Source organism: Numenius arquata, chromosome 4, assembly GCF_964106895.1.
Source record: "Numenius arquata chromosome 4, bNumArq3.hap1.1, whole genome shotgun sequence".
NCBI classification, from domain to species: domain Eukaryota; kingdom Metazoa; phylum Chordata; class Aves; order Charadriiformes; family Scolopacidae; genus Numenius; species Numenius arquata.
This window is the reverse complement of record NC_133579.1, coordinates 1,555,927-1,700,105: the sequence shown is the minus strand read 5'-3', so window position 1 is coordinate 1,700,105 and position 144,179 is coordinate 1,555,927.

Genomic DNA, 144,179 nt, shown 5'->3' with positions numbered 1-144,179 from the left:
TCCACACCCGTTAAATTTCCTCCACTCACTCAGAAGTCAGAAATCAATATTTTTACATGCAGACAGCCAAATATTTTTACAGAATATTGCAGAAATCAATATTTTTACATGCAGACATGTCATTCTTTTTAGCCAAACTAACACAGAGTTAACGGGAAGTTTTATCTGAATAAAGACTGAAGGATTTGGCTCATGACGAAGACGGTACATTTAAATGTATTTTCTTAAAAAGAAGAGGACTCCATCTGAAAAAATGCAATAGCATTTTTCAGTAAAATGAACTACTTGAAAGTGATATATTGTAGTGGTTTTTGTAGCATTGTCATATCCTTGGACTGATGTATGGTAGCAGTTAAAATGATTGTCAAAACAGGAAATGTACAGTACCAGAAAGTATCTAGACAAAATATGCACAGAGTTTTTATGATTGTTTGGCTTGGCTTTGTTTACGAGCTCTTTTTCATTAGGCAGCTTTCTTTGTGTCTCTTGAAATTCTCTGCAGCAGTTCTCATGGATTTGTAGCAGCTCACATAGAAGACAGTTATGCAAACTTCAGTCATATCAGCACTTTCTTTGACTTCCAGCCTGAAAGTCCTGCCAGGTTCATCAAAGCTCAGCTCACCTGAAATCCATGGTGAATTTAGTGCACGCAGGGGGATGAACCACGGAAAAGGTAATGGGTAGCACCCTATTTATGTTGAAACGGGTCAAGCTCAGTGAGCTCACCCCATTACAAAAAAAAAAAAAAAAAACCCTAAAAAAAGAAAGACAAAGTTCATGAGAACTTCTACCAGCAGAAATGACAGCTTTTATAAGTAGAGATGGCACATGGAGATCCAACTGCTGCTCAGTTCAGGTACTTCACTATCTGTGAGATGTTTCTGCTTCTCGGGCTGGATGGAAGTTTGTAGCTCTTTCTCTCCTGTCTCTAAGAATCAGCCTTAAAAGTCATTCCTTCGCTGCAGTATCACTTGTATCTGGTCTGAACAGAGCTGATGTGAAGCACTCCTGGTACAGTTTCCTCTGAGATACAAGGCACTGCTGTGTGTTAACCATGACTGAATAGTAGCTTTTTAATGGCCACTATTGCAGCTGAATCAACAAACAATAAGCTGGTGAAATTAAAGGTATTTAATCTCTGATCCTATGAGTAGTTTTGTTTTTGCCACCCATGATGATGCCAGTAAAATACAGACACATGAAACTGAATGTCAAAGCCCCTAGCTGTAACTGTTTAATTAGTACTTCAGTTACTGTTTAATTAGTGTTTGACCACAATGTATACAGTGTTTCCGAGTTTAGCTGAAGGGCTCTCACCGGTCTTTTAACTTCAATTTTTAAGCCAGAGCTTCTTTCAGAAGGCAGTGGGGTGCCTTAAATTCCAGCTGATGACTTATTGTATGCTATAGCTCAGTCCAAATCAGTCCTAAAGGCTGGAAAGAAAGAGGGCTGTAAAGTAACTGCCTCGTAGTGAAAAGGAACCGTACCTCATTCAGGGCAAATTAAAGACAAAAGTGTTCCAAACCCACCACATCTCTGTGTAGTGATCTCACAAATCAAAACAGGATCAAGAATGGCTTATGAAGAACATCTCACGATTTTCCTAAATAATTGAAATATAAAGGCGTCCTGGAATCAGGCTGAAGAAATGTCTAGGTCATTCTTCTGTCTCCAACAGAGCTGTAGATGTTTAGGAACATGAGACACAGAGTGTATGTGAGGTCGCCCTTCCCTTAGAAATTCTTCCTGACTAGCAGTGCTTCCCTGACCAAAACACACCCATTACGTCCATCAGCCCCAAGGGGTCAAAATATCCACAGCCGCATGATTACCCTATATATACATGAAATATTGCTTGATGTTCTCAAATAGAAATTCCTTTACTGTCAACAGCTGGATGCTGAGCTGAGGATTTGGTGTTCAAGAATCTACTTGTCCTTCACTTCTTAACATATGGGCATCACTATGAACTTAAAATAATAGAATCATAGAACTGCCTGGGTTGGAAGGGACCTTCAGGTCATCAAGTCCAACCGTCAGCCCAACACTGACAAAAAACATTGCTAAACCATGTCTCTAAGCGCTATGTCCGCTCAGCTTTTAAATACCTCCAGGGATGGTGACTCCACCACTGCCCTGAGCAGCCTGTTCCAAGGCTTGATAACCTCTTCTGTGTAAAAATTGTTCCTAATATCCAATCTGAACCTCCCCTGGTGCAACCTGAGGCCGTTTCCTCTTGTCCCATCGCCTGTTCCTTGGGAGAAGAGACCGACCCCCCCTGGCTACACCCTCCTTTCAGGGAGTTGGAGAGAGCGAGAAGGTCTCCCCTCAGCCTCCTTTTCTCCAGGCTGAACACCCCCAGCTCCCTCAGCTGCTCCTCACAAGACTTGTTCTCCAGACCCCTCACCAGCTCCGTTACCCTTCTCTGGACACGCTCCAGCACCTCAGTGTCTTTCCTGTCGTGAGGGGCTCAGAATCTGGTTAAGAATGACTTTCTACAACTGAAATGCAGACTAAGAGTTTGCCAAACCTAAGAGAAGCTGAACAGAGGGTCTTGAACTTTCCATAGTTCCACCAGGGACCTACACAGGGGGCTGGTTTTCCTCTTCCTGGGATACTCAGAGGAATGACTGATGCACACTCACATCTCATTCCAGGTCTCCCAGTTTACAACATTTCTGTGCAGCTCTGTGGATGGTCTAATTGAACTGTCTCCAAAGGACAATGTCTGTCTTTAACCCCCTGGCACCCCCACCAACTTGGGAGTTTTCCAGAACAACCCTGGACACCAGGACAGCCCTCCACTCCCCTCGGTCCAGGAGGGGAGCTGGTGGCCTTCTCCTCCACCCTGATTTTACAGCTCTGACAAGATCAAATCTCCATGATTCCCTCTGGTGCCATTAAACTGGGGGCCAGCTTTTTCCAAGCCCAAAGACAACACTTCAAGTCCATTAAAAGAAAATTAAATACAGGGAACAATGAAAAACTTTTAAAATAATTTCGAATACCTTAAGCTGTGTGTCAGCTGCATTCCTAGACTTTCTGAGAGAAACGTATGTCAGGTTTTTATGAAATCAGTGGTCCCTGAATTTGGCCCTTAGTGTTTTAGACAATAAACTTTTCCTAAAAATGACGAATCGCCAGCAGATGTTTTTTATTACCATGGTGTAGCTTTGTTATAATTCACTAGAATTGGTTTGATTTTTGCCATTTTCAACAACTTTTTTAGCGTGTTTATAAAGCTAATAAAAATATTTATCAGGGAGAAAATGTTACTATGGCACATCTCTATTGAAAAATTAGTCAGAAGAGTAGGGCACATAGCCTTCTTGAAAAATTATGACAAATATCATTTTTATATAAATAAAGCAGTTTGAAACCCACAGCTTCTTGAAATAACAACTTCTAGCATAATTAAATGTTAAAACAGAATGGAAATCTGGCATTGAAAGAAAGAGGGTAATGTTTCATCTGCAAAGAATGCTGCTTTGAAACTTGGATTGAGTCGCACATTTAAGCTTGATGCAGTTACAGAAGCTGTAAAAGGTAAAATAAAAGAGATCGGACATTGGGTTAACTCCGCAGCTTCACTAATTTCTAAACTTTTCAGCTTCCACACATAGAAATGGTGAAACTAAGCCACTTTTTTGTTTGTTTTCTTTTTTTTCTTTCTTTTTTACCTGATGGTGGATTGACTGGAGGCTGAAACGATCCCTGCAACTTAGAGCAACCTTAGCACAAAAGAAGAGGGTCCTAAACTGACCATAGACAAACATTTTCCAGGCTGTTTTTCCAAAGGCGCTTGATGCCATTGTTAGGAAGTTTTCCTGAAGTGCCGACATACATTTTCCAGATCTTAATAGTATCTCATTACTTATAATTAAACTAGAGAACCACTGTCACTACACTAATGGTGCTACACTCCTTCCTCATTGGTGTTTACTCCCTTCAAATATTTGTAGACTGTTAGTTTTCCCTTTTAGTCATCATGACAGCTGGGCAAATACCTCAGAATATTTTTGCAAATATTTGTGGAGTTGTGAAATGGAGCTCCGTATCCTACTTTTTTAAGCCATGGTGAACTTTGCCATCTTCTTCGTTTAGGAGAAAAAGAACTGCTTTTTCAATAACACTTTCTTCCATATATGTTAAAGTTATCTGTCTTTTCTCCAGTCCTGTGTGTAACATTAACACATTACCGTGCTTGTTTTTTTCCTTAGAGACTTAACTTTCTGTATAATCTTTATTTCCTCCCTTTTCTGAGGTTTTTTTTAACCTCAGAGTTCTGAGAATCTTTCAACGTGTACAAATGCCCCCCCTTGAATCAATTGGCAAGGCTGCTGAGCCCCATTTATAGATGTTTTAAGCCCTTCAAATAACTAGTTGCTGCATCTCTAAAAGCAACATGTACGGTTGCAGTATTTCTGCTCAGAGCTGCACGTTTCCGGGTGCAGAAATGGCTGTTTCTTTCCTATAAAAGAAATCACAAAGTCGTGGCACACCAAGTGTGATTACCTGAAACCTGCTCAGCAGTTTTTATTTCCGCACCTATCAGAGACACGATGTGATATGATTAACTTGACTGTAAAGTAGTACCTGATTGTGAATTTTTATAGTTGAGAATTGGATACTAAATTATATAAACAGGCTCCAGGATTTTTCTTTTTTTTTTTTTTTTTTTCCTTTTTTTTTTTTTTTTTTTTTTTAATATTTGGTTTGCATGCCTACCCGGGGTGAATACTAAGCCCCAGGTGAGATGACTTAATGCAATTCACAAACTAGTGACAAGGCTCTGCATGCCAATAAATGCTCTGTATTTTATATTAAACAAAATTAAATAAATAAAGTGTGTTTGTGTGTGTGTGTGTGTGTATGTGAAGTGGGAGTAGTGCAGCACGCCTCCAGCCCAATTGTATTATGTTTAGTTTATTTGCTTTGTGAGGACTCAACATCCCCATCATTTTTTTGTATTTTCTTGATTCTAGAACACTACCTATTTCCACCCTAAAGCAAAATCTAGCTACAGTCCAATAGTTTCAACTCTGAAATGTATTGTGTCATGCTCAACAGTGAGGATCACATCAAGTGCCACTCTCCACAGTGAAGAGAGCAGTAAAACACAGAGCTCCTGAGGCTTATCTTTTTCTCCCAAAAAATATTGAATTTCTATCTGTGGCCCACAGCCCTCGCTTTCAAATCCTACTGATGCCTCTGGCAGGAAGATCTGGTAGGAGGAATATAGTCTGAGCAGAGGCTTAGCACAAAACCTGTTTCTCTTTGGCAGGCCACCATCACTTCTAAGAGGGGAGGAGAATTAAAGGTTCCTAACCTGTTCTTCAAAGTTGAAGGATTGTCTGGCTCAGTCAAATCGACACCAGAATACTGGGAGATTTTCTGGGTTGGTGGTTTTTTTTTTTTTTTTTCTTTTCACCATAAATAGATCAATGTCCTGGAAAATATTTGCAGTCTTTATACTCCTAATGACGCTGTATTGCTGTTAGGGCAATGCATCAGCATTGTTTTGCCATAAATGATGGAATGATAGTAGCAAGATATAGATTTCTAGCTTTCAGAACTTGGCACTTGATATTATGTTAATTGCTTTAGATGAAGTATCTATGTGTAGTGTTTAGATTACATCTGTGTGGAATATTTTTGAAAGTAAAATGAGCTTGTATTTCTGTTTAGACACATGCTCTCATTTTATCATTTTAACCCACTCTCTGCTCCCTCAGGAATTTTCTACAACCTAAGGCGTTGATGAAACTTTTTGTGCAGGCATGAGTGGTGTGTGCAATGACTTTAAGGTACTTGCCCCAGGAACCTCAGCTTCTGCTGGCTGCCAGGAGAGCATGGTGCCCACGCTCAGCTGGTTTCTAGGAGCTAGAACAGCTACTTGAACCTGTCCAGCTTTAGTCGGTACTCAGAACAGCTCTATGAGCACTCTGCCCTGGACCAGGAGTGAAACTATTCCACTGTCTCCAGAAATTCAGAACCATATATACGCTTCTCAGTCCATTTTATGTTGTTTTTATCAGGAATGCTGCTGTTAGGGTGGGAAATCTGGGCCACTTCACCTCACCCGGTGGCAAAGTCAAATTTCAGTACACTGCGTTTGTATATACGTGGCATCAGCATTTTCAATTTCTTTTAAAAGAGTTTGTTGGATCATATTTCCATTTTTATTAATACAGTTATTACTTAAAATAAAATAATAATAAATAATAATAAATATTTTATTACCAGAAGTGAAGTTTCAGTTTTAGAAAAAGTTAACCTTTATGATAATTTAATTTAAAATGTTGGGGTTTACCCAACACTTCATATTCTTTCATTTGACATTTCATTTGTTTTTTAATTCAAATAGCTTCATAAGACTGATACCATATTACAATACACGTCTCTGATGAAGATCTCTGAGTGCAAACAGAGTCTAAAGCTGATATTCTCAGGCCAAAAAGCTTTTTTTTGTTGTTTTTTCCTGGCCTAGGGACAATCCCTGTAAGTGACAATCACCTTCACAGCAAAGGCACGAGACAGAAAGTTCCCTAATAGTATAATGCCTACACGTCTACATCTTACCCAAAGGTGTTCTTCCTTAACGTGTCTCAAAATAGTGGCACAGCTCATAGCAGTGGGTCTTCTGAAATGATCTATAAATATTTTTGTAGTTCTCTTTTGAAAAACTGTGTCTGTGTACATGCTCGTTCAGCTTTCTCCAATACAAAGTTAGTCCTCTCTAAAGCCCAAACCCATCCAACTTGATAGAATGGGTTAATTAACAAAGACCTGTAGCAATTAGGTCATCTCAACTGTCCAAAAATGGTTGGCTTCTCCTGAGTTTCCTACCACAAGTCTGTGTAGTTTTTCAGTTAGTTTTTAAGCCTGCTTGGTTGCCCATCACCAAGGCCTGCATAGCCCTTCAGCAGATGTGACCCTGGCAAGTCCTTCAGGCAAATAACATGCCTTTAAGTGCTGGGGTAAGGGGTGGGGGCTCAGAGGGAAAGGGGCACAGCATCCTTTTGGGACTCTCTGTACTTTTTTTCTGGTTTAGGGGTTTAATTTTTTAAAATTTTTTAAATTTTTTTTCCACAGGAAGAGAATTGGGTGGGGGAAGGCGTTGAATCGCACAAACCATGTGGCTTTGAATATTTATGTCTAGAATCCGTCCCCTTCTCACATATTAAGCAAAGTCTCGCTTTGAAAATAGCCCCACAGAAATTACTGTAGAATGAGTTTCTAATGAAAGGGAGCGAGAACTTCAAAAATCAACTGGGAATGATAGAAAGTGAAATCATCTGCTCAAATTTATGAGCCTACATGATAAGTCATCATGATCCCTCTCTGGATTTGGGATCTGATCTGAGCATCGTAGCACTGGAACCTGCTTCTGTTTTGTTTTATTTTGAACATATTTTAGGTACTCCATCTTCCATCTATGTGAACTGAATTTTTTCCTCTATCTCTTCTTTCAGTCATACTGTATTTTTCTCTGCAGACAATTGTTTCCATATAGATTGCTGTAATTTTGGGTTATTTTTATTCAGGTTAATGATCACATTGCTCCACAGAGTTTGTAGTTCTGAGTTCTTAAGCTCAATGAAGAAAGTCAAAAAGAAAAAAAAAATAATAAAAAAAAATCATCTGAGTAGTATTGATGCTATTTCTGGTTTTGTTTAGAAGTTAAAGGGATTTACATGGAAAAGGGAAGGAAGGGTATGTCATAACTTCTGTGTTAAGTGAAAGGTTTTGTTTGTATAAATCACATACTGATTTCATCATGCTCAAGACAAATGATAAACATTACGTTTCACCATTCCCATAAAAATTAGGAATCTGCATCAATAACACTGATTCTACAGTGGCCAGGGTCCTTTTGTTTTCCCTTCCTCCTCCCCTGGCATCGTTACCTAGCAGAACTCATGGCATTAGTAGCTGCCGTTGCCGCTTTCCCACCCCAGGACTGTGTCCAACTCAAGCAGCTCTCTCTGGAAAAGCTTGGCCTTTCGTTCCCCAGGCCCATCACTTTTATTCCTTTTTTTTTTTTTTTTTTTTTTCTGTTTTCATTTCCTGATGATGTTGTCATCGTCAGTGGAGTTATGGTGAACAAGTTTGGTACTATTTATAGATTCTGGGCTTGTAGCCAGCTATTTTCATGCCTTCGGTGCTATTTAAATCTATTGTTCATTTTCGATTGCAGAGCAGCTTCCTCTCATTTTGCACCTAGAGCTGTGAGGTTTCTGAATCCAGCGACAACAAAATGGTGTTTTTAGCCTCTTTTTAAGAAGCCCATAAAATGGAAAGAGTGGAAGTTTTGCTTCCTTTGTTTTTGTTGCGGTCGACATGCTATCACTTAATATTAGTTGTTAAAGTGGAGCTGGTGCTTCCATTGAAGAGAGGATATGGCATTTAAAAAGTTTGATTCAAAGGAGCTTCATTTAGAAGATTGTTCCTCTTTCATTCGATAAACTGCTATGAACATTTGTAATAACAATACACTGCTTAAAAACTCTTGACAAATAGGGATAAATATTCAGCATGCAACATGGGCAAGTGCTCCTGAGATTGCTGTATTGTTAATACAAAGAGAATACCTTTTTTTTTTGCACTGTACGGAAATACATCCCATTAGACTAAGGGTATGGCTCCTGCTCTTGTTCCCATAGGATCTTAGAGTTCTCCTTTTGTGTCTTCTCACTATTTATCTGATTATAGCTCTCTAAAATAGAAAAAAAATAGAACGTTTCACAGTATCTTCTCCTTAAATTAAGTCCTTCAGAATACAATGAGGATATCTTGCAAGGCTATTGCTGATATAATAAAGCTGTTTAGTTACCTTGAACTGGTGCACCAACACTCTAAATCTAATAAGTCAGATACAAAAAAAAGTTTAATGTTATGTTTGTGACTTAAACGGATAATAAAAAAGAGATTTGAAATTTAGAGTGATGTACTGCCTTTAAGTTAGGCTGTTGCAAATGCACGGTACGTTCTCAGGCACAGCAGCGTGAGGAGAGACAAGAGTGTATCGTATCGATGGTGAGTACCTTCCACAGCCTTCTGAAGCTCAGCCTTTGCTTATGTGGTACAATTTGTGTTTCTCACTTTGCAACTGCTGGTGAAGGATAATCTCAGGGCCGGCATCCCAAACTCCCTGGTTTCCTGGTACCCTTAGGTGGCTGCAGAGGTAAATACTGCAGCGCTTAAGACAAGCTGGAGTTTTGCCAGTTCCCAGTGACGCCACTGTTTATTTAGCAGAACAAAGTGAGATTGCCATTTTGGAGCGTGACTCCTTTGTCACGAACTTAGCATCATCCCAAAGTGTTAACTGGAATTTCTCATTACTCTAGGAGAGGGTGTTTAGTCAAAAATGACGCAGCTTACTGATTTTGTAGTTAATGCAATAACTTGCATAACTACTGCAGTATATACATTTTTTAGTTATTTGTCTAAGTTCTAAACAATGGGCAAAGTTTTTCTGATGTTAATAAAAAGGAAGGATGTCTTTCTGTAACTGTTGTACCTTCTTTATGTCTGAACTAAAGCACAGTCCACACCATCCTAAAATCTAAGGATTCCCTTTTCTTCAGAAAGTAATTGGAATGAAGGCTATTCCCAGGGCAAGGTCTTTTGTAAGTTGGGAAACAGCATGAAAATGTTGCCCAGCCATCTCTAGAAGCTGATCTGGAATGGAGAGGAGACACCTGCAAAGAATAAAAAGAGAGGAGGATTATGTGGAAAGAGAAAAGGGAAAAGAAAACCCAACAAGAGAATTCTCCAAAGATTCATATTGGTGGCCAAAGAAGGATTAAGCCTTAGATGTTGAGGATGATGAGACTCCCTTGACTTTGGTACATGAGTTCTAAGTTTTAGTCTCCCAGAAGCTCCCTGTCTGAAAGTTCTGAGTACAGGTCTGAGGCACGTAGATTAGAGTTAAGGTGAAATATAGGTATTGATACAATGAAAGCACGGGAAAATATGTGGGGTACACTCCATCAACAAGGAAATGCATCTAAATTTTGTAGGAAGTAGGAGCTGTGGCCTCCAGAGTGCCAAGATACAACTTATGTTGCTGATAAATCCACAGTGCTCAGCTTCTGCGGGCTTTAAGGGACAGGTTGCCTTTCTCAGTGGTTCACTGACCATTGCTGTCTTGTCTCTCTGAAATGCAGAAAGCAAACAAGACACAGACACGGGAGACACGAGTTTCAGAAACTGTCATAAACCACCCAGAGACTTTTTTTTTTTAGTTAATAAAATTATCCCAGGCATGCAGGAAATGATTATTGCATACCTTCAGAAAACTGCAGCTTTCCCAATCCCTGAGTTTATTTGGGATCTACAGATGAGGTGTCTGGGGGACTGTGTCCCCTTATGACTCTGGTTTATTAGGCGTGGTCTAATGCTTTACCCAGACTTCAACATGAAACAAAAGAATCACAGCTGTTGTCATTCCAAAGCATTTGATGGAGTGCAAGATCTCACCTTCTAAGTAACCAATAATCAGGTTTCAGGTACAAGAAATGGGTGACATAGGTTCTAGGTCCTCTTCAGCTTGAGGAGACGTAAACCGTCATTCCTTCCCTTCTTAAAGTGACACCACAATAACACAATAACTTTGAATAGGACTGGTTTTCTGTCGTTCACTTGAAAAGGATTTCCTTGTGAATTAAAAGAAGAAAATGAATGTGGGACTCCTGGGCCCTGGAAGGGCAAACTCCAGAGGAAGTGCTGTTGCTCCTGTAGTTAATGGGACACCGTTCTTTGGGAGAACCCGTACTTCCCAGGACTGTTTATGTGTTTTCCATTAAACAGCTGTCAGAAACAATATATTGTTGTCACCTTCACATTTCCCTCCACCTGTGTTTCAAAAGAAGGAGCCAATCATCCATTCACAAAGGGAAAATGTGGACAGTGACGTCTGGTAGAAAGCTTAGGGTGAGTCATCCAGCCAGAAGGGCTAAATCCGTGGCTGAATTGCGCTTTCAGATTCAGCTCTCCTCAATGTTTGCTATCATTTAACATGCGCCTGCTCTCATTTTCTCGAATCGCAATCCTAATTCAGTGCACAATTCTCTCTGGACGCTATAGAGAGATTTTCAGGCGGCTAGAACCAGGGATCAGACACCTAAAATCTTACAAATTTGTGAAACCAACAGTACTTGCATACAGAGTACCTGCACAATTCAAAGGGTGAAACCTATATTCTTTCCATGAGTACACAGCTTATAACTCAATGTTTCAGCCAGGCCATACTCAATACACAACTATTTTGAGTTCCACAAAAAAATACCCAAAGATAGTTGTACATTTTAGCTGCCAGTCAAAGGTGAGAATGGCAAAAGGCAAATCTGAAGTCTGGGGCTGAACCGACAAACCTGAACTGATAACGGTGTTCATGAAGGGAAGGACTATCTTTTAATATTGAGAGTGGGAATTTGGGGAGACTCATGGGACCACAAACTCACTGTGAGTTTCCTTAGGTCACTCTGGGTTTGTGTGTTGTGGAAAAGAAAATCTTAAAAGAACTCTAGCCCTAAACAAATTTTCTACAGAGATCCACTTTTTATCCCTTAGTTCTTGGGCTATAATAAAAATATAATACAGGCTAAAAATGCCTATAGGATGCTGGAGTACTTCTACACTGTAGTTCCCATTGGTTCTAGCAGCAGTTCATCAAAACCACTGAAACTCTCAGCAAAGGGAGTTTCTTTGGAATTTTCTTAAACAGACCTAGAATAGTCTGGCTTTGTCTCTGTATACACAAATATTAAAAAAAAGGTATAAACTGCCTGCCTCATTAGTACAGTGCATCTTTTGAACCATAATTAATTTATCTTGGAAAGGATGTTTGTAATGCTCAGATGGAAAGAGAAATGTGTGATTACTATGAATAATTAATTTTCAATGGAACGGTTGTGTGGGATTTCATACCATGAGAGGCTCATTGATTTTAATGGAAGTCACATGGCTAAGCCCCCTCACTGTTGTAAGTCTACAGTGTTTGGGGATTATAAAAAGAGATCAAAAGAATCTCCATGTCAGCTGCAGTAAATTACATGTCCTATTTTGAATACTGGGGGCAAAAGTGAAATGCCCCTTTAAAGCAACCAGGTCATACTTGTCTGGCAAGACATTGATACAATCTGTGTTACTCTAGTAAAAAGCTGGACCAATCAGAGGATTACAAAAAAACCTTGATGGAATGGTCTATTTTAATAGACATACTAACAAAATTATTTTCTGGCAAGTTGTAGTAAAGAAATACCTGAAATTGGATTGGTTTGTAATGTCAACAGCATATTGAAGTCTTGGCAGGTTCTGAAGTACCATAGCCATATATTTCGTAAATGGCTCCTTATTTTAGAGAAGGCTGATGAGGGAGAGATCGCCCGTCTTCCAAGAAGGGAGTGGAAAATATGATGGACTCAGCTAGGTAGGGAGTACAAGTCAGAAGTTTTGATGCAACAAAAAGAACTGTCATTGGTGGGAAATGAAGTTTTGAGGAGCTCTCATCCAGCTTTATCTACCAATTGATTTCTTCCCCCACCAGTCCTTCCTCTGCAGCACCTTGTGTGCATATGACCCCTAACTTAATGTGCCAATGCTGTAAATGTTTTGGAAATGGTACAAATAAACCTCTATTGCATTAAAAATCTCTTTAAAAATAAACTATTTATTTCCTTTTGTACCAACTCTAAGGTAATTTTGGAAATTAAAGTCCAGATCCTCTCTCAGCAGATCACAAGTGGAACTATGGGTAGTGATGTAGCTTTAAACTGTTTCAGTTTGGGTCACAACAGGGCAAAAACATTCTTTGCACTTTTGTCCTAGGTTCTGAAATTCCAGCTCCATTCCCACCATGTTATTGAAAAACTCTATGCTGTTACTCCACATGCATCGTATAGAGTGATGCAGGCAAAAAATAAAAAAAGCATCCAGCTTCTGTCTGTCTTCAAAATGAAGCCAAACCGTTATTTTTGCCCTCGTTGCTGTTGCTGTTGTTTGTCTTCTCACAGCTGGATGGGACCAGAGCTACAAACAAAAATATACTGGGAAGGAGGTTCCATTTGAGATAGATCTCATATGGCTAAAGCGAGCAATCCATGGGAAATGCATGGGCAGGGGCAGTTGTCAGATGAATCACAGCAAAAGTGCAAGTGAAAGATTGTGAACACAATTTGGCTTAATTTGGCTTAAATTTAAAGTGTGCAAGAAGCAGCAGCACCCAAATGCTGAGACTCTGAGAATTGCCCTTTTTGCCAAGGTGTGATTGCAGAGGATGGAGGGGAAACGCTCAGCGTTATTCTGCCTGTGGCAGCCCCAGGCAGGGAACGGCACGCGGTGGAGTCATTCCTGCTTCAGCCCTGCTGAATCCTGGCTGTGAGAAAAATGAAGATCAAATTGGGGTAAAAATTGCAGCTTTCTATTCATGTTTGCCTAAAATGATGGCACCTGTAATGGCCTGAAGTACAGTAAATGTAAATTACCTTTGTAACAGAGGTTAGCTTAATGAACCTTTTTGAAGTATTGCATATTTTTGTATTATAAAACTGCCACTCTGTATGTGATCAGACATAGAATTGGAGACAGTAAAGCAAACCGCTTCCATGAATAAATGCTCTGAAATTGGCTGTCTTGCACAGGTGGATTAAGCATTTCATATAGCCGGATACACCTGCTGGAAAAATCAGGCTTCCCCGCTGAGTGTTATAGCAACGCGGGGATTGACGAGGTGGACCAGAGCACTTCCTATATTCTTAAATTTCTATATGCTTGTAACATGCATCTAGGCAAAACACCACTTAAAATATTAATCCCTTAGATATTTAATAGATCTAGTCCAGTGCTGAAGGGATAATACAACAAAGAATGTCATTGACAGCACCAGAAGTTTTTTTCTTTATATTTTCAAATATATATCTATGACATAATGGATTTATTGCACTGCACCTGTTTATTAAAATATCCAGAAGGGGATAATTTTTAAATATAAATTAGGAACTTTTTAACCAAAATTAATATTTATATCCCTTCCTCGTGATGTTATTTAAGTGGTTATAATTTACAGACACTGGGACTATTTTATACACATTTCTTTTGAAAAGTTGGCAGATAATCTAACTTTGTTTATTCAAATAAAATAAAGAATGGTCATTAAACCTTTTTAAAGAAAAAATGTTTCCAATGGATTTCAAATTTATCTTAACCTTTCTTCTCTGCTTTGTGACATTATGCAAAAATATGCTTTTTTACCTTTTCTATAAAAAACTTTAGTTATCTTTTAAATTAGTTGTACTAGTGCCTTTGATCTGAAACTTTGGAACTAATCTCCATGTTTTTGAAAACCTTTATATCAATCTACTTGAATTTTCTATTTAATTTCCTAAACTTCATGTGATGCCACCATCCTTATTTCCTCATTCTTCAATAATTTTAGCTTCACACAAAGTCGTTTTATAAGGAAAGCAGACTGCTATAATACCAAGGTGATAGTCTTTTCTTCCCTTTCTAGTCTTGATATTATTTTTCATATTGACTATCTTGAAAATATGTAGCAAAAATTACAATCTGAATTCCACCCTTCGGAGTACCTAAAGAAAATAAAATGCTTGTTTCAGAAGTGTTTTGTATCATATAAATTAAAAAGTGATTCGAATACATGAACTCATAAGTCTTTGAATTTTATGACCTCTGAGTCATTCTAAATACAATTTGATTGCCTTAGGGTACATTGAGCTGTTGTAAAATACAGATTGCTTTCATGAAGAGAAAGGAATCGTAGAAATGTGTGAGAATTTAATTTTAATGCAATTTAAAATGTAACCTTGCCAATTGCAATATATATGTTTGTCATTTCTGCTTTTGACTTGTACTAAACAGCGCTTTGATTATTACACAGGTAAAATATTCAGTGTTATGTTATGGCTACTGCAAGCATTGATTAAACTCTCCAGTGTTCATGAAGGTTGACAGGGATTCAAAGGAGGAAATGTAAAACTTGAAGGTACAGCAGTATAGTGACATTTCACTCTATAAAGCTGCCAATATTTTAATCCTGCACGTAAATCATTTTCATCAGTTCAATTCCATATCTTAATTTGTGTAGCAAACAAAGTATTGGATTGCATTATGTTTAATTATTAAGAATGTGATATCAATTTCCATATATTTTAAGTTCCTGAACAAGAAATAGAGTTAACATTTTTAGCTTCAATTTGTTTGCTTTACAAAATAAGAATGATTAAGGATTAGGTCTAATTTTCATGCTGTGACCAACCAAAGTTTCATTATTTGCTTTTATAGAACCTTTAGTTTCTCTGCTTAAGTGATGTCTTCGTCAATGATCATGTTGTATTCATTTAGAGTGATGATTGATATGGTAATAGATACAGTGTGATTGAAAGCAACCTTTGTCAATAGGAAGGCCAAATACTCAAACAGTGTATTGGTCTGAGTTTGCTCATTATTGGAGACCTTTCATAGTCATATTGACTTGCTGTCCAAATGTTGTTACTTACCTGATGCTTTCATTGTTTAAATGGTATAGACATTGGTATTGAACATGACTTTTCCCAATATTTGTCCTAAAATACACACATGGCTCAATTATCCACTGAAAATGCTTAAGGTCTATTTTCAAGGTATTGAAATGGTATGTGGGGAATATAAAGTAAAATTTTGTGGCAGAGAAAAACAGTCCTATACCGGTGATGTTAATGTAATGTGTTCTGTACTGTGACTTTGTACTTCTTTATTTTAGAAAACAACAGGAAGTTCTCTTTTTCTGAAATGCTTTCTTCACAGCTGCAGAAGTCCAGGGAATCACCCTTCTTGTGAAAAGAGCACTCCAGGGTCACAGAAAATATTGCTGCTCCCTTATGTGTGGATTTTGCCATTCAGGAGCTTTTCCATGGTCCTCAGAGAAAATCTTCTGGACTCATTCTGGCTCTAATCATGTATTAGGCGTGCCTACGAAGGGTAGCCTTGATGTGGATATTAAGGCATTTCAGGAATATCAGGAAAACACAGTCCTGTTCCCTCTTCAGACTCATTGTCCTTTGAATTTTTGCCAAGAGATCAGGCACCACTAAATTCTTGACCAAAATCTGGTGGCTACAATATAAATCAAGAGACAATTTGTTATGCAAAGAAAGAAAGTCTTCATGGGACTTTGGAGTTGGATTATGCCTTAATATTTTCAGTGTATCCCGAATAACAGCCCGGAACTAAGATCCCTCTGGGAGGACACAGAACAGGTATTTCCCTATATGAAAGATAGGGAAATGGAGAAAATTCAGAAAAGTTTTTCTCTTTTACCCTGCGATTGTATTTTCCCTAAATAAAGACACTTGACTGGAAATTTCATTCATAATCTAAAATTTATGAACTAACACAAGTGATTGTGAGTATCTCTGAATCACGCTTTGCTTGCATAGTTTTCAATTAAATGCATAGTAAACATTTAACATTTTTTGAAGTCCCCTGTGATAGCTCCTTCAGAAAATGTAATGAAACTAGTTTGCAAGATTTGCAAGGATACTGACACAGTAGATGCACGTTTAGAAATGACTCTTAAATATTAAGGTTTAGATAGATTTCATTCCAAGGCCTTAAGAGGTATCTATTCTAGTCATGGAAGTGTCTTATTTGTTTACTGTGATTTGAACAGCACTGTTTTCCTTCTAAATCACCTATTACTCAAAGTACCATCAAGTTATGATGGTTTTGATGTTTGCCGGTATCAACTGTCGTCCTTATCTCTGCCTGTACATAGTTCCTGGACTCGTGGCACCCATCATCATTATACCACAGCTACACTAGAACACTGCCAATAATATGCATACAGCTACCCCTCGAGCAATTATATCTCTCTGTATCAAGGTGTGAGAAAGGGTGCTGGAGAATATTTTGAAAAAGGATCATTCTCTTGTGTAAGTTCTATAATGCTCTCCCTAGATCCCTGGAAATACGTGCAGGTCCGGTGAATGCCCAAGGTAAAGTTTCTTTCATTCATTTGTTTCTGAACTGAGCAACCTCTTCAAATTGAATATAAACTCTGGAAGGAAATATATATGTCCTTTTGTTAGGCTAGATGCAAAGATAAATCATTTATTTTAGAGTTCAGAGATGCATTGAGCAATGTCACTACAAAATTCTTTTTTTTTTTTTTTTTAAGGTAAAGAACGAATGTAAAATGCTATGTTTGCTTCTTTGGATTTTTACTTCACTTTTGGTAATGTTCCCTTAATTAAAAATAAATAAGAAAATTCAGACCTGCGGATATTTATTAAAAATCTCAGGAGAGAAGCCCTACAGCTTCCTACAGCATCTAATTTATAGGAATTGAATGCTGTGCTGTACTCAGCATATTTATTAAAGAAATATATACTCCCTTCCAGAAAAGAGCAGTAAGTATAAGTTTAGGTATTTGAAGAGGTTTTGCCCTTCCTTAAAATACTAACGAGGAAACATTTCTGTTTAAAGAGGTAAACAAATCATCGGCATCACTGTATTCCCGTCCCCAGGTCTCTTGCCTCGCCAGCTGATATTGCACTGAAGGGGAGTCTTTGTGTTGCCCCCATTCTAATGCCAGTTACACGAACTCACATTTTTCCATATGTAAGATCTGAAACTGGTTGAGATTTTCTATGTCCAGTGATAAAATGGCATAATGAGTGTTGGGACTCCTCGGCTTTATACGTACTGGAATTGCCCACTGAGCATCCCAGTAACGCTGCCACAAATTGCAGTGTTTACTGCTAAACTCTTAATATTTACCAAAAAAAAAAAAAAAAAGAAAAAAAAAGAAAAAAAAAAAAGACTGCCATTGAATAGCACCTAAACCCCAAGGCACGTCCTGTTTTAAACAAATGAGAAAAGCATGGGGTCACATTCTCTGTTCTGTGAGGGGAAGCTGGAAAGAAGGAAAACTTATAGATGCTGAAATATAAAGGAAGAAGATAATATGAACAGCAGACGTTGTGAAAGACAGTTCAACAACATGGAAAGGAGCCTGGAGAGTGCAATTAGAAACAAAGGAGATGAAAATGTCCCTGGTGATGGGCAGGAGATAGACTGAAAGTGTCCGCTTTTCTTTCCAGGGTGACAACGACGTTCCTTTCTCTGCCCTTCGGGAACATTTACAAGATATTGGTGGGCAGATATGATTCCAGGCTTCTTCTCTTCTGAGCTGTCAGGCACAAAACTTTCTAAACTGGAAACTATTCCAATTATTGGGATTTTTCCCAAAAGTTTGAAAAGGAATAGGAAAACAGGAAAATTCAGGTCATAACATCTTTATTCTCCAGTACCATAAGCCAGCAATTGCTATTTTTTACTTGATAATAGTTACTTTCTATTCTGTAAGTCTGTCCGGAATTCGGAAGGCTTTGAAGCGCCTGGTGCTTATGAGTAACCTCTTTTGGTGTTGAGGGAGGGAAAAAAAACCCAGCTCTTGTGGGATTCCCACTGGTGAGAGGCCTTCTGGAAGAGATGGTGTTCCCTTGGCACAGGTCGCGTTGTGGGGGAAGCTGCCGGGAATCTACTAGGCTTAACCAAAAATGAATTTGCACATCTGTTTTATAACTTTACAGCTTACCATAACAACAACAACAAGAGCAAAGTTATTTAACGAGAGCAAATAAAATGCTCATGCTGGTAAAATGTGGGCAGTTGTGAATCCAGGGCAAGAAGGCACTCTTGCTGGGCAACAGTTTGCAATGGGCACCAAAGGCGTTGAGAGCAAGAAGGTCTGAGAAAGCTGTTTGGGTCGTGAAGGAGTTGTTTGGTTTTGCAAGGCAGAGTAAAGATTTTGTCCAAAAAATTTCCCTTTGGCAGTGAAGCCCTGAAGTACTATGTGCTACGCCTCTTTTCAAAAGAGATGGAGCATTGGTGGGCAACAGGATGACCATGAGCCAGCAATGTGCCCTTGTAGCCAAGAAGGCCAGTGGCATCCTGGGGTGCATCAGGAAGAGTGTGACCAGCAGGTGGAGGGAGGTCATCCTCCCCCTCTACTCTGCCCTGGGGAGGCCCCGTCTGCAGTACTGGGTCCAGTTCTGGCCTCCCCAGTTCAAGAAGGTCAGGGAACCGCTGGAGATGGTACAGCAAAGGGCTACAAAGAGGGGCCTGGAGCATCTCTCTTAGAAAGAAAGACTGAGGCACTTGGGTCTTTTTAGTCTGGAGAAGAGAAGACTGAGGGGGGATCTCGTCAATGCCTATAAATACTTAAAGGATGGGTGTCAGGAGGATGGGGCCAGTCCTTTTTTCAGTGGTGCCCAGGGACAGGACAAGAGGTAACAGGCACAAACTTGAACACAGGAAGTTCCATCTGAACATGAGGAGGAACTTTTTTCCTGTGAGGGTGGCAGAGCCCTGGAGGAGGCTGCCCAGGGAGGTGGTGGAGTCTCCTTCTCTGGAGACATTCTAAACCCACCTGGACATGTTCCTGTGGGACCTGCTCTGGGTGGACTTGCTTTGGCAGGGGGTTGGACTGGATGACCTCCAGAGGTCCCTTCCAACCCCATGTGATACTGTGATTCTGTGATTGCAGGGACTGCTGAGAAAAGGAGGAGGGAGCTCGTTGAAGCATCATTTTTAAAAACTGAAAAGACAATCGAACACTGCAATATTTCCCTGTTGAGTTGTGAGCTTGTTCCAGGGGATAGTGCTGGGGAACGGTAATGTGGACATGGGGAAATCTGCTAGATCTGATCTGCAAAAGGCTTAGATGTTGCATTTTTGTTCTTCTTCTTGAATGCATGTGCAGCACTGGGTGCGATGTAACTGATCTATGCTAAGGTTACACACAGTAAAAATATTTGCCATTAGTCTGTATAAAGATTATTAGAAGAATAAGACTGTTGTTTGCTAGCAAGCACTTCAGGTGAGTGGAGAAAACTAATAGGAGAATGTAAATGATGTGATGAAAAATAGGGGGGTACTTTTGGAACAATTTGACCTATGCTGAAGTACAAATAACTAAATGGGGTGGGGGATAGAGGATTTAATGTATTAGGCAAGTGAGTCTGAAAGAGAATCTTTCCAGAAAAAAGGGTTCAGAACTCTGTTTTGCATTGTGAACAACAGGTAGTGGAGGAAACATTTGATTAAAATTTGGTATGTAAATAGACCAGAGAGAAAATGTGTACGTACAAGTAGAGAATATGATAATGGGAGGAATTGAGAGCTGGTAGAAAACAGAAGGAAAATTTTGGAATTGGAGATTTGGGATTTAAGAGTAATGGTGGAGCTGCAGGAGGAGAAAAGCTAGGGAAAGAACAAAAAATAAAATCTAAGGAATTGAAAACTTGTAAAGCCAAACATAGCTAAATCAACAGATAGAAAGTTTGAAGGAAAATTAGAGGTTGTGAAAGATGTAGGAATTAGTAGGAAAAGTCTTATAAGTTTTCTCTTAAGAAAAGTGTGGGGCGGAAGGATAAAAGGGCAGAGTGGGAAGACTGGGACATTCCTGAGGTTCCCTTCAGCAGACAGAGGCAGAAACCCGGATGATGAATGCTCAGGTTAGTTTAAGGTGCAGAGGAGCAGACACAGTAATATGAAAGAGGGGCAAAGAAGTGAAGGATATCGCTAAAATTAGAGACCACAGTGATAAGAGGGGGGAGTGAGGTTAGGGAGAGAAGGACGAATCTGTGAGCATCACAAAATCAGAGAGGATGATAGCCTGGAGATCATAAATACGAATGAGTGACAGGCTGTGGAAGAGTGAGGGGTAGTGAAGGAGAACAAGAGGTGATCTGATAGAAAAGCATGAGAACTTGAAGATAAATAGAATGAGCTGCTTCAGATTTTTTTTTTCTTTACTTTCCCATTTAAACAAGTAAATGCTTTACTGTATGATACAGTGTTCTTAATACTTAAACCTCTTAATTGAACTTTAACTAGCTTTATTTTGCACTGTCAAATATCTCTCTAAAGGTTGCCTCTGTGTACAATTAGAAAAAAAGGAACTTACTCCAAAGAAACTGCCAGGAATACCAGTGACCAAGGAGGGATTTTCCCAGCAGAGAGAAGGATAACCTGATCTTTGCAACCTAATTAACCGGTTTAGCTTTATGTGAGCTCATAAAATGCAATGAAAAGTGCATAAAATTAACCATTGTATTGGTGGATGTCTCTTGTATCCAGCTCCACCTGAATCCTCATGGTGCTGGTCAGTATCTTTTCTTAATGGCATGTGACTATAATATTCTGAGTGTATCAGATCTTCTTAGCTCTGTCCAAAACACAATGGCACGAAGATATAAACGCTAATGGAGAAAGTGCACCATGAGGAACACCCATCACAACTTGAAACTAATTGCTCTATGTATTGCTCTATGCATAAGCGCTAAGCAGAGAATCTTGGCTTTGGTTTGAGGTTTGATTTTTTTTTTTTTCCCAGAGTCCTCATACCCTAGATATTTTTTCACCTTATAGCTTGTTGTATGACACAACAGATAAAATGAAGCCCAAATTGCTACTTGCTACAAATTAAGGTGAAGAAGATCTGTGTCTGATCATCCTAAAGCTGTGAATTGAGCTTTCATGGATGGATGATTTTATTTCAAGTCACTTCTTTTCATTTCAGTTGCCCCAACTGTGGACTTCACTTCAGAAGGGCTTAAGATGTGAGTGCAGGCAGTTTTGACATAAGTTATATGAATAAGTGTCATGGTGAGGGAGTTACCTCAGATGCCAGATCAGTATTTGTGCAAATGGTAACCCCACCACACAAATAAATACCTGAATGACATGAATATCCCAAAGGGATCACAGAAGAGCAGGAGAGAAAATGTACAGAAGACCATGAAGACAAAAAGTATTATTGAGAAACACGAAGTTCCCACACGAAACACAACTTTTAAAGTGTGATATTGCACTGTGATGCATATGTCTTTAATACATGTAACTTGGAGATGATACGCTGTTATTAGAGGCTTCTCATGCCTGATGTGCGATGCAGAGGCGTTTGCTTTGATGAATTGGAATTTGCTGTCATGAATCCAATGGCAGCAACGAGACACATCACCACCACTGGTACTCAGAGGCTTAGAGCTGTAATTACCCTATATTAATACATAGATATATACAGGACAGAAGCAAATCTTTATCTATTGGTGCCCTCTACCACAAAACTCTTATTTCCTCCAATGTTTTATACCGACTGTGTGTTTCAAACTTAATCCTGCATACCAAAATAGCACTTAGTCTTTATAGCTACAGTAAGTGTTCCTATCACTAAACATGTGTATTATTCTAGACTTATTTCTGTGAGATTTATGCATACTGTGTGAAGAAGCAGAGGAAGGGAGAGAGAAGTGAGAATTTCTTCCCTGCTTAGAAAGGATTTTAGCTATGCAAAATATCTGAGAACAGTAGAAAAGGAAACAAAAAGGAAAACATTAAATTGTAGGAGCCAAATTCTTTGTTATAAGACTCGTATTCATTGGAGAAAAAAAAAAGAGCTGGAAACATTTTAAAATTGCACATATACAAGTTACAGCTGCTCTGGCTATCCTGTATGTCATTCACTTTTAAAACAGACAGCTTGGCTCTGTTTATGCAACTTTAGAACTGACAGACTCTTCCTTAGAAATAATGTAAATGCAACTCGTGAAAAGGCTCCAGATCTGGGAAGCCACAAGGAGTTGTGCAATTTTCTGAAACTTTTTAAGTTCTGTTTAAAAATCTAGGGAAAGGAATAAAAAAAAAAATAAATCTCTGTTTGTAACTGTGCCTGCCTCATCCCTGGAGCATCCCCTGTAGGGACCAAACTTTCTGAACAGTTGTAGGAATATTCACTATTATGCTGCTTTTTTTTTTTTTTTTAAAGGGAAGGGGTCATTAATGAAGTAGTGGATAGATTTAGCCAGACTCACTACAGGACTACAGGTCAATCTAGCTTAAAACCTATACCTAAAAGTGCCAAAAACTGGAAATTATCCTATCTAAGCTGCCTTGCCACTATTTGTTTTGTACAAAACACTTCTGAAAACTATTGCATTTCTCTCTTCATGAAGTATCTTATTGATACTTGATTTTCTTGATAATCTTACTTGATTTTTTTAGTACTTTGATTTTTAAAAGGCATCTTCCTAGTTTAATATAAACAGGAAAAAAAACAACCCCACAACCTAACTCTGGCTTTATGTTTTGGTCTGATTTTGGGTTTCTTTTTTGTGTTTGGGTTTGGTTTTTTTTTTTTTAATGTTGTTCTATTTAATATTAATCTATGCTACACTACCTGTGTATCTTGCTTGTGACATTCTATACCTGGTTCACTTTTTAATTTGTATGAGCTTGTCTTATCATCAGAGATGTAGTCTGTTATTGATTAAATAATTCATTTAACTGTCCCCAAGATGACAGATCTGCTTATTGTCACAAGAAAGTTGATATACTATACTTTGTTTACAAAGGTTGTACAACAGTCAGAAAGTAATGTATAACTACAACATTTTTATAGATTTTACATATTATGTGCATTTCATTAACCATCATCCAGCAAGAAATGTATATTTATTTGATAAAAATTGAAATTGGCACTAAAATAACTCACATTTATTGGTTGTACACAAAGTAAAGAGAAACAGGAAAAACTCACATGGTGAATTAGCTTATGTACCTTTTAAAAATCTCATCAGGTTTTCCAAGCTCTCACATTTAACTCTTTCAAAGCTGCTTTGGGAATGCACAGAGATTTCCTCCAGCCCTCTAAAGTTTCCCTGTGAGCATAGAGTATACTGCATACTACATGGACATACACCAACTTTGCTTCTCTGGATGAACATGTATTCAACGGGTTAAGCAGAGTTTATCTCATTAATCCTGTGCTTTAAAATATAATCCTGTTCCTACTTTGACACTACATTGAAGCAGACATATTTTAAAGTGACAGTTTTAAGAAATACTCTCTTCACCCTCCCCTGTCTCTGCTCAGAATCCTACCCAGAACCCAGATTAACATATTGATTAAAAAAGAAGTCATCCTCACCATCGTCTTCTCCAGCTACACATCTCCAGCCAAGCTCCGCCTTTACTCTCCGCTCATGGAACACACACTCTTTCCAGGGGCTGTTTCAGAAAAAGGCTCCACCGGGGATTTGAGGATCGGGATATGAGGGGGCAACAAGAAGGGTGAGCACCAGGCTGGGAGGTGCAAGTAATTATTGTAAAAGAACAGCAGTTTCATTTTTGGAAACTGTTCTTTCTTACCTTGGGGCCTGATGCACTACTTCATCTCATCAGCTAAACCAAAATATAAAAGCCTTGATTTCAATTTCATAAATTCATAAAAACAGAAAAGGCGGTATTGTAGGGATTATTCAAAGTCTCCAAAATTTCCCTAATTCTCTTTTGTTTATGTAAATATATTTTGCAGATGTTCAGTATTTTCTTTTTAGCAAAAAACACTAAAGAAATTAACAAATATGTTAACTAGCAAACCGATGTGAGTTAATCTCCAAGTGCAATGTGATATGTAGGTACAAGAGTTTATAGCAATACTAAATGATCAGCAAAATATGTGCTTAGACTGCAACAGTAAAACACAAATACTGAAAGTTAAAAAGTTGGAAAAAACACTATTTCACTTTGCAGGCAAAAATATTCATTGTGTTCTATTTCTATATTAATTGTGTATCAAATTACTTTGGATTTACCAAAAATTTACCCTGTGATGTTCAGTGCCCTACTACAATTCACAAAACCATGTCTCTTTGCTTTCTAAAGGAGCTAAATCAGGAGATTTTTATTGTTTTTATAACTCAAATAAAAAATACATAGAGTGGATTTATGAAGCTGTACGTTTATGGATGTCTGTGTCTACTTACACGCTGCATATATAGTGTACCTAATATGTATAGTAACTAAACATGTAAATAAGCAATTTCAAGCAATAATAACCACCCAAGGTTTTGCATAATATGTCAGTACTTTCTCCCAAGTTTTTAGTGTTATTTTCCTCACAAAATTTGAATGTTATTGATGCATATCATTCTGTAGAACCCTCCAGTGGATTCGAATTATACGTACAGATTTTCAATTTATACATTTGTCAGTTCTATAAGACTTCATACACTTTGTTTCAGTAGAAACAATGATTCATATGTGAAGAAAAAAAATTAAAAATACATTTTCATAAAAAGGGCACAAATTATTGATAAACACATCTATGTCTGCAGATTGGTTATTTCTCAGAGGTTATTTTGGGTCATAATTGTAAATCTCATTACCTTGCTTGAAGGAGAAGGTCTCTTTCATTATTACGGTGCTGAGGTCCATATCCCTGAAGCTAATTGCAAGGTATTGCTTCAGAGTTCTAATTGTTTGCCATCAAAATAGCTGTGTAAGCTTGATTAACAGTGTTCAGCAACATTCATAATAGTCCAAGCCTGGTCCTGCATAAAATAGAAACTGGGAAAAAATCAATAAGATTTAATAAGATCAGGAACAATCACTTACAATAGTACATCAATCACACAAAGTAATAGGTGCAGGATTTGATAGGGTCCTGAACTGCCTGAGAGATTCATAACCAGTACTCGTTAATGATTTGTTCATTTGCATTTTATCAATCCAGCTACAGCTGACAAGCAGAAGGAGCTGTAAGGAAATATGTTGACTTAAACTCATCAGAGTTTGCAATTAAAAAAATTGCAGATAACCTAATAGGAAAATCAGACGTAGCTGCAGATGTGGAGTGTGTGTGTATATTACATGTGTAGATGTACTCTTTTTTGCTGTGAGATTATAATAAATTACCACACCAGAGTGGCTATTAGAATTCCCATAATCCCTCGGAAAGTCTACTCATGTCTGAGAAAAAGTACAACAAAATATAAATTTTTAAATTCTCCTCGGTGCTTCACAATGTTGCACTCTCATTGCATTTCACATGGTGCAGTGCCATCACAATATTTAATATGAAACATGCATATTGCCTTGTTTTCGTACCCTTTTAAATAAATAAAGCCCTGGGCTTTGCCTTGGGCCAAACCCATATCAAACACAAAACCAATAATAATGAGATGGCTTTCTGGTGATTATTATTTAGCATTATATCCTATATCAGCAGATTTTATGTCTTTCTAAAGTAATTAAGTTTTGTTTACTATCCGAACATTTTTTAAAATTGTCATGAATAAACATCAGATCTCATTTATCCAGACTCTTGCCTGTTTGTAATGCATCAATCTTTTGTTTAGAATAAGAAACCCCGAGCCAAGCCAAACTAAAACGCTACAAAAAAACCCCATGAGCTGCCTGGTGTGTGGATGAGTTATTTAGAGTGCGATCTTGTGAGACTGGCTGCGGAGCGTGGTTGTTTGCCCGTGTTTGTTGGGTCCATTTCGATGAGCGTCTCGTTATAAACCTGATTACACACCTCCCTCTTCTGAAGAGCAGTTCTCTCTGTTAGATGCAGTAATTCTAATTTATATCCCAATTAACGTGTTTCTCTAGTATCCTGCCTTTCCATGCCCTTCCAAAATTTTATTATTTTTTTTTTCCCCAGACAAAACCTTAAAATACTGTTTTTGTGCCTCCTAAGAGTATCACTTGACCCAAAACATGTGTTGTTTGTTTGCAGGATCCCCTTAGTTGCTCTTTTTAGTCAGCTTCTACATCTTAAAAGGAGAACAACGAATTCTAAATCAATATATGCTCCTGTCACATCATCTCCTGCTATGACAGCGCCTAATACCAGTACAAAGACGAGGCTTCCGTAGTGCACGGTGGTTTAAAATAGATTCCCACGCAGCAGCGGGATGTGGCAAGAACCGAATTTGAGGGTTGTGGGCTACATCAGGCCCTTTGGCCTCGGACAACGCAATGGAGGAGCTTCCTGGGCTAAGTGACACTGTGATTTTTTGGGGTAAAAGGATGACTGCTGCTCTGATTTCAAGGTTGCCCCACCACCACCTCAGTCATAGGCGTTTCGAGGAAAAAGAACTGGTGGCAGGTTGGTGGCTTTGTCGGAAAATTGGCTCAATCTCTAACTGGACTTCAGAAATTATATTCTATAAACTGCTATTCTGGGACATGTAAAAACTATCAGCTAGTGTATTAATCATGGATTAGTCGTAATAACTATTAATTTTATAGTACTTTCAATTTTTTATAACTTTACAAATATATCCTGAACTGGATAATTAAATCCACGAGCTATATTAAAATCAGAGTAGTAATAAAAGAGAGGGAATGATTTGCAACAATAATTCTTGTGAAGAGAATATTCTTTTTTTTCTCTTCCTGAGCTGGCCTTGAATAACTGCTGATTTTTATGAATATGTTTGTTTCAGTAAATGGATGTTTCCCGGAGAAAAACTGCAGCCTCTGATTTTCTTAGATATTCCTGGATAAAAATATTAATTTGACTACTAGATGTGTGTGATTCGACAGCTGTGCTATTCATTTCTCTGAGTAGGTTTGATAAAATAGTTCCCTCGACAGCTGCTGCTCCAGCCTCCTCCAGAAGCTGAAGCCCATGAGTCATGGGTGCCCTGTAGCACCTTCTAAACTGCCGGAGTCACCAACTAGGAATAAGTCAGAGCTGATTTCTGTTCAGGTTGGGTTTAGGTGGCAGAGTCTGGCAAGGGCTAAAATCACAGAATCACAGAATATTTTTGGTTGGATGGGACCTCTGAGATCATCGAGTCCAACCAACAAAAAAAACCAACAAACAAACAAACAAAAAAACCCACCAAAACAAAAACAAGAAAAAAACCACCCAAAAAATCCCAGAACACCAAACACCAAAACCAAACCAAAACAAACACCCACAACCACACACCACCCCACCCACAAACAGACACAAACCAACAATCTCGGGCACTAGAGCATGCCCTGAAGTGCCATGTCTACATGTGTCCCCTTCAACCATTACTACAATGAGGACAGTAACCTCAGAAAAGGGAAACACAGAGAACTGGAGCAGTTGCCTTTTCAATTTGCTGGCAGACATGAGTTAACACCTTCGGTGTCGAGATTTGTTCTCTGTTCCTTGATTAAACATCTATTGTTATTTCAGGAACCAACCTTAATCTTCGTATGCTCTGCCTGCAATGCAGCCCGCAAACCTCTTTAAAGAAAAACAAGTTTAGGAGATTTTCCTTCAACACTCGGTCTCAGATTGTCCAAATCCATGGGAACAAGGTCAAGTACTTTTAATTTCTAATTGGTTGCCTGTTGTCAAATGTACAGATGTGTGGTACCCAACAGAAGCTTTCTGTAATGTGTGAGACCTTTTCAAGGGAGAAACGTGTGATTCGTGGCATGGGGACAGACTCTCATTACCTGGCTGTGGCTGGGGGCTGTGCCTTTGAGTAGCACTTTTATTTGTGGGACACCCTGGGCCATGGAGACCAGTGTGTCCAGTCTGGCAGCATCTCCCTGGCTCCATGGCCCAGGCCAGAGAGATCCCAGATTGTCCCAACCACTGTTTCATCTGAATTATTATTTTTCCATTCCGCAGGAGCTGTATTATTTACCCTGTGCTTGTGATGACTCATAGAATCTAAAAATACTATATTGCAAAGCTTATGGTTTTTGCTCAAAAAAATACACCAGAGCATGGGTTTTAGAAGCGGTTTTCCCTGTCTCTTTCCAAAGTGTTGTATTAAAAAGTGCTTTAATATTGCTGCTGAACTTTTAGAGGTGACATGATCACATTATTCTGGACTTTGTGAGCGTCTAAGTGTCTAATGTCCTCTTTCGTTGTAGAGAGAAGTAACTACAGAAAGCTGTCTCGATATTTTGGGGGAATATGAGGCAAAACACACCAAACTGGGCATTTGTCCACAGGAGGAAAAAACCATGAAGGTGAGATCCAATTCTAGGCAACAACTGCTCGTCTGAGAAGACATATCACACTGGAATGATTTCCAACCTCAAGAGGAAGACATTTCAGCAGTATGGCACTGATTTGTGTACAATAAAGACATTTTAAAAAGTATTATGACCTGTGGTCCCTACACTGGTTGCGATACTCACAGACTTAGCAAATGAGGGTCAGAATTTACAGTGGCTGCAACGCAGGGTTGCAGATGAAGGTCAAAAAATGAACTTATGCTTACAAAATTCTAAATGTTGCACACGTGTTGACATGCACCTTCAAGGCCTAGTTTTGAAATGAGCAGATTAAAAGCAATGCAAATTCTGAAGAGGGAATTTCAGATAACACTGATACCCACCAGAGTCTGAAATCTCTGTCTTTCAGTCAATTTCAGCTCACAAGGCTTTATGTTTGACTTCTAATATTCCAAGGTTTTGCCCTAGAATACTTAAAATATAAGCTTAATTTTCTTGTTGTTCTTGTTCTTGTTCTTGTTCTTCTTCTTCTTCTTCTTCTTCTTCTTCTCCTTCTTCTTCTCCTTCTTCTTTTTGAACTTGTCACCATGTTGTCATTTTTTGTCATGTATATTATTCCAGAAGGATTTGATGTCTGGAGTGATTGCATAAATCAACTCAACTATGTCACTACTTATAAGTTTGCAATGTGTTAACTCTCTTCATAATTTACATAATGTTTAAATAATATACCTTCTTTTTCCCTTATCCCTACATTAATGTGATTAGAATCAGTGGAAGCGCTGTAATTTTCTTGTAAGGTGTGCTTTCCACCTACGCTTGCTTATTACAAGAAGTATCATTTCTAAAACTAGCAGCCTCTGATCATTTTAGCTGTCAAAAACTTTTTTTTTCCAAGAACAAAAATACTTTATAAAATATATTATTGTTTCTACTTAGTATTCCCGTTAAGGTAAACAAACAACAGAAAATTGTTGCTTTGTCTTATTTATTTCCTTGCCTGCGTCTGACTGTAAGCAGTAGTGGAATACATCTTCTGATATATTATGCAATTAAATTGATGGATGGTTAATTGAGTCAGTATGGCATACCATATGTGTACTCCTGACCTGAATGTCACTGGTCAGATTAAGGCTTCACACATTTGGCCAAAGAACATATGCTGTTATTGAGAATGTGGCTTTAGATGGGATAAGGATTTTAGTCCATGGAAAAAAATTACCATAACTGGCTTTGCTCTTTGGTTGTCAGAGCCCTGACTCCTTAGGAGTCCAGCTGTAAAGGACTTTAAAAATAATGAAAGTTATTAATTAAAAGCTTACTGACATCATGCCCATTAACTTTGGCAGGCTCTTTCATTAATTTATTTGATCTCTCATTACGCGACATATCCTCATCACAGTATTTGTGCTTTTGCACACCAAGCTTTAGACCTTACTGGATTTTAATTTGTGTTTAGCCTTTTTTATTATTATTTTATTTCAAACATCTTCTTTTTTAAAGAAATAAAATATTTTCCTTATTGGCGGGCAGGATACATACGTAAGCAATAAAGTAGCAGAAGAAGGGGAGCTCATATATCTTTAATGACAGTGACACAGAGACATCAAAATACATAGAGACTCTCTCACAGAAACATGCATATATATATAGTTACATCACAATTGCAAATAATGGGTATTTTTAGAAGTGCCTTGTTAAAACATTGTTTTCACAATGATTAGTCCTAGTTTTTGGCAGATTTAATATTTCTATTTTATCTTATTTATCTAAATAATATTTAATGACATTCCATTTTTTTGTCAGCTATTTTGCATATTTTTCTTCTAAACCAGCTATTAGGGGAGCTATTTTAGCTTCACAAATGTTTTAAAGTAAATTATGTTATTTTACAAAATTATTGCAGTAGAACATACATCTGAGCAATAATGTTTTATCTTTGACATTGCTTTGATGACTCATCCATTTTGACAGGTAACTGTCTGCTTTAAAGCTATTTAGTTTGCATCAACACCGAGATAAGACGAGACTCGAACAATATGTACCGTAGAAGCAAAAAATATACTGTCATTACATGGTTAGAAAAACAAAGATTTGTAATGGGAAAAAACAGCTAATAGAGAAATATATTGGATTCAGTCATTGTTTATTACAGCAAACTTGTGCATCCTTTGTCCACCGACTTAACCCGGAGAAAGAGCGGTTCTGTCTCTGCCGCATCATTTGTTACTGCCACATTGAGAAAGATTATGATAATGTACATATAACAAAATTGACAACAATGGAGGAGGCCTGTAATTGTGAACTAAATTCAAGGAGGCTGCTCTGAGCATGAGAACTAGCAGCATCTTCATTATGATTAGCTTACCTTTTCAAGTGTTCTGCTAGGAACCTCTATCACGTAAATTGAGGCAGGAACTTTATTATCATCACTATAGCAACTGCAGGGAATTTTATTTCAAAACAGTTGGCTACCTGAAAATTTTCTCATGATGGAAAGAACAGCAGATGATATATACATTTTAATTCATTTTCATTTATAGCTGTTTTGAAGTGTTCCATAAATGATTGTGAGGCTTCTTTTTTTTTAAAAAAAGGAAAAAAAATTCCCAGTTTCACCTTAAATTATTTTTCTAATCAGCTGTTTCTACTAGAAGAAAAAAAGTGCTGGTGGATTTTGGTTGTATCATTATATGTAAAATTTTAATTATACTAAGATATGGAATATTTCAAATTGGCCCATTTAATGCACAATTCTCTTTATTATTTAATTTTCGAGTTTCGCTGTTACCTGGTTTTTCTTTCCACTTTGGTCTTAAATCACAAAACCTCTCAGCAAGAATAGTGTATTGTGCATTTTTTTATTTTTTTTTTCCATGGCATTATGCTCTGTGCCTAAAGAAAAGGAATAACTACACAGATGAGTTTGTAGAGGATGTGAGGGAACTGTAGATGCACATAGAAATTGAATGCAAATACAAGGAAGTGTCTTTTTTTTTTTTTTTTGTCCATAAAAGGACTGATCACATGTTCACAGCTGGAATTTTTATGCAGAACCTTATTCTCCGAAAATTGCACAACCCCCCTATTGTTGCATTTCTGTAATTACAAAACTAGCATCACACTGCAGACAATAGCAATGCTTCAGAAATCGGCATGAGTCTTTTATTGCAACTATACAAATGAATTTCTTTATTATTCCTTTCTACTTAGTGATATTCTGATTTTTTTCAAAATGAAGAGAGACAAAAGACAGTGTTTTGAAATATGTGTTTGTTTAAATGAGTAGGGAGAAATGGAGAACTATTTCAGCTGCCCTGAAACCCTTTCCTCCACAAAACACAGTAAGAAGTGTAAAAATTCTTATTATTTATGATATTGGGGCTGGTGTTCCATTATGAAGGTGCTGTGTATCTCAAAGGTACCTCATATAACACATTTCAGTCACTTCTTTAACCACTGCCCATTTTTTATTGAAAAATACAGGATAAAGTTTCCTGCAATCTGCATTAATGAGGAGATCACATGATGGGGACTTCCTTAGCTCTCTTTGATATTTGCATCTTCCTTGTAGCCAAAATTTTTTCTAAACTCTTCCTAATAAAGAATATTTTGTGCATTGGGTTTCAGTGTGTTCTTCCTCATGCTGTGAAATGGAAATATGTTCATTTGCTTTCACAGACAGTAAGGCATTTAAAGAGTTGCTGAAGATGAGAATGTGAGATTGAATGCAAAACAGCCAACGCTGGTGAATGTTTCGGATATTTCGCATGAGGCTCAGTTTCGTTTGATACAGTTTTAGGAATCTCACCAAGACAACTACCTGAAGAGTCAAGTTGTCCCAAAGTCCTTCTATAATTCATGGGGAAAGGTTGCCCCTCCAGAACATAATCCGAATTGTTCTCTGGAAGTGCCTTTCTTCTTCCATGGACTATCCAGGAGACCAGGTTCATGGCATTCTTCCCTTTCTAGACTCACTTCGGTAAAAATCTATCAGGTCAAAATCTTTTCACTCACAAAACACTCAGAGATGGGGTCAGGCTCTTCTCAGTGGTGCCCGGTGACAGGAAAAGGGACAACGGGCACAAGCTGGAACATGGGAAATTCTGTCTGAACGCACAGAAAAACGTATTTACATAGAGGGTGGCAGAGCCCTGGAAGAGGCTGCCCAGGGAGGTGGTGGAGTCTCCGTCTCTGGAGACATTCAAACCCACCTGGGGTTCCCGTTCCTGTGAGACCTGCTCTGGGTGACCCTGCTGTGGCAGGGGGTTGGACTGGATGATCTCCAGAGGTCCCTTCCAACCCCTACAATTCTGTGATTCTGTGATTGCTACAGTAGGAAGAGCCTTGTCAGGGGCTCCCACCTCCTTTCACCTGTGAGCTGACTATATATTCAGGCCCTTGCCCTGAATAGAATCTAGAATGTCAGGTTTTGGTCAAGACATAAGAGACAGTATGTGCATACCAGCTTAGCCTACCACATGTTGATTATCAAGAACATAGAAGAGCTCATTGAAATCTGGTTCTGTTGGATACAGGGCAGTGACTTGAATCTCATCTGCTCTACAGCTCCGTTATGTCCTCAGTTCTCACATCCTCTTTTATGAGAAAACGTTCTATGTGGAAAGCCGACATTGTGCCCGAAAATGGGTGAATAACTCCACAACCAGAGGATTAAGGTGCTTGTTTGTGATTGTGATTTAGGAATTCCAGCTTTGAGTTTTGCTGTAATGAATATTTGAGCAAAATGGAACACCTCCAGAAGAAAGACTCGAAGCAAATTTGGTCAAACTCACGGATGTCAGCATTGACCATGGATGCTGGGACCCAGAAAGTGGTTGCTTGAATCTCAGTTCGCGGATGCAGATAAATGAAAGCAACAGCACACGACTGTCCATCTGAGGAAAGCTGAATGGTTCATTCTCAATGGTGTGTCCTCAAAATCTATTTATGAGGAAAGGAGAGATGTGTTGTGATGAAGAATGGAAAATTTTACATTATTTTGTTGGAAATTCCAGCTCTTTCCCATCTGTCCAAAAGGATATCTGCTTCATATTCTGATGCACTAATAGTACCACCTCAAACTTTAAAAAATGAAAAATTAAAAAAAACCATAGTCTGAGTTTCATGTCTGATCTCTCTTCTTGAGTGTCAAATGTAAACCGTGTCATAAGAAGTTTCTTTTCAACATTTCTGGTTCTTCGCAATTTTCAAACTCTTGAGATGTTGGAAATGATAACTCATGCATAATACATTAGGTGAAAATTCTATAAATGTTTTTTTCTTTTAATTCATTTAGGAATCAAATTAATCTCATTTTTCTCATTGAGTGTATTTTTATTCCTTGTAAAACCATCATTAAAACATTTGGAATAATAGAAGTGGAATAAGAAAGCATATCAAATATGTAGTTTTAATAATAGATTGTATTGTTCAGTCAGAAAGAATTAAGTAATTGTAGACAGTAAATATTTTAATGCATGTTCTCCTCGTAGCTTGTTAATTCAGTTACTTACATTAGAATAGTTGCATAAGAAAAACAACATTTTTTGCTAAACTACTTATTATAGAAAGCAGTTTTTTTAAAAGTTTATGCATTTAGGATACATATGAATGAACAATATTGTGTTTATATCTAATTTAAGAAACATGTTTCTCAGGAGTTAAGAATGTGCCCAGGACGGAAGGGAAGGGGATGTATCTCACTTTGTCAGAACAAAAAAGGGGCAAGGTTCCTGTAAGGTCATCTCTTCAGGGTATGAGGTTTGGAGAGAGGGATATCCCCGACACAGGAGCTTCACCAGGAGTGGTCCATGGGGTTGAGTGAAAACTCATCAATCTGTTCAGTTGAGAACAGGAAGAAAGAAGCGAATGGCAATTTACAGACTGGTCTTTTTAGTCAAGAACTTTTCTGATAGTAAAATACAGATTAAAAAAGATAAACCAGATAAAAATAGATTTCCATCTGAAGTAATACACGTATGGATATTCTTACACATATAGGGTACCTTTTTCCGAACCTTTGTAACTTCCTATAAGCCTCAGTCCCATTAACTCTGCAAGTGATTTAGATGCTTTTGAAAACCCAAGTTACATACCTAAGTAAAAAGTATTTTTAAAATAATTACCAATACTCTGTCCAATATGCGTCTAACTAACTTGTAATGGGAAAAAGCCTATGGCTAGGCATGAACACTGTCCAGAGCAAAAGGCATCACTTTTCGTTGAAGGCACAAATCAGAAAGAATAGAATTACATTGTCTTTTAATTATATATAAATAACTCTTCACACTTTGAATGACTCACCCAGTTTTCTTCAAGGGAGTCCCGGTGGAGTAATGCCTTTATGCCACCCCTCTCCCTGCCCTCCACTGAAGGCAATTCCTGGCTCCTGGAGTGGAGAGTCATCTCCTGTCCCTAAGGGCTGCAAAGAGACAGCATCTTCTGCACACCCACTCTATGTATGAGGTATTTTGGCCAGCTGGAAGGGGATAGAGGACACTTATGTATCACAGGCTGAGAGAATTGGGACTGTTCAGCCTGGAGAAGAGAAGGGTCTGGGGAGACCTTACAGTCCCTTCCAGTCCCTAAAAGAGCTATAGAAGAGATGGGGAAGGACTCTTGATCAGGGAAGGGAGCCATGGAACAAGGGTTAATGATTTTAAACTGAAAGAGGGGAGATTAGATTAGGTAGTAGGAAGAAATTCTTTGCTGTGAGGGTGGTGAGGCACTGGCCCAGGTTGCCCAGAGAAGCTGTGGCTGCCCCATCCCTGGAGGGGTTCAAGGCCAGGCTGGATGGGGCTTTGAGCAACCTGGTCTGGTGGGAGGTGTCCCTGCCCGGGGCAGGGAGCTGGAACTGGATGATCTTTACGATTCCTTCCAACCCAAACTATTCTATGATTCTAAGATTCTATGATTTTATGATCTTCAAGACCTCTTGCCCCTTCATTTCAGTAAAATTGGCAAATACACACTTAGAAGAGACCATTTTTTCCCTCTTTCCTAGAGAGAGAGTATGGATCAACGGCAAGTAACAGAGACGAGCACTTTTACAGGATTCAGCCTCAGGAAGAGATTTCTGCTCTTTACTGTACTTTGGTTTGGCTGATTTTTATGCATTAGTACAGCAGAGACTTTTCAATATTCAAATGGATGCCAAGCACAGTAGTATAGTGCATTAACCTTTCCCTTTGAGATATTTTAGTTCAATTGGTGGCAGAGAAAACCACAAACTGTGGCACAACTGTCAGTCTCGTAAATGATTTGTGACTGTGTAAATGCAGACGCCACAGCTGTCATGTAATCCGCACACGGGCTGTACTGGGAATGTAACTCAGACCCTTCTGCTCCAGGAACATGGGCCTTTTCCATTTGTACTGTTCCATTAGACGCTGAAACGGCTTAAAACTAGAACAATTTATCCTTTCCCTTTTGAACTTTAGCAAAAATAGGACAGAGCTCTGAACCAGCTTTCATTTACAAACCAAAATTCTCCCAATGTGATTTTCTAAAGCAAACATTTAAATCCAGTGATATCTAAATAGCTGTCAACAGTATTATAGAGAGCTGTACAAAACTTTAAAAGTAAAGCTCAGAAACAGATACATTTTCCTGGTTTCAAGTGTCATTGCAAACCACAGATTCATGAACCTGGATTGAGTATAACATCTAATTTATGGGTTTGGGTGGAAACCGCCTAAATGCTGCAAATGCCTTGGAGCTTTTATTGTAAAAGACCCAAAATTGCAATTCTGGCTAAGATTTACTTTTTGAGGGAGTTCGTTTGAACCAAAAAAATCACAAAGTAATACTAGGGAGAAATGAAACCCTGTAAACTAAAGTCAGCAAGGCATGCACCAACATTCTGGGATCAAAACACGGCACAGATCTCTTGTGCACTTCCTTTGCAGGCCCAAGATAGAGAACAGTCAAAAAACCACCAGGAATACACCTCTGTCCAGCAGAACACAAGTTAACTACTTACTCTCCTCTCTGTTTAAGAGATATCTGAGGCTCAAAAGGAATTTTACAGGCCACAGGAGTCAGAAACATAAACAAGCATGAAAGAAATTTAGCAATCCCCTATTATTTCCTGATAAAACGTAGTGTTGACTCCACTTCTGATTATTTATTCCTATGTAGAAGAAAAGCAACTTTTTTCTGCAATGTCGTATGGAGCTATTCTAAAAGTACTAAAGGAAACAATCTTTTCCCAGCTATTGCATTTGAAGCTGAATATAATTTTGTACTTTCTTTATTTTTTTATATTCAGGGACAGTTTGCAATTCTTTCCTCCCCCCCCCCGCCCCCCCCCCCCCCCCAATTCATTGAACCTATAGGTCTTCAGGCAATTGTATAGCAAAGACTAGAACAGAGATGTAGTGTTTAGTTGTTGCTTCCAAAATCTAGATTGCCAGTAACTTAATGAACCCTCTGGAGATACGCTCCCGTGTGGAGCAGGTTGTGTCTGTGTTTGAGAAGGTTTAAATTAGTTATTTCTTAGAATACCCTGTGATGAAGGCACTGCTACCAACTGCTTTTCTTGTCACTAGCTCGTCAGGGCAATAAACCAATTAGTTGGTGCTATAGTAAGGGTCATTTCTTACTATTTTAAATTCTTGCTAGGGATACACAGCACTTCACATATTTGCGGAGTCAGCATTTTCAGTTCATTAGGATTGCAAATGAATGTGTTTCTTCACAAAAGCAGTTTTGTTGTCAAAAAAAGGACTTGTTACGTTGCTGGTTTATAGAGCGCTAGCATAATGTAGGGGTGTGGGGTGGAAGGGAAGAGAGCAGGAGGTAGTCTGCTTCTTGAGATATTTCAACCATTCATTTTTATGAATGCTTTTGAAAAAAATTTGGTCCTCAATTAGAAGTAGCCACATGCTGCTCCTAAATCACTGTTGGAAAGAAATGCCAGTATGTGCCAGAACTACAGCTTGCATCCTTCTGGAGGTTTAAGATTTCTTCTTTGAAACTTCTATCTATGGAGAAATCACTTTACCCCTGAAAATTAAATTTAAAAAAATTTATGAAAATTAAAAATTTAGAAAATTAAATGTGCTTGACTTCTTAGATTGTGTCTTTTGGTTTGTACAGCTGACCATGTCCTTACAGCTTTGGGAGGAGGCATCAGAACCTTGTTTTTCCAAATTTGATCTTACATTATGCCATGTCCCTTGGGAAGGGCTGAACACCCTTCCCTTTTAATATGTTCTCAACAGAAATTTGGAAGGCTTACTCCAGGAATGATGTCATACAGAGTAAGTAATTAAATCACATGTTAATTGCCATGGAATGATGTCACAGCACCTACCACAGGGGTAATGAGCTGACAGATACAAAGTAAGGCACATTATGGTAGTGCAGTGTTGTGGTTTAGCCCCGGTGGGGAGCTCAGCCCCAAGCAGCCACTCGCTCACTCCCCCCCGCAGTGGGATGGGGGAGAGAATTGAAAGGCTAAAAGCGAGAAAAATGACAGGTTGTGATAAAGACGGCAAAGAAAAAAAAGAAAGAAAAGAAAGAAAAAGCCACATGTGCAAGCAAAGCAAACTGAGAAATTAATTCACTGCTTTCCAGATGTTTAGCCATTTCCAGGAAAATGGGGCTCCATCACATGTGATGGTTACTTAGAAAGACAGATGCCTTCACACCAAATGTCCTTCTTTTCCTCCTTCTTCCCCACAGCTTTTATTGCGGAGAATGACGCCCTACGGTGTGGGATATACCTTTGGTCAGTTGAGGTCAACTGTCCCACCAGTGTCCCTTCCCAGTTTCTTCTGCAGCCCCAGCCTGTTCACTGAGGAGCAGAAAGGGCCTTGACACTGTATAAGCACCATTCAGTAAAAACTAAATCATTCCTGTGCTATCCACGCTGTTCTGGTCACAAATCCAAAACATAGCAACATAGAAGCTACTATGAAGAAAATTAACTCTATCGCAGCCAAAACCAGTAGATATATTCAGGTGCTTGAGCAGGTACCTGGACCTGCTCAAAGAGATCAGGTTTATAATGTCCAAATTGTTCTTTGCCACTAGGATCAGAGGTGGACACTGAAGTCATTAGACCAGGGAAGTGTCATGATCACAGAATCACAGAATCACATAGAATCATAGAATGGTTAGAGTTGGAAGGGACCTTAAAGATCATCGAGTTCCAACTCCCCTGCCATGGGCAGGGACACCTCCACTAGCCCAGGTTGCTCAAAGCCCCATCCAGCCTGGCTTTAAACACTTCCAGGGATGGGGCAGCCACAACTTCCCTGGGCAACCTGTTCCAGTGCTTCACTACCCTTACAGTAAAGAATTTCCTCCTAATATCTAATCTAAATCTCCCTCTCACATGGCGTTGGAAGGGATCTCTGGTGATCATCTAGTCCAACCGCCCTGCCAAAGCAGGTCCACCTAGAGCAGGTTCCACAGGAACGTGTCCAGGTAGGTTTGGAATGTCTCCAGAGAAGGAGACTCCACCATCTCCCTGGGCAGCCTCTTCCAGGGCTCTGCCACCCTCACAGAAAAGAAGTTCCTCCTTGTGTTCAGATAGAACTTCTTATGTTCAAGCTTGTGCCCACTTCCTCTTGTCCTGTCCCTGGACACCACTGAAAAAAGACCGGCTCCACCCTCTCGACACCCACCCTTTCAGTATTGATCAGCAATTGATCAGATCCCCCCTCAGCCTTCTCTTCTCTAGACTAAAAAGACCCAAGTGCCTCAGCCTTTCTTTCTAAGAGAGATGCTCCAGGCCCATCATCTCTGTAGCCCTCTGCTGTACCCTCTCCAGCAGTTCCCTGTCCTTCTTGAACTGCAGAGCCCAGAACTGGACACAGTGCTCCAGATGGGACCTCATCAGGGCAGAGCAGAGGGGGAGAATAAGCTCTCTCAACCTGCTGGTGACAGCAGAAGTAGCATGATGCAGAAGTAAAGCCTGGAGCAAACTGGGAGGTTTGAACAACTGACTCAATAGCTAGTCCAAGGACAGCAAATCTCAGCTCCTCTGCAGCCATGGTGGAAAAGATCACTCCAAACTTTTGCAATACTGTTTAATTTATTTCCACGAGTAGAAAACACCATTCACTTTCGCATGTGGAGTAGAAGAAAGAAGATGGAAGAGCTCTCTGCAAAGGTGAGGCTGAGGCCTGAGGTGACTGGTGGTCTGAGGAAAGGCTGCTGTGTTTACTCTGATGACTCTTTTGCGCTGGCGCTGGGGAGGGACTGCTGGCTCCCCAGCAGACTGCTGGCTGCAAAGAGTCCCGCCAGGGTATCAAAGGGTGTGTACAGCGAGCAGGAAGGAAATGTGTTGCTATGCAAACAGTACCACCTCTTTTGAAGTAGAGAATTAATCCTGAATACATTCAGGACACAGGACCTGAAAGGCAGGCTCAGTGGGAGGTAATCTGCTCAGTGCCCTTTCCTTTTGCGTGGCTAGAAATAGCTACGGGATCTGCCTCAGTTTATCTGACCTTTATTTAATTTTTTGTATCTACTTTTTAATAATACCTTGCATTTCATAGTGCCTTTCATTCTAATGATTCCTAAAAAGCCGCACGAATATAACAAACTGGTATGTAAGCTGTATACTGGGGTTATTCCTCCTCCACTGCGGTGCAATCAGCACAGCCGTTCTTTAAGAATGAAAATATTGCTGTACCTTGGGCATGACTGGCAGCTCTTCTTGCCTTGATGTAAGTGGTGATATCTTCACAGCTGCTTCCCAAAACGTTCCTTTGCAAGGTACAATGCACTGAGTTGTATGTCCCTGTGAAATGGTGAATTTGAGGCAAACAGTGTGAAAAACACATGTCCACATGTAATTCAAGAGAGGGGCTGAGGAATTGTCAGCTGCAGCTACAAAGTGTTCTGCAGAACCACGTAGAAGGATAATCTTGGGCCTAATCTTCACCACGTTCGGATTTACAGAGCCTTCATAGAATCCCAAAGGAATTCTCATGGAAAAAAAGCAGCAGTTCATTGAATGACTCCATTCTACTTTTTTTGTGGTGTTGCAGATGACAGGAGTATCTCCCACCAGCCCTCTTGAGAGGCAGGCTCAGAAATCCTGAGGAAAGTGAATGGCTTGCCTGCCCATTGAATGGAATACATAGACATATTGGCCACAGAAATCAACTCATCATCAGGGGGGAAAAAAAAAAAAAAAAAGACAAAAAAAAGACCTTCTTCCATGGACAACTAGGAGTGGGGAAGCACATTAAAAAGCACCTTCTCATTCTCTCACATTTCTGTGAAGCTCTAAGCTCTGCAACCCTGCCCTCAACGTTTCCTTTTGAGGTCACTTCATGGGTGGGTTTTTTTTTGTGGCAAGGTACAAAAATCCCTCTGATCTGCGCATGAAGGAGAGGAGGCTTCAGAAGTGACAGAGGGCAAGAAGCTCAGTGCACGAACCTTCCACGTCCCTTTGAAAGGACAACGGTGAAGCCAGAAAAGATCTACCCTATCTCAGGCTCATAGGGTCAGCATAATTTTCCTACCGCATACAATTTTGGCCCACAGAAGGCATTTAAACTGAATTAATCTTCTTGTGGTCATATCGTCTCCTGTTTGGGTGACCAATTAGTAATGTGGAAGACACGTGGAGGTGGTAACACCAGTTGGAGGTGGAAGAATCTTGGCAGAGCAGCAGCCCATCACCGAGGCTGTTAGCAGCCTGTCTAACATAGCTATAATTCAAAATTTTGAAGCTCCTGTGGTACGTATGTGAAAGGAGATTGCAGCCCTATGAATTTTATGCTTTGCTGTTGTCATATGGGTGGATGATGACACCAAATATTTGGGCTGGAACTGGGTATTGCTGCATATTTATGCATTCAGAAACCTGAGCCAGACTAGAATGCTCAAATCATTTATGAATTTTTAGTAGTCTTCCTACTGTAAATGTTTAAAGCTGTAGCTTAGTAATAAGATATTTGATAGTAGTGCTCAAAAAGACACCACTTGGGAGTTATTAAAAAACATCTACAGAGCTTAAATGTTTTTAAGGCAAATAAAGTGATGTAGCCATCTTTCTTCCCCCTCTGACTAAACACCCCTGAAAAGACTAAACAGAGATGTGAACCAAAATAGCTGAAAAGTCAGTTTGCAACTTGCATGAAAACAAATGAGACAAAATAGGTTCCAATTGTGTTTCAGTACCAAATAAAGCATATTTTGCATTAGAAGATTTAAGGGAGATGTACATAAATATATGTGTGTGTGTGTTTACATATGTGTGTATAAACAAACACAAATATATATATAAACTCACACACCCATCATTAAAAAAGCAATAAAAAAGGCTTATATTATAACGATTCTTTTACCTGGGGTGATAATCTGCATCGTCCTACCAGATATTGTTTTAATAAAAAAAAAGTGATGAAGGCACTAAAAGAACTAATTTATTATTTGTATAAAGTATTTATAATAATTGATTGTGTGCCATGGATTTGTGTAAACTTGTAATATGAAGGAAACCATCAAGAACACAATATTTATTTTCCTTGTCTAATGTGCCATAGTGTTTCCAAGATTGCGATGCTGCAAATAAGAGTAATGTCTGATGGGGCACATTGAACAGGTCCCCAGAGACCCTGGAAGGACAGCGTATGATAACTTTCAGGGCTCCATTTATAACAGCGAGATTTTCCTTAATGTTTTGCATGTTTCTAATATGAACTAGGTAAGAATGATAAGAAACCATATGGAGAGGAGTATTTTTTTCCCTATTGCATTAATTTTAATTGGCTTTTGTTTTTCTTCCCTGCTACAGTACTTGCTTTACTCCAGAAAGATGCATAAATGCTTAACCTAGCATAATTATGCGTATACATTCTTATTCCATTAGTAATTCCTGCTTTAATTATATTTATCATTTGGTCCACTGTATATTTGTGCGAGTGCGAGTAATTTAAAAGGGTTTCATTTTCACAGGTTTCCACTGTTTTTCTATAGATAAATTAGGAAAGCTTGGGAAATTGCATGCTGAAAATTGAAATGAGGACTATACAATCCATTTTGTGACTTGCCTTTTGGTGTTTACCTCAAAGCGCGCTTCTGTGTGTGCGCTTGATTTACATTTAGCAATATCTAAGTGCAAATAGTAATCATACACCAAAGTAAACCGGACTATATGCAATTGCTTCCTCTGTTTCTTCAATTGCAGTTGCAATCCCATAGATTCCAATCTTGACAGGTAGCATAATTAGAAAATTCTCTTTGTCTTATTAAATGTGACTCTTCTCAATAGAATTCACTTCATTGCAGGCAAAGAACAGAAAATATACTTCAAATCTAAAATGGGAAATCAAGGGGGACTGTTTTATTTTTATCTGTCTTTGTGCAAGCGACATTATTATCAAAGGATATTGTAATGCTGAAAATGTACTTTTGGGATTTAAATCACGTATTAGCCTGGAAAGCAAAAAGTGCTGTAGGGCCCATGCAATATATTTTCTCATTAATCTGATTGAAAGATTATCCTTCCTATAGCTATGAAAAGTCTAATACCCATATATCCATCTTTCCTGCTAGTAAAATTCAGCTTTGTGCGTAGTCATTGTCTCTGGTGTCTGAGGTCCTACACTCTTCTTCATTTCTCTGTATAAGCCTATCTGTATTAAAATAAATTCAGAACAGGCCGCCATTTCATGCACACATTTTGATTATTTCATAAGCTGCTGAGGAAAATGGAAGTATCAGCAAGTCATGCAGTTTTCTGGTAATGTAATGCTGTCATTACCTCAGTGGTCATGTGAAAAAGTTTAGCTATAATATCTTTGACAAATGTTCAGTGAGTCAAAACAGTGCATTTAAATGAAATGCAGATATGAATGAGCCATTATTACAATCACAACTCCAGCTTAGAAATTATTAAATATGAATATATACACTTTCCCAGTAACCTGACATTTGTAATACATAACTAGCTGTGCATTTCTCACCCCCCACACACACCCCCTCCTCCCGTTTCCCTCCCCATCATCCCCCAGATTGAGAACTGGGGAAGTCATTTTGATCAGAGGCTGCACACAGTAATTGAAGACACTCCTGATGATTTCATGCAATCAGAGTGGCACATTATTTGTGATGAAAATTAAGTAAAGAAGGGAAAGCAGATTTATAGGTTGTCTTGCTTATGGTCAACCGCCTTTACAAAAGATTAGCAATTCTATTCTAACCACCCCAACTGCATATAGACTTTTCCACATTGTAGATTTACTGAAATTTTCATATAACCTTAGTCATAACTTGCAGTACCTCATGATTTTAAGCTTTTAATGAAACTACAGAAGATGTCTTAAACTGAATGATTTCTATTCTGAGCTCTTTGAGTGCTGATAGCATGAACAGTATAGATGGCTCCAGCCATAACTGTCACACAGATAATATTCTTTTATGCCTCGAGACACTAAGATGGTGCTGTAGATAACCAAAAGGAATAAGCTGCCACCAGCACTAATCTGCAGCTTTGAAACACTATAGCTTTTGCATGGTTAAGAGAAGGTAAAATCACCTAGAAGTGTAATATAGGAGACATTTTTAAGCGAACAGAGAAGAGAGAACTAAAGGTTTTCATATTTTGTAATCTATATCCACTCTGGATCAAATCAACTATATCCCCCTTTTTGTGTGTTTATGGATAACAATTGCAAATGCAAAAGAAGTTGAAGCCTTTGAATCCTCCTAGGATACTTTACACTAATATAGTGAAATTGAAATATGGGGAATAGTTAGCCTTATTGTTCCCTTCAGAGTTTAACTTTCAAGACGTTTCATACAGAGTTTTGGGTTGGTTTTATAATACATGTAACAGATTTTGTCCACAATAATATCCACTTTGTGCCAGAGGACTATAATTTCTGGTGATTATTTTTCAATATGTAAAAGCAAATGCTACTGAAACTTTAATAAGAGGCTGAACTTTATTTACGTTTGTCATAGTTAAGCTCACCAAATTAAAAATAAAGCTATACAGGAATAGGAAGTAAAGCAAAAAGTAAAACTTTTACAAAGTCTGTTCTGCTTTAAGGTGGAATTGCCTAAAACCAGCCTTGTTTATTCCTATTCTTCAAAAATATTTCTGAACAAATGTTTTTAGCATTCGTGTAGCATATAATTATTATTTGTCCTCTATAATATCTCGTGTGTATTACCATTAAAAATTGATTTATAATAAATAAATAAAACCAAGGAACCAGTATCAGTTCTGCCACCTAGATTTTTTTTTCCACGTACAGTTTAGAAATTCCTAATCAAAAATCCTATTGTTGGGAGGATACAGCCTGACATGAAAGTGTCAGGGAAGCAGCGAAGGAAAAATGATGGACTAAACATCAGCAGAGTTGGACCCACTGTAAAACACATTTTCTGAGTGTGTTTTTTAGATACTGTGGTATACTTTCCAGAGAAAAGAGAAATTCCACTTGAAAGTCTCAACCAATATGCTCTTTTTTTTTTTTTTTTTTTTGAACACATGAACTTGCAATAATAATCTGCTAATTTGTGCTTTAAAATACAATCACTGTTGGGACAAAAACACAAAGCAGGCAGGAAGCTATTAAATGCACAGCAGTATTTGAAATGGGAGCGGAGTGAGCTGTTGTGATGGCACGCTGGCATGAGCGGCTCTTGTATAGAGTTACAGACCGATCTCCGAAGCCACATTTTAAAAATGATCTGTAAAGCAGTTCAGGGACATCAAAATCTGGCTTCACCATCAGCTTTCGAAGCTCCATGCTCAGCAGTCATTACAATCCTTCTGCCTAAACAACTTTATGCAGTTGAAACTAAAATAAAATGGGATTACATTTCTTCTCACTGCAAGAGGTTTGGCGTGTAATAAAGAATTTCAGACTCTACTCCTAATTAAAAACAGGACTTTAATCTCTCATCTTGCCATGAATTCAATTAATGTAGGTGCTCACCACCCTCAATCCCACTTGACTCCAGGTAGCTCTACAGCCCGTCACTGCCGCTTTTATGGCAAAAAGCAGGTCTCCAGTCAGTAGTAGGTGATCTGGAAACCGTGTATATATTTCGATTGAGGAAAAGAAATAGTGAGTCAGAAACAGGAATTTATCCTCATCCTGCGACTCCACCTTTTACCCTATTACAAATTGTCTTAATATTAATTCCAGAATTATTTCAAAGGAGCTGCCCATCAACAAGGCATATTACTCAGTTGCAAAGCACTGCCGTTTACATAAAAGAAATGTCATTTTTGGCCCCGGTAGCGGGTGAAGGAAAACACTTTTTACTTACTGCTGTGCTGCTGCTGTTCACACAGCCCATTCGTGTCACCCTGCCAGAAGAGCTCACAAATGGTCTAAAAGAAAGAACTGTCTCTGCGTTTATCTCTATCTGGCTATATCTGTTTACAAATTGTGGAAGACGTATTATTTAAAATAGTTTGTCTGGCAAGTTAATATAGGATCAGCTCACAAATTAGTTACCTTTTGTTTTCATCACAAAACACCTGCTTTTGATTACTGTAAGCATTCAGTCCTTAAATTAAGGTAGTCTAATGTTAATGAGAAAACATGATATGAGTGCCTAGAAGATGTTTATTATAGACCAGCACAGAAATGCACCAAAACACAGGAAGGGATCCGTGTGTTTGTCCTTCACATGGCTCTCTGTAGAGTTTTGCACCGCACCTTCTCTCCCTTCCTTGGCAGAAGGTAACGTGTTCCTTCTTTGAGCACAAACACCCTGCAGTGGGTGAGAGTTCATGCCTGTAAGCTTCCCATGCTTATTTTGATGAATAAAAGCACAGGGTTGTCTAAGTTCTGGTCTTGTCCTGAAAGGCTTGGTTCAGCCTTACCAAGAGAAGACAACTTACCTGGGGCCTATGGTTTCCCCATTGGAGGGCTCAGAGAAGACGTTCTGACTCATCTCTAAACTGGATGATCTCTAGCTGTCCCCGTCCATCTTAGAAGATCCTGTGATGCAATTCTTTTGAAGTGTAGATCAGTTAAGTTGGTTATTTAACTTCAAATTTATACCAGTGCCTCCAAAACTGATATTTTCTGCACAGTTCAGAGAAGAAAAAGAAGGTGATACACCTAAGCAACATTGATCCTATAGAACAGAGCATGATCATACACAATAAAAATTAAAAAAACCCTAGTACTCATGCACAAAATTCAGACTTGAAATGTCTGGTTAAGCACCAGAGCTAACTGCTTAAGATATTATATTCATAATTTCACTTTCATGAAGATTCTCCAAGTGTCAGATGATACTTCCCAACCCATTATTACTGGGCTAAAAGGAATGGCATGTAATGTTGAAAATATCTTTGAAACATTATGAGTGCTATTTGAAATTTCCAAATTACTTCCATCATATAATTTTAGCAGCACACTGGAATTAGCATAGGACTAGTAATACCTATTGGAGGAGCAAGTACTGCATAGATGAGTTTATCAGTACTTGCATTTTATCAAGCATTAGAGTCTGTTATTCTATGCAGTAGTAAAGCAATGATAAATAAGTCATGTGGTAAATATAATGTTATGAAAAATACAACTGCACAGCTCATCAGTTATATGCCATTTTGCTTTTTTAAAACTTACAATGCTTACACAGTATAGAATATAGACATTACAGCTGAATTTTTTAAAAGGGCAGATTAATTTATGACCAATAACAACATCTCTAGTTATATTGCAAAAATAAGCCTTATCAGATCTTATACTTCTGGACATAAACTGATCATTGAAAAGGTCAGGATATAATTTTTATGCACACACACAACTTTTATTTTCATTAGATAAAGTTTTTGTTGTTGCTGTTCCTTGCTTTGTGTTCAGTGGAAGGCAGAGAAGCTCATCAGTAAGAGCAGCAGACCACTGCATTGGATAAGGCTTTAATGAGTCTAGAACTTTCATTATGATCCTAGAACACAGTTTCTTTAATCAGAAGGAATCCATGGCCACATCATGTTATGAGTCCCTGTAACTGTCTAGCGATTTTTTCCTTTATGCGGAGGCTGGTAATGCTTCTAAGTGAAAAATAATGCTATTTTTCCCTCGTGCTTTGGGGAAATGAAATATTAGTGAGGGTACTATAAATCAAGCATTCCAAGTTTGCAGAAGTATCACATTGGAATAGGTTACCAGTTAGAAACCAAGGACTTCTGCTGTTACCATTGTTTTGATTTCCATTCCAGAGAGATCTAGATCGGACATATCTAGACAAACCTTATGATGCAATAGTGTATAAAAAGATGAATAAATCTTGCCTCGTATAGACGTAAAACTCTGCCTCATTTACTTCAAGAATTGAGAACAAGAACAGTCAAACCAGGTAGAGAAAAGGTGGCCTCAGTGTTAAGGTCTCTCTGTAGAGTTTGATTCACTACAAAATAATCAAGTTGTCCTGAGTAGTTCCTTAAAGCAAAACCTTTTACAGTACGTTCTTAATTAGTTTGTCCAATCTGAGAAACTTGTGCTCTTATCTTCAGAGGAACCGAGAGCTTTTAGCTGCAACTAATTTTAGTGGGAACTGTATTCTGAGAACAAGATATTTTAGAAAAATGCTATTAATCCTAAAAACTCAATCTCTTAGGTACAGCACCCAAATTTAGTAGATTATTTTGATGTTCTTCTCTTTATGTATTTGATATCTGTTGCAAAATGAGGACAGCAGAGTTTCCAGTGCATTTCTGGTGCTGTGAAGGTGCTGTGAGGATAAACCCATGTATGTATTGCATTTCAGTGCAATTTCAGTGATGAACACCACAGAAAAGGCCATTATAAAATTAATAATTTTATATTCAGTGTTGGGTTTGGCTCGTGCCAGGTGAGCAGCCAATGGTAGATGTAAAAAGAGACATTAACCAGGCTCTGATGCCTTGAGCCTGTCTGTCTTATACAATGAATCAGGCTGCAGTCTGGTGGGAAAAATAAAAATTTGATAATATTTTTATGGCCATTTGAACTTGCTCTGGCTCTTAGTTCCATGTGAAATATCTGAGAACAGAGTCATGGTAGGGTCTACTCAATCCTCTGTGGGGAGACTTTGAAAGTCAGAGTAGTTCTCTAGCAACAAACTAGTCAAACTAATCAGCGCTAGGGGAGAAACCTAAGCTGGATTTCATCTACAGAAAACATCTCTGGAGAATCTAGCAAAATTTCAATTAGGGAAGTGGACAGTGTAACTTTTTCCAGTGCTTGTTGTCCTGATTAAGGTGGGCAATGAAATCATATCAAGCCTCAGAACTTGAGAAAATAACGTCGAGAAGAATTATGCCTGTCCTTTTGGTTTCATTTATATTTTTAAATGTGTTCACTGATCAGTCGGTTGCACAACAGGGAAATTCGTGTCCAGTGTAAATTCAAATACATTTAGCGGGCTCAATCTTCAAACACGCTGACTATCCTCACCTCCTTTTACACCCCATGGTAATTGAAGGTTCTCAGAGCTCTGCGGTGTTGAGAAATTAATGAGCAATTTATTTAATTTTATACTTTGAAGGAATCTGTGGAATTTTAGAAGGATAATGTAATATTTGTAAATACTATGGAGCGGCAAGAGTGTGTCACAGAAAAATAAACAGATATTTCGCAAACTCCAGTTGAATGAACAGCAACTTGAGTTATAATCCCAGGGACTAGTTCAATCCCAGTTTATGGTTATAATGGGAAATTATAATTGTCTATGCGGCTGGATGTGCATAGACACCATTAGAGACTTAAATAGTACAACGTGGCTTGTGGTGTTAGGTGGATAAATAATACTTTTACAGTGTTGGTATTGGTATTAAGATCTCCTAACCACAGAGTGATCTCTACGTCCTTTCCTTTATTTTCTTCTTTCTTTTGCAACTGTCCTTTCCCTTATTGATTGGTATCGTGTAGTTTATTTCATAAGCCTAAATTGTTTTTCAGGTGACGTGCAAGAATTAATGGTATAGTTATCTATAAAATACTATAGTATGAGAAAAACACAATCCTATGTTTATATGTAGCTATAAATAGATGGGAATTGGGGATTGAGGGTGGGCGTGGGGGTGTGTGTTTGGTTTTGGTTTTTTTAAGTGGAAAAGTTCCGTACCTGTGACTTCAGCTATTCTTACATGCAACACTTTCAAAGCCCGACAAAACTTCCTTTGGACAGATTTGGTAATTAATTGTAAATTTATTTGTTAGTATAGTAAGTCATAATTTGTTTTCACCAACAAAATCCCCTCAAAATGGTCAGTCTTGATGGTCTCTTCTTTTTAGTAAAACGTGGTTCTTTGTCCATTTATGGAATTCTTTGGGACACCAGTCACCAGAGGGGGAAGGCACCGCATGCACCTGAAGAGACCACCTCCAGCTCATCACTGCCCATGCTGGGGGTCTAGAGAAGAGTCTAGTCTAGAGAAGAGAAGACTGAGGGGGGAATCTTGTCAGTGCCTATAAGTACTTAAAGGATGGGTGTTGGGAGGATGGAGCCAGTCTTTTTTCAGTGGTGCCCAGTGAGAGGACAAGAGGTAATGGGCACAAGCTGGAACATAAGAAATTCCATCTGAACATGAGGAGGAACTTCTTTCCTGTGAGGCTATCAGAGCCCTGGAACAGGCTGCTCAGAGAAGTTGTGGAGTCTCCTTCTCTGGAGATGTTCAAACCCCACCCGGCCATGTACCTGTGCAACCCGCTCTGGGTGGACCTGCTCTGGCAGGGGGTTGGACTGGATGGTCTCCAGAGGTCCCTTCCAATCCCTAAAATTCTGTGATTCTGTGATACTACCTATTTCCAGAGCACACCACTTTGGTTGTAACGAATGCTTACAGAGAAATCAAACAGTGCTCATGCACTTTCCACACAAATGGACATATAAGAGCATTAGGTCTTCTGTTCCTTCAAGTTCTCTCCAGTGAGAAAAAGCACTTTCATGAAGATTTAATTTAACTGTAAAAAAAATCTCTGTGGATAAAATCACTAATATGAATCTCAAAAGGGATATTTCTGAGAGATGAAAACTTTCAGAGGAAGCAGAGTTGATTTGATTATAAGTGTACAAAGCTCAGAATTCCCAGTGGTGTGATAATCCTTAAAATGAAAATGCTTCCTAAACAGAACACTCTGTATGGGAGCATCTTTCAACACACACTTATCTGAAGTTCTTTACAAACAAAATCCCTATCAACAACAAATTCATATGGGATAAAGGAGATCTATTGGAATTAAAGTCATGAGTAAGAGACACGCTCAACAAGCCTATGGTGGTTTTGAGGATGTGATCAATTTTATTATAGAAATAAAATTAAATGTTTACTACTAGAAAATATGTGCCTGCCTCTAGCAAAATATCACTTATATAAATGATCAGTCCAGTATGGAGGAATACCCTATTGATGCATTTTTTTTTAAATATATGAGTAATAGACTATAAATCATGTTGGTCCAGTGCTCAAAACTAGTGAACAATTATAGCGGAAATTTTGGAGAAATAGTATACAACCAAAACCAGCAAAGAAGTCTTACTTGAAAAGCCTATTTTCCTACCTTTATGAACTTGCTGTTCAAAACCTGTTATCCCTTCCCTTCCTTTTTTTTTCAAAGACAATGATATATTTTTGCTCATTTTTAGGACTTTTCAACTTAATATTTACTGCTTTCCAGTCCTCTGGGAATGTTGTTTTCTCATGTACACATAGTGAATTTCTCTGTTTTACATAAAGATTACAATTGTGTCTTTTGTTTTTTCGTCCCTCCATCTCCCAGAACTTTTTATTCTCTCTGTCTTTTTAAAATATCTAGAATAGCAAGTTAATGGATCATGTAGGATGTCTCATCTTTATGAAGATATTGTGAGCCACCAATCTTTCAAGCACATAAATGTTGGAGGCAAAAGAGTTTCAAATCATCCTCTGGTGATATCAAATATATACAGCTTTGTCAGTGGGAAAGAAGTTACCCAGAAAGAACTTTCTCTTTATTAGACTAGAGCAAATGTCACATCAATTAATAATTCAGTAATATTTCTTCAACTACTATTTTTGCCATAAACTTCTATGTTTGCCCAGTATTTGAACACAAACAGATAATGGAATGATGTTTTATCACTGTATTCAGATAACTGGAAGTGATGCTTGTCTTAAATTCTCTGCCCTTTTGTACAGTACACCATATTTTGATTGTTTATTCTACAGTATAATCAGTAACTACCCTCGATAGTATAGTAGATTTTTCAACTTGTTTAATCTCACTGTCTTGATTTCATGGTGAGATTGTGATGAGCGACTCCCATTTACTCTCGAGTTCAGCATTAAGATAATTGCATAATAAACCACAATCAATGAGGACCCTTAAAGAATGCCATTTTATTTTCAGTTGTTATTGTTTTTAAACACAAATCTTGACAACCAATTTTGGCTAACACACATAAAGTGGTATTCAGAGAGAAAAGGAGATTTATGTATAAGCATGAAAACTGATACCTGTGTTATCTCACCTAGCAAACATCTTATAAAAAGAATATTTATATTTTCTAGTCCAACAGGAGGTTAATGTGCAGTCAGATCTGTAAGAAATTTAATAAAAAAGTAAACAATTGATCATTAGTTCCTATTTCACATTTTAATCTGTTTGTTTTATTGGTTGCTCTATTTTCTCATAGGTTTTTTTGAGGCTTGTCTGAAAGAAAATATGCTATACAGTTGAGCCAAACCACAGTAAAATGATTCTGCCTAACTCTGAAAGACCCAATCATTTCTTTTCATATTTTATAATAACATATGACATGTCAATTTAAACAAAATACATAATATTTGCTGACTGCAGTAAAAGGTTGATATTAAAATAATGTCTTGCTGTTAAGAGCAGATAATTGAGCATACCCAAGTATAGGTACTATCTGCTACAGCAAATGCAATACAAAAACCCAGTGTTTCCTTAACAAAGGGTGCTCATACAGATAATATTTCGTATCTAGAATTTCATACTTTCTCAGTGTGACTGTTTAGCAGAAATCTCTATTTTTTGTGCATTTATTCTACAATAAATTTTAAAATACATGGATGAGTCCTAAACAGTTTAGTGGCAACAAATATTGTAAAATATTAGTAAGATCTTTTTTCTGGGCAATGGGGTGTGTGTTTGTGTGTGCCTGTGACTGTGTATGTGTCTGCATGTATTTTAAAAAGAAATCTTACTCTCTTGAGTTTGATTCTTTCTGAATTTACCCTGGGTGAGCCACCACGTGTTCCTATTCTTGTTATATTTAAAAAAAAAAAATCCATAAAATCTCCAGATCCTGGATGGCCAGTGTTCTAGTGCAAACAAAAACGCCTCCAGCTGTTAGAGCAAATCTTTTACACAATTCTCAAATTTTCAGACAAGCTAACTTCCATTCCTCCTTTTTTTCCTGTAAAATCCGGCACTCTCCTTCACTCATTCCATATGGACATGTATTCTATTGTGTTTAGTAAAACCCAAGTATCTCTCTACCTCAGGCTTCTTGCCTCGTTGTTTTTCCCCCAAGTACCTGCAGGGATGTAATCAACTGTATTCGCTACTTCATGCCATTTTTCTCACCTCCTTCCCTCAAATCGTGCTTACCTTGTCCAGCTTAACACTTGACCCTGAAACTCTATATCCCAGGGAGCTTTTTTCAGGTCTTACTAGAGCTCGGCTAAAACTTCTTGTACCCTGATTTTCTCCAGGTTTCCCTTGGGATTTACCAGTCCCACTCCTGACACATCGCTCTGCATCAGGTTCTTCCCAGCGCAGCTCCACACTCAGCTGCCCCAAGTAGCAAAGGAGGGCTGGTCAAGGAAGAGGAAATGTGGTGGCAAGAGCACAGCTACTTTGCTCATTGCCCCACTCAGTGCCTCTCAAGCCACCTTTGCAGAGAACCAGAGGACAAGGTGGCCGTGCAAAGGTGGCCATCATTATGCCATCTGACCATGGACACACAGCAGAAAGCAGCCCAGCCTGAGCTGTCTTCTCATCTTCCTTCTGCCCATTCACAGAATCACAGTATGACAGAATTGTAAGGATTGGAAGGGATGTCTGGAGACCATCTAGTCCAGTCCCCTGCCAGAGCAGGGTCACCCAGAGCAGACTGGACAGGAACATGTCCAGGCTGGTTTTGAACGTCTCCAGAGAAGGAGACTCCACCACCTCTCTGGGCAGCCTCTTCCAGGGCTCTGATATCCTCACAGGAAAGAACTTTTTCCTCATATTGAGACGGAACTTCCCGTGTTCCAGCTTGTGTCCATTGCCCCTTGTCTTGTCACTGGGCACCACTGAGAAGAGTCTGACCCCATCTTCTTGACACCCGCCCTTTAGATATTGATCAGCATTGATGAGGTCCCCCCATCAGTCTTCTCTTCTCCAGGCTGAACAGCCCCAGGTGTCTCAGCCTTTCCTCATCAGAGAGGTGCTCCAGTCCCTTGATCATCTTCATAGCCTCAGCTGGACTTGTTCCATCAGTTCCCCATCCTTCTTGAACTGGGGAGCCCAGAACAACACATTGCTCCAGGTGTGGCCTCCCCAGGGCAGGGCAGAGCAGGAGGATGACCTCTCTCAACCTGCTGGCCACACTCTTTTCAATGCACCTCAATTGTTGATTCTTAAAGCAGGAGTGGGGAAAGGAGGTTTTGTTGATAAGAGAAAGAGTAAAGTAGCTTGTATCTGCGTCCAGAGAGCTGTGGTACAGGTCGTTGTCACCAAGTTTGTCACTGAGAATGGCAGGAGGAAATCTTGTTGTAAATCTGCCTCCAATATCTACTTAACTATACTGCTATTCCTTTCCTTATGACTGCTCGTCTGCCACACTGAAATAGGATCCTGAAAACTTCTGAAGAGCTTTTGACATAATCTTTAGAATAAAGTTATGGACGTGCCTGCACACTTTTTGCAGGCCATGTATAAATTCTGCAGTGATATCACTCAAAAAAAATTTGCACACAACCAAATTTATACCGTATTAGTTTAATTTTTTTTCCCTCCTCTCCAAAGAAGATGTAAAACTGTATTCAAGTAAAATTCAGTTCTCAGTCAAAAATGTTGCCATTTTTCATGGGAACTGGTAACTCAGGAGGGTCTGTAACTGAAATACAAGTTTAGTATAGGATTTTCCGTAAGGGGAAAACAAATCTGAAAGGTTTAAAATAGTTTTAAATACAATAAATTTTATTTTATTTACAATTTACACTGCCTTTTCCAGCAAGGGGGAAATTACTTGTATTGTAGTTTAGTTTTACCTTGAGATAATGTGCTCAGAGGTAATTTTTCAAGATAGATAGTTATCATCATAAGTCTTAGAATCATAGAATCGTAAAATGGTTCGGGTTGGAAGGGACCTTAAAGATCATCGAGTTCCAACCCACCCACCGTCTTATTCGAGGGATTAATTTTTAACGTTGTTGATAATTTCTTTAAATAGTTTTTGCTGTCTTACCCAAGCACTGTGGCCAAGATCTTGATTCCCGTAAGTATTAATAGAGAATAATTTTGCCACAAAATGGAAGTGAAGGCAATGTAAGTGAGGATAGATAGAAACTAGAGAGTTCTTCATACTTGAAAACCTTGTCCTGCTTCTTCCTCCCCCCCACCCCGCCCCTTTCTCCTCCACCATCAAAGATATGAAAGGCTGAAGCCCACTTATCTCAAGCACCGTCTTTCAGAATTTCCCAGTGTGATTGCTGCACTCATTTGGGATACTTGGCTCAGAGATCCCTGGCTTTCATCTTGTGACAATGGAAAGGGGGGGCATTCTCTGTGACAGGCCAAAAAATATGAAACAAACTTCCTACAAAGCTGATCCCAAGAAAGTGGAGCCTCTTTCCCAGGACTTTCAAGCTTGGCACAAGGCACGACTGTGTTCAGTGGCGCTCCCCGATAGCGATGTCGTAATGACACTGAACACAGGAGGAACCAACCTCCAGAACATCATGATAAAGAAACAGCTTCAAAGCAGAGAAAGAAAAGTGGTACCTTCTAGAAGTAATTTTGATGTATCTTTAATCATTCCTATGTGCTCAAATACTCCAATGATTAGTGCCACAGATATACCTATAAATAAATCACAGAATGTTGGAAAACATCTCTGAAACATAAACCGAAATAGTCATCATATGTAACGCACATGAGAAATATTTAATTAGCTGTGCAAGTGAGCTGACGTGCAAGTACAGGATGTTAATTTGCAGAATTTGCTTTGAGGAACACAAGCTGTTCTTTATCTGTACGAAAATGAAAGGAGCTTATACAAAATAAAGTTCTGAAATTAATGGCAAAACTTCTTTAGCAGCTATAAGTAGCACTTGGTAAAATATTATTGCAGTAATTGCAGGACTGGTGGAATTGAAAAAAAAAAAAAGAAAAAAAGGAGGTTAAAACATCAAAAATGCAAAAAAAGTGAATAAATTGACAACAGCGAAAAAAATGACAAATAACAACTAGAGGAAAAAAGTGTTACCATTAAAATAAAGTTGTCGAGGACTGGAAATATTATTTCATGATCTGTAATAGTGTAATAAAATATTAAGTTCTGTATTGCCAAATGCCATACTGTCATCTAAAATAATGAGGAGGGGAAAGAGCTATGATCACTAGGTAAGATTTCAAGACATCTTCAACTCTTGTAAGTGGAATAGAACAGTCTCGTTCTGTGCTGGAGATGAAAATCTACCCTACTTGGAAACAATCAAAGAGATTATTATTAACAAGGTGTTTGGAAAGTTAAGAACAGAATATCTTTTCAAGAACTTTACCGAGAAATAGAAGGTTAGAAATAGCATGATAGTTAGCAATGGAATTTGAACCACATAAAAGATTCGTGAGGGAGGGTGCTGAGAAAGGAGCCACTTTAAAAGCTTCAGGAAATGTGCCACTGAAAAAGCCATCATTAATAATAGTTGTTATGTGGTGGGAGAATCAGAAGGAGGAAAATCATCAAACATAAGGTAGAGTGAAAGCGCTCGTGTTTTTATATAAGGTGATATTAATTGAATAGTGTAGGCAGAGCAGGGAGCAACCACACTTGGCGATAGGAGAAGGATAATTAACAGTTACAGGAAAGGAAGGAAAAAACACTTAGGTGAAGCAGTACATCAGACACGCATTCTAATCTATTTTGTAATTGGAAAAAGTCCCTTTATTATTCATTAAACAACAGATTCAAATTGATTTAAAAACAGTGACTATGTGAAGGAGGAAAACATCCCTTTATTATTCATTAAACAACAGATTCAAATTGATTTAAAAACAGTGACTATGTGAAGGAGGAAAACATTTGCAAGGTGCTTTCTGGGCGATGGATTTATAGGGCAGAGTATCAACATTAAAAAGGATTTCTCCACTTCAGAATGGAAAACAAGTTACATAGTACAGTAGTTTTTTATGTGACTATGATCAAAAAATTACGTTAATATTTAGGAGATTAGCAGGAAAATAGCTATTTATTGTTTATCATAAATTTAAAACCAAAATCATCTACATTTTAAGATTATTATACAATGGTATGGCAGTGCATATTTGCAATTACACTTATAGTTTCCTCTGATTTTGGGCCCTCGGTGTCAAGGTAAATTTGGGATTGATTAAAAGCTTTTCTAAAAATAGGATGCACAGCAGCTAAGGTATTCTTTGAATTGTGACAACTTAAAAAGAAATCTGTAATCTTCTATATTTCACTCCCATCTCTGATTTTTTTTTTAAATTGGCACTTGTCCAGTGGTAGATATTTTTGAATTCAGAAATATTAATGATATACTCAGGAGATTAATAGAAATGTATGATTTTACTTCAGATATTGAGAACAAACACAGTCAGTGCTTACCAGGAAGTAACAAGCAAAAATTAAAATGTGTTTAGCTAAAAAGCAGAGATACAATAACTAGGAGAATGTCAGGTTATGGCATTTAAGGAGAGAAAGGATAGTTAGAAATGGAGAAAGAATACAGTTTTAAAGTCTAAGAAAATTACTGATATAAATTTTAAAATCCCTAGGAAAAAATTATGTTAATGAAAGAAATGATAAAAGATGGAAGGTGTTTAAAAGAATCCAGTTTTGGAGGAGTGTTTTAGGTTAGTGAGAAAAGAAAGGGCCAAAATGTTGAGAGTTTCCTCAATTTGTACTCTTGAATTTGAGAATGTGCAGGTAATAGGATGGGGAAGATAAAAATGGCTTAGAGAAATAAAGGGCTGAGCAGGAAGTGTGGCTACTATGGCAAGCTTCATATTGGGGAATAGACATGAAAAGAAGTAAGGCGGGATGAAGAATAATTTATATAGCAATAACATTGCCAAGAACAGGCTGTATTGTAAGGCTGTATTGACTTACTGAACATACAGGAGTTGTGTGCAAATTTTAAAGACATTAATTTTCACAATCAGTGCCTATAAGAAAAGGTAAATGTGCAGGAGATAAAAAGAGTAAATTATACAAGAAAAAAAAAAAGAATGAAAAGAAGAAAAAGGTTAGAAGGCCCAAGAAAAACAGGAGAGCAGGCAGGTTTAGAGAAAAGAAAAAAAAAAATCCAACAACAGTGTAATAGATGTATTGTAACTAGAAAGTAATAGGGATGATTAATGGAAGGTGAAATTAAAAGAAGTGATGTAAAAGCAAAGAGTACTACAAGGTCATCTATAGCAATGAGCTATATGAACCCTGACATTTTTACAATGGGTTTTCAACAGAGTGAACTGATCCTAAAGTATAGCAGCTTGAGTGGGACAGAGGAGAAAGAAAGAAAAGGTTATGTTACAGCATGATGGAAAAAAAAGGTTGTCTTAAAAAATTAAGTCTTTTCAACAGCTTAAGCCTCAGAGAGTTCCTTAGTGACCTGATTTGTCAAATGGATTTTTGTCCCTCGCTTGGTATTTTCAGTTCACTGCATTCTCTTACCCCAGGTTTCAGTAAACGATATCTAAAAAAAATTAAAAATGCTGCAATGTTTAATTTAATGCCTTGGCTGAATTGAGTTTCCCCGTCTACTTAGTGTAAACATCTTAGGATTACTTTAAGAGGATGTGCTTTCTGACTACTGATGGCAATTCAAGGGTCCCAAAATGCAGGAAAAATATCCAGTTCAAAGTATCACTCCCTACAGCTATGGATTTCGACTTGAGATCGTATCTCAAAATCACTTTTTGTAGTAACCTACTGCTCTACTAAATGCTAGTAACACAAATCAATCTGGCATTCCCAGAAGCCCAGGGAGAATTCTCACACAGCTCTCACTGTAAGTGCATTCAGGTTGCAACGGTTGATCTAGAATCAGGGTATCTCAGAAAAGCACACTGCTGAAAGAAATAGACTCCTTCAAATAAAAAACAGTAAAAGAAAAAAATAAAAAAGAGATTCACCTACAACGTTGCAAAGTCGTCTGGCCAGAAATGTACCCCTGCCCTTCGCTGCCAGGCAGGGGATCAATGATAACGTGTTGCTTGGAATGCCAATCGCATTACAGTGTCTGAGAAAAACCTGAAAATCAGCATAATTAGTAATGTAGGAATTACAGCTGCATGTTCTACACAAAAATCACACTTTTTTTTTGTTTTTAGCTTGCCGATTTTACCCCTTTTCACATAATATGTGAAAAATCCCTCCTCTTTCATCTTTCAGTCTCACCCCTCCTTTGTGCACGTGAAAGCAGCTTTGCTGGTCTGTTTTGTTTTCCCAGGCACTTTGACTGAAGGGAAATACGTGAAATACGTGAAATACACGCATTGTGATCTCCATAATGGTCTTGGTTTGTTTTGTGTTTTGTTTCACAAACGAATGAGGGGAAAAGGGTACATCCTTATTACTTCAGTGCATTTTTTGTACAAGCTGAATCTTGGGAAGGGGTGAAATAGTTCCAACAAAATAAGAACAGGCACAAACTTTAACTCACTCCTGAAGAATGCTGCAGTAGTTCAGGTGCAGCACTACAGGGAAAAAAAAAAATTAAAAAAAAAGAAAAAAAAAAGAAAAAGGCAGCTTCAACGGGCTCTGGCTGATACTCTAAGGAGAAATCAGGTGATTCTACTTGTCTTTGACCCTCTGTGATGGTCCTGGGAAAGCGAGGAGAGCATCCAAACAGCTCATCAGCAGCAGGTACAGAGAAGGGAAGGGGAAGGGAGGTGCTGAAAGCTTCTTCCCCTCCTTGTCAAACCCCAGTTTAAAGCTGTTCGTTATTTAAAGCTTCTTAGAGTGAGAGAGAGTGACATTCAGGACCTGAATTCAACCAAAGGTGCATCAGGTCAACAACATTCAAGCTTTCTTTGGACATTCACATTCAGAATGAAAACAATGAAAATATATTAAGCCTTAGTGGAGTAAGGGAACTTTAATTACGGAAGAGAATGTCTACACAGAGATTTTTATGTGGTTTACCTAATCCACTTTACAAAACAGTATTGAGTTGCTCGATGGCTCTGAACTGACAGGTCTTTATGACCATGTCTTTTGCCCGCTGCATTCTCCAGCCGCACGAGACTCAGGCCCCACTGAGTGTTTGTGTTGTACTATATTTAATTAGGTCGTTACTCATTTTGTTTTTGATACCTGGAATTTAATGAAATGGCTTCTAAGAGTGCCAATGGCAACAATAAATTAAATTTACCCTGCAGTAATAATTAAAATCTGCCTTTTAGGGTGCAGTTCAGGGGTGTGGTCTCAGTTACTGACTGGGACCTGTGTGCTTAACCATAGATGTCCACCATCTCAAACTCTCTAAGAAAGTACCTGTTGGGCTATATGTATACTTCAATTTAACTCTAAGGTGTGGGGGGCATTGTTATTATCAGTGCAAAGGGCAATGCTCTGTTATTAAGCCTCTCGGCAGGTTGGATGTGGTCCATTTTGCTTTCGTAAAATGGATTGGTTTCTGCTGAAGGTGAGACATTCAAATATTTGGCAAAGAGCACGGATCTCAGGGCTACCTTTACATGGTGAAAGTCCATTGAGTAGAAACGTGGAGACACATATCCAATATTTCTAGATAATGCTCAGTTCTGGCAGCAAACCCACTGGTATATTTTGTTTTATGACTAAACACGTATCGATGGGTAAAAGAGGGCTTTGTACATTTTCCATTAAATTTTGCTGTGAGGCAGCTGGTAGCGTTCTTACTATGCAATTAGTCTTCTTGCTCCTCACAGGAGGGCCCATTTCTTCGCTTCCTCTAGGATTTTTAGAGCTTGATCTTGCTCCCTCTTGTTGTGATTTATCTGTTTAGGGAAGAAGGTTAGCTGGCAGTCTGGAAAGGGAAGGCAGAGCCCAGAGAAGCCCAGCTTTCAGCCTGGTTCCACCGAGGGCTCAGACCACAATTGTCAGCCCAAATTCTCGTGCTGACCTCGCTGGGGTCCTTCACTTCTGGGAGCCCAGCTGAAGACCTTCGTTTCCCATCAGTCAGTCAGGAGATGTCCTGAGAATGTTGAATTCTGCTCCTACTTACGTCCCCCCTCCGTAAAACAGGCACAAACATTTCTGTCAAGTTTTCAGTAAAAATAAAAGCAAATCAAAGGATCAAATATTATCTGTGATAGTATCATGTGCAGCTTTTAAGCAAACAAAAAGAATTTTTGGTGTATTTTAATTATAAATTTAAAATGTAAATTTTAATTGCAATTTTTAAACCAATTGTGTGTAGGCAGTTTTTGAATAGGAAGGATGAAGAAGATAGGGGAAGTTTAAGGGAAGAGGTACTGCTCTAAAAAAAAACCCAGGCAAGTTTTCACGATAGCTCAGAGTTCCCTCAAGTCTTAAAAAGAGCAGCATTCAGCCCGTCTCCTGAGGTTTGTCTAAACAAAGTTACTGTTGATGCTCCCTCCACAGACCTGGCCAGAGAAACCCATAAAACATTTATAATTCCCAGATTGTTAATATAGAAACATCATTAAAATATGGAAAGTGGTGACTGTAGCTGCTGGTGAAGAAGCAGAGGAAAGAATAATGTTATTAAGTAAAAAATTCTTTCACTACCAAGGGGAAGGAGTGGGGGGAGAATTCCTGTGATGACTTTGAAGCAAGTCCTGGCTTATAAATGGAGGAATAGGAAAAGGAAAACAAAGATGAGGGGTGTGTTCCCCACCACCACCTCCATAAGCAACATTTTCCTGCCTCTGCCCGTCCCCCTCCCCAGAAATATTATTCTATCTGTTAAGCAAAGAAAGAAAACAAAATCCAGCAGGGAGATGTGTGCCTTCAGCAGGCTTTAGGAAGACTCTGGCAAGGCTTAGCCCTCTCTCATCAGAGAAAATAAGCCTGATTTTATCAACAGAATGGAAACATTAAATCGCAGTTTCTACCCATATCTGCATTTTTAGTTCCTCTTCCAGACTGGGGGCGGGGTCAGAGGAATAAGCTTTTTCCTGATCCCTGTTACAACACTGTCAGCTGTAAAAAGTCATCTGCTCCATCAGAGAACCTAAATGCCACTAAACAGAACCCACGGGGCCGAGCAGAGGACTCAGACATGCATACAAAGGAATCACGAGAGCATTAATCTTTTCAAGAACCGACTGACAGTACATTTCAGAAAGCACATATAACTCAATTAATGTTTGTGCTCGCAAAACCTTTTAATTTATGAACTATAGCTCTTGGGGTTTGCTAAACAATTAAAATCAAATCTAACTTCTCCCCTAAATTTTGCAAAGCATATTTTATAAGTTTAATTCCTGCAACTTCAGCAGGAACAGTTCTTCTACGTGACCCTGATAATAAGAAAGGAAATCTTACGTGATCGGCTGTCATCAACGGACAGAAATTAAATGCTTTTGCTAATCCTTTCACTCTCTCACCAGCCATTGACCATGAAGCTTTGTTGACCTTGCTGGAAACCCTGGCAAGAATTATTGAGAGGCACTTGAGCGAGCTATTCCTTTCTCTCAGGAAAGAAACAGAGGGTAGTAGCTGATGATTGCTCTTTTGCCTCGATGTGGTCTTATGCAAGATATTCTCTTCCCCCTATTTGATATACATGCTACGTTGCTGGAGCAATTCAGCAACATGTTGTAAACACGGCTTTTGGATCCGATCTGAACTGTACGGTCACGGCCATGGTGAAACTGCAACTATAGTTCAAACCAGATAAAACAGAGCAACTGCTGCCAAATTACTTGAAAATCCTTAGGAGGAGATGAATAAGCTATTTCTCTGTTAATGTCAATATTTTTAACTTGCTTTTCACAGTAAGACCAACTGTTTAAAAGTCTTTAAATGCCTGGATACTTTTAAATGGTCAGCAGCAGTTATTCTTTTCTTAAGTGGTTTTCAAACACTGCTTTCAGTTGGGGACTTCACTTCAGTGATCTCTGGTGTGCCTCTTCGATGCTGGAATGTCAGTGTTGTACCTTTTAGCTGTGGCTACATACAGAGCTCTTTAGCTTCTCACCTATTGGCCTGTAGCGATTTGGGCCTATCCAGCTTCTAAAATGACTTCTGTTTTGAATGGACCTTGATAGACCAGCTGAGATGACCCAGCCTGATGGCTTGGTGCCACTGGCAGAGGTAGTTGTGCTCTCTCCATCCCTCAGGTACCTGCCTGGTGCCTACTGTACCTTACCTCTTGCCCTTTGGTGAGCTGATTCAGTTATCTAAATGGGTATAAAATTCACCCAGGAGTGAAAAGCATCTTGGTCTCTAAGAGTGAGCTACCTTGTTGATGTATTTTTATTTTGTTCAGTTGCATCCTAAAAGGGGATAAAGAACAACAAATTAGGGCCTGGCATGCTCGTCTCCTCAGAGGTCTGGAGCCCCTCTGCTGTGAGGACAGGCTGAGAGACTTAGAGGTGTTCAACCTGGAGAAGAGAAGGCTCTGGGAAGACCTTAAAGCCCCTTCCAGTCCCTAAAGGGGCTCCAGGAGAGATGGGGAGGGACTCTGGATCAGGGAGGGGAGCCACAGGATGACGGGGAATGGTTTTAAACTGGAAGAGGGGAGACTGAGATGAGATCTCAGGAAGAAATTCTTTGCTGTGAGCGTGGTGAGACCCTGGAACAGGTTGCCCAGAGAAGCTGTGGCTGCCCCATCCCTGGAGGGGTTCAAGGCCAGGCTGGATGGGGCTTTGAGCAACCTGGTCTGGTGGGAGGTGTCCCTGCCCATGGCAGGGGGTTGGAACTGGATGATCTTTAAGGTCCCTTCCAATTCAAAACATTCTATGATTCTGTGATTCTATGCTGTTGTCATAACTTAAAAAGTCATTTTTCATTGTTGTGGAGCTTGGTGGCCTCCAGGGGATGCTGCAAGAAACATGGACACCACCTTTTGTGATGAGGGGAATGGGACATAGGCCAGAGGATAGATTTTACTCCCTTAGTTTCTATTAGCTTAAGATATTCATTGTTAGTTTTCTATAAAACTGTGATGTGGTTCAAATTGTCTGTGAACAAAAATACGATGGGTGAATTTTAGAAACTACAAGCAAGGCTTATTCAAGAAATGAAGCTGTTCCACAGTTCCTTGAAACTTTCATAATTCCTATTTACAGGAGCACCAAAGTCCCATTAAAAAAGGGGAAAAAAAAATCAGTAGGGACCTTTTTTTTTTCAGTGATGAAATAGGTTAATTTCATAGCTGACTTGAAATCTTGTGACAAGTTATGGTATTCTATTATGCCATTATTAGTAGAAGAAATAATCCCTTGCAGCTGTGGTAACTCATGATAACGCACAATATATACCCATCAAGATATCTCCTGACAGCAATGAAATTAACTCGTGTCACCCCTGTGTCTAACAGAATGTGCTCGCAGCTTCTTCTTACTATGCTATTTCAGATACCAATGAATTGATATATGGGGGAAATGCATCTATTAGAAACAATTGCTTATACCAAAATTTTCACTGCCTGCATGGTGCGTTTGGTGATGGATGTTCCAAGCAGGGTGAGAAGACATTGTAGGTAAGCAATCGAAAGTAAAAGAATTCATTGTTATTGCTTACTCTTCCCAAACGTGTGATCTCCTGAACTTCCACAGGGTCCGTGTAACTGTGCTGCACCGTTACCATTGCTCCCAGTACATCCTTAGAGGCTGCCCAGAGAGGTGGTGGAGTCTCCGTCTCTGGAGACATTCAAACCCGCCTGGACACGTTCCTGTGGGACCTGCTCTGGGTGACCCTGCTCTGGCAGGGGGTTGGACTGGATGGTCTCCAGAGGTCCCTTCCAGCCCCATATCATTCTGTGATTCTGTGATCCTCAAGGAGGCTGCAACCAGTTTCTGTGGCCTCTGGCCCAGGATCTGTGTGTGAGTCAAAGCCTAAAGCCATTGCAACGTCTGCTGTTGCGAGGAGCTATTTTGAAATCACAGGATGATGAAAAAACTGTTACTTGCACCTTCTTTTTACCTCCTAAACTAATACTTCCAGTATGGAATTATGAATGTGACCATGAAGCTTTCTTTATGGCTAGTTCCAAATTGCTGGGATGAAAAGAAATTTTTTGATATTTCTAAGCAGACGAAGAAAGCAAATCAGATGAGAGCAAAGGCATTTCAGCCACACTTTAAGACTGTACTTTTAATGACTTTTTGAAGTAAGTGTTTTGAAATAGCACTTGAGTAAGCAAAGAGATAAGACCCATTATTTACTGCCATGCATGTTCTCACTTTCTGACACGTTTCTGAAATCAAACACTTCCCACATCACAATCGTTATCCGGACACTTTGTGGTCCCAGCACAGTATGGGTTATCCCCAACTTAACTTCATGTGCTGCTTCCCTGATGACCAGACCACTTCTGACTTTCATTTTTTATTTAAAAACAACAACAGCAACTGAACTCCAAATTAGACTCATGGAATACCCTCAATTTAGCTCTTTTAATAAAATGGAAAAGTTGAAAGCAGCCTGGTCACAAGGGGAAGTGTTACTTAAAGCTTGAGTTTGGCCATCAGCATTACAGAAATAAAAGACAGCTTTAAAAATAGAGGCTACTGGCTTTACTGCTGTTCTGTGTTGTTTCCCTTGTGGCTAAGCAGCTTTTAACTTTAAATTTTTATTAAATATATAAAAAAACCAACGAAACAAATAGAATGCTTTTTTTTCTGATTTGGGCAGATCCTATTTTGGGAAACAAAAACCAATAACGGCATAAAAATAAACAAAATCCTTACTGTGCATAAGGTGTGATACTCAACATTTGCAAGTTAGAAAAATATGAATTCTTCCTATAAATAAAGCATAGATTCATTCTGAGACTTGCAGGCATTTGACAGCAAGAACAGACACAAGCTGGATTTAGAAACGACAGGGATTTACAGCCTGTATTTTGTACAGTGTGACATTATAAACTGTAAATTTGCAATATGTAACTAATGAAGATGTAAGAAATACTGGAGCTGTGTCCCAAAGAGTAGTGCAATTATATATTATCAAAAAAAAAAAAAAAATTGGTAATTGGCACTAAAAAACTCTACTACTTAGGTTTTCAAAGTGGTGTGCAACGTTTTAATGGTCGTCTACTGAAAGGCTAATATTCTTTGCTGGACTTTGAAAGTGTAAGGATAAATGTTTTAGAGCCAGGGGTTATTAGGGGAAAGGTGTGTCAGGGAGAGTGTGTGGTGCTGCGAGAGTTTTGATTGCACAGCTTTGGGATTGCCACGTGGATCCTGCCTTCCCAACCTTCAGGCACCTCTACCCCCCTAAGACATTGAACCTCTTAACCGATACATTGATTTAAAGCTGTTTTAGAGAGGCCAGCTGCGATCCAGCTGAAAAAGGTTAGATGCCTGGACCTATAAAAACAAACATGAGAGAGTGTCTTTGCTCCACTCAAGTGGCTGCCTCCCAGCTCCCACTTTTATTTTCAGGCTGTTTGCAAGTCTCCGAGCCTGGCCCTCCTCCCAGAAACCACCTGCTACTGTTCCCACAGATGTTGGGCTTTCCCTCTGGAGAAAAGATTTCAGAAATCTGCCAACGGAATGTACAATGGGATGTATTGGGGAGGGACTCTTGATCAGGGAGGGGAGCCATAGGATGAGGGGTAACGGTTTTAAACTGAAAGAGGGGAGATTTAGACGAGATCTCAGGAAGAAATTCTTTGCTGTGAGGGTGGTGAGACCCTGGAACAGGTTGCCCAGAGAAGCTGTGGCTGCCCCATCCCTGGAGGGGTTCAAGGCCAGGTTGGATGGGGCTTTGAGCAACCTGGTCTGGTGGGAGGTGTCCCTGCCCAGGGCAGGGGGTTGGAACTGGATGATCTTTAAGGTCCCTTCCAACCCAAACCATTCTATGATTCCATGATTCTACACAGGCAGCATTTTCATAATTCCAGATAATTTTCATAAATTTCATGTGTTGTTCCATGGCTAGCTCATATCCTCCAGCTTTTAGCTCCCTTAAATACCACTTTGTGGTATTATTTATTCCCGTCTCTTCAGCTTCTCTCTTTGTACTGCCTTGGTTGGAAGTACCTCTCCAGGTAGATGTGGGTATCCTGCTGCATTTGTCAAGGAACGATGTACATTTGGGGAATCACGAGACTGACAGAAAAGGTAGCAAGTGGAATTGCAAGTATCATCAAAGGAATTGCTAACAAATCAAAGAAGATACTCTATTAATTAAAAAAAAAAAAAAAATTATGTAGTACTATTATCTCGGAAGGTTGCAAAGAATACAACAGGGTCCCAAACCATAGCAAATCTGTAAAACTCATTGCTGAGGATCAATTTTTGTTCACGAAAGAATTCAGACTGGGACAAGTCCAAAGGAAGGGGACAAGGATGATGAGGGGAAGAAGAGATGCTGAAAAAACTTGGGTTGCTCAGCCTGGGAAAATGAAGGCTGAACGTAGGATACTTTGAAATAAAAACACCAGATGTTTTGAGCCCCAGGCAGACAGAGGAGCTGTTGTAACTGGGTGTCAACATTGTCAGCTGGCCCTGAACAAGTTTTACCTGGAAATAATAAGGTATTTTCTAACATTCACAGATTCTGAAGCGCTATGCTGATGAGAGGACCAGTACCTAAGCAGTTAAGACACCAGCAGATGAGTGGGATGGTACCTCATGTCTGCTTGTGATTTGATTTGATGAGCCAGATTGTTCCTTCCTGTCTAAAATTGTGATATAGATCATTATAATTTTAAAATCTTTGTAAAATATACACATTGATTGGGGCAGCAAGCTCCAGGCACAGAGCAGATGACTCTGATCTGTTAAAATAGCTTACTTGGCCCACCCAACAAAAAAGGTTGAATTAAGCTTTTTCAATAATGTTAAAACCTAAATAACATTACTGAAGCCTTCAGTTCTCTGAAAAGTTGTAACCGATCTGACTACACTGTAGTCTTTGGCAAATTATTTTGCTGATTGAAAGTTTCCCTTATTTTTGTATGCCTCAATTTGCTTTGGCCTGTGCTTTATAAAGGGACAAAAGGATAATTGAGAAGGCACAGAACGCTGCGTTGTTTTCGTCATTCTACCAGTGCAATAGTGCAATACGTTTCTTTTGGAAGCATAAGGAGGAAAGTAAATAGCATGGAAACTCCAATCTGAGATTCAAGTTTTTCATATGGACTTTTAAAAGTAATTTTCTTTTTCCGTATGATAACATCTTCTCATTTTCAGGATACATTTAAATATAATTCTTATTTTTTATAGAATTAAATGTTACGAAGCATGGTTTGGAGTGGTAGAAGCAGTAGAAGCTTCAAATATGGAGCAGCAGCAGCTAAACTGCTGGATAAGTTAGAGCTCTGGTGTTTGAAAAGACAATCTATCCCTGCAAAATATGTTTTAAAGTATATTGCTTAATAAGCATGTTCTGTGACAGCTGCTTACTCCAGTGTTTTATTCTGAAAAAGTAAGGTATGTATGGGAGTAGTTTGGGAAAATATTTTCCAGGGAATGAACAAGGCTGAGAGCTAACTGAATTAATTCTAAGTTGATGATGCAAATTGGGGGAATATATTTTTCCCCTGATTACTAAATATGTTTAGTGAAAATCAAATTCATTAGTAAAGAATAAACACACATGCTATAATTAAACTGTATTTACCTTTGACATATGCCTGTTAGCCGAAAACATCCACAACTGGTGGTTATAAACTTTCTGATGAAAGTGTCTCCTGCCAAAACCCTGGTGTTCTGTTGAAGATTAAAGCAAATAACTTGTGGTTTCTTTATTATAGCTGGCTCTGACAGCGTATATAAACTGACGGGAAATTTCCATTGAATACATGGTGTTTCAGGATTCTGCTCGATGTGCATATGCGCACACAGCGAAGTTCAGTGGAATTTCAGCTCTAGCAGGAAATGGTGGGATGTGAATTGCTGAGGAGACAGGGATTTGGGGATGTCCTGATTCTCTCGAAATTCTGCAGAGGGAGGGGAGAGTACCTGACTGCCTACTTCAGGTTTGGCACAAAGGAGTATTTTCTTCTTCTCTCCCTCCCACAGGAAACAAAATATAAACTTGTACCTGAAAAGAAGGTGTAGAGGGGTGGGGGTTCGTCTTTTCTCCCAAGGAACAGGCAATAGGACAAGAGGAAACGGCCTCAAGTTGCACCAGGGGAGGTTCAGACTGGATATTAGAAACAATTTTTAAACTGAAAGGGTTATTAATCCTTAGAATGGGCTGCCCAGGGCAGTGGTTGAGGCACCATCCCTGGGGGTATTTAAAAGCCGGGCAGATAGTGCTTAGAGACATGGGTTAGTGATGGGTTTTGTCAGTGTTGGGTTGATGGTTGGAGTCGATGATCTGAAAGGTCCCTTCCAACCCTGGCAATTCTATGATTCTGTGATTCTACCTTTCAGAGCAGTTCCTAAACAGGCACGAAACGAGCTAACTCTGTAGCTGGAAGCAATAAAGCTGCATCAGGCAGAGGTTACGCTTGAGCTCATTGCCCAGGTGCAGTGTCATGCTCCAGAGGCTGCGCTGCCCCCAGTAACTGTAAACTTACCTGCTCGGGGATGTCTAACACACTGCTTTATTGTAATATTTAGACGTAACCCAAATGAATCATCAAAAAGCCAGAAAATATCAAAACTGAAGCTCTTTGGGTGATTTTATACCATCACCTGTGGCACATGCATTGCAGTAGCATTCTTAATTATGCAGTAACAGTATATTATTTCTGTGGAATCGCTGCCTTGTTCACTGAACACACTTGGTGTCAAATAAATCCGAGCTGCACAGTGAATGCCTGTGATATAAAGTGTGGTGTGTTCTACTCTGCAATGTCTGAGTGATGTCTTGTGAGACAGAGTGATGTCTGCTGCCTCTTGCACTGAAATGGGTCTGTGGTGTGCAGGGAATTTCCATTCTGTAATGATAGGACGAGGGGGAACAGTTTTAAATGGGAAGAGGGGAGATGCAGATGAGATCTCAGGAAAAAATTCTTTGCTGTGAGGGTGGTGAGACCCTGGAACAGGTTGCCCAGAGAAGCTGTGGCTGCCCCATCCCTGGAGGGGTTCAAGGCCAGGTTGGATGGGGCTTTGAGCAACCTGGTCTGGTGGGAGGTGTCCCTGCCCAGGGCAGGGGGTTGGAACTGGATAGTCTTTAAGGTCTCTTTCAACTCTAACTATTCTACAATTCTATGATCAACTGCAAGGTAAAGATGAGTTTCGTGGTTTCATGGACATCTGGCTTTCCTCCCTTCCTTTGCCAGGGACTTTGTGTGGGGCTTGCTGGAACTTCCTAAGGGTGTCTCCATTTCAGTCTCTCATTAGTAAAACAAGCGGGCCATAATACTCCTTGGTTAAACAGAGGTTTTCTTAAAGGTAGTGTATAAAGTTTTATGAAGTAAACTAAAAGCTAACAAAGCACCAAATGAAAATCTAAGAAAGAAAGTGAAGTCTTCATTCAGTGAGGGGCTTGGCCAGTATGAAGTACAGGAGCCACAGTTTTGAAAAATCGGCATGAACAGTAGTGTTGAACACTTTTTGCTTTCAAGAGTGAAGGGAAAAACAGTATGAGTTCATGCAAGAATGAAATACAGCATCATGCAAATTACTCTTTGCCATCTTATGACTTTTGGGTCCTGTGCTCACAGACCTTCCATGTTCTAACGCAGCTTTCCATACTTTGTCCCTTCCACCTGTTAATGTATTTGGAGGTGCAACTGTCTCTTTTCAATCACTTATCCTTAAATCAGCTGTCTAGAAAAATAAATGAAAGCCAAATCTTTGAGTGACTGAGCTTCTTTCCTGTGGATGAACAAGATAAGTTTTCTTTGCAGGTCTGTCACTGTCTTTCCAAATGGCTTGGGAAAGGCTTCCTTCTTCTTTGTGTCCCTGTGACTCTTCTCACCTGTGTCTCTTGTCTGGATTTAGGCTGACAATTTAGACTGTCTATTAGTAGAAATTTGAATAATGCATAGCACACTGAAGGTCGGGTTTTGTCCAGATTATGTAGGCATTAGCAAGTACAAGCAAAGATGCTAACAAAAGAAATTGACTAATTAAATGTGTAAAAGAGCATCAACTAGAAACAGGTAGCATTTAAATGGATAGATATATTAATCCAAACAAACTTGTTTTGCATATACTGAAGTCAGCAGGGCATCAGAATACAGATTTACACTTTTGACCTCAGCTTTCTCATCTGACCAGTAGAAATCATTAAAACTTTCTCCCCAATTTTTCCAGAACCTGAGACTTCTCTCCTAGAAAAGTTCAATACTTTTCCAGGCATATTTTAGCATCAGACCTGTGAAAACCCATAAACATTAATCCAAGTGTCACTTCTGGTAACCTGTTGCTTAGCCATTCTGTACTTCAGCACTTCCAGTGGTAGAATAGGAAATTTTTTCTCCTTCCACATCAGCAGAGGCGTTTTGTGCCCAGCCCCTTGTTGTAAAGTTGTGTTCTAATAACTCAGTGCATGGTACAGTAGATATTAGACATTGAAAGTAGTATTATTAAGTTTGTGTTTATTATGTTCTGATTACTGTTCATTAGAACAAAATAATCCTTCAGACCTCGCCCACTCGAGTAGATGCAAAAGAATGTGTCTGTTGATATATACCAACAGGCTATTACAACTCTGTGTTTTGCAGTTTTCATGGAAAATTTCAGGTTAAATTATTGAGTAAAAAACCAAACTGTCTGAGGTTTTTTTTTCACCTTTTATGCCATCTTATCCTGTAAAGGTGAAAAGTAAAATCCCTTTTCTATAGCATGTCAAAGAAAACAAAGAAAACACAAAGAAAAAACAATATATTCTTTCAAGTATATATAGTTAACTAGCTCTATTATTTGTGAAGAACCTCATAATGGCTAAGATAGCATCTTAATTTGTGGAAACCATACGGTATTGTATCAGAAATAGTGTGGCCAGCAGGACTGGGGCAGTGACTGTCTCCCTGTACTGGGCACTGGTGAGGCCCCACCTCAAGTGCTGTGTCCAGTTTTGGGCCCCTCACGACAGCAAAGCCACTGGGGTGCTGGAGCGTGTCCAGAGAAGGGCAACGGAGCTGGTGAGGGGTCTGGAGAACAAGTCTTGTGAGGAGAGGCTGAGGGAGCTGGGGGTGTTCAGCCTGGAGAAAAGGAGGATGAGGGGAGACCTTCTCGCTCTCTACAACTCCCTGAAAGGAGGGTGTAGACGGGGGGGGTCGGTCTCTTCTCCCAAGGAACAGGCGATGGGACAAGAGGAAACGGCCTCAAGTTGCACCAGGGGAGGTTTAGATTGGATATTGAGAACAATTTCTTCACTGAAGGGGTTGTCGAGCATTGGAACAGGCTGCCCAGGGAAGTGGTGGAGTCACCATCCCTGGAGCTATTTAAAAGACGGGTAGACTTGGTGCTGAGGGACATGGTTTATTGGTGGACTTGGCAGTGTTACGTTAAAGGTTGGAGTTGATCTTAAAGGTCTTTTCCATCCTAAATGATTCTATGATCTGTTTTCCTAACATGGAAAGACTGCTCTTGGAACCCAGGTTAGCTTTGTCTTGCCTACATTGCATTGCAGCACACTGTCTGTACGTACCTCAAGTCTCGTGATAAAGATGAGGGGCACAGTCTTCAGTTCACAGGTTAAAAACTGAGTTCAGAACATTTTTTATGGCTTTTAGTTGAAATAATACTTGTTCCCTTCATCTAATTCTAACCCCTGGCAATCAGAATTTTTGAGTCTTATGACCAGTGATACTTGAATGAATTTTGAATTTTTGGGAAAGCCATTCTTATAATTTCATGCAGTTCAGAGTTACCATATATGCCTACAACCGGCAATGAAGTTTTAGATTCAGCAGCTCTAGGGCACTTCTGAACACTGGTGCCTCATGGATATTAGACCCCGTGGCAACTACAGCAACGACCGACACTGCCGCATCGCACCCCTGGGGAAAGGGCTCACTTCAGCCACCCTTATAGAATTGTTTTCCCCCTTTAATTTGGTATGGAACAGATGTTATGGGACACTTTTGTATTTGGAAAAGGTGGAAGGATGTTATTTAGAAGTGCAGGATGTATTTTAAACCAAAAGATGAAAAAATGTCCCTGAGAGTAACAAATAGACTGTAGTACATCTGGTACATGTGGTAGTCTTAAGGAAAAGAGGTGCTGGTGGTAGAAAGTGTATTATTTGAAAAGGAAATATACAGTTGATAGGGCCTTCATGTTTCATAGGATCATAGAATCATAGAATAGTTTGGGTTGGAATGGACCTTTAAAGGTCATCGAATCCAACCCCCCTGCAATGAGCAGGGACATCCTCAACTAGATCAGGTTGCTCAAAGCCCTGTCCAACCTAGCCTTGAACGTCTCCAGGGATGGGGTAGCCAATTTCTTTCTTATATGTAGCCTAAATCTACCCTTTTTCAGTTTAAAATCATTACCCCTTGTCCTATCACAACAGGCCCCGCTAAAAAGTGTCCCCATCTTTCTTATAAGCCCCCTTTAAGTACTGAAAAGCTGCAATAAGGTCTCCCCGGAGCCTTCTCTTCTCCAGGCTGAACCACCCCAACTCTCTCAACCTGTCCTCATAGGAGACGTCCTCCAGCCCTCTGAGCATTTCTGTGTCCCTGTTTTTCAGAAATGAGATAAATACCTTCTAGGCTTCTGTATTTTGTTTGTATGTTTTAAGCTGTATCCAATTCAAAATAAGAGTTCAAAGTAAGAGGACAGCCACGTAATCCATTAAGACATTCTTATAATATTTTGGCTGTAAATATAGTAACATTTGCTATGTCACATAAAAGTGGATTTAAAATGCTAATAAATGGAGTTCTTTCCCCTTAGATCTTTCACACCTTCTTAGCATATGGCAAATATTACATAAAATGGTGGAGGGTCAGACTACTTCTCTTCCAAGTGCATAAGAGGATGGATGGACTTAATTCAGTTTGAATATCTGACCCGAGTAGATTCTCCTACCCAGGGCAAGCCACTTACCCCTCTAGTCTGTCCTCTGCAGGCCTGACCCAGATCTTCAATTTCAAAGGATATATTCGGTAGCAGGAGAGGACAGAGCTGCCCGTTTCATTGCTGCACAGCGCTTTAGAGTCAGGCGATCAGCTTAGCGCAATAGCAATGCCTTATTTTATGAATTCCCACCAAATCCTGAACTTTCTTGGTAAAGTTATATGCCGCCTTCACTTCCTTTTCTTCCATGGCCACCCTTCCAAGCCGTGTCTCATGGGGCTCGCGCCCAGACCTGCTGGCAACTCCTCATCCTGAGCCGCCCTTGCTGTGATCCCAGGGGCTCCCTCTCTGCCCACCCTGATCTGGTTAACACCACACAGATAAAGAGGGCTTCAAATTCCGTTCCCAGGGATTGTTTCCCACTGCATTATTTTGATTATAAAATACTGCTGTATCTGTACATATGTATCAGGGTGTCACAACTTACATACCAATATGTATTAGCATTTCTTCAATCAAGCAAAAACTTGCACCGTTTTTTTTTCTTCTTTAGCTCCTGCTTCATTACTTGTGATTCATCATTTCCAGTGTTTTGTTCTGATAAATCTTCAACACGGTTTCATTTTTCTGCTATTATACAGTGTCAACTAGCTCACAAAACCAGAAGAATAGTTATTAAAATGTTCACGCTTCACAAATAATATTTTGACTGTTGGATAGATATAAAAGTCCAGTAGGAAAAATATTCTGACATGATTTGTAACATGCTATCTTTCAAACTGCAAAAAAATATCAAAACATAATTGAAACAGCCTGCTCATGATGCAATCCCCTTCCCATTTTCAAATGAATGAAGGAAGCACACAGTGTGCATTTTTCTGTGAATCTCAGGGCTTAGATCTCCACAATATATCTACTGAGGCAGACAGTTAAGCAACTTTTCACAAAGGAAAAATAGACAACAAATTTTGTGATTGTTGGGATAGTGTGTGACTTGGAATTCATTACCGAAAGTATTTCTATATATGCTTAACCTTAATACATAATTATGAGATGAATTTTACCTATGAGAATTTGCAGGATTGGGGCCATCATGTTTAATGGAATGAGAGGGTAAACATGGAACTGTGAAAACACAAGTCTGCTTGTTAAAATAGAACCATTAGCTTAATACAGGATGCAGAAAATATACTGAAGAGATGAGAAATCCCTCTTGTTAAATGTTTATGACGTGCGCCTTGTTCAAAAAGCTGAATGTTTAGCTCTCCCTCTCCCTGTGTAATGTGTTGACCAGATTTTTCTCTCCAGATTCCTTTGGACGTGGAAGCTACTTTGTGTAATGTAAGATTAACAAAACATCACCTGAATGAAATGCTGATAAACTTGTGTATGAAATACAGTAAACAGCCCCTTTTCTATATATTTGCTGTAATATAAAAAGTGAGACATTAGAGACCTGTATGTGTAGAATATACTCTTATGTGTGGGCACATATGTTTGAAAATAAAATATACGCATGAATATGTTATATAGGTGTCTTTCTCCTCCCCACAAGGTTAAGCTATCTGATTAAATCAAGCTCTATTCTTTCTGTTCCATCCATCACTACCAGCAGATAGCAGAAACAGCCTGCGCCTTCAGAAATATATATTTTTTTTGTTTGTTTTTATGATGTGTAAGGCAGAGAGAAAGAAGGTTTAATTTAATCTGTTGGATTGACTTTGCAGAGATGATAGTAACAGGAGCAGTATCTTCAGCTAAGTAACCTGAACAAACATGACATGGAAATCAAAAAGGAGTTTATAAATACAATACTTAAGCCCCACTTCTACCTTCCCCTTTTATAAGGATACTTGAACAAGCCACCTCCTATTACAAGCAAATTTGCCATAAGCAGGCTGGTGGTTTTTCTGTTGTTGGTGGGTTTTTTTGTTGTTGTTTTGCTTTTTATCCTTCTATTTCTCTTTTTCTTGCTTCTTATTAACTTTCTGGAAGATCTCTTTGATGTACGTGCTCATATTATTTAGTGAATTTTTCATTTGGTTACAAGTAAAAATAGAAGACCCAGAACAGCTATAATGTGTTTTGGTCTATACCGAATCTAGTCCTTCAAGGCAGTTATTGCTTTGCATTTGTTTTTTTACAGTGATACATATTTATTTAATGAAACTGTCTTAGCAATAATGCAGGTTCTGAGGAACAATTTTCTAGTTTAAAAGCTTTTTAAATTGGAAGTGAAATCAGAAGGGTTTGATTTTTAATGACTTTTCCATGTAGAATGGTTTGGTTTGGATGCCAATAAAATTCAGAGTAAAAGGAAATTTAGGGTATATTATAGTGATAGAAACAGCATGTGTTTCTTTGAGACCTCTATCTCACCTCTTCCCCTCCCAAATAAACTCAGCCCAAATTTGAGTTGTGAATTAAGAAATGCCTAATCCTAACCCTTTTCCAGTTCAACCCTCACTTGCAGTGCTTGCAGACTGACATATTTTCTCAAACTAGAGGTAAAAACACTTTTGAGATTCTAACTGTATCTATGCAAACAAATTTTTATTTTCATCAGCAAAGTAGCTGTTTAAAGTATTAGGATTTCACTTCTGTTTTTAACTCAGTTTCATGCTAGAGTGTGACTTTCAGTGTACCAGCAACCTGAACTCTCTCTTTATGAAGAGAGTCGATCCCTTGCACTTGTCACTCGTATCTACATCCACCCCGGAAAGGACTCCAGTAACTGAGGCAGTTACAAAGCTTGAAATGCATTTTATGGGTACTGCAAATGTAACTTTGGGCATGCCATAGTTTTCAGCTCTGTGTACGGGAAGAATTAAGGTGAAGGATTTCAGCTACCTCTGTGTTATTTCCAATTACAGAAGTGAGTAATTTCCAATTACAAGTGTGAAGTTGAACCACTGTGTAATTTTACCAGCTTCCTCCACTACAAGTGGTTATTGGGGTTTTTTTCGTTGTTGTTGTTGTTGTCTGTGAATGATAGTTTAGTTTGCTGCTTCTGAAGAATTATGTACCCTAGATTTCTGCAAGGCAATGCTAAGACTTTGGGAAATGTTTGTTCAAGCTTATACAAGTTCCTCTACAGAAACACTATGACAGGGAAAACTCTCCTCCGCCAGGTCCAAGCTCTGGTTGTGATTTTATGCTACCACAGTAGTGTAAAACTTCTGTAGCCCATGTGAGATCCTTCCTCACATAGTCATTAATTGTTGAAATTACCCTTGGGGTATAAAAGTAGAGATTGACAGTATTCAGAATTCACTGATATGGAATGTCAGCTTTATAAACTTGTTACTTAACGTACTCTTCAAATTGTCAACTATCAGCTTTTTTGCTTCCTTGCCAAGTCCTGTCTAAATTAGGACTGACAAAAAGTTTTAGTAAGGAGCACTGTCAGGTTTTTGCACTTTAAGAAAAGTTGATTCTGCCCAGTTCTGAAGTCCTTGTGGGTAGTAATGAAATACATTTTTAAATGGACATGGTACAGAGAGAAGCAATGGTGTTATGCTAAAGCTCCCATGTTAACCTTATTAACGGAAGTTAAATACAGGATAATTTAGCAATGACTGCAATATATAAGAACAGATGGCTGGTGGATGACTTCCTTCTGTGTACTGAAAAATTCCAATTAAGGCAAAATTAAATGAATTAATAATATCATAAAACTGCTATTCCACTTTTTTACTATGGATTATGCCCTCCTTAGCAGGGAAAATTGCATTAATTGCTTCAAGAAAGGAACCATTCAGTGGCTGCAGAGGACTTGGTGGTGAACTGTTCCACTTCCTGCCATGGCACAGTTATGCGTAATGTGACCACATGGAATTCACAAATCATGAGCAGGAAAATAACGCAGCAAGTTTTTTTTCTCAAAAACCAATGCACACTGTCATTTAAGTAACTGGAGAATCTCTAAGAGCTGTATCATAGCATAAGAAGTTTTTATCCGTGCTGGGTAGCCACTGGTAAGGGGTATGCATAAAAATACCTGACATTACACTCATTAGAGGATATTATTATACTTGGTGCATTACATAGTTGGCAAAAATGTCCTTATGCAATGTTCCATAAGCAGCACTAAATTTGATTGTACTAATAAGCTTTCTCTACATACAGTAGGTCACGATTTTGGCTCATGGAGGGTCAAAAGTGAGCAAGGAACTATCTTATCACTTAACAATCTTTCACATTGTTTATTTCCATTGTTAGCATTTTGTTGTATCCTTAAATAAGATATTTTGGCCTTCATTTCTATGAGATGTTAATTCTTTCTAGTGAGTGAGGAACTGAATCAAGGCTTGCTGCTCTGTAGGCTTCTGTGACGTCATCTTGGCCAGGCCTCTGGGGCCTAGTTGTGCTCAGGGCACAATAAGGGTACAATCTGTACGCACGCTGCAAACAGTACGATTATTGTGTCACCAAAGAGTGGATTTGCACTTTTTATTTATTATTTTTGCAAGTGTTTCATGTCCAGACTCACCTCACATCTGGTCTGGTCAGATGTACAGCTCCACCCAGGTAAAGTCTTGAGGTAAATTCTGAAGCAAAACTCTGAGGGTTTTTTTAACTTTCACAGTCTTTTTGTTGGCTCTGGCCTGGACAGGTTGGGTACCTGGCACTCAGCCTACATGTTACGTATAGCCCACCTGTCCAGCCATAATGCGTTGGGTATAGTCATAACATCGAGGGTCCTTACTTCCACGCTGGTGCCTCCTATAATGAGGGCTGATGTGGTTTGTGGCAGCCTGGCCTCAGACTGTCCTCGCCGTGTGATAGTGCGGTCATACTTCATGTGGGCTGGAGTCATCCTGCTGCTGCTAGAACATCGTAGAATCATAGAATACTTTGGGTTGGGGGACATTAAAGACCATCTACTTCCAACCCATATGCCATGGGCAGGGACACCTCTCACTAGACCAGGTTGCTCATGCCTGTAGACAGCCAGAGCTTTGGTGTCTGCATCTGAGCCAATCTCTCCAGCTTCCCTGTATCATCACTGGAGAGAAAGACAGACTTTTAGGGAATGGTTAGGTAAATCACACAGGATCACAGAATCACAGAATGGTGGGGGTTGGCAGAGATCTCTGGAGATCATCTAGCCCAACACCCAGGCAGAGCAGGGTCACCCAGAGCAGGTTGCACAGGAACGCGTCCAGGTGGGTTTGAATGTCTCCAGAGAAGGAGACTCCACCACCTCTCTGGGCAGCCTGTTCCAGTGCTCTGCCACCCTCACAGGAAAGAAGTTCCTCCTCATGTTCAGATGGAACTTCCTGTGTTCCAGTTTGTGTCTGTTGCCCCTTGTCCTGTCACCAGGCACCACTGAGAAGAGCCTGACCCCATCCTCTTGACACCCACCCTTTAGATATTGATCAGCATTGAGAAGATCCCCCCCATCTTCTCTCCTCCAGGCTAAACAGCACCAAGTGTCTCAGTCTTTCCTCATCAGAGAGATGCTCCAGTCCCTTGATCATCTTTGTAGCCTCCACTGGACTCTCTCCAACAGTTCCCTGACCTTCTTGAACTGGGGGACCCAGAACTGGACCCAGTGCTCCAGCTGTGGCCTCCCCAGGGCAGAGCAGAGGGGGAGGATGACCTCCCTCGACCTGCTGGCTACGTCTGTTTTAATGCACCCCAGGAGACCATTGGCCTTCTTCGCCACAAGGGCATATTGCAGGCTCGTGGTCAACTTGTTGTCTGTAAGGACCCCCAAGGTGTCTCTCTACAGAGCTGCTCTCCAGCAGGTCAGCTGCTGACCTGTACCAGTGTGTGGGCTTATTCCTCCCCATGTGCAGGACCCTACAGTTGCTACATGAGAAGTTCATGTCCTCTCTATAAACTACACAAGCAAACCAGATAAATGAGCTGTACACATCTACAGGTTTGCTATAGGTGGTCTAGTGAATTCCAGTCATGTACGCTGCAGATTGAATGTATAAATGCTCCACAGAACACTTTCCTCTTTCAGCATTTCATGGCAGCATGAATTGTTTGGGAGTGTCTATCAACCATGTGGCAAGCATAGAAGAAAGCACATTAGCCTGGAATTGGACTTGCGTTAGTTATGACTTGTGCTAGTTATGACATGTCTACAAAGTAAGTTTGGAATAATGGCAGTGGCATCCCTATAAATATGTGAAAATAACATCAGAGAAGCAAAAATTAATCAAGGCAAATCTCTTAAACTGAACTTTATGAGAAAACTTGATGTTTTTTGTCAGAGTTAGGTTGACGGTTGGACTCGATGATCTGAAAGGTCCCTCCCAACCCAGGCAATTCTATGATTCTATGATTCTATGTTGTCAGCTACAGAAGACAAATAGTTATGTGGCACCTGACATTTTGTAGTACAAGGATTTTGATTAAGCCACAAAGGCAACATAGAATCCTTAAAGACATAGATATTTGACTGTGCAGCTAATTAAATGGTGACAATTGTCCGTACTAGATGACAGCATTAAGCCTCTATACCCATGACTGTAGCAGGAGCTCTGGAGCCCCCAAAGGAGATGAGTGATGTGGCTCCTTTGCATGGAAATGTACTGCTCAGTTGTTGCAGCAGCAGGAGATTGTAAGATCAAGAGGCTTAATAGCTTCGGTACAAGAGGCAGCGCTACATTAACTGCAGTAAAATGCAAGAACTCACTGTACGTTCACAGCACTGCAAGCCCCCTCGCTACACGGAAAGGGGCTGGCAAACTGCAGGTCTGTAGGGTTTGTGAGTTAAGTAAGGTCAAGAAGAGTCTTACCATATGTCACTTCAGACAGTGGTTTTATTTGAAAAATAATTTTTGTGGTCCTGAAAATTTTGCCTCCCAAAATATTGTCTCACATGATTGCAAACCCATCAAAGATGGGGTTGTTTTATAGCATGAGATGCAGAACTGAAGCTGTAAACCTATTTTTGAAGCATATTTTTCAACAGTGTTCAAGTGTTAAATGTTTTTCATGTGTTAAATATTTTGCTTTTACTTATTTTCTGTTTCAAAAAAGTTCTGACATTCATTACCTTATTGTTTGTGGTGCATCTTCATACCTTTACTTTGCTCCTCTCATCCTTATTTGTGTGGTAAATGTGAGGATTAAAACAAAGGATGAAAGATTTTTATTTTCATAAATTAAATTATTAAGGATCTTTTGGTCTTTTTACTTTTTAGCCACATTTTAATTTTTACTGACAAAACCAGTAATGCAAAGGCTTTCATAATATATTTTACAAACTTAAAGCTTAACATGGAAGATAAAGATAAGTTCCATTTTAGATATTACACGAGACCATAATAACCTACTCACCCTTTTACTTACCTATGTACGTGACGATATGCACTGTCACAAACTGGCATGTTAACTCAGGTTCTTTGCTATAATAGTATCCCTTTTCACAGCACAGACCTATTTTACTGAGGTAGGTCTGCATGGAGAGGGGATTGGAGTCTATTGCCTCTACTTTAGAATCACAGAATCACAGAATTGCCTGGGTTGGAAGGGACCTTTCAGATCATCGAGTCCAACCATCAACCCAACACTGACAAAAAACATCACTAAACCATGTCTCTAAGCACTATGTCTGCCCGGCTTTTACATACCCCCAGGGATGGTGAATCCACCACTTCCCTGGGCAGCCTGTTCCATGCTTAATAACCCTTTCCATGTAAAAATTGTTCCTAATATCCAATCTGAACCTCCCCTAGTGCAACTTGAGGCCATTTCCTCTTGTCCCATTGCCTTTTCTTTGGGAGAAGAGACCGACCCCCCCTGGCTACACCCTCCTTTCAGGGAGTTGGAGAGAGCGAGAAGGTCTCCCCTCAGCCTCCTTTTCTCCAGGCTGAACACCCCCAGCTCCCTCAGCCGCTCCTCACAAGACTTGTGCTCCAGACCCCTCACCAGCTCCGTTGCCCTTCTCTGGACCCTCTCCGGCACCTCAGTGTCTTTCCTGTCATCAAAACTGAACACAGCACCCAGTAGTATCCTTTTCACAGACCTGTTTTTCTGAGGTGGGTCTCCATGGAGAGGGAATTGGGGTCTCCTGCCTCTACTCTGTATCCGCTCTCAGCCTTTTGGCTGCCTGTAGCTATTCCACCTGCACAGGCTGCCCCTGGTCCTTCGCTGCTGAAGGTTTCTGAGCAGCATCAGCAGCTCTCCCTGCCACCCACTCTGTCTCCTACCGCTTCTCTGCTGTCTCCGGCTTGTTTTTCCACCCCGGAATACAGCTGTTTCTGCTGCAGAGTGAGCACGGGTAACCGTACCTGTGCAACTAATTTGCTGTGTCTCTGTCAGGTCGGGGCTGGTTGCCTGAGGGTAACTGCCTCAACACCTTCTTTCAGGCCTGGTTCTATGAGCAGCATTTTGAGCTCTTTTAAAGTCTTTCCTACACATTCCGATTTTCTTTCTGAGAATAATTGTTCACATTCCAGTTTATCGAGTTCAGAATATGTTTTTGACTGCCTCATTCTTCTTTGCATAAGTCATTTTTTTTTTCAAATGAGGTTCCTTTACACAGTTTTTCCGGGGAAATTCTGCCTTTTCTCCAGTAAAGGGTTTCTCACACTTTGCTGTGTTTTGCTTTCTGTTTCCTCGCAGACTGGCACCTCATGTTTGGCAGAAAGCTTTGTTTTTCTGCCTTACGTGATTTTCCCCAAAATGAAAAAAACAAACAAATAAAACAAACAATCAAATCCTGCCCACTGCCCCCCCCCCCCCCCCAAAAAAAAAAAAAAAAACCAAACCTGAACACAAAACCCCACAGAAAATACGGAAATAAAAGATTCTGTGCATCCTGTGGAAGTGACGGGGCTTACAAGTAGACCTACCTCTCAATTGATATTGACCATTTGAATGAGAGGTAATAAATGTTCATCACCTTCCTTGTCTTTTGCATTAAAGGAAATAATTTTGCTGGTATTTATTCATGTGAGCAAATTACATAAAATTAAGTGGAGTGGCAAATTCTTACCAGTGGTGTCATCTGGGACCACAAAAGCAGACTTCCACACCCTTTCCACTCCTTTTATTCCAAGACCTCTTGGCCTCTTACAATAAATGGAAAGGCACAGCAGAGACCCTGCGTCCACCTTCCATCCTGGAAAATCTCTACTTGCCCACTGCAGAGAACAGCAAGCACTCTGAAAAGTGTTAATTATCTTCACACCACAGTATTCCTGGATATACCGTGGCCACAACCACTTTGCACCTTTGGAAGTGCAGCCAAGATTATGGATTTAAGCATTGGACTGTTCAAGGCTCATTCTTAGAACAGGATGACTTGAACATGCGTGTGGATCTACTCCTTGCCCTATCAGCTTTGGAATTTGCATTAGCCTTCTTTCATAGTCATTACCTTAAGAAGACCTTGACAGCAGGGGCTCCCTCCCAAGCTCTCTTCCTCTGGATCACTGTTCAGGCATGTTGGTAGGAAATTCCAGGTCTTGAAAGAAATACTAATTTATATCTGGGCACTCAGATCCATCATAACTTGTAACAGCTCTAGTTATGGAGAGGGATAACAACGAATAAGCAGAAAGTCCTCAGCTATTAGAGGCTACAGGCACAATGGTTCTTTCAGCAAGAAATTATATCCCTTTCCAATTTCACGTATCTTGTTCATTTGTCAAGATATACTTGACCAATTCTTCTCATCTTCTAATTTTTTCTCAAGAGTTTTGCAATTATTTTGAGGTACTAATAGCTGAAGGAATGTTTCAGAATATAAGAATTGTGTTCTAAGCCCTTTTTAATACTGCAAGACATGGCCGCTAGTACTGTATTCACGGTTGTGGTGTTACAGAGGTAATCAAGGTTGCAATGCTTTAGTTTCCCTAAGGAGGTCCAATCCACAACTGACAATGTCCTGTCTGAGGGAAAAAAAATCTATTCAGTGATGAAGTGCTGCAGTCATTAAACAGCAACATTGCAATCAATGTAAATCTTCCATTGGACCAACAAAAGAAGGTAAAAGTATGATCAGTGCCCTGTGTGGCCTAATTTCCTTCAGCTTTCTTTCTTTTTTCATACTAATTAAAGGCAAAAAAGCTTGTGTACTGAAGAAAACTTCTGGTTCAGGGTCATTGACTCCCTGTTTGTCAGCACTGAGACAGATCTTTATGGAAGGTCCATTGAAAAGTCACAAAGCGATTTTCCCTTTCACTCTACATCAGCATCTTTTCCTGTTCTATATCTTTTAATGAACAAGTTGTCATGCTTCCACATGGAACAGCCCTTTGACAAGTGGTGAATAGCTGCTATTAGCATAGAGTTACATGAACCAAAATTTTATCTAGAACCTCCAAATCCTACTGGTGTTTCTTTGGCTGCGCTTCTTATAAGGCTGTGCTGTAACAGGATTTGGACATGCATTTCTGTTAATCTCAGGAGAGAACGTTCTGCAATGTATATTTCATAATATTTAAAAAAGAAAAAAAAAAAAAAAAAAGAGAGAGAAAAAAAAGAAACCAAACCAAAACCCCACAAAGGCTGGAGGTCTGACGTAAGAAGCTTTGAAGGTTTAATCAGTAATCTGAATAATGAATGATGATATCTGCAGTGGTGATTCTGTTACTTCAGGAGGAGACTGATTCATATCTTTCTGCCTGCAAGATGCTTTACTGCTAAAAAACAAGTTCACCATAAGTCAACATCACTTCTACTCCGAGATCATACCATTCAGTAGGACACAGAAGTCTTGACCTCAGTTCCTGCTTTCTTTATCCCTATTAGTGGATGTTCTTCTCCAGAAAGATCTTAAATACTTTTAAATTAATTAATGACTGCTCTGCTCTCAAGTGTATTATCTGGTCCCACCACTTTTATGGCATCTGCAAACCTGATGAAGGTGCACACAGTTCCTTCTGTCATATCATTGACAAAGACAGTAGAAAGTGGTGCAAGGATAGACTATTCTGGTTCTGGTGGTTCCCTGCCTGTGGTTAGAGAATGACCCACTAATTGCTACCCACTGAGCTTTATCATCCCACTAGTTTTTCTACTGATCCAGAGTATAAGATCCTAATACAACATAGATATGACAATATCGTGAGAGAGGGTGTTGAAAATCTTGCTAAAGCTGAGGTAAAAGACAACCACTGCCCTGCCTCACCCACAAATCCATGAGTCAACATTTTATGTTTGCATCAGGGTCATCATATGCAGATAATAGCAGATGATACCATCAATGTATTTTGTATCAAAAGTCGAGATGGAATGAAAACTCATTGACATCTCAAGGACATGGTCAGTCAGACAGACTGCACTGAAACGCTTTCTCTCAGTTTCTACTTGCTGTTGCTGAAGTCTCATGGTCTGCAATGCTAGGGGGTAAAGATGGCAAATGGGGAAGGGAAGATTGTCCCTCAGGCTGGATTCATCAGCCAGTGATCCTCCTCTGAGCAGGTGGTGTTTGTAAGGAAAGAATAAATGGGCAAGTGCTTTAAGTGAAGAAAAGATTTACTTATAACTTGTTTGCCTAAACCCCCACTCAAAAGAAGGTCCTTCTTCTAGTTTCTGAAGGTTTCTAGTGGTTGAGGAGCTGAGAGGACAGAAGGGTTTGCACTGTAAGCCTGTGCATTCAGGGATTGGGTTGGCGTTCTTGGGTTGAAGAGGGTTGGCTGATGCTGTAGTTCAGGCTATGAACAGGTAAAGGTAACTGACAGAAATTTTATCTAGGACTATCAAAAAGTATTCTCATACATAGTGTAGTTCCCACTACATGAATGAAGAATCTAGATGGAGGTAGATGCAAATCCAACAGGGCTCGCCGTAACATCAGCTACCTCCCCTCAGTACCTTCTGTAGAGGTACAGCATGAATTCTGCTGTAGACAACGAATGTCAAAGACCCGCTACAGCTAAATAACCCTTGTTTTCACGCTGAGATATATCTTTCAATTAATTTTATTTTTTTTTTAACTTAAAAAGGTTATATTGACCAAGAAACTTCTTTCTTGCCATTATCTTTGTTTATGCACCTTTTGCATACTATTAGCGTGGAAACAGAAGAAAGTCTTTATTTTTATTAGTATCTCTCCATCTTTAATCATCCAAATACCTCACAAACTAATGGCCTAAATATGGTTACAAAATTCTTGGGATAAAAGCTTTGCTCTGATCTGATGATTCCTTTTAATTACCTGCCAATAAACACATACTTATCAAGACTATATACTTCATCAGTAGTCCTTTTTATATTATGTTTATAGTCCACATTTTATTTCAAAGGACTTTACAAGCTACAAAGCATGTACAATAGTCATTTTCTTTATATGGTGCTTGGGGGCATTACACAACAAAGTACAAATAGCTTATCCTTCACCCCCACTGAAATGTAGTCACCTCTGAAGTGAAAGGTGGCAGCTTTTTAATAGCAAAAGAAAAACACTATATCTAATTAAAGCTGCAAGCTACATATAGTTAGAAAGAAAGTGGTTGCTCAAACTCGAATCTTACATATGATTTATTATTCATTGTTCTGCTCTCCCTCCCCCTCTTCACTTTACATGCCGGGAGAGGAAAATGCCTTAAAGTACAACCTGCTCTTTACTCAGACCTTTTAGTTATCCTCTGCTGTTTTGCAGGACTTTCAGAACTGTTTGAGCTTGATCCCTCTATGTTCGCCGTGAAAGAATCCAACAGCTGCCGCTTCATCTGAAGGATTTCTGTGGGGAAAAGGGGTTCTTTTAAACTAATTCCTCAGGCTGCGCACAACCTGGACTTTCCCCTTTAGATGTCCTCCGTGGCTCCCTAACACTTTTGGGACTCTTTGAGGTGCCTGAGCTGTCTTCCTTTCCTGATGGTGGCATTTTCTCTTCAAAGCACAATTTTTGCTGCCCCTCTATTCTGTGCAGGAAGAAAATGCCTTTGAAATCGATGCAGTTTTTCAGCCAGGCAATAAGTATTAAAAAATATCTATCAGCTTCTCATTTGTTTAAAATTTGCTAAATCCGATAACAGTTAAACAGGGATGAAGTTATTTTCTTTTAATGTTACTTCCTTCTGATAGACTGTGCAATGAAGCTGCATCAGTTTCAAAGGTTTCCCACTCCCTGCCTAGAATAGAACTGTTATAGCAATAGCCCTTTGAAAAGGAAATGGCAAATGGCACCAGCAGGACGGCCAGACAGCTTAAGTCAGGTTCATGGAGCCCCAGAAGTGCTTGGAAGCAGAAGACGACATGTGAAAGAGGACGGAGGGAAGAGAGTCCAAGCTTAGAAAACAGCTGCTGAAAGAATTAATTGCAAAAGTCACCCCCCACAAACGAAGCAATAGCAGTTGAAAGCTGAGGCAGTAGCTGGAGCTGTAGAGGGCTCCTGCACTTGTGCAAGTACTGCAAGACCCACCATTTAAAACAAAACTGAAACAACAAAAAAAGTGTTCAGACAGGAATCCTCTCCTTTCAAAGAGCCTATTAGGTGCACGTTGGTTTGGGTTTTATAAACATCCCTCATGCTTAATATAACCACTCTATTATTAGTACCTGGATGACCATGTTTATTAGCATGGCTTTCCCCAAGGATTTTTAAGGCCTTTCCGCTGTACCTCTGTTGTCTGCCACACGCTGGTTCTGACAATGCCATCTGGACTTGTAAATAAAATAGATAAAGGCGTAATCACCACATAAATGAGCAAACTCTTTTCCCCTCCACAAGCTTGCTGGACTTACCAGTACTGCCTATTGGGAGTAAATACTGATGTACCACAACCAGCCAGACCATGGATGGGCAATATCTGGGATGGAGCCACTTAGAGCAGAACAGAGTCATTGCAGGGAGCATCCTGGCATTAAGCAGTATGGACACTCATTGACCACTGCCCACATCCATGGCACGACCCTGCTGTCCTGGTTTGAGGTAAAATAGAACCAACATTCTGTTGAGTAACTTTACTTCTTAGCCAGGCCTTTTCTAACTCTCTGACATTAACAGCATATTGTGCAAGAAATTGTTTGCTCTCGGAGTGATAAGACCAACGTTTATAGTCGATGCCAAAGGATGGTGTGCAGAGAGGCTCTTGCTTATACGTATTGCTATAACAAGCAACGTCAGCTCATTTCATTATTTGCCCCACTGGAGGGTTGGAAATGGAGAAGCGTGGAGGGGTCCCGCCTGGGGGGGAGGAGGGGACAGGAGAGGTGACCCCAAACTGACCAACAGGTTATTCCATCCCATCTGCCCCGTGCTCAGTGTAAAAGCTGAGGGATCAAAGGGTCAGCTCTCTTTCTTCAATGGCCAATATCCGAGGAGGACTCTTTCTGTTCATCTGCCTTTGATCCCAATCCGTGTGTTCCTGATGCCAGAGCTGGAATCCAGTTCCCATCTGTTGCTGAGTCCAGCCTGGGACTTCCCACTGCCTGCTGGTGACCTCATCCTGGGAGCTTGATACGTTTTTTTATATATTGTATCTATTTCATTATTTTCTTTTTATTTTATTATTAATATTTCATTAAAGTAGTTTAGTTCCTTCTAAACTTGTAAATCTCTTTCTCTCTCCTCCTCCTCTTCTTGGAGCAAGAAATGGGGAGAGAGCATCTGTCACTGGTCATTGGCCAATTTGGCCTAAACCACAACACCTGCTTAGGAGGTATGTTCAGATGTCCTCTGAGTGATGCTCAACACCCTGCCCACCTCCACTGAGCAGCAAGAACAGCGGTCAGTAACCTCTGTGGTGGTGAAGTCCTCCCTATCTGTGCAAGCAGAAATGACTAGGCATGGGAAACAAGGAGAAAAGACATAAGCAGAAGAAAAGCTTTTTTATGCTTTTGGTAGGATGCAACTGCCTAAAGACTCTTCTTTCAGGTGGGATGGATGTAGCCGTTGATTTAAAACTAGACATCTGTGTGTTTTTCTGAATGGGCATATAAGCATTTTGTTAAATTCTGCATAGCTTGGTTCTTGAGCTTACGGAAGGTTCAATAGATAAGGATATCAGATTACTTTGTTTTACACTTTTCAAAAATTACCATGGAAGAATTAGTGTCCATCTAAAAAATTTTCTAAGAAAGATGAGCATAGGGAGTAGTGGCTTCTGCAGTTCATTTAAAGAAAAAAGAAGTTGTAAATAGTTAAATAACCATTAAAGGTTCTATTACTTCAATATTGCTCAGAAAAATTGTGAAGAAAGAGTTATACAATTGACAAATAATTTTATCTTCGATAGAATTCTTATTTTGGCACTTTTTTAAACCTGAACTGTGGAAAAACACAGTTCTTATTCCAGAAAACAATATCAGTTTGTATAAAGTCTGGGCAGTTTTGCTTGATATAATTTTTATGCTTGATGATAGGCAAAACATAACATTTAGGAGGTTGTTTTGTGTTTGTTTTATTTTTATTTGTTCACCTGTTTCAAGAAATGTCTGAGTTTAAAACCACAGTAAACAGGCAAGCACTTAAGGATGCATGTGGGAATTTGGCACAGATTTCTCTCTATTGTTAATAGGAACTGTGCATCTAACACTTGCTCACTGTAGTGGAAATAGACCTGAGCCTAAATCTAAAGTGCATTGCAAGAAATTACTTTATTTTTCCGTTGGAGACTACTGTGAATGATGCAGCTGTAGTGGACAAAGCAAATCTAAAGACAAGTTAAGGAAACTGAAAGACCATCATTGGATCAGAGGCCATTAGACCAGGGACCATAGGCAGAAACAGATGCTCCTTTACCTATCATCATATTAATAATTTAACACCACTGATCTCTCATAAAAGACTGAAATGTATTAGTTTTTCCTTTGAGACTCTATGTATCTATTTTTCCTCCCACCTTAAATTCTGTTTTACATAGGCTTTCACCCAACTAAAGAGCTTACCCAGAATCAGTGGAACTACTCTGTATAAACAGATGTGACTCTATTTTGGTCTCTTCATAGAACCATAGAATGGTTCGAGTTGGAAGGGACCTTAAAGATCATCTTGTTCCAACCCTCTGCCCTGGGCAGGGACACCTCCCACCAGACCAGGTTGCTCAAAGCCCCATCCAGCCTGGCCTTGAACCCCTCCAGGGATGGGGCAGCCACAGCTTCTCTGGGCAACCTGTTCCAGGGTCTCACCACCCTCACAGCAAAGAATTTTTTCCTGAGATCTCATCTCAATCTCCCTTCTTTCAGTTTAAAACCATTACCCCTTGTCCTATCGCTACACTTCCTGATAAAGAGTCCCTCTCCAGCTCTCCTGTAGGCTCCCTTCAGATACTTTAAGGCTGCTCTAAGGTCTCTCCGGAGCCTTCCCTTCTCCAGGCTGAACAACCCCAACTCTCTCAGCCTGTCTTCATAGGAGGTGCTCCAGCCCTCTGAGCATCTCCGTGGCCCTTTTCTGGACCCATTCCAACAGGTCCATGTCCTTCCTGTGTTGAGGACTCCAAAGCTGGACACAGTTGTAAGCTTGTAAGCTCTTGTACGCTTGGATACCAATTGTGCAGGAAAGCACTCTCTGCAAGTGCATTAACCTGTTCCTCTATTCTTTCTTATTTTTTTTCTTAACTAGAAATGTTACTAAAGCTATCGAAACACTGATGTGAAAGATACACTCTGTGGGTGTTTTCTGACTCTCTGATTACTAATTTTCCAATATTGCACACAGGTTTGCTCTCTACTTGTAAGTGCTAATTTTCAAAGGTGAATAGCTCCCATGGGATACCTGCTAATGACCAAACCTTGGGGTGCTGATTCTCAAGACATAGCTCAGCAACTTTGAAACTTCTGGATGGGGGTTTGAGCAACCTGGTCTGGTGGGAGGTGTCCCTGCCCATGGCAGGGGATTGGAACTGGATGATCTTTGACGTCCCTTCCAACCCGAACCATTCTATGATTCTATGATCCTGTTATTTGCGAATAAGGATGGCTTACTAAATTGGTAATAGTAGATTCAGGAAATGCCTGTAAGTACCCAAGTGTCAATGTACTTCTCTCTTCTAATTTCATAATCTGTCTGATATCTCTTCCAGGGGACTGAAGATGAGCAGAGTGTGACATATTTTAACAATACCACCTCAGCAGGTCGTGTTCCACCTCCGTGACCCACAGGTCACCAAGAAGCAAGCAGTGATTCCAAGTTCCTACAGATTCTCAGCCTCTCTCTTAAGCCTCCATTTTGCCTATAGCTTAAAATATGTTTTAAAAAAAAAACAACAACCAACCTTTTAAATATTAGTTGTACTCTACAATTCACATAGAAAATCCATTTCAACAATAAATTGGGTAATACTTAATAAATATTACTTTATGACCATATTAATGAAGGAGGTAGAGATGATGAACTGCCTCTCCTTTAATTGCCTGTTATGAGTTAGCCCCAGCAGACAGCCAACCCTACAGCCACATGCTCTCTCTCCTCCAGTGTGATGAGGGAGAGAATTGGAAGTGTACAAGCGAGAAAACTCCTGGATTGGAATACAGACTGTCCCAGCTGTGTCTTCTCCCAACATCTTGTGCCCCCCCAGCCGACTCGCAAGGAGAGCAGCGTGAAAAATAAAGACGGCCATGATGCTGTGTAAGGACTACTCAGCGATCGATAAAGCATCCCTCTTCTACCATCGCTGGTTTGGCCACCAATCTACAACAGCAACATACAGGCTGCCACAAAGAAAATTAATGCCATCCCAGCCCAAACCTGCCATGAAGAAAATTAATGCCATCCCACCTTCCCATCCTTATTGGAATTTCATGCAGTCAACTCAGGGATTACAAGGAAGTAAATCCTTTTGGGGATTTTTTTTTTTCCCCAGAACGTTTAGCTCTGAATTAGGCAATCTTGAACAATGCCATAGCTTCAGGTAATGCACCACAGGTTCTACCAGGAATGTAAACATGTAATGCATGAAGTTACAGAATCACAGAATGGTAGGGGTTGGAAGAGACCTCTGGAGATCATCCAGTCCAACCCCCTGCCAGAGCAGGGTCACCCAGAGGAGGTTGCACAGGAATGTGCCCAGAGATGGAGATTCCCCCACCTACGAAGTCACTACAGTGAGATAAAGCAAATATAGCGCATTATAAAATAAAACCTGTGGGTCGAGGTAGGAAGCTGAGAGGAGAGGAGACAATCAGGAATAAAATTAATCAGCAACTTACCAGTGAGGGATAAAAATCTGTAGGGATAAAAGGAAAAGAAAAAAGAATATGTTTGCATAATGAAAAGTGTGAAATTAGAAGAATAATGAAACTTAGAAGAAAAAATGCCTTTTGGACCTCAAGGTTGAAGAAAATTGCTTGAGTAACATGAAAAGGTATCTTGTGGAGATTCAGAGAGTATGAAAGTTCATCTCAGGAAATTTTGGTGATATAGATCAGAAGCAAGGCATTTTCCTGGAATTACCTAATGCAGATTTTCTAGGAAGTAGTTTATTAAGGCAAAAAAGAGAAGACCAAAACTGTCTATATCCTTGCTGAGTTCCCATACAAAGTATGCTTAATTATGTAGACCAACATATCAACTCATCCTAAACTTTTGCCATCATGAACTGGGTTAGTTTTTACTTATCTGAGAGCATAAGGCATTTTTTCCTTCGCAATTTAAATTACAATTGTTTCTGAAAGATAATGAGGGCAAATGACACTATTCTGGTGAATGCACAAACTAATGACACAAAATCCTATTGCAAAAGAATCAACAAGCATCACAGAAACAATGAAGTTTCCTTGTAGGCATGAAATTTGACATATTGATCAATTAGAGACTAAAATGAGGTAAGAAGATCTCATTCTTCTCTCACACTTGTTCAATATTCCTTTGATGTAAGTGGAATTTATTCCAGCATAAACTGTTTTCAGAGGAAACTTAAATCTAAAGAATATACACTGTATTCTCTTGTAATTTTGATTGCACTGCCATGTAGAATAATTTTGTAAACATGTTTTCTTGGCTTTAAAGTTTGTGAAGGCTTTGTTAGCATATTGTTTTGAAACAAAAAGTATAGCTCTGGCATGCCCACGTGTTCTCTGATTATGTTAGCTTTGCAAAATCCAAAGTGATTAATACTGATAAAATAAGAATTCATTTCAGGGAACAAAATGTATGAATCATAGCTCAGTTTTTACTGAGCAAACTTCATATGGAGCTCTCAATTGCACTGTAAAAATGTTCTCAAATAGTGTTTTCATTGAACTAATTCTTTTAAGTGCATAAAATATTAGTGAACATATTTCAACACATCGGACAAGGTGCAGCCCTTAGGACCAACTGGATGAGGAGAACATAGAACCCTCTCATACACGGAAAGCTTGATTGGTGGCTCTTGTGGTTTGACATTGACTGTTTGCAATTCAGAACTGCTTCGTACTAATGAGGAATGACCAAAGTTTTAAGTTAATTTGTACTTATCCAGCTCTTTTTGCTGACTCCCACCATTCCATTTCACTCAGCATTAAACCCAAAAGTGTATTACAAGCAATTAATTAATTGTGGTGTATCAAACCTACTTTTGCATCAGAAGAGGTTTGGAATATTAGCAGAGTACAAGCTCTCCACTTGGACTTGTCAGCAGCAGCTAAGTATCCACTTTAAAGGGTCATGTACAAAATATAGACTGATGCCTGGTGGGAATAATGATTCCTTAAATTCAGAATGAAATATCCGATAGATAGCAGCCAATATGGAAGGCAAAATACCAAAACTGCCTGCAAATGAGACAGCTGGTATCCTTAGTTCAATAACTGAACTAATGGAGGGTAATTTGGCACATCCTCAAGATCTACTCTGCTTACAGCTACTGTCTATCCATAATATGTTGATTATCATGTTTAGAATATTTAGACCAAGCTTTATAATTTATTTGAAACATGTCTGTAAATAATTGCACTGGGTAGGTAGACTGGCATCAATCAAAAGAGAAATAAGTTCCACATGAATGACAAAAAAGGATGCAAAAAAGGTTTGTGATCCTTAAAATCTTTTTGCTTAGAAAAATATTGTCCTGTCTCTTTGAATTACTAGAAATAATTTGGTCTTTCATTCTACTTACTTAAGATACTTTAGATTATGGGGCTAAATTAATGCTGCTACTTAAAAAAAAAAAAGGTGAATAGTTACTCTCTTGATTTGTACATTAGCATATTTTAAATGGATAAAAGCTGTATTTTAAGGTAGGAATTATCAAAATGTATTTTCACTGCATTGTCATCCTTGTTATTATATTTTCAATATTGCAAATAGTTTGAATGGGAGGCACAGGAATTCCAAAGGTAAATTTCAATTGTTGTGATGCAAATTTCCAGTGTTTATTAAAGTTCATACATGTAGTATTGTGTTTCTGTAATTTTTTTGGGACTGAATTAGGGAAGACTCTGTGCAAAAATTCCACAGAGAGGTAGAAAAGGTAGTTTAGGATTAATAGAGCTTTCTTTACACTCTTGAGGTTTCATGTCCCATGTTAAAAATTTACATTCTGTCACTGATTTCTGTGGTCATGTGAAAGAATTCACAACGTATCTTTGTACATTTTTAACCATGAAGTGAATTCTTTGAATACTCCATTTTCTGGAAAACAGTCTGGTTTTAATTATCTTTCCATGAAAATGAACTACGTTTTAATCCATTCATTTTTTTGTAAGAACTTTGTTTAGTCTCTCTAATATTCTGTGCGATAGAGGCATGTGTTGGCTCCCATTTGCATGTCATTATAGACTGCAATGTCTCAAATATTATAGTAAAATAAGTATATCCATGTCTCATATAGATATTCAATCTTAAAATGTAGAGAAGAAAAAATGTACACTCAAGGATGAACTAAGTTGTTACTACCAGAGACATATTAAATGCACATTCATAACTCAGTGAATCAGTTGCCACTATTCTGTCCCGGGAACTGGCGACCTGTAATTCATTGAAGTATAACTATTGTTACATTGACAGGTGGAAATAATCTATGAATGGTTCTGTCTTATCTACTTTGATCTAATTTTGTCAAGACAGCAGTGGAGGCTTTTTTGTTTTCTGATTTTACCAGAATTAGCACCATGAAACATAAATCTGTCTCCTTCACCTCTCTTCTAGGCTTGCGCTTCCCATTTGTCTCTATTGCTTTAACCTCGGCGTGAACCTTTGCTATGGCCGCAGCTCCAGGATGTTTAGCTTGGAGAAGAGGAGGCTGAGGGGAGACCTCATTGCCCTCTACAACTACCTGAAAGGAAACTGTAGAGAGGCGGGGGTTGGCCTCTTCTCCCAAGGGAATAACGACAGGACCAGAGGAAATGGTCTGAAGTTGCGGCAGGGGAGGTTTAGATTAGATATTAGGAAGAATTACTTTACTGAGAGAGTGGTCAAGCACTGGAACAGCCTGCCCAGGGAGGTGGTGGAGTCACCATCCCTGGAGGTATTTAAGAAACGTGTAGACGTGGCTCTTCAGGGCATGCTCTAGTGCCCGGGATTGTTGGTTTGTGGTGGGGTGTTGTGTGTGGGGTTTAGTTGATGGATGCTGCTTGCTTTTTTTTTTTTTTTTTTTTTTTTTTTTTTTTTTTTTTTTTTTTTTTGGGGGGTGGTGTTGTTTGTTGGTTTTGTGTTGTGTTTTTTTGTTTGTTTGTGTGTTTTTGTGTTTTTTTTTTTTTTTTGTTTTTTTTGTTTTTTTTTTTTTTTTTAATGTGGTTGGACTCGATGATCTCAAAGGTCCCTTCCAACCACTAAGATTCTGTGATTCTGTGATTCTGTGATCTGAAAATCCTTCTCTTGCCACATCACAGTTCTCCTTATCTCTGCCAAGTTCTGCTCTCAGTCTGGGCTAACACCCCCATCCCGACACCTATCCTGACAGGGTACCTTCCTTCAGCCTGGGCTTCCCCAGAGGAGCATCCCAGCCCTCGGTGCTCCTGAAAATGTTCCCAGCTCTTACGTTACACACAGCGACCAAAGTACAGCAAGAGACACCTCCTCTATCCTCTGCTTGACTAATTTCACAGAATCACCGAATGGTAGGGGTTGGAAGCGACCTCTGGAGATCATCTAGTCCAACTGTCTGGCAGAGAGGGGTCACCCAGAGCAGGTTGCACAGGAACGCGTCCAGGTGGGTTTGAATGTCTCCGGAGAAGGAGACTCCACCACCTCTCTGGGCAGCCTGTTCCAGTGCTCTGCCACCCTCACAGGAAAGAAGTTCCTCCTCATGTTCAGATGGAACTTCCTGTGTTCCAGTTTGTGTCCATTGCCCCTTCTCCTGTCACTGGACACCACTGTGAAGAGCCTTACTCCATCCTCTTGACACCCGCCCTTTAGATATTGATCAGCATTGATGAGGTCCCCTCTCAGTCTTCTCTCCTCCAGGCTGAACAGCCTCAGGTCTCTCAGTCTTTCCTCATCAGAGAGGTGCTCCAGTCCCTTGATCATCTTTGTAGCCTCTGCTGGACTCTCTCCAGCAGTTCCCTGTCCTTCTTGAACTGGGGGGCCCAGAACTGGACCCAGTGCTCCAGCTGTAGCCTCCCCAGGGCAGAGCAGAGGGGGAGGATGACCTCCCTTGACCTGCTGGCCACGCTCTTTTTAATGCACCCCAGGATGACAGGAAGGACACGGACCTGTTGGAACGGGTCCAGGGGAGGGCCACGAAGATGATCAGAGGTATGGAGCCCCTCCCCTGTGAAGACAGGCTGAGAGAGCTGGGTTTGTTCAGCCTGGAGAAGAGAAGGCTCCGGGGAGACCTCAGAGCAGCCTTCCAATATCTGAAGGGAGCCTCCAGGAGAGCCAGAGAGGGACTCTTTGTCAGGAAGTGTAGTGACAGGACAAGGGGTAACGGTTTTAAATTGGAAGAGGGGAGATTTAGATTAGATATTAGGAAGAAATTCTTTGCTGTGAGAGTGGTGAAGCACTGGAACAGGTTGCCCAGGGAAGTTGTGGATGCCCCATCCCTGGAAGTGTTTAAGTCCAGGCTGGATGGGGCTTTGAGCAACCTGCTCTAGTGGAGGTGTCCCTGCCCATGGCAGGGGGGTTGGAACTCGATGATCTTTAAGGTCCCTTCCAACTCGAACCATTCTATGATTCTATGATTCTATGACATTGGTCTTCTTGGCCACCAGAGCATATTGCTGGCTCATGGCCAACTTGCTGTCCAGTAGGGCCTACCTTTATTTTCAAGATAGTGTCCCTGTTGTATTCCTTACACAGGCCACTTCTCCCTCTTCTGTGTCATTACCATTGGGGCCAGAACCCCTTCTACAGCTGCAAGTATCTGGAATAATCATCAATATTTATGCCTCCACACACCCTATCTGTTTTAAGTGTCAGCTGAGAATGTGTCCTTTCTTCCTCTCCTTAATTCCTCTCTGCCATTGGTGGTTGTTTCTTCCTCAATTCTCTCTATTTTTAATTAAACCTATAAAAGAGTTATGCACTTCCTTTAAACGCTGGATACAAAACTAAGTTGTATTTATGCATTGGTAATTTACACTGCACAGATTTTATAAGCCTATTCCTTTACCATTCATGAGAATACCTACTGTTTATTTAATAACTACCATATTATAAAGTACATATGCTATCTATAAGCTACAGAAGTCTTAAAAACCACACAACCACACACTAATTTAGCATATAAAACTTTGAGTTTTTTAAGAGTGATTTCACAGAACATGTGCAATACTGAAACCACATGCTCTTCCAGTTTGCCAGTTATTGTTGTTGTTATTTGTTGTTTTCAAGCTTTGAAAGTTCTATTTGATACTTGAGATACTTTGATATTTGAGAGAAAAAGTAGGGTTTGGTGACAACAGGAAACTGGTGACTATTTTTTTTGGTGCTTTTTTGTTTTCTTACTGTGGAAAACTAGCAGGAGATACATCTAAGTAAACAATGTAGATGTTACCGCATGTAAAGACAATTTCTTGCTTGGTGTAGGGAATGACCAGTTTGTTTTAAGCACAAGCAGATGTTTCTATCTGACCATCTGGCCTTTATTTGCTTTATCCAAAATCCTATGCTCTCTCCTATACATAGGGATGAGAAAGGTGGAAATGAGGATTTTTTTTTTTTTTGGTGGTTGTAGTAAATCATAATTGCATTATTTCTTGGTAGGGATAAAAAGAAAGGGTGAAAATAAAACATAATACATAAGACTTGTATACATGGTCTGCAAAGGGATAGGTTTTATTCCTCATTGGCCAGTTTTCATCACCTCTACAATATTTTAATCTATTCAGCCAACTTCTTTCTATCTTGATTAGACTTGATGAATTGGAAATACTAGGGCCAAGAAAGAAAAATTCAAGTAAACACAAACCTGTTTGATTTGGCTTAAAAACTCCAGGATACTTCCTTGTAGTTCAATTTTCAGTAACTTTGCAAAGCTATAGGTAGTTGTAAATTAAGCTTAAATTCTGTAAAAAATTGATGTTGATATCAACAGATCCTTAGACTGACTTTTATGAAATTCAAAAGTTTCAAGAACTGACACCTTTCCTCATTCTTTCTGCTGCCAACTAAGCAAATGAAGGTCTAGGTTTTTAATCATAACGCCAATGAGTAGGACTGAATATGGCCTACAGAGACCAGCTTCAGCCCACCCAAAAATAGCTTTTCAGATGTGAATCGTGTGCACTTCCATTGCTAAAGGGAGCTAATACATTATAACCTAAATTTTTATTGTGAGATCCAAATATTTCTGCCTCTCCTTTACTAGCTGAACTACACTGAGCTTTGTGCTAGAGACACCTTTGTGTCAGCAAGTGTTGGTGGAACACAGCTACAGATTCTCCTGTACCCACCAACTGATGGAAGCCAAGTAGGTACTTTCACTGCAATTGCAAATCTCTTCCCTTATAAATATGTTCTATGAAAAGATTGGTCTGTTTTCCTTTTAATATTGGTTTACTTTAGATATTGCACTTGCCTGCTGGAAAACCTTTTGTTCTCATGCAAATGTTAAAATTTCCACCTTTCTGAAACAGGAAGATCAGCAACCCATCATACAAATTCCTGTAGCACTCAAAACACTCAAAAGTCTTGTTTTCTATATTTACTACAGCACATTCGGCTTTCACTACTTCCATGAGTTGCATTACACACTTTGGGCTTAATTTTCTTTAATTCACTGCGGGACACAAAATATTAACACTGTCAGCAGGAAGGCTCAGGCTGAAAGTGAAGTCAGTCGCTACAGTGAGAAAGCCAATTTGTGTTCTCCATTATCTCACTGCGAATCAGGACTAACTCTATTGACTTCGGTGGGGAAAGGGGCTGACAGAATTATTGGTACTTCTGCAAAATGATCCATGCACCTCTAACGACACACCAGCGCAGTTAATTGTTTAACTCTGACTGAGAGGATGATGGCTGAGAAGAGCAAGGGTGACTCGCAAGGTTAGAGCTACAGGTGAATTTTATGCAGATTTCAAAGGGGTGAACCTGGCTAATTTAAACGGCTAAATCACCTGTTCTGATTTCTTTTTTTTCCTCTCAATTGTTGCCTGTCTTAAACAGGAATTATTCAATGAGAAGTTAGTTTAGGATCATTGTTTGGCACAAAACCCTAACTCCTCTTCTCATCTGCACATTCTTGTCTGGACAGAAATAGATTAATCTCTTAATTAAGCTAGGCTTATATTTATCTGTCATTGTTGCATTTGAGTGTATCATGAGCATTAGAGAAGACTTCTCTGAGGTGAGGAAGCAGCATTTTAGAGATCAGAATGCCAGAAAAACAAAGACATTAAAGTCAGAAGTCTCCTTTTCAAAGGGCCAATATCAGGCTTGGGCTTTCTAGCTGGCTCTTCACCTGCCCAACCATGATACCCATATAGATCTGCTGAAATCCAGGCTTTCCCATCCAGGTCATATGGGAATGAAATACATACTCTTAAATGAAGTACGCAAAGAAAAGACAATACATTATCAGCTTTGAAAACACTGATTTGAGTTCCCTGCCTGCTGCCACCTGAGAACTCTGGCACAGCAGGCTGGAGAGCAAAGGGGTTCACAACCCAGTTTCTTGGGGTTATGTTTCCCAAAACTAGAGGAGTGGTTAAATTCAGCAGTTTCCTTCCCCATCCTTCCTGTATGTACCTTACATTTTCTGCAGCGGAGCAGAAAAAAGATTCTGGAGAAAACCAGTTTATATATAAATTAAAATATATTAATGTAACCTTTGATCTAAATCGGGCATCGGTTCTATGAGAAAAATAATGTATGATCATGGAAATAAAGACTGTATCATAACACTGTGTTGTGTATCACAACAGTATGGGCAGCATTAATTACATAACTTCCTAACATACAGAGCCATATAACCTATACCAACATGTATACATACATATATTATGGTTTATCATGGACTGGGGACTCATACAAGCACTAACCCGACCTTCACACCTGAATGAGTGGACTAGAAATATGACCTGCTCTGCCTCAGAAAAGGAAGAGATGTATCGTTTTGCTTTCTCTTCACATTAATACTATCAACACCGACACTTGAGTGTTAGATCTCTACCAACAATATTCACCCTGAATGTGAAGATGAAATTGCAACTATAAAAGCAATGTGAGGGAGTACTGGGACTTACCATTGACAATGCACATTCATTAAAGTATCTTGTAAAAGTTATTTCCCTTCTTTTCCATCAGCACATGAGATCCCAATCCAGAAGTATCTCTTCAGCAAGACAGGAGCCCCCCACACCTCCAGTCTGTTCCTCGAGCACCACAGCTCTGTGTCCCTACCAAACAGGGGTTTTGTAAACGGTGTCTGGGACAAAACACACTGAAGTCAGTGGAAAGGTTCAAAGTGACTTCAGATTTCTTCTGACCAAGCCTTCACAGAATGTGCTGTTGTACAACCATTTTTTCTTCTTAAATCTGCCTATTCCCTGATCACCTCTAAGGTGATGTACCATTAGTTCTGATTGGGTTTTTACTGGCCCTCGCTTGCCAGTAGTGACCAAGCACTGAACTAAATCAATCTTTGTCAGGCCTGTAATTGAGCACTTCCCTAATTTATGAGACAGCTTTTCCATTAACAACAAAATCTTGAGAATTAAATAAAAACAGACCTTCACAAGTGCTGCTGCATTGGTGAATAAAATAAAAACATTGATAAATGTACGCCCCTTTTCCCAGGCTGACTTTGAAAAATTCTGTGTCACAGACCCAGGTCATATTCTGACAACAATTAGGAACACTAAAATAAATAGTTGGCAATTCTTTGCTATGACAGGCTATGCAAAGTTGGAGTTTTTTGCCAACTAATACAGTAGTCTGTGAGTATGAATTATGGTTTTACAGTGTGCCTGCTGGTTCTTAGGTAGCTGTACTCTTATGCCCCTTTCCGAGCGTGATAACTTCTTTGTTTTAAAGCTGATTCAGCTGAGACTTGATGAAATTTTATACCGAAGGATAGGAATATTTCCTTCAGTTTTGTCGCTATTGTTAACACTGTTAAACTAAAACACTTAAAACTCAACCTGAACATTTTTGCTTTGGTCTTTCTAATGAAGCTTTGAATGTCTCATCAATTAAGACACTTAAACTAGACCAGATAAATCACTAAAAAATGCAAGAGCCATGACAGGGAGATGGATTGATTACCTAATAGGTATTTTCTACATCTAAGGGCTGCATCCTTGAAACTTACATTCATGTGAATAGTTCATTATAGTTCATAGTTCATAACCAATTGTACTGTTCTCATCAAGCTTGAATCATGCCTTATATTTTATGAATTTTTGAAGTTGAAAAATAATATTTAGTTGCTTCATTGATTTTTCTACAGCTGTTCTCTTCCACTTTCTGAATGTGTTTGGATTTGGAAAAGAAAAGCAATCTCATTACAGAACTTGTTGACACAACATTTTCAACATCTCTTTGAAGTGAAAATGATGTTTGGAAGGTGCTTACCTTAAAGAAATCCAAATACTGACTCTTTGAGATTTATTATGCTTAATAATGCTGCATACTTTTTAATTTCTTTTCATTTATGCAAATGCACACACATGGACTATCCAGAATACTGGATCAGCATTAAGGTTAACACAGTCTTTCAATAAAATGGAACCTAGTATTCTGAGGAACCATGAAAAAAGAGTACATCATACAAGTTGTAGAAGCAAGAAAAACAGGAAATAAGAATTTAGTGTCTAATTTTTTTCTGCCCCACTGATAACAGATTTAAAATTTGAAATGTTTAAACCCTTACCATTACAGATATTATGTAAGTTTTTTTTCTGTTTTTAACAGTTTGATAGTTAAAAACTGTAGCAAGCATTTGATATAGGAATATGCACACAACTACAAGCACAACAGAACATTAACTGTTGGAGCAGGGAAAAGGGATAGAAAAATCTCTATATAAAGTTCTTAATCTAACATACAAATGGAAGTAGAGGAGTTAATATTGGCATTTGATGTCCCAGAGAGAGCACTACAGCATTACAGGGGATATTGGTCCATTTGAAGTATTGTTTACATGCACAGGAAAGAAAAAGATAAACAACTCAGATTGGCAGTAGTATGTAAGTAACATCAAGCTGCCTACAGTCAAGCTGAAAACCTGTAAAATTTTGAAGTACTGGAAGGAGAAGTACTGGAATCGGAAGTATAAAGCAGGATTGTTAGAAGGGGAAAAAGAATAATCCAGAACACCGATATTCAGTGGAAGTGAAAAACTTTGGAAGAAGTAATCCTCACAATGCAGGGATGAAGATGAATCTGACAAGCCTCAGCTAGGAGAAGGTGTTGGGATTTGGTCTGGATGGTCTGTATGTAAGGTACTTCATTAGGAGACATCTCAATGCTCCCATTCTCTCTGCAGCCGAAACTTGCCCTCCCTTTTGGGTGAAAGAGGGGGGACAGATGGGACCAGCTGCTCTTCTTCCTCTATTTTGAGTCCTCAGTCCTTACTAGAGGAATAACAAAGGCAGGAGACCTAAGTTTCACACCTTCTGGTTGTGGCTCAGTGCTGGAATCTTACTCCTTCTGCCCCCAGACCTCACACATTCAGCTGCCCTCCCACACATGCTGCTGTTGCTCTTACTTCTCTGGGGGAAAGGGAGGGAAACAGAGCCAGAATGGAAAGAAAGAGAACAAATGCAAAGTGGTCCAAAATCCCTTCATGCCAAAGCAATCTCTCCTTTAACAGTGACCAGTGAATAAAACTTTTATATAGCCACTCTTTAAACACTGCAGATTCAGCTTCTTTAGCCTCAGTTCATAGAATCATAGAACAGTTTGGGTTGGAAGGGACCTTTACGATCGTCAGCTTCCACCTCCCTGCCCTGGGCAGGGACACCTCTACTAGACCAGGTTGCTCAAAGCCCCATCCAGCCTGGCCTTGAGCACCTCCAGGGATGGGGCATCCACAGCTTCTCTGGGCAACCTGGGCCAGTGTCTCACCACCCTCACAGCAAAGAATTTCTTCCTAAAATCTAATCTCAATCTCCCCCCTTTCAGTTTAAAACCAATCCCCCTCGTCCTATGGCTCCCCTCCCTGATGAAGAGTCCCTCCCCATCTCTCCTGGAGCCCCTTAAGGGACTGGAAAGGGCTCTAAGGTCTCCTGGGAATCTTCTCTTCTCCAGGCTGAACAGCCCCAACTCTTTCAGCCTGTCCTCATAGTGGAGGTGTTCCAGCCCTTGGAGCATCTCTGCGGCCTCCTCTGGACCCGTTCCAACAGGTCCATGTCCTTCCTGTGCTGAGGACTCCAGAGCTGGACACAGTGCTCCAGGTGGGGTCTCCCCCGAGTGGAGCAGAGGGCCAGAATCCCCCCCCTTGCCCTGCTGGCCACGCTGCTTTTGATGCCGCCCAGGATGTGTTTGGCTTTCTGGGTTGAGAGCACACCTTGCCGGCTTGCACATCCCAGTATTATATCAAGGCTTTACTTTTAGTATCCCCAGCCTTTTACCTAAGAATGTTTTCAGTTGCAAATCTCTGGTGACCATCTTTGAGATGGAGACCAGTAGCAGTCCTGGACTGTAGCTCCCCAGCCCAGGATTACTTTGCCATCCTGCAGCCAGCCATTGCAGCAGTTCAGACATGAAGAAACACTTTTCTTCTGCATCCTTGGGGCCTCCTGAACTACTATAAGCTCTTCTCCTGTCCATGGCTCCAGAGACTGAGGTAGTGGTTTGGACCATTTTGTGGCAACTGGAACATACTTTTGTCCCTAATTTGGTAACCTAATGGCCCATTCAGAAGAGGACAGTGGGGTCTTCAGTGATTTACTCCCTTGATCAAAGATTAAATCTGGAATTTCACTACTTCTGTTGATGGCAATGAAGACGTTTAATAAGGCAATGGTTAGGTAAAGATATTAAAACATACTATAAAGAGACAGTTCTCCACTCACTAATTCTAGAGAATCTTCTTTACTTCTGACATCTACGATCCCATCTTGCTGACCATTTGGCTGGTTTCAGTTTAGACGGTAACTTCCTAAAGGTATCGTGTTTAATTTGAATGTTTAATTCATCTCACCCTCGGTAGATTATTGGATGTTGTTTAGTAATCACAGAATCCCAGAATCTGGTTGTGGTTGGAAGGTTGGAATCACAGAATGGTTGAGGTTGGAAGGAACCTCTCTGGAGTTCATCTGATTCAACCCCTCTGCTCAGCGAGGGTCACACGGAGTAGGTTGCCCAGGGTCACATCTAGTTGAGTTTTAAATATCTCTACAAACTGAGGCTCTGCGACCTCTCTGGGAAACCTGTTCCAATGTTTGACCACCCTCATGGTAAAAAAGTGTTTTGTGTTTGGCTGGAATTTCACAGTTTTTAATTTATCCCCACTGCCTCTTGTCTCATCAGTGCGCTCTGCTGAGGCCGATCCCTCTTCTTCATTCCCTTCCATCAGGTGCTTATAGACATTGATAGGACCTCCCTGAGCCTTCCCTCTTTCAAGCTGAATAGTCCCAGCTCTCCCAGCATCTCTCCACGTGAAAGATGCTCCTGTCCCTCAATCATCTTGGTGGCCCTGTGCTGGACTCGCTCTAGTAAGCCCTCATCTCTCTTGCACTGGGAGGCCAGAATTTGTGGAAGGGATCAGTGTTGTCATTCAAGCAAACTGGGGACTGGTCACCATTTTATAGGAAAAAAGAAAAAAACCGCGTAAGCTGAAGTAGCACAAATGGGTACCTTTATTGGTCGGGTTTTATGTCAGCAGTGAGACGAATTAGAAGAGAGGTTGAAATATCGTCTTACCCCTACTCTTAGTCCTTCACTTCCAGTTAAGGCACGCAGTTTGCCCCCCCCCGCCCCATACACCCAAGAGTACTCGTTCTGTGGATAAATAGAGGGCTTAAGTTTCCAGGGTTGTTAATCTGACACCTTTCACAGCACTAAATTGATTTAAAATTCTAAAAACAATTATTCATACATTGTATGAGGCATTTTCATTGGCATTGCATCAGAGCCGCTTGTCCTTTGGATACGATACTGTGTCAAAAGAATCATTACACTTTTATCATAATGTTTTATCAATGCTTTATGCAATGGAGATTTTTTTCTCTTTGAAATCTTTAAAGAAGATATATTTTGTAAAGTAAACATTTACATTTCTAACAAAATATTTCAGCTTACAAGCTGTCAGTTTTAGAGCATCAAAGGAGAGAAATAAAACCTTTCAATATTCTATTTAACAGTATCTTCCTATCTATATATGCACACCAGAATTATTTTTTAACAGCTCTAACTGACTTATGTTTTTAATAACGTATAGTTTTTACACAGACTGACAACGGCTGTGCCAAGTTTTAGCTCTGATACAGATTAAAACAGCTAAGGTATAAACCCCTGAAAAATGGGGTTTATAATGGAAATGGCAACTGACCCTTAACTGTAGCGGTGCTACCGGATGCTGCTATAATAAGCTTCCCTAGATGCCATGGTGTAAATGTATTAGCTGTACTAAGAGACCCACTCCTGGTATAATTATGTTAGGAACCAATAAGACAGCTCAGAAATCAATATGCTAAGACAGATAGAGTAAAGGACCATGGCCAGCAAACTGGGAATAGATTAGTCTGGCAGGTCCCTGGCTGAGCCATGAAGAAGGGGATATCTCTGCTGTTGTAAGAAAGCCATTAATTGTAAATTTTCCTGAACAAGGAACTTGAAGGGAGAGCTTAGGCTATTGTTCATACCACTCAGTGTAGGCTGCAACTATTATTGATCAACAGTTAAGCTTTTTATTCTTATTTCAAAAACCAACAGTGAAAAAAAAATCTAAATGCGGAGGAAGAGGGTGCTTCTTTTGTTTTGTGTTATTCCTTAAAGAGACAGCCCTACCCGTTCAACACTAGGGTTTCCCTTTTAATGTGGTTTAACCATTTTTAAAATAATGGGACTCTAAAATTTTGCCAGGTTTCCTTTTCCAAAAGTGGCCAGCCCTGTAGAACTGCACTAATTATCTAGTCAATAAAATTCTACAAGTGCAATATGATTGATACAATGTGATAAAAATAGGTGCTGCTCTTAACAGCATTTTTAAAGAGTCCAATCAAATTAACCTGTACCATTAAATACTATCACGCTCTGCAATAATTAAAGCTATGACAATGAGAATTTTGCTGCTGCTAATTTTAACTAATTTCAGTTTGGTGGTTTTTTTCTTTTTTTCTTTTTTTTTTTTTTTGATGTAAAAGAGTAATTTGCTTAATAAACAGAAACATAGTATAATTCAGTGACAGTTCTAGGGAAAAAAAATATAAAAGAAATGGAAAGGAAACAAAGGACAACCTTTTGTGGTTACAGTACGGCACATCTGCTCATGTCCAATCAAACTTTCAAAAGCATAGTAGTAAACAAAAGCAGCCATCAAGCAGGGACAAAGTCAGAGACATAAGTGGTTTGAATGAGTGTGCAATTTCTGCCCATATGACCATCCTGACACAATTGCTCTAATTTTCTTTCCAGAAATGACTGATAAAAGATTTAGGTAATTGCTATGGAGACAGACTTCCTTCCATCACGGGGTATCTTGAATAATACAGCCTCAGGGTCATAAGATGGAGTGTCAGTTTCTGCAGAGTCCTAAATTAATACTTGTCCCTGTTTCAGCTATACTTCCTGTACATCTAATGAAGTGAATGTAATTTATTTTGACAATGTATTGAAAATCACTTGATCAAATGACTATTCTGTAATGAACACAAAACACCATATAGCCTTGAAAACTATGCCTAAAAAAAGACATAAATACACATCAATTTTTCAAAGCACATATTCCTCTCCTCCTGCAAATGTTGCATGTGTTCAACATAAGATAAAATAAAATAGTTTCTAAAAGCCCAGTGATTCATGTGATTGTTAAAAAAAGAGCTTTCTGTGATGCCTCAGTTCGACCTGTGTCCATTCAGCTCCTGACCTTGTCCCCTGTAATCAAAGTTAATTTATCCGGGTGATCTCTGCACTCCCAAGTATTGAGCAGTACTCAGGAAGAAATTCAGAAAGCTCCCCCAAAAGCTAATGATTAGTAAGAAGTTTTAAAAGTGCTGGAGATCAGCTCCAACGCAAACTAAACTTCACGCACGAACAGTCCGTTTTGAGGCAAATCTTACGCACCCACCCACCAGTAAAATTTCAATAGCTCCAGACAGTCTGTAGTCCACTGTCTGGAGTGTTATGACACATTCAACAGCTAATGAAATCAGGTGGGTGCAAATGAAAGATACCTACGCAGCTGTCATATACTGCTCACAATTATAGAAGCTACCAAAAAAGCTCCCGTTTGTGCCATTTCTAATGACAAAGATTCCTTCTACAGAATTGTGAGTGATTTATAACATTTTAATTTTAAAGCATCTGATTTTTTTTTAAGGGCAAACACAGTTATTTTCAAACACATGGCGCAAAATAAAGATGTTGATCATTATTTCCTTCCCCCGCTCTTTTAGAGGAAATGTAGCTGTTTCCAAGACTTTTTTTTTTTTTTCAAAAAATAGTGCATCTGAAACGTACATGAAGTGACTGAGGATGTTTTGAAAACTAAGTAAACCTGTCAGGAGCTTGCCAAGGCTGCCAACGTAAAGGCAAACAGCTGTACAATGGCAGCGGAGAGGCACTGTGTTGTGTTTAAATACAGCCAGGCAGAAGCCAGTGGATAATGCTCAGTAATGGGTTAATCAATACTTATTATGGTTTTATTGGTTCACTAAAGAGAGAACAGAACCTAGTGAGCACAGAGCCGAAAAATCACTGCATCTGATCTAGATAACATCTTCTCTCCCTTAGGGATTTCCCTATTCAAGAATCCAATTTACCATGCCTGATTGACAAGGATTGGATCCTAGGGAATCACATAACTCTTTTTAGGACCCAATAAAATCCTAATGGATTTGTCTGACCGGTCAGGAGATTCAAGTTTTACTAAACTGAGGGGCTTTGTTGCAATTAGCCTGTATTCTACTTGCAGTTTGAAAAACTAAGCTATTAGGAGTCATTGCTTTCTAAAATGCTGGAGTCGTGCTGGGTTGTGAATGCCAGATCGAGTTACCTTCCTTTGCAAAAGGAGACTTTTACAATGGATCACAAAATTTAGAAAGCTTAATGTTCAATCACATTAAATTGGTGACCCAAATGATGAAAAATAGTATCTTTCAAGTTAAGGGCAATACTTTTTCTTTTGCATCTTATGCTATTAAAAAGATACTCTACAGCAGATTTCATCCTTTGAAATACATTCTCAAGAATAAATGTTGCTTTTTTTTTTTTTTAAACTGGCATATTTAACACCTCTAAAAAAAAGCCAAAACAAATAGATGAAGGGATTTGTACTCTAAATCCTTCGTGTCAAGTGCTTCCACTCCTTGTGGAAAACTGCCTGCTAATGTTTCAGTTTGGTTGATATTATCTTTTCTTTTGTTTTATTCCTGTAGATATTTGGATGAAAACGAAGACTGGTTGGAGAGAGGGCGTCTGCTTGTTTCACTCCAAGCCCGACCCTGCTACTCAGTAGCCACAAGAGCAGAAGTTTTGAGAACTGAGATGTGGCAGCCTCTTCCTGGCCTGGAAAAGGAACAGGAATGCCCTAGACTGGATCCCAAATATTGGATATCACAGTCTTGGATTAATGATCTAACCTATAGCAGACCATACTTGGCCTGCATGGCTCAAGCCTAGGGATTTTTTTGTACCACAATTGAAATAACTTATATTTTCTGAGCAGCGAGTTCATGTGGAGAAGAACTGTCCTGTCAGCTGACTCTGCCACAAAGATACATATTAATTTGTCTCCCACATGAGAAAAATAGAAGCTATTTCATACATTGTTTTGTGATGAGAGCCATACAGGACTATTTGCAGAAATTCAGCAGCTGTTAACTTTCTGTGCCTTTTACAGCATTTATGTAAAGAAAAAGTGCTGTATCACTTCATAGATGATCCTCATTTGTGTTGTAGTTCTTGACTGGTTTAGAAATTAACATAAAGGCAGAAACAGCTATAAAACAAAATTAAAGTAAGCAACAGACACATTAAAGCCATACAAATTTTGATCTATAAATCTCTTCCTTTGGAAGGAAGGAATGAAGAAATAACAGCTACGCTCCTTTTTGGATTTTATTCCTTCTTATTCCTTCAAGATGCTGGAGTTTGCCAAGAATATCAACACAAATCTGGCAAACATTCAGTGGTCGGCTTCAGACTAATGTCATGCGTACTCGGCATCCTTGTTATCTCCCAAGAACGCTGAAGTACATGGAGTAGGAGGCCTATGAAAAGAGAAAAAAGTTAAGTTGCATTATGCTTTACCATGATGCTTTCCTCACTCAGTGGACTAAGGAATAAAGCTCCTCTGAGGTCTTGTTTACAACTTCTTTAGAAAACCCAGCCTATGTTTCATCTGTTTTCACAGATGTCGTTAGACAGATTGAAACTTATTCACTTAATTTTAGCTAAAAATGAGGCATTAAAGAGAATTTAGGCATCTAAGGTACTTCTGCAGTGAATGGAGAAAGATGAGCATCTTTGGAAGGTGTTTAATCCTATGCTACAGTCTCTTAAAAGTCCTTATGTGGACAGAACTCATGACGACCAGCTGAAAGTAGAAATAAAAGTCTTAAATGGTTTCACTGAATTTTCACTGAAACTATTTTTCAGTGAAAATTCAGTGAAATGGTTAAAATTGGCCTAAGCACATCTTTCCCACAGTCATGAAGGTGTCTGAGGGAGAGGGAATGAAACTGTAGAATTGTTTAATCCCCAAAAGATTTTAAATCTCTTCTAAACACTGGAACTTTTTTTTTTTTTTGAAGTTCAGATACTTAAATACCTCGTCTCTATCTCTTATAGTTACACATATGTAGACATCTAATAAAAATTCCTAAGGAATTTCTTTAGAAAATATTCCTCACCCACAGATCAGCTATTTTTCAGGTCATAATGACTGATTTTATGGAAATTTAATGCTCAAGGAAAGTATATATTGGACAGCACTAGAGCCTGAAGTCTTATTTATTTAAAGAAAAACAGTGTGGTTGATGGCAAGTCAGTTATCCCATATCATCCCCCTATTGTGCCTTGTTTTATGGTAGGTTCTCAATCTTTTATAGTGTGGAACATATTTTAATAGGTAGATTATTTAGAGTCTGCCTTACCTCTCCCAAATCACAGTCACGTATACCACTTCCCTTCTTTTTGACTGCTTGACAGTTCTACAGTAACTAGACTAATTGTTTCCAATGAAAATTTATGTTAGGAAAGTATGTAGGTCAAAATTTTCAAAAGTGAATTTTGGCTTGGAATGCCCACCTTGATACATGGAACTGGCCTTCATTTTTAGGGGAGAGGTAACCATCTTCTGAAAATCATCAAATTCCTTACAGATTTTAATGTGCATGTAAGATGTGGAATCACTGAATCATTTCAATTGGAAAAGACCTTTAGACCATTGAGTCTTGAGACCATTAACCTTGCACTGCCATATCTACCACTAAACCATGTCCCTCAGCACCACATCTGCCCGCCTTTTGAATACCTCCAGGGATGGTGACTCCACCACTTCTCTGGGAAGCCTCTTCCAATGCTTGAAAACCCTTTCCGTGAAGAAATTTTTCCTAATATCCAATCTGAACCTCCCCTGGTGCAGACTGAGGCCATTTCCTCTTGTCCTGTCACTTGTTACTTGGGAGAAGAGACTTCAGCCAATTGATCCAACCTGTCCAGATCCATCTGTAGAACCTTCCTTCCCTCCAGCAGATCAACACTCCTGCCCAACTTGTGTCATCTGCAATGTTACTGAGGGTGCACTCCACCTCCTCATCCAGATCGTTGATAAAGATATTAAACAGAACTGGCTCAGCTTTGGGGAACACCACTTGAATACTCAGCCTTGGGGAACACCACTTGTGGCCAGCCACCATCTGGATTTAACTCCATTCACCACCACTCTCTGGGTACGGCCTCCAGCCAGTGTTTTACCCAGCAAAGCGTACACCAATTCCAGCCATGAGCAGCCAGTTTCTCCAGGAGAATTGTGTGGGAAATGGTATCAATGGCTTTACTAAAGTCTCAGTAGACAACATCCACAGCCTTTCCCTCATCCACTAGGTGGGTCACTTTGTCATAGGAGGAGCGCAGGTTTGTCAAGCAGGACCTGCTTTTCATAAACTCCTGCTGACTGGGACTGATCGCCTGGCTGTCCTGTATGTGCTGTGTGGTGGTGCTCAAGGTGATCTGCTCTAAAACCTTCCATGACACTGAGGTCAGACTGAAAGGCCGGGAGTTCCCAGATCCTCCTGTGGCCCTTCTTGTAGGTGGGTGTGACATTTGCTAACATCCAGTTAACTGGGGCCTCCCTGGTTAGCCAGGACTGCTGGTAAATGATGTAAAGTGGCTTGGTGAGCACTTCCACCAGCTCCCTCAGTAACATGGGTCTCCAGACCTCTTTAAAAATTCTTTTTCAGTTTCAGAATTGAAGGAAAACTGAAAATTTTAACAAATTTTCACTTCAACCTTTGAAGTACTTCATTTGGTTCTCAAAAACCATACTGTAATGCGAAAGTGAACATTACTATAATGCTATTGCAAAAGTGAACATTACTATAACGCTATTTAAAGCAATTTCTCATTCAAAAATGTCTCTGATTTCAGCATTCCCAGCCCTTTCAGAGTAGTGTGTTTTTTAGACATGTTGTGGCCAAGTTGTTCCAGTTAACTACACCAGTTAGAATTCAATAAAAAGAAAACAGCTACGTTCCAAACAAAATCTTAATTGTTAAAGTTGGACTCCTAAAATATAGTTCCAGAGTCTATGAATATTCAAATGGAGTACATAAAGTTTCCTGGATTCTCTGTAGTTCCAAAACTCAGTCTGATTTTCCTTGGGTGCCAAATACTGAGATACATTAATTTGGACACTTAACCTTGAATTTCATTGCTTTCCTTAACAGTAACATTTCCTAACATTGTTGAAATGCAGCTTTCTGTCTGTGACTATGAATTAATTGCCTACTTTTCTTTTTTTCTGGTGTGAAGATGGCATGGATACTGACTATGCGTTCTTGGGATATCTACTTCAATTAGCATTTGAAAATTATTTCAAAGGAATCTAAAGTTTCAGTCAAAAGTGAGCTATTTGTTCTTGTTTTCTGTGATCACTCTGTTCCTTTTTAAAATGTAAGTTTATTCATACACAATTTAAAAAATGGGGTTTATTTTGCTTTTCATCACCAGTTGAAAGGGAAAAGAATAGTACTAAACTTACTGGTTGCAAGCCAAATTGTAGCCATATACATACAATGTACATTGCACATTTTATAGATATGCTTTCTCCTTTTTTGGGGGGGGACATATACTTACCACAGTATAGTGTCTTGCTAAGAGAAACAACACAAATGCAGAAGACACTATGCCTTATAAAGTACCCTGCTGTGTTATTCTATTGATGATTCGTTTATTTTTGTTTGGCTTCTTTAATGACTTTTAGTACAAAGAGGCTATGGCCTTTGAAAGCTGTTCCATACCTTTTATTGCCTTGTACTTGATGATTTCTTCCCAATTTGTTATAGTAATAAATAAGTCCATTTAACAGCAACCTAAACAAAAAATTAAAATCTTCCTTTTTTCTGCCTCTTACACTTAACCTGCCACGTCTACTTTGGCTGCCTTTACCTGCTAAATGAATGGTATTAGGAAAAAATACATATCAATGTTGCAGAAAGGAAAGTTCAATTTTAGGCCTTTTTTCTCATGGCAAAGAACAGGTGCTTCAGATACACCTAATTATAGGAGTAATTAAAGTTATTACCTTACCTGTTTATTCAAGGACACAAGGACTTCTAATGGGAACAAATCAAGATATAAAGACTTGCTGTCAATTAGGCTTGAAGGCTTGAGGAGATAATGAAGGACGTTTGGAGTTGGGTTTCAGCTCTTTACAATAACCAAAATAGTAATTCAGCACCTCTTACTTTTCCTGGCACCGTCCCAACAGTTCAGGAGAAGAAAGACAAGAAGATTACTGGGGTAACGTGATCTTAAGGTACCTGAGAACAATGGTGTGGCCACGTCTATGGCGGAGCCCGCTGCCAGCAGAAGATGGGGCTGCTACAAATATAAGCCCCGTCAACCTGAGAACAACAAACCTCTTCAGCCGCTTGTCACAGACCCTGTTGATGTGGCGCAGGCCATGGGAGGAGAGCTGAAACGTGACCCTGCTGTGGGCAGAGTCCTCGTCTTCGTAAAACGGCACGACGTGACCAGTGCCGCTCTCACAGAGAAGTAATTTAGGACCGACAGTGCATCGAAAATATCCTTCTGTTGAATGTTTTCTATCTCCATTAAAGTAAGGAGAGAGGAACTGTGGCAACTATAGGGCGGGATAGGTGATTTACTGAGCTTCTATGCTTCTTCTGTCATTAGCTCTACCGTTTCGAACCTAGCAGGTTGAAAAGAGGTACGTCACACCGGCTGGGAAAATTCCTATTGGGTTGCTTATTGGCTTTAATATCGCGGTGTGTATGCACATAGCTCAGGAGAGACAACTGCAGAGGTTGTTTGTATATTACCAGCCAACTGAAAACAACAAATGTGCGTCGCTTAATGAATTGGATTAGTCACACATTTTAAATATGCTGTTCTTCTTGTCTGGTTTCATTATATATATTTTACAGCAAATTATTAGGAATGTTGCTTGATAAGTTGGAAGAGAGTATATTTCAGTTAAAGCCATTATATTTTGTTTCTTTGGGGTTGATACTGCCCAAGATTAAAGAAAACACAGAGCCTCTTCTAAAAAGTAACTGCTTATAACAGGGAAAATTAAATAACAGACAGGAAATACTTAAAGGAAGTACTTATATTTTCCTTTTTGATCTGATAGATGCAGGTCTGCAAAGAGAGGAAAACATTAAATTGGGATAACGGTCTCTTTTTTATTGTGTGTGTCCCACAAATAAAGAAACAGGTTTTATACGGCCAGCGCAGTGGGAATTTACAGCAGCAGGTGCGTGATCCCTGGTTAGAGTCTGTTCACACCAAGGCGAAACACCAGCATATGGTTGATTTGAGCCAGGGTGAAAACATGGGATTTCTTTACAGTAAGTCTGATATTTTTTTCCGGGAAAAATAGTTTTAGACATAGGTGCTTCACAAGCTACACATTTTTAATGTGATTGAGGGGGATTGGTCTCACTGGCCAAGCCATCCCACGGGGCTAAGTGACTTCCATTCCTACGCTTATTTTCCAAGTCCATGATGTCCCTTAAGAAGTCATCAGGAAACAAATGGGGTCTAGATGTTAATTTAAAGCCAGGACCTTGCAAACAGATCCATTCACACATGTCCCGTTGATTTCATTAACTTTGCAAGATGCAGAATTCAGGCCCAAAGGGTTATGTTAATTCTGTATAGGGACTTTGAGGAAGCTCTCCAAGATTAGGGGAGGTGTGAAATAGGTTTCCTCCTTCAATATGCTGAAGCTCTTCTGATGTTGTCTGGGTCACACGAAAGAAGATTAGAACCTCAGGGAAAATTTTAGGAAAGCGTTTTATTTACAGATAATTCTCCTTATCTTTTATTTATTTTTTCTTTTCCTGCCACTCCACTCTTTTGTTAAAAGAAACATCAGCAAAACCACAGACTCTTTTGTAGTTTCCTTCTGATTACTCCCTACCCAATGTCCTAATCCTCTATTTATTACATCACAAGTGGTTATTATAGAAATTACTGAGGTTATAAGCAAGGTTATGATTTTAGTGGTGGAACAAGCAGTAGAAAAAAAATGGGCATTAGGTAAATATGTAACCCTTGTGGGATTTACAATTCGTTCATGAACCAGTAATTTCTCTTTTAAAGTCAAGAGGTTTCATATAAATACAGTCACACTTGCAACATCGACTCCAGGACAAACACTATCCCAAATTTTTCCCATTGAATCACTGGGTTTGATTCCAATTTCCATAACAACAGAGACACGGCTCTTCTGAAGTGGCAAAGAAATGCTAGTGGACTTTTCACATTATTCAAAATTCAAAGACTTCTCCACTGTGAGGGGAGGTAGCAAGGAGTCATTAAGGGAAAGCCTGAAACTTGCCAAACCTATAGACAGCTAAATACAAACTTGTTACTTTAACTACTCAGTTTATCGAGCCTAAGGCCTAAAATACAGATGCTCAAACTCCCGAGTAGACATCACTCCATTTACTGTCGACAGGAGGCTGCTTCCTCAGGAATTGTCCACAGATGAGCAATAGTGAGCACAAGGCACAAAGCAGCTGATCCCACGTCACATCGGTGATAGACATGAGCATAACACAACTTTGTCCCTTTGCGATCATAGAGTCATAAAATGGTTTGGGTTGGAAGGGACTTTAAAGACCATCGAGTCCCAACCCCCTGCCATGGGCAGGGACACCTCCCAACAGACCAGGTTGCTCAAAGCCCCATCCAGCCTGGCAATGCTCTGACTTAGAAGTCCCGCATTCTGGCTTCTGCTCCCTCAGTCACGTGTGCGCACGTAGGAAGGGCTAAAATTCAGGACTACTACTTTTTGGACAAGTACACTTGCTTGTGTAGTTTGAAACATTCCCTAAGCTGAAGAATGAGCTTCATAATGACTAAGTCCCTTCTGGGATCTCCTGCAGGTGCCCAGCAGCTTCCTCAGCACATGTTCCACCAGAACAATTGGTGCAGAGGGAGACGTAGGCTGAGCAAAGGCACAGCTAGAGAGTTTTAGATGCTTCTGGAGGCAGAAGAAGTAGGCTCTCCATGACATTTACTTTCTTACTATGACTGATTTAGATTATCATTTCCTTCAGGCAGGGATCTATCACTGTTTATTTTAGAGTGAGATCTTCCACACACCATAAGGCTCTAACATTCTCAAAGTGGGAGTAGAAAACAGAATATATATATGACATTTCAGGGAGAATTGTTTCTGAATACCTTATCTTTCTGTTGTTAGCTAAGGAGTCAAAAATCTCCCTCTGAAGGCAATAAGAGAAGCTTGCATGAGTAATGATCAAACCTGGACTGTCTACTAGAGCCATGTATAGCTCATCTTTTTTTTTTTTTTTTTCTAAGAAGGTTCTTCTTTCCCTCTCTCAAATATATTTGGTTTGCTGTATTTTTCCTTTGTGTATCACTATATTATTCCTTTTTGTAGATGTACAACAAACCTCAGTACACTCATAGTGACTCAATCATCTAAAAGCGTTTAAAAAATCCTTCGCATTGCACAGCATCAGTCTTGTGACAATGAACATAACACTGTCATTATTGATACAGTTAGCAAAAATAAATACATATATTCTCTAAATTTTATCATTTTGCTTGAAGTCCTCTTTCCAAGGCAATTGTGCTAGTTCAATAACTGTCTTCTCAGACCAGCTTGCCTTCATTTGTTTAATAGAGTGAATTAATGCCATTCCTTCTAGGGAAAATCTCTCTTTGTGAAAATACTGAATTATTGGCGCTATATGCCTCCTTGATGACACCTATTCCCACTTAAGTGCCACAGAAAGAGAGCGGAGGGTAGTAAGACGTGAAGTCCAGGGGCACTCATAGCAGACATCATGACAAATTATGTAGCATCAAGCACCTGGGAAACCCAGGCTGATTGTTTGGAGTGTCAAAATATCTGCAGACTGTAACAGAAAAGTGCTGCCTGCTTTCTCACTTTGTTTTTTAAATATTCCATACACTCTTTGAAGGCAGTCCCATGACAGCAGACAACAAACTGAACTTCAAAGAAATAATGGATTCTGACATAGTGCATGATTTTTTTTTTTCACTTTCCTTGAATTTTCACTCTCCAGTTTTACACTTTCCTGGAGGAAGAGGCAATCTGCCAAAAGGGCACAACTTGAACTGGTCAACAACTGGGTCTCAGAATTCCCTTTCATGTTGCAGAACTGAAAGCGATAGACAGTATGTTCTTTTTCACTATAAAAGTGCTCTTGATTTGTGCATGGAAAAGTACAAGGGGCAAATAGAAAGTGGCTTTCCCATTTTTTCCCAAGTGTTTCTCTTGCTGGCCTGCTAATGGTGAGACACCATCTTTGTTACCATCATGATCTAGAATCTTTTTTTTTCCTTAGTGACCCTAATTTTCTTTTTCTAATAAACAAACAAGAATTTGCTGACCACAAGAAAAACTGCATTTTAAATAAAATAGGGAAAACGGGCAGTCAGATCATTGCTGGGCACCCCCAGAAATGTCACAGTTATTCATACGTGGACTAAACCTTGTGAGGTGCTAAGCACTGCACCTCCACTGGCCTCACACTGCAAAGGCAGCTCTCTAGGAAATGTGGGCCATTATATCACAGAATCATAGAACGGTTTGGATTGGAAGTGACCTAAAGATCATCTAATCCCATCCCCTTGCCCTGGGCAGGGACACCTCCCACCAGACCAGGTTGCTCCAAGCCCCATCCAGCCTGGCCTTGAACCCCTCCAGGGATGGGGCAGCCACAGCTTCTCTGGGCAAGAGAAAACTTATCATGTTTCCTACTGCAGTAGATCAGGGATTAAAGATCAATATAAGCAGCTTTGACGCTTCAAAGTCATTTGCCTAAACACGTACTACAGAGCCAGGAGAAGAATGGAGTTTGTCACATACACCTCTTTCCTGGAGAGAAGGCTGAAGTGCCCTCTCACACCGTGCAACGTGCCCCGAGCGCAGATTTCATTACCCAAGGGCGAGTGGCCTCTACAAGGCAGCGGTTCCCACTCCTTTGCCGATGCAGGGGAGTGAGTAATGTCTGGCTCCGACCCCTGCCCTGACATCCTGACCAGCACAGCCCAGCTGGTGCAGGGAGAAGAAATCATCTGTACCAGGTAAAAGGCTAATGCAGTTTATTTTCTTCCTGGAGCAAGGGGTAATCAGGGACTATATTGTGACTCTCCGAGTCACGGTTCAGTCCCCGAGCTCCGGAGACAGGCAGAGAACAACTGCCGGGGATAATTCAGCAGCGTGCCCCCATGAAAACAAGGTGTTAAATACAGAACAGAACGATACATTTTTTAAGGACAGAGGAAAAACTACTGAAAAATGTGCAGAGGACACGTGCAAAATGGTGCAGCCTATTTTCTTTCGGGTGACTTTTCCCCCTTTGTAACTACAGCATACTCTTCCTCACCCATGTTCCTGAGTTGTCCCAGACAACTGGGGCTGTGACTGACACTGATCATTTCTACTATTACATTGATAGTAACTTTCAGTAATTATTTTTTTAATTAAATTTTCCACATTTGTCCACAAAAATTAAAAGGTAGGCCCAGGTTTAACCATTTTAAATAGATTTCTTTCCTCTCATTCCCAATAAGATATAGAGTTCTTATACTGGAAGAATTTATCCAGCATCACCTTCAGTGGGAGCCAAGGGCTTGGTTAACATGGCTCTTTCTGTTTACGAAAAATTGCAACATTGGAGTTCAGACATTCTTTAAAATTTTAAATTATATGTTTTCCAGGTTTTTATTGCTCTAAAAATTATTTTCATTTATGCTGCTATTTTATTTCAAATTGCATAGCAAAACTCTTGCAAATGCTGATTTTCAGCCACTGGTATGTACAAACTAATTGACTGATTTTTTTTGCCATGTTGTGGGACCAAGACTGGTCACTGTAAGTTTTGCTGGAGTGATATCTTGGATGAGAGATATAAATCTGAATTTCTAGATTTGATGATACCATCCTGCCAATGTTCCTAAATGCAAATTATTACTCACTGAACTTGTCCTAGTGCATTTATTGAGAATGCTTGGAGGACTGTAGATTACTCGTTTGATAAACATATCCCAAGACCTGGCCAATATACATAAGGCAATATTATATCAAGCAGAGGAGATTCTGTGTGAGATAGACATATCTCCATTCCCCTCAGGGTAACAATCATTCGAGGGTGTGCCTAATGGGTCCCAGTGCTTCTATTTTTCGCACTCTGAAAAAGGTATGGGGAGGTTTAGCAAGCGCCCAGTGCCAGGCCTGGTTTTACTGGTGTGATTAGGGATCAGGCAGGCGGTTTCCTTCTCTGACATCACTTTACTGCAGTTTTCAAACAGACACTTCACACTTTGCGTGAGCACCAACCATAATTTCTGTCACGATTCGTTAAGATCCAACAAACCCTCCTAAGGCTACTGCCGAAACTTCAGCAGTTAATATTCAAAACATGAAAATCTAGGCTTGGATTCTAATTTGCTACTGATGCAATATTAAAGCAATATATGTGTAAAATATTAATGCTGTATTTGTTCTGAATTTATTTTATTTAATTTTTTACACACGGATAAAACCCTTGCGGCCTTAAAACAACATGTCTCATTTTCAAGGATGTCCTGGGGGCCAAATAGACAAGGAATATACACAGAGCTCGGTAACCCGAACAATAGCGCGGCAGAGGAACTGTGCTGAAAGATATATTCTTTCATGAGCAATAAGGGTTTTGCTGATAAAAATAAAAATGTCGTCTTATCTGTTTGACCAGTTGATAGGATATAATTTCTAATACTACACCCTTGAACCCATCCATAGAAGAAGCCTGGAGAAAACTTGGAGATAAGGTCCTTCACTTATTCCTTCAGTATCAAGAAAAACTCAGTCTTACTTTTCTGACAGAACCTTCCTTCGCAATAATCAGACTAAGTCATGCATGAGAAGTTCTGTGTGTGCTAATTTTTCGAAATTTTGTGGCAATTCTGGCTTCATCGGTAATGCTGTACAAGTCTGAAGGTTTAAAACTAAAAAAAAAAAAACAAACCCTAAGTCTTATACTCAGAATTAGATTAATTAACAATGTATTTGTGCAGTTCAGAAAAAGTTCTTGTAAGTATCATTTTTTAATTTTGTCCTCACAAATATGAAGATGGGATACACTCTGCCATATTTGATTTTTGGGCACAACCTGTTCAACATTCATCACACCCAGTCCCACCGAACCCTGACATTATTTAGAGACTTGGAGAGAAATAAAAAGAAACTTTTTTTGTCTGTGTCTCTGTGTCCCGTGTTCAGCTACACTCAGTACCTGCGATCAGTAAAGTTCCCAACTATAAGGTCCTGGAACAGTAGTGGTGACAAAAATAATGAACTGCATTTTAAATGGAGTTTAATAAGGTTATGAAAAAGATTATATGACGTGGCTTCCTGGAATACCAGAACCCTGGAACAGATGATCTCAGTGATCTCTCCCAGACCCATGTTCCTAAATTTGAAATGCTTTTTGCCTTTAGTATTTGAGTTGCTAAGCTATGTAAAAAACCCAATACTACTTCATTATCTTAAATTCTTTCTTTTCTTCATGCGGGGGACTACAGTCTGATTTGTACACAAACACCACTGTAACGTGGATTATAATGATAGAGTTATAAAAAGCACTTTTATAATGCATGAGAAAAAAGGCTCTAATCTCATATTCTAAACTAAACATGATAAAAAAACGTGGAAAACTACTTGGGGTATGAAGACTCAAGTTCTGCACAAAATTTTCAAAGTGACAGAGTTACAAAAAATCAGATTCATTTAAGATACCATTCATCATTTTGCAAATGAAATCAGGAATTATCTCATGAATTGTTACCTGCCTGTCAGTTCCTGAGGTACACAAGATATAACATCAGTGTTGTGAATGTCCTAAGCAAATTTTCTTCCATTTGCAGTCCAAATAAATGGTGGTTTATTTGGATTTCTTTAGGGTATGGAGAAGCATTGAGCTTTCTACCCTCAGGATATTAATAATAACAGTACTCCTTATTCAATGCAGCTAAAGTTTACTCTTCACTTCTATATTTGCACCCTTTTTTTGAGAAAGAGAGATAGTAGCCAATGGAAACACTTCTGTAAGTGGCAGGTTTCATGTCCTGCTTTCCCTCAAAGCTGCCTTCATAGAGATAAATAGAGACTTTCAGAAGGAGGATTGTCTGAAAGACTCAGAATATGCATCATCTGCTGGGACACGCTAAGTCTCAGTCATAAGCAAGGGGGAAAAAAGCAAGGAGATAGATCTGGACCTACCTGGAGACCACTCATCTCAAGATTGCTGTTGTGAGAAAGTAAAGAATGAGCAAGGAATAAAATAAGAGGAAAGTTTAAACCTCAGGTTACACAGGTTTAACATAAAAACTGTGCTATGTAAACAGAGTTGGATCTTACATAGGAAATAAAACAAAAAATGAAGAACTCTTTAGCCATTTGAATTCAAAGAGAACAGAAGAGAGTAGTGGGACTGAATCTACAGTGAAAAAATAATCTAAATCTATCCCACAAACTAAATTCACCTCTTGCTTCAGTTTTCAATGAGTGTGTCAATGCTGAATATGAAAAAGATGACAGGATCACTAGTGAATTAAGAAAATGCAAAATAAAATGCAAGCATCTGAAGCAGAAGCAAAGCTCTGGTGGCTTAATGAGCTAAAATCAAATCAGATTGCATGATGTCATTGCAGAAATCTGAAAGAGCTTCCATATGATATTGCAAGATCTTGCATTAAATCTTTTAAATAAATCTATCAACTCTGCTGTTTTAGTGCAACACAGAAAATGTAATTTATTAATTTAAGAAAAGGCAATGAAAAGAACCAAGGCCTTGTTATAGAGTCCCCCTGATTTAATTCCCGTTTCATGCAAGGCCTTAGAATGAAATGGACAAAGGGAAGGCTCTAAGCAGCAAGAGTTATAATAAAGTTCACACCACCATGTGTTTGTATATCACTGTTGTATTTGGAAGCCATAATAAGTCATCCCCATGGAATAAATCTGAGTGGTTGTGGTGGGTTAACCTTGGCTGGCTGGAGCTGCCCACCCAGCTGCTCTCCCACTCCCTCTCCTCAACGGGGCAGGGGGTGGGAAATAAGACAGAACAGCTCATGGGTCAAGATAAACACAGGAAGATCAGTGACTAATTACTGTCATGGTCAAAACACACTTGACTTGGGTAAAATTAATCTAATTTATTGTTAATTAAAAATATAGTTGGGTGGTGGGGGACACAGGCAAAACTAAAAACGATTTCCACATCACACCTCCATCTTCCCAGGCTCAACCTCACTCCTTCGTTCCCAAATCTTCTACCTCCTCCGTCCCTACTCCAAGTGCTGTAGGTGGGATGGGGAACGGGTGCTGTGGTCAGTTCATAACAGTTCCTCGCTGCCCGAACTTTGTTGTGTAAACACAATACAAAGATTTACACCTATTTTAAAAAATCTGTCAAGTTCTTATGGCTTATGGGGCTTTGAGCAATCTGGTCTAGAGGAAAGTGTCCCTGCCCATGGCAGGGAGGTTGGAACTAGATGATCTTCAAGGGTTCATCCAGCTCTAACCATTCTATGATTCTATGATTTAGTTCCATGTAATGTCATAAGCATATACTCCATATGTGTCTTCCAGGAAAAAATAATCATTAAAAACAATGTATGTGTGATATAAATTAATATTATCTTCAATAACTAGTTATTTCAGAAATTTTTTAGGTTTTCTAGTTTGTTTGCTTTCTTTAATAGGAAAAAAAACCTCTGAGTTGTAGATTTGTTGATGGTAGTGGTAGTAGGGTGACTGATCAGATTTCTTATTTTTTTTTTAATTCACCATTTGAGGGGAATAAAGGGTTAGGCCTTTAGATATGTGGGCAGGGTCATTAAACTGATTTGAAAAAATGCAATAATGCTCTAAATGGACATCTGAGATTTCTGGGAATTCAGAAATGGAAGAGTTACTGAGTTTTGTACCAGATTGATAAGACACCACTTCAGTGCTGCATTGTGTGTTGTTCTCATATGAGAAAGGTTATGTTAAAGTGCTGGACTCGAGTCTGAAATACTATTTTTTTAAATAATAGACAGAGTGTAGATCCTGTTGCAAACTTCCCTACCTTGCCTCAGTAAAGTTTCTTTACTGTCAGACTAGGAGGACACCTTCTAATCTTCTAAATTAGCTACTTTTTCATGTGCTTTCTATTGATGTCTTCCACATAGACTATAACCAATGAGACCTCTTTTATATTCAGGGGAGTTCAACCGGCAGCATGTGACATGTTTGGTGGTCACCCTTAAAATACCCATATTCGTCACTGAAGAGAACCCAACTACCCCATGTTATTTTGCAGTGTCTCACATTTATAATACTAAATATCTAAAGATGGAGAAATCAAGTCAGATTTGGTGCTGCAGTAAATATTACTTTTTAAATTGCAATATTGTTGCTTGTTTTGCTGCTGTTTAAGAGAAACACTTCTTGTTGCAAACATATCATTTTGCAAATATTTCCTTCCTTTACTGCTTGGTGCCTTACCGTGTTAAGGCTTACATTAGAGGATGAAAAATTCTGTTTTAATCTTCTTAAACATCTAACAAGAAATGAAAGATTTTTTCACAACTTAATTTTTTTTTTAAAAAAAGAAAAAACAAAAAAACCTAACAAACCCCAAATGTGCCCTCATATTTAAAGCCAGCAGCTGTAATTATGTTTGAATACTGAAAACAAATATCACATTTCTGTATTAAATTATGCTGACTAATGATAACAGTAAATAATTTTTGGTTCATCTTAGAAGAAATAATAGAAGTGAGTTTATAGCAAACACTTGAAAACTGCTGAGGCTGCATTTTAACCACTGATAAGTGCTGAACTGGATTAGTATGAGCCTTAGAAAAGTGTATTCATACAGAGGAAAAATTGTTAAATTGTTTATTTCATCACTAGATTTTTTGTTTCAATAACCTTTTTTTCTGTTCCTGTGTGGGTGTACACAATTTTTGTTGGCATGGTTTAGAAGGCTAACCATTGGATATGAAAGAGCTCAATAAATCAATAGCAATTGTTATGATAACAAGAAGTGGGAGACGGTGGAACGGCAGTTGAAGCATTATGCATGAGCAGAGCCATGACTTGTTTGGGTCTATTAAGCTAGTATTTATCTATGATTACATAAGGAATTTAGTCATAGAGATGGAAGTTGGCAATTATGATCTAATAATCAACTTACTATTCCATAAAGATATAATAAAGGTAAAAAGAATCAATCTATATCTTTGCACAGTTACAAATAGCTCTACAAAAAAGACTGATGTGTCTCTTTCATTTGTCACGTAAAAAATGAAACTGTACAATATAGATCAATGTATAACAATAGGGAAGTGGTATGAGAATATGAAGCAAACTCAGTACTCCTGAAATACATTAAACTGAAAACCAGGTAGAATGAAGGCATATTTCTGAAGGAGTGGTTACTTGACACTTCTGTTCGCAGTCTTATCAACCTCCTCTGACGAGAGCTCCTATGGTAGGACAGGACAGGTCATCCTCCAGGACAGTTCTTGGGATTCCATCTAAACATGAGGAGGAACTTCTTTCCTGTGAGGGTGGCAGAGCCCTGGAACAGGCTGCCCAGAGAGGTGGTGGAGTCTCCTTCTCTGGAGACATTCAAACCCACCTGGACACATTACTGTCCAACCTGCTCTGGGTGACCCTGTTCTGGCAGAGGGGTTGAAGGAGATGATCTCCAGAGATCCCTTACAAGCCCGTATCATTCGGTGATTTTGTGATTCTGTGATTCTTGAGGTGGCCTTTTGAGCTGCTGAAAACATCTGAGAGATACCTGTTGTTTATGAATGAGACCATGTACCGTAGATCACTATGTGGATGCTACCCCACACTCCACGTATATGTGAGAGCACTTTGTGGTTATTGTATTCCAGTGTCTTAATGAATTCGTTACACCCAAATCCTTGTTCAGTTTTCTCTTCTTGGGCTGAAGAAGACAGAATTGTTTTACTGTAAAAAGGTTTGCTAGTAAAAGTAGACATTGATGTACCAGAGATGAACTGTTATGCTATGATTTATCTTTTGATCTCATAGAATCATAGACTCATAGAATGGTTTGGGTTGGAAGGGACCTTAGAGATCATTTAGTTCCAATGCCCCCTGCCCTGGGCAGGGACACCTCCCACCAGACCAGGTTGCTCAAAGCCCCATCCAGCCTGGCCTTGAACCCCTCCAGGGATGGGGCAGCCACAGCTTCTCTGGCCACATGAGAAGTAAACTGATAGCTCTTTAAGTACTAAAGAGAAAGTTTTGTGTTAAACATTTATCCAACTCAGACTTTTCAATAATTACTCTTGTGCGTTGCCATTCATTAAAGTAATACCAATGGAAAACACAGTGAAATGTTTTTTCCAGAAGATTGATCTTAAAAACTCCGCAAAACCTATGCGTGTATCCAGATTTAAACACAATTACACAATCACAAGGCTGAATTTGTAACTGCTGTTCAGAAAAAATCCCAGAATACTACAAATAGGTTGCATTCAGTGAAACTGAGGAGATAACTCTAAACAGGTAGAAAAGAATGGGATTTTTGCACAGCAAGTTGTAAACTCAGAAACTCCTGCCACAGGTGGATGTGGTGGCAAAGAGCACATACAAAAAGAGATTAAAAGAATACATGAGCAATGGAGCTGTGAGAAGGTGGCAAGGTATTGGCTAGGGATGCACAGCAACTCACGCAGTGACAGTGGACGGTGGAAAACTCCAGGGGAAAAGCGCTGTGGAGACCAACAAGGTTCGTGCTGTCTGTCTAAACACGCTCTTGTATTGCCACTGCTGGAAATTAATACTCACTAAATTAATTAAAATTAATACAGGGCATTTCTTGACTCTTAACCACTTGTTCTTATACTGCATAACTGATAGGCTTCTCTGGCCTTTCCCAGTTTTAAAGTAAACAAACCTGTTATTCTTTTCTCTAACCGGACTTTAAACTCTTATAGGTCTTTGGTCTTTGGCCTCCTCTTTTGGGTCTTTTGGTTTTGCCGAGGAGATCAGCTGCAGTGGAGGTACGCGGCACTGCGGGAAGGGATCGCGGCAAAAAAACACCCTAAAAGGACCGGCAAGGAGCTCTTTTTGAGGGCTTTTGAAGCCGGTAGAAGCAACCGGTCCCTGCCGGAGTCCGGCAGCTTGTGGGCGGCTGCGGAGGCGGCGCAGGCGGAGTGGCCGAGTGGCCAGGAACCAGATCAGGCAAGCGAAAGCCCAGGCAGAACTAAATCTAGCCAGGGACATCAAAAACAATAAGAAAAACTTCTACAGATATGTCAGGGACAAAGGCAAGACTAGGGAAGTTGTGGGCCCTCTCCAGAAGGAAACGGGAGACCTGGCCTCCCAGGATATGGATAAGGCTGAGCTACTGAACAACTTTTTTGCCTCAGTCTTCACCGGCAAGGGCTCCAATCACACTGCCCAAGTCACGGAAGGCAAAAACAAGGGCTCTGCGAATGAAGAACTGCCCACAGTAGGAGAAGATCAGGTTTGAGACCTATTAAGGAACCTGAAGGTGCATAAGTCCATGGGACCTGATGAAATCCACCCACGGGTCCTGAGGGAGCTGGCGGACAAAGTTGCTAAGCCGCTTTCCATCATATTTGAGAAATCGTGGCAATCTGGCGAAGTTCCTGCTGACTGGAAAAAGGGGAACATAACCCCAATATTCAAAAAAGGAAAAAAGGAAGACCCAGGGAACTATAAGCCTGTCAGCCTCACCTCTGTGCCTGGCAAGATCATGGAGCAGATCCTCCTGGAATCTCTGCTAAGGCACATGGAAAATAAAGAGGTGATTGGAGACAGCCAGCATGACTTCACCAAGGGCAAATCATGCCTGACAAATTTGGTGGCCTTTTACAGTACTGCCACAGGCTTGGTGGACAAGGGCAGAGCAACAGACATCATCTCCCTGGACTTATGCAAAGCGTTTGACATTGTCCCGCACGACATCCTGGTCTCAAAATTGGAAACTCATGGCTTCGATGGATGGACCACTCGGTGGATCAGGAACTGGCTGAATGGCCGCACTCAAAGGGTTGTGGTCAATGGTTCAATGTCCAATTGGCGGCCAGTGACGAGTGGAGTTCCTCAAGGGTCGGTACTGGGACCGGTGCTGTTCAACATCTTTGTCGGTGACATGGACAGTGGGATAGAGTGCACCCTCATCAAGTTTGCCAACGACACCAAGCTCGGTGGCGTGGTTGACACACTGGTAGGAAGGGATGCCATCAAGAGGGACCTGGACAGGCTTGAGAGATGGGCTCATGCAAATCGCATGAAGTTCAACCAGGCCAAGTGCAGGGTCCTGCACCTGGGACATGGCAATCCCAGGCACAAATACAGGTTGGGCGGAGAATGGCTGGAGAGCAGCCCTGAGGAGAAGGACTTGGGAGTGCTCCTGGATGAGAAGCTCAACATGACCTGGCAATGTACACTGGCAGCCCAGAAAGCGAACCGAATCCTGGGCTGCATCAAGAGAAGCATGGCCAGCAGGTCATGGGAGGTGATTCTACCCCTCTACTCTGTGCTCGTGAGACCCCACCTGGAGTACTGTGTCCAGCTTTGGAGTCCTCAACACAGGAAGGACATGGACCTGTTGGAACGGGTCCAGGGGAGGGCCACGAAGACGATCAGAGGGATGGAACACCTCCCCTATGAAGACAGGCTGAGAGAGCTGGGGTTGTTCAGCCTGGAGAAGAGAAGGCTCCGGGGAGACCTCATAGCAGCCTTCCAATATCTGAAGGGAGCCTACAGGAGAGCCGGAGAGGGACTCTTTGTCAGGAAGTGTAGTGACAGGACAAGGGGTAATGGTTTTAAACTGGAAGAGGGGAGATTTAGATGAGATATTAGGAAGAAATTCTTTACTGTGAGGGTGGTGAGGCACTGGAACAGGTTGCCCAGGGAAGTTGTGGATGCCCCATCCCTGGGAGTATGGAAGTGTTTAAGTCCAGGCTGGATGGGGCTTTGAGCAACCTGGTCTAGTGGAGGTGTCCCTGCCCATGGCAGGGGGGTTGGAACTGGATGATCTTGAAGGTCCCTTCCAACCCAAACCATTCTATGATTCTATGACTTTGCCTAAGCCTTGAGGTCCTAGTTCTGATGTGGGGACATTTCAAAAATTAGGGGAAAATGCAGTCCAGTCCCTCCATCTTTTCCCCTCAACCCCCCATCTTTTCTCCTCAGATCTCTTAAATTCTGAAATTTGTCCAGAATCCAGGCTTCAGAGACATGGAATGTATCACAGAGATACAAATAGTTAAAGAGAGATAACTTATTCTGCAACAACAGTCCTGCTGTTAACAGAGCTTTTCCATAAATTTAAATTTTGAATGAGGTTTTCAGACCAAAATGCAAACATGGAGAAAAGGGAGAAGTATTCTGCATTTCCTCCTTTCTTCTTTTCCCTTATTTTTCACATACTCTAAGGTTAATTCTTTTGCATCTTCACCTCATTTTGAAGCAAGTTTTCACAAGTCACCTATCAGCTGTAGTATCACAAGGCAATTTGGAGGGTAATTTAGAGTGTAAACAAACACATTGTTGAAGACCTTCTTATGCCTACAAAAAATCTGGCAAAAGAAAACTGTGAGACTTGGAAAAATTTCATTTGAAAAGTAAGGAGTAGAAAGGAGTGCTGAGACCATCATTTCATTTCAGTAGCATAGCACAGTATTATCATTTCCACCCACCAGTAGACTCTTTTTCACCTTGCCAGACATCTTTTTCACTCCTTCCAGTCCCTAAAGGGGCTCCAGGGAAGCTGGGGAGGGACTCTTGATCAGGGAGGGGAGCCATAGGATGAGGGGTAATGGTTTTAAACTGAAAGTGTGGAGATTGAGATTAGATTTTAGGAAGAAATTCTTTGCTGTGAGGGTGGTGAGACACTGGCCCAGGTTGCCCAGAGAAGCTGTGGCTGCCCCATCCATTGAGGGGTTCTAGACCAGGTTGGATGGGGCTTTGAGCAACCTGGTCTGGTGGGAGGTGTCCCTGCCCATGGCAAGGGGGTGGCACTGGGTGATCTTTAAGGTCCCTTCGAACCCAAACCATTCTATGATTCTATGGTTCTATATAATCAGCCTTGTGGTTGCACTGGAGTAAGGTGGAGAGGAGACTGTCACACATAAAAAAAACTTCTACCCAACCTGTCATTCAACTTCTCTCTGTATCTTCCTGGAGAGACCTTAGTTCTCTGCTTTTTTGTGTGTGTCCCCTGAAAATCATAATGCCTCATCATACTCCAGAGGCACATAAAGCATTCTCAATTCTCTTTGCAGCCTGTTTAGGCTGAGAGCGTGTACAAACGTTTGCAGGGCTTTTTGCATGTAGATTATCAATAAAAAGACTAGCCCCAGCATTAATTTCTGGAGAACTTTCATCTCAATGCCCTTCTTTTGAGAACAGTTCATCTTCTATTTGCTTGTTTTCTAACCACCCATTTCCACCTTACAGCTCCTGCACTAACTCCCGTCCTTACTATCTTAACAAATACTTTTGAAAGTGGCACTGAACCAAAAGCTGTTCTGGAGTCATGACAGATTAGATCTGCCGCATTTCCCTTGTCTGGAGGATCAGTTATCTTATCGAGAAACCTATTGGGCTAGTCTGGCGTGATCTGCCTTTGGTGAACCCAAGATGCATTTTATCCCTTTTCCATCTACTTCCTTTCCTACTTATTAAGAGAAAGTTACATCAGACATGATGTGCACTTCAATTAGTTTCATAGTTAGCTGTCTCACACCTTGAAATACACCTAAGAATATATCTGCTGATAATGTAAATATACAGCGTGTTTCTTTGACTGTAATAAAGTATATCTTGAATATGACAGATTGCGTGTGACTCCTTACGTGCATTTACACAATATGATGCCAAGTTACTGAAGAAATATGAAGCCTTGAAACTATCATAAAATAGACAAGTATATGTGAATTTGAAATAAAATACTTTATTGTGTTAATGAGAGACTGCTTGCTTCTGCATGTAAAGACCTCAAAATAAAGAATTAAATTGCTCATGGTTAACCTGATTATGTCTTTTCCCTGTTTTGAAGTGCTTACTCGTGCTTACTCATGCTTACCCATTTTAAACATCATTATTTTTCTGAACAGAAGTTTTACTATTTTACATCAAGAACCAAATCTTCAGATTCTCTGAATAGATCTAACTTTCCTGAAATCAGGGGAGTTATTCATCTTAGAAGTCCCATGTTTGTCTGGAAATAAACAAAAAAAAAAAAAAAAGAAAAAAAAAAAAGAACTTTTTTTTTCAGTCTCTTTTATTTATATCGCCAATACGATTAAAATAATTGCAAATAGGCTGTTCCACAATAAATTTGAAACTGCTGAAATTATATCCATGACATCATAAATTTTTGAGTTCTTTTTTATTCCCTTGGAGACATTTTTATTTGAAAAACACAGAATGTGCTCACTTCTAGCAAGAAACTAGAGTTAATACATCTCTCGCTAATTTTTCTATACCTGATTTTCCTGATGGTTTTTACTGTAGAATCCTTTGAGTTGGCATCAAAGTAAATTGCACAATCAGTGTCCTCTAAAACTTAGCAAAAGTAGGAGAGAGACCCATGTGTGGAATGCTTAATTATCATGTTCATCATCTTAGCAGTCCTGATTCTAAGAAAACAACATTAGACCATCCCAGAAATGGATCAACACTGAAAACTGCATAGTCACACATGCGTATATGTACATATGTATGTGTGTATGCACAGCATATGCAGGTACACTGTGATTGGAAAGTCATTTCTGTTGTGATAAGTTAGGTCTCTTTTGTCACTATGGTAAAACTACAAGTTTGAACCTAGTAAGTAGAACCATAAAATAGATTCTGTTGGCTGGGGCAATTTTTATATTTAACGTTCCATTTTGTGCATAGAAAGAAACTGAACTGTGCAGTAATACCTGAGATCTTCACTTCTTGCACCTTGAAGAACATTATGTTATAATACAAAAAGTAGATAATAAGAAGCTTCTATAATAATTACAGGGATTCAGAAAAATTTGTCATTAATTAAGACACTATAAGAATGATTAGAAATGATTAATAGGCTAACAGAAAAGACATTTTAAAAATCAACAAAAACTCTTTAAACTTAGTTTTCATTGTTCCATTCTTTGTCAGCTGTTTATTTAGGTTATGAGTCTGTGGAATCTTATAGTAATATTTAATTTTGTATGAATAGGCCTACTCTTTCCACACGAGAGTATTCATACGCATAAAAATAAGCATGTACCTAATAGCACTGACAGATGAATAGGAATGACTGCTTGTGATGGATGGTGAAGTTAATGCACCCACAAAAATCCCTAGTATAAAAGTGTTTATTTAAGTTGGATCTAGTTGGTCTGTTGCAGTGGGGAGGACAGATTGAACACCAAGTGATACTGAAATGGTAGAACTAGTACTTCAGGAGGGATTTAGCTATTTGAGATACAACAATATACTATGGAATCGTGGGTTCATAGCATATTTCAGGTTGGAAAGGACATCAAGAAGTATCTAGTCCACCCTTTTACTCAAACAGGGTCAGTTGTGAGATCAGATCAGGTTGTTCATGTCTTTGCTCAGTCTTTGTCTAAGCCTCCAAGGATGGAGACTGCTCAAACCAGTTCCAGCGCTTGACTGTAGTCACGAGGAAAAAGTTTTCCTTATGTCCAGCCTGAACTTCTCTTGGTTCTATTCATGCTGGTTGTCTTTTGTCCTCCCAGTATGCGGCTGAGTAAATAGTCTGGCATTGCGTTCTGGGGTGTTGACATACTTGTGCCACTGCTGAGGTCACTCTGGTCACTCAAGGTAAGCTCAGTCCAAGTAATTCAAACACACTCTCTCTGCCAAGTGAGGTGGAGAAGAGAAATCCTCTGCTAACCTCACTCTTTATCATTCAAGGGAAGCCTACGTGGTACAGTGGAGAGATTGTTGTATGGGTATATAACCTATCGTGAAATGCTCCAAGATACTGGAAGCTGTGTCACTTGTAACTTCAGCCGTAGAAGCCTGGCTAATGTACTGGATTCACTGAGAACTTGCCTTTTCTGAAAGGGAGAAATTGGAAAGGTTTAAAAGCCATCGTTTTGTGGTCAGTTTTATATATTGGAACTAATTATTCAGATTCCCCCAAATACTAACCCTTTTTATCTTACAGAAAGCATTCTGTCTTTCTGGTTATTGTTTGATTATTTTTTATAATATTCTTATGTTTATTACCTTACTAATATGACCTGTGGTTCACAAACAGAGAAGGACTTGTGGTGATGTGGTGGTTGGAGGTTGTTTTGGGCATGGCGACCATGAAATGATAGAGTTTTTGATTCTCAAAGAAAGAGAAGAGCTGCCACCTTGGATTTCTGGAGGGCAGACTTTGACCTGTTTAGGACCCTAGTTGACAGAGTCCCTTGGGAGGCAGTTCTGAAAGGCAACAGAGTCCAGGAAGGCTGGACATTCTTCAAGAAGAAAGTCTTTAAGGTGCAGGAGCAGGTTGTCCCCATGTGCCATAAGACCAGTCAACAGGGAAGACCACCCTGGTTGAACAAAGAGCTTTTGCTGGAATTCAGCGAGAAAAGGAGAGTTTATGACCTTTGGAAGAAGGGGTAGGAAACTCAGGAGGACTACAAGGAGATCATGAGGTTATGCAGGGAGAAAATCAGAAGGACCAAAGCCCAACTAGAATCTAATCTGGCTACCACCGTAAAAGACAATAAAAAATGTTTCTATACATTAGCAACAAAAGGAGAGCTAAGGAGAATCTCCACCCTTTATTGGATGCAGGGCAAAAAATAGTGACCCAGGATGAGAAAAAGGCTCAGGTACTGAATGCCTTCTTTGCTTCAGTCTTTAATAGTAAGATCTCTGGGTATCCAGCCCCATGAACTGGGAGCACAACGAGCTGCCCAAAATCCAAGGTGAAACATTTAATGACCTGCTACACCACTTAGACAGACACAAGTCTATGGGACCAACTGGGGTTGTTCAGCCTGGAGAAAAGGAGGATGAGGGGAGACCTTCTCGCTCTGTACAACTCCCTGAAAGGAGGGTGTATGGTCTTTTCTCCCAAGCAACAGGCAACAGGACAAGAGGAAATGGCCTCAAATTGCCTGAGGGAAGGTTCAGATTGGATATTAAGAAAAAATTTTACACTGAAACTGTAGTCAAGTGTTGGAACAGGCTGCCCAGGGAAGTGGTTGAGGTGCCATCCCTGGAGGTATTTAAAAGACGTGTAGATGCAGTGCTGAGAGACATGGTTTAGTGGTAACTTGACAGTCTTAGGTTAACAGTTGGACTTGGTGATCTGAAAGGTCTCTTCCAAGAAAATAATTCTATGATTCTATTATACTTTAGCCTTTTCTGTCAACTTTTGTCCAAAGAGAAATCACTTGTTCACAGTGCAAAGACTGAAGAATGGCTGGTGTCTCTGTCTTAGGTGTTGCTTTTATTATCATCCTGAGGAGTCATCCAGATTCCAGGACACAGACTGCCTGGTTTGAGGTTGAGTAATAGTGTCAGGAGGAACAGAGTGTTTTTCTTCCTCTGGAATGTTATTAAATGCACAGTTCATCACAATGCAAAACATCAGTTCAAATCAGTTAAGAAATCTCACCTTTTTGCCTTGCATCCAGATGAAGATTTTCCTACTAGAGAATTCTTTTTTAACTACAATGATTAAAACCCAATCCTATCACCAAAAAGTGAAACTCATTCTCTCCTTGTGGCTTTTCTGGGGTGCTCTTTTATTCTTAAATCTTGCAGAAAACCTCTAGTATGTTATGTTTATATTATCAAATAACATCCCAAAGTGAAAGTATTGTTAGAACGAAACAGCGGTGTCAGGGACCCAGTTTTCATACTGCACAGATTTCAGGGAATTTGATTTCAAAATAGCTCTTGTTGGTACCATGGGCTGGCGCTGGAGTCTGCTAGCTGCTGTCCGGAGTGTATCTTCCAGTTGGATTTTATCCAAAATGATTTCAGTTTATGCTATTTGAAAACCCTCTGTGATATGAATAAAAGCGTAGTTAAGTAGGGACAATCAGGAAATTTGTTTCAAAACGATGTAATAAAATGCTAATGGAGATGCATCCATTGAGAGCTGAATTGCAATAGAGGACAGAGAAGCTAATCCACAAAACAATAAAACCTTGTATAACTTCTTAATTTTGAAAAGGAAGCCTTAGAATATTCAAAGTAACAATTAAGAGATATCTATATTTTATTTCATTCTCTTATACCTTTATATAGAAATATAATGTTAAAAGTAGTGCAAGCTGTGTTGTTTTGCTTGTACTTCTGAAACAGGTTCTGTACTGTGACATGTCATGTGGGGTTTGAGGGTAACTCACTTTCATTATCTTATGATCTTATTAACCAAATTAAAAAGGTTATAGTTGATTAAATAATTCACAACACATTAAATTTCTGAATTTGTTCTAATTTTAATAAATGTTTATCCTTTTTTTTAACAACGAGAACCAGAAATCCCTGACAAATGTGTAACATCATTAATTTAAACTCTTCTTATATAGTCATTCCATAGATACTTCCAAGAAGAACCTGGAAGAAACACCTTTAAAATTAATACTCAAAAAATCTTTTGGCATTCCTGTTATTTGGTACTAGTTACAGAGCTTGTTGCAGATACAATTACGTGCTTTTAATGGTACAAGTTTTACAGAACAACTGAGAGTGTCGTTCTTGACTACACCACAGAATACACCAGAAAAATATTTAGAAAGGCACCTGAGGGAAGGATAAAGAAGAAAGCTTCATATTGCTGTGACCTCTAGAAAATGGATGCACAGAGGAGAAAAGAAAACAATATCTTTGAATGATAAAAAATATTTTCAACTTTTTTCTTTCCAGTCATCTGAAAACTAGAAGGGAAAGTTACTGTGCATGCTTTCTGGCTAAAACACTCAATATCCTATCTGAATTTTACAGTATCTCAAAAAAATTCTTTGTGAATTTAGTTATGCGGCAGCTGAGTTCAATGGAATTTTATTTTATTCAGTTTTCATTTGTTTCTAAGTAATCCTGAAGAATTTTTTAACACCATTTTTCCTTTCCATTTTTAAGAAAGTAAAACTTTCAACTGAAGCTAATAAGCTATCTTTTATTATTACCAACATACTCTTTTACTGGAAATTTTATTCCATAGGATTAATTTTTATTTTGTTAGGTTATTAAATACAGTTAATTTTTTATCTATAGGCCCAGTCTTCTGAGGCAATTATAGTAAGTTCATAAAGGCATTCTTTTTTAAAGCTTTCCCCCGGTCAGGTTTAGCTTCTTCATATTTAGCTTTCTTCATACTTGGCATTCTCGACTCCTCTGACGGGATATTTTCACAAATGCACGATCACTTAGAACTACAAGAAGCATGAAAAACTCTTCCCAAGAGAAAAATATTTCTTTTAGGCATTTTAGTTTTGGGTAGTTTTGCATTAGATATAGTAGCTTTCCTTCAGGAAGTGATTTCCAGTCAGATCAGTATTGTTGGCTTACAGATATCCCAGTAAGGAAAAATGCTACGATGACATTTGGAAACAACGCCACTCAGTCATAAATACTTTGTAAAACACTAACCAAAGATGCCCAACATATATTTTCTGGGTTTATTTGCTTGTTTTTGTTACTAGCATTGTTGTGATGAAAATGGGAAGTCTACTTCTTAATGTTCGACCTGGGTGAAGCGTCCTTCCATCCGTCATCATTGCCATTGTGATGGTGTAAAACCAGCTCTTTAAGTAGGAAACGAACAAAAATAGTGCATGAAGCACTTGAGGGGAAAAAGGTAAATGGGTCAGATACTCAGCCACATCTGACCTGTGGGTGCAGCAAAGGCAGCCTTTCAAAGCTTCATGTGACCTCCCAGCCTCTTGAAATTTGCCACGATCCAAGTTGCAAAGAAATAACTATTTTATATTACATAAGTTAGATGTAAAGATTTCTGTGAAACCTCTTTCTGGAGGATGAAAGAGTGTCACACTCCCTCTGTTTCATTCCCATCACTCCCACCACCGGCAGTGAGACGTTTAATAAATAGGTAGTTAAGCCAATTCCATCTGTTTTCTTCTGATGAAGAATGGCCCTAAATTATCTCCTAGCTGTCTCTCGATTAAATTGTCCTAGTATTTTTAGATAGACATTTTAAATTAAGAGAGGCAAAATTAAAATGCAGAAAGTATCAAGACAGGGTAAAAAAGATACTAATGACACTCTCTTCCTTCAGAGAAAAGCATCAGTTCTGGAAAGTACCAAATAGGATGTATCTAATCTCTAGTCAAACTGGATGAAGCAGGAATTTCTTTTGATCCATAGGGTTTTATACCAAGAATACACTATTATTGTACATAACAGCATAACAGTTTTTAAACAGGAATTTTAGAATCAGGCCAATAATTTCCATTTTAGCTAAAAAACTATCTCTGGTCTTGATGTCAATTTAATATGGCAGACAATCCACCAAAACCAACCAAAATCCATTTCATATAAAGATTGTACAGGCAGTACAGTAAAGTATTCAGTGTGTTTATCCACTTTGCCACATCAGGTCTTTAGATCATATGCTCCTTAAGGTAGGTTCTTTGTTTAGTACACTTAAATGTTCTAAATTCAGCACTCTGGAGAAAATGAAATAGCTAAATGTGAAGAAACTAAATTATGTGTTTACTTCAGTCTTTTGAAATGTTCTCCTGTTCAGCGTCATAGATCTAAAGAGTTTCACATCTTTAATGGAAAGCTTTTGAAAGACTTTGGAGACATCACCAAAAAAAGAAATACAACACAGATAAAAAAAGGAATAGAGAAAACCATCAGCTGTAAAAAAAAAAAAAAAAAAAAAAAATGTTCTTTGTATTTTATTCGGGGAAAAAAGAGAAGTACTAGAGAAACATGTATTTCTTTCTTTCCACTCAAAAGCCTGTGGAGTAAAATGAACAAATGCAGATTACAGCTGGTGGTTAAGACCATCACTGTGTTAAATGCAAGCACAAAAGTGCTACACTCGATCAAGTGTAAAATGCATATCTAAATATGTATACAACTATTGTTTCGCTTTTGAATGTAGTAAAAGACTAAGCCTCAGAGTGAGACACACATGCTAGAAATTCGTTTGAAGATATTCGCATATTCTACCAAGCTCCAGCTACTTTTACTATACACTATGCTCCTTCAAGATGAGGGAGCTGAAGTTTTAAAAAAAAACCCAAGCGTATTATCAAGACCAAGAGGTATAGGCTCATCCAAAGTAATCACATAGATTCTGAAACTTGATTCAGAAACTAGATTCAGAAAACCCATGCAGTGCTACCAGCTGGGGGAAGAGTGACTGGAATGTTGCCTGGTGGAAAAGGACCTGGGAGTATTGGCCAACAGCCAGCTGAAGATGACCCAGCAGTGTGCCCAGGTGGACACAAAGGCCAATATCATCCCAGTTTGTATGAAAAATAGTGTGGTCAACAGGACTAGGGAAGTGACCGTTCCCCTGTACTTGGCACGGGTGAGGCCCCACCTCAAATATTATGTTCAGTTTTGAGCCCCTCACTTGAAGAGGGACATTAAGGAACTGGAGCATGTCCAAAGGAAGGCAACAAAGAACCCAAACAGTGAGGGTCTAGAGCACAAGTCTTGTGAGGAGCGGCTGAGGGAGCTGGGGGTGTTCAGCCTGGAGAAAAGGAGGCTGAGGGGAGACCTTCTCGCTCTCTACAACTCCCTGAAAGGAGGGTGTAGCCAGGGGTGGTCGGTCTCTTCTCCCAAGGAACAGGCGATGGGACAAGAGAAAACGGCCTCAAGTTGCACCAGGGGAGGTTCAGATTGGATATTAGGAACAATTTTTACATGGAAAGGGTTATTGCACATTGGAATGGGCTGCCCAGGGAAGTGGTGGAGTCCCCATCCCTGGAGGTATTTAAAAGTTGTGTAGATGTGGCACTAAGGGCACTGTCTAGTGGTGGACTTGGCAGTGCTGGGCTAAAGGTTGCGTGTAATGATCTTAAAGCTCTTTCCCAACTTAAATGATTCTACAGTTAAAGAGGAAAGTTTCTGCCTGACAGAAATATTCATATATTTACATATTTAGAAATATTTTTATAATCACAATTTCAGTCAGTGTAAAAGCATAAGAGATGCTGAAATAAGGCCTCAGCTAAACTAGTTGATGCAAAACACAAGATGGCCAGGATCTTGAAGAATGTTGCTCATGCAAAAGATTAGTCTGGATTTCTCTTCCAAAAATAAATTATCTCATTCACATGACATTAATTATTCTCACTCAATTTTCTTCCATCTCCTGTAGTTCAAAAATTGTGCAGATGTATCCAGTTTCTATCATCAGTTTTCTGTGTCTTTCTCAAAAATTACTTTACTCAGAAATTACTTTTGTCCCATTTGTGCTTGGAGTTGTAGGTCTGTGAGGATTAACGTAACTGCAGGTCTGGAGAACTGGTTAACCACAGTACAAATATTCCTGCAGAATTTGCCTTACATTTGGATCAATCACTTGCAAGGCCAGTCTCTTCAATGGTCCTTTGCTTTCTCCTGATAGCTTTCCTCTGGAAATCAGTGCTGTCAGTGTGTCACTTTACAACACATAACATCAACCACAAAGAAGTCCCAAGGCCATGAATGTTGCTATGGAAGTATTCAATTTGCAGTCAGCAAATGTACCAGGGAAAGACGTAGAGCACCTGGACTCGCATGTTCTTCATTGTCTTTCCCTCAAACCTCCTGATCTCTAGCCCTCAACATTGCAGAAGGGGTTCAGATTTGATGTGGTGTCCAGGAGGAAGGGAAAACAGAAGAAATATGTACCGTGCAGGTAGTGCCTGTTTCCCCTTGTGCTCGCTCCGGATCCAAATCAGGAAGCCTATGGGAATTTTTTTATCTAAATATGATCACTTCTTTGAGGTCGGATGCTGCTCCCCATGCAGCTTAAAATGCTACAGCTGATTTCTCTTAACTTGATTTATCTTCCTGGAGTTGATGTATTGGTGTGTTCAAGTTCTTACAGCCTTCATAACTTGATGAAGCCCAGAGCCTTCACTCAAAACTGCACTCTAGTGTGGCAATGAATGGCCGTGTGTTGGAGAGCTGGTTTTTTTTTTGATTTAGGTCACAGAAATAGTTACTTTATTCTCTTGAAGACTTAGAACTTCTAGACTCCATTCTCTACACAGTCAATGGAGAGCAGTTTGTGCCTTCAGAGGGAAATTCAAAGCATGTGGGTTAGATGCTCAGCAGTCAGAGTACTTCAAAACATACTTTTACTGTAAGAATGAAGCTAATTCTTTTTGTACCTCTTATTATATATTGAAATGTTTCTGGAAAAAACAAAGTGGGGCAAAATCCTCTCTATTTAATAGTTCTGTAATTTTACTAAATGTACTACTTTGAAAAGCAGTGATGGTGGGGTGTTTTCAGGGACAATTTGTGCAGCTGCAGTGCAAGAGGCTACCTCACATTAAAAAGCTCTCCAGTCCTTGGGGTGATCTTATATATTCCTGTATTACAGTATGATTGTCAAAGAATAATAGAGAGAAATCCTGCCATTGCTTTCCTTCAGTGAATTCCTCCGAGTTCTTTTGTTACTTCCTACAACTGTATGACTGGGTTTCAGCAGATACAAATAATTTAAGGAGTAAACAGGGAAAAATGTGGGAGGGAGGTCTTTCTTCTGGGGGTAAAAAAAAAAAAAAACAACCCACAACAAACCCTAACCTTCTGCTAAAAAGACATTGATTGGAAGCTTATTATTTTGTGATCTACTATAGCTTTGCCTAAAATTCCCTTTATTTCTTCTTTTTTTTTTTTTCAAAAAGGTGACCTGTTCTGTTTCATATATGAAAGGTGCACATTAAAAGAATATGAGCTAGCAAATATCTTTTCTGAAACACTGTTGGCAGCCGAGATCACTGACAACTTCCTGGCTGTGATTCATAATCTATATTGGTGCCTTTGAGACAGCAAACTATTGATTTTTCCCAGTCTATAATCCAAGACCATATACACAGCTTGTTAGACATCTGTGGGAATATAAACTGAGTTTTGATACAATTTAGGGAGCTTCTGTTAGCAGGGCACTTAGTTTTTGTCTTTGAGAAAATCTTTACACATCTGTGTAATCTTGAAGAGATTTTTAACAGAAAATTCAATAGAGTTTGGGTTGTTTCTTTTTTTTTTTTTCCTTTTTTTTTTTTTTTTTGTAAACTACTTCCCTGGGTGGAACTCATCTGAAGCAAATTTTAAGTGGGCAATAATAATAAAAAATAGGGAACCCTTTCCAATGTTATTATTTTTTTTCTTTTTTTTTTTTTATTTCTTTTGATTTTGTCAAGTGTAATTTGGAAGTACTCCTGGTTTTTCATGTTTAATATCTTGTCCATTTGACTTACCCTTCCCAGGAAAACATTCCCGTCTTTACTGCGATATTCACGGTACCTATGCACAAAGAACCTTCAAAAGAACAACCATTAATTGCAATGCAGTTTCTCCACAATAAAAGGATATTAGGGTAAGTACACTAGAAATCTGCCAAAAATATACAGAGCTAAAAAAATACTCTTTGGGTTCAAGCCGCTGCACACACTCCCTGATTTATTAAAGTAACTACACTTAGTGTTAATTTTCCATTTTCTGAAAGTAAGTTAAGGAAAAGGAAGTTTGAAGCTTATCTACTAGGGTAGGAATGCCATAAGGAACAGTCTTAATATATGTTCTTTTAAATTTTATTTAATATTTGTCCATTAAAGGAGAAAATTACTCAGAAGAGCTTTGTGGATTTCAGATGACAGAAATATCTGTGTGTGTGTCATCACACTACATGTGAGTCTGGAAGGTTAGGAAAATATTTGCACTAAGTCTCCAAAATCAAAAATAAGGCATTTTTGACTGTATGGGAAGCATAATTTAGCTAAACTTGGATGATGCAGAAACCATATAGTCGGAATGGAGTAATCACTCATTTTCTTTCATATGAAAGATAAATTTTCTGAAAACAATAAGGAGAAAAACAAAATGTTGGGATGTGTGTGTATTTTTATATATGTATTAGCAAGAATTTATTTTGAAAAACTGGACCAGTTCCCATTAGTTGTAGAAAAAATATTACCTCTATATTAAAGAATATGATGGAAAACAAAATCTCATTGGCATAGACTGTTTCTAAATGGAGTTTTGCAAATGACCATTTCAAATCTATATTTGGAAATAGTTTTTCATGCATTGTAAATTTTTTTTGGTTATCTCATTTATCTATAACTTAATTGGTTTCCAGGAAAATAAATTAAATCCCTAATTTTTCATATGTTTATATATTTTCTCAACCTGAAGGGCACGAGTAGATCAACTGGATTATTATCATGATTTAAGTTAAACAAAAGACAATGTTTTTGCAAGGTCAGAGATACTGGAATGTGCAAAAACTTAGAAATCTAGAAGGATGAGTAGACAGAGTACGTAAAAAGGAGTTTATTAATTTCATTTTAATCTAAATTAAACAGCTTAGTGTACAGCATTTCTGCCCACTGTTAATATAATTTTTATAGTAACATTTAAACTTAACTATGTACAGAAAACCTTTAAATAAGTCTCCCCTGAAAAATAAAGCAAGTTTTTTTCATTCTATGCTTAATTACTGTTTGGGATAATCTTAGACCTTCCTGCTTTGCCTTTCCCACCTCCCTGTCCAGCTGCTGGGAGTCAGCGAAGAGCAAGAAGGCAACTTGTGTGGACTGACTTTGCCAACGTAGACTCCAAAATGAAATATGAAGGACAAAATGATAAAAAGGCAAGGAGAATACCTTGAAGTCTGGGATGCTAATTATAGGTCACCATGTTATCCAGATCAACAAGTTTCAAGAGGGAACTCAAAAGATTAGCTCTTTATTTTATGCTTCAACCCTTTGGTTCTTATGTCAAACAAAAATATTTGTTATTCATTATTTCTGAAAATCTGCAAGGAATTTGGATTCATTCATCATTTCAGCAGTGTGAGAAGCAGCTCATCCTTGCTCGTATCACAAGAAGGTAAAGAAAAAGGAAAGGAGAGTGAGCAGACGCTGTGGTCATGAGCGCTTTAGAAAGGCGTGTGATGATGGAAGTGATAAAGGAGGAGATGGAGCGTAGTTATCAATAGCAGATAACACGGTTTTACTAAACAAACTGCTGTCCTTGGAGTAAGTAGTTCAAAATTGTTCTACCTACATACAGGTACACAGTTCAGCAAAGGTTCAGCTCATTCAAGCTCGGATGCATTTTAAAAAGCAGTTACATAATGAAGAGAAATGTCACTGCTTAGTGCACGTCTCCGGTCCCGCACACTCACTGAAAGGCTGGAGACAAACGCTCCTTAGTTATAATTTTCCAACTGGAATGTTACATACTCAACCATACAAAAGATACAGAAATTGCAGACTGACCTGTTAGTTGCCCTTTCCTATCTTCTAAATTCAGCATGGTAACAAAGCCTGTTTTCACAATGTGAAAGAGTACGATTATATTCAAACCCCGCTGTGTGGGGGACAAGTACTTCCATCTTTACTCTTTTATTGCTCAGCAAAACTTGCACTTACCCTTCACTCAGCTCCCTTTTACCAGCTGCCTACTGCAACAGTCACAAGCTATCTTTTAATGAACATCATAGGGTAAAAAACAAACACACCTTTTGAGGGTTCATTTGCGTATTTAGTTATAGGAGAGGATAAGAACATGTTAAGCAAAATGCAAACATGGTTCTTTCATCCAGAGATAAACTCTGCTGTCAGCAGGTGTTATAAAAAGTCAGTGTCCCCACTCAGGATATTCTAAATGCTCTTTCTTTCCTTTAAATAAGGATATCAGGCTACACACAGAAAGACACCCAGTGCTTGTATCACAACGTTGTAGGCTTAAATTGTGAAAGCTTTTCAAGAGACCGTACCTTATTTTGCCTTTTGGTAGCTCATAGTTCAAATCTGCCTTTGTCCTCAGCTAAAGTGAGGGATTAAGTTCTACAGCAATAAACCTAGTAAATTATAATTCCTCTAATTTCTACGGCCTAGGATGTGGAAATCAGCACAGAGCAGAAACTGGGCAAACCCTACTCTATAGGGGGGGTGCGATGTGTTGTAAAGATCATGAGGCGCATCCCAGAGAATGATCATCACTTGGGGTTTGTAAATGGATCAGATAAAGGACTTGCCGTTTGGAAACCCTTCTTTTCTAGGGAAGTCCTCAATCCTAAGGGCCAACTGCCTGGCTAGAGGTGGGATTCTAAGCAGCCGGGAGAGGGAAAGCGATGGTGACCACTACAGTCAATGAAGAGAGAAGGATATACCTGTTCCCTGGTATGGAAGAGACCAAGTAAGTCCAGGAAAAAAAAAAAAAAAATCTATTTATTTAATTGAGAATAAGACCCCGTCCTCACAGGCAGATGAAAAGCAGGGAATCTTCCCAAAACAAACACTGAAGGGGTATTTTTTGAATCCTGCGAAGGTATCCATGATTTGTTAGAATTAGCAAATAACCTGTAAGTATATATTTTGAATTGGACAGCTTTTTATATATCAAAAATAAGAAAGGGCATAGGTCCCTTAAGTTGTCGCCATAGAATTGTATAAAAATGGAGAACTTTAAATATTTGCTATAAATAACTAGAAACCTACTATTTCAGAATTCCCTTTAGGAGCCCATTACATAGAGAGACAAATTCAGTGAGACTTCATCACTCTTTCTGTGAGAATTAGAGAGAGGTAACTGGTTCTTAATTTTTTAGGTACCTTCAGAACCTCTGAATTTAGTGGATTTAAATTAGATCAGCTAACATCGCAGAGCCTCTAACTCACTACGTCACTGCTTCCAGAACAGCAGTTGTGTTATCTGCAGATGAAAAATATGTATAAGAGAATGGGGATATATTTTGCTTGATATTTTTATAGAAGCAACCACAAAACTAACTTCTGAACCTCAGCCACCTCTGCTTTAAGGATGGATGATTATTGCTCTTTAACCTGCTTTATTTTTTTCT